This window comes from Diospyros lotus, chromosome 3 (assembly GCF_014633365.1).
Source record: "Diospyros lotus cultivar Yz01 chromosome 3, ASM1463336v1, whole genome shotgun sequence".
Classification (NCBI taxonomy): Eukaryota; Viridiplantae; Streptophyta; class Magnoliopsida; order Ericales; family Ebenaceae; genus Diospyros; species Diospyros lotus.
Genome location: NC_068340.1, coordinates 35,068,848 through 35,186,900, shown reverse-complemented (window position 1 = coordinate 35,186,900; position 118,053 = coordinate 35,068,848). Strand labels below are relative to the sequence as shown.

Genomic DNA, 118,053 nt, shown 5'->3' with positions numbered 1-118,053 from the left:
CTTGTTTCTACGCATCTGCGTCTGCGGTGTGGACTGGGAATAATATATTTCTTTTTTTTTTTTTTGTTTCTTAATTAGTTGGGAAGGAAGGGATAGAGATGACGATGACGATGGTGTTTGGGGGGGGGGGGGGGGGGGGGGGGGGGTGGCGGTGTCTCATCAGTCATCTCTATGGCAGTTGTACAGTTGGTTGGTAGGAAACTCAAGTCAAGTCATTGAAGTAAGTTGCAGTCATAAATGGTTGAAATTTTTTGTAATAAAGTTTGATTGAATATTATATATTAAATGTTAACTCTAACTAATAATATTAACAACTAAATAAATGGGTTTAAAACAAAATATTATATTCTCTGTGTTAAATAATATAATTTTTGTCCTACGCAAATAAAATGAAAGAGAGGACAGAGCCTGAAATGAACCCACAACTTAATCCCTTAAACTTTATCATTCATTTACAACAAATGAGGGGCAATAATGATGCTCTGTTACATTTTAATTAATTTCTTTTTGATTTTTTTTTTCCAAAGACAACGCACTTGATGGGTTTTATGGAATGGAGATTCTGTCATTTGGACGAGGGAATTTCGGGTGCCGCCATGGAAGAGGATAGGAGTGTGTAATCGGTTTTAACCGAATCAAATAGTCCAAAAAATGTGAACCGAACTGAACCGACCGACCAACCCCAACAAACCGATCTAACCGAACCCTAAACCATGCTAATCGAACCGAAATCGAAAACCGAACTGGAAACAAACTAAGAGACCGACTTTGCTGTTGCTGCCGGCCACCTAGCAGGCCGGCGATTCCGATGATCGGAACCGACCATCGGATTCCTCCAACCACGGTGACCCACATACCCAAAAACTAAAAGCATCTAATGGTTGAATTTTAGTAGATCTATGTTTCAAAATTTCAATGTAAAAGAGAAATAGAGTACAAACTTACCGAAAAAACCATCGTCGCAATCTTCATCTTCGTCTCCGGCCTTCGTCTTCTTCTTCGGCATCGACGACGAATGGTGGAGGGAGAGAGAACAGATGAAGAGATGAAGTCAAAAAGCCTTTGGCCAGTGCCTAATCCACGAAGCTTCGAAGATCCTTCATCTTCCCCTTCGCCTTCGCCTTCGTTTTCGTATTCGCCATCGCCAGATCTGTGAACTTGAAATCGAATCGAGATGAAATGCCGAGACGCTAGAGAGAGAGAAGAACGAAGAATAGAGAAATGAAATGTCGCGCCTGCATGCGTGACTCGTGAAGGGGGGAGTTCGGTTCGCGCGGGGGGGGGGTTGTGGCCGGTTCGGTTCAAGTGAGTGAGGCTATGTTTTACAAGTTCGGTTCGGTTCGGTTTTTTTGGTATTTTTATCAAAATAACCGAACCGAACCGAATAACCGATTTTTAAACAAAAATATAACCGAACCGAACCATTATTTTTGAAAAATCGAACCGAATCGATCGAACTTTTCGATTCGGTTCGGTTAGTTCGGTTTAACCGAACTTTTGCTTACCCCTAAAAGAGGAGAATAGGAAAAGGATTTTACGTGGTAGTGGCATATCCATCATTTTACCCTTTAATGCATTAGGTGAGGAGAAAGGGAGATTCTATATGCATCCACACTTTTTACTTTTCGTAAGTCAATTTTAATATTTTTAAAATATCTTGAGATGAAATTTTAAATTTGTCATTCATTTAAATCTTTGATACTCAATCACCCATCATTACTCCTCAAGCGCGTGCATCTACTTTCTCATCCACCATCACCAGAGCCACTTTACTCACTCACAACTAAACATCACACAACCACTATTATTCAACACCGAGTATTACACAACCACTATTATTCAACACTGAATATTACTCAACCCAATTCTCCTCACCATAGCCAATTACTAGTGCTGTCAGGCATGAAAGATTATTATACGCAAATATTTACGTCAAGAAGATAACAAGTATTCATGATCTGGCAAAAAACAACACAAATCAATTGAAGATGAAGTCTCTTAGGTATTTGAAAAAATTTTGTATCTCTAAATTTTTTTTTTTATCTAATCACACTAAATCAATCGGTAAGGCAAGTTGAGTGTCGGGACACTTTTGAGTCCCCTAACTGAAGATTCAGGGGAGTTGATGGCCCCGAACCAAAAGATTCGGGAGCTCAAGGATCCCTTGAATCTTCGGGTTCGGAGGAATCATCGTGTTCCGAACCCTTGAATTCGAGGAAGTCGATATGTTCCAAATCCAACGATTTGGGAACTCTTTGAGTCTCTGAATCGAAAGATTCAAGAATCTCCCGAAACCTTTTGTTCGGGGAACTCAAGTAGTCCCCGAATCCAAAGATTCGAGACTACTTTAAATTGTGCAATGCTTAAGCTACTTGTCCAAAGGTAGGAGTGTTGTCTCAAGTGGAGGTTCTCTCTAGTGGAGCCCTCCACTTGAGCCAGGCAATAATTGAGCCAACCCTGGATGAATTTGAGGAGGAGGAGCCTTAATAAGTTAAGTCAGACTTGTTACATTGATGTAACAGTTTATTGCCACATGCCAGGCATGGAGGTTTACCCGCAGTTATCATGGCAGGCTCTTTGTAGGATGGCAACATTTGAGATAGTTTCCTTCTCTCCTACTTGTGTATTCTTGTTATTGAGTTTGTATTAACCAGTCCTGTTGGCACTATTGGCATCAATTGTGATTGGGTTGGCCTTCATCTGGGAATCAGTACAAGTCGAAAGACTTGCTATGAATTATGTAGATTGCTTTTGCCCACCGTTGGCATTCTGAGAATAAGAATTCAACTTTGAAATAAATAATTATTTAGTTTGGTGATCAATTAGTCCCATATTCATTAGAATGACAAAAATGTGAATATGATGTTATTGATTTAAGTGAAGGATGACAAAAATGTGTGACAATGTTATTGATTTAAATAATTTATTTTTTTTTAACAAGTTTTGTTTTATAAAATTATAATTATATTAATTATAGCTGTTATTGTGTATAGAATATATGATATTTTTATAAAATGTGATGTTCTGTATAAAAGTATTCGAGGCTTGGGATACCCTTGAACCTCCTGAACCCTCGAGTTCGGGACTTCCCCAAATCCTCGAACCCCAGGATTCAAAGGATTGGGGATGCCCTGAACCCCGAGATTCGAGGACACCCAGAATCCCCCAAACCCTGAAGTTCAGGCTTCCCCAAATCCTCGAATCTCGAGGTTCGAGGATTCGGGGACCCCCGAATCTTGGGGTTCGGGGTATCCCAACTCTCTAACTCAGAGATTAAAGGATTTGAGAGAGTCCCGAACTCTGGGGTTTAGGGTAGGCGTCCAATATCTTTTTATTTTTTAAAAATAATAATGTAACGTGAGTTTTTTCTTTTAAGTTACATCAAAATTTATATTAAATTTATATTTCTCTAGTTTTAATTTTCTTTTTCATTTACTTTAATTTTAGTTTTTTTTAAGTTACATCAAAATTCATATTTCTTTAGTTTTATTTTTTTTTTCAATTGCTTTAATTTTAGTTTTTTAAAGTTTTTTTTTAAATTACATCAAAATTTATATTTCTTTTGTTTTAATTTTTCTTCAATTGCTTTAATTTTAGTTTTTTTTAGTTAAATGTAAATTGTACATAAATTATTAAAATTAAATTAAATTAAAACTAATAATAAAATATTATTACAAATAACTCAAGTAACTTAATCCACCTACTAATAAGAATAAGTAATTCATTCAATGCTCCTCGTGATTAAATTAGTCTTGCTCATCTTGAACTTGATTCGATGGTTGAGATGTACCAAATGTGGAGGCTCTGACAGTATCATATGATGGCAATGGATTGAAGCCTGTAAGAGAAGATGGAATAGCATTTACGGCGATACATGTCTCTCACCATGGGAGATACGGGCTGTGTACTTGACATGGTACAATCGAGAGTATATAATGCGAGTCAATTAAGTTGAAAAAACAATTATATCAATTTTTCTCAATTTAAATAAACTATATTCAATAATAACTTAAACGTAACTTGGTTCTATGATTTCAAGGGACTCTAACAAAGAGGGTGGGCGAGGCAAATGAAGAGAGCGACAGCAAGAGGTCGGTGGCTTGTGACGAGTGGTCTGAAAAAGAAAAAGAGAGTTTGATGCGTGTGAGGTGTCTTTTTTAAGGGATAGGTGTTTAGATGATATGTTTGGAATATAAATAGTTGCACAAAGTAATAAATGTGATTGCAAATAGTAAAATCTAATATTTTAGTTATAGTGGTTGCAAAGAGCAAAAAATATGGTTGTAGTCATATCTTTTACTCTTCACAATCACTTTATATAATTGTAATAATTATTTTTTAAAAATATCTTTTAGTGTACACAGCCATCCCACTTACTTTTTCCATACACCATCATTGCCCATCATTGTCGACGATTGCGAGGAACACAATCACCCATCACTATAAAGTTCCCATCGGTGATCGTAACAAATGTGGTTGCCTATTATTGCACCCGTCGATAGCCACATTCAGCAACAACAAATGTGGTTGTTTATCATCCCACCCGTCAGCAACTGTCTATTATTGCACCCGACCATCATCGACGGTGATGGAGAGAAACACGGTCGCTCATCACCAAGCTCCCACCAACAATCATATTTGTCATGGTCACCGATGAAAGCTTCTTGATGATGGGCAGTCGTCAGTGATAATGATCGAGTGCAATGATGGTGTGCATAAAGAGCAAGTGAGATGGTTGTGTATATTAAAAGATATTTTTAAAAAAATCATTGCTACAATTGTAGAAGATAGCTGTGAAAAGTAAAAAACGTGGATACAAATAGAATTTCTCTTAACTTAGCTCATAGCACCTTCATATCTGTTTTGAAAAGGAAAAGCTACCCATAATACCCTAAGGTTTAGGGTAATTACCAACTGTACCTGTGATATTTAAAAAATTATAAAAAATACTTTTTAGACTTAACCTGGTGTGAAAATTTCCTTTTTACTATTAGTTAATCACTATTATTATATCCTTTATCATTTTCTCCATTGGTATGTAGTAAATAAATAACAATAAATGGTGACTTCTTTGGTGTAAAAGGTAAAATTTTTCGGTCTCTTACACATTATCCTATGCACGTGGGAAAGGTTAATTACGGTATACGACAGCGCATCAGGTAAGAGGCACAGTACATGATGTCCACAAGGAGTCATTCCATAAAAGAATAAAATTTTTACACTGTGACTATCATGACTCAAACTTATATCATTGAATATAATCTGTTATCTGAGGACTAACTATATTATGCTCGTAACGGCGACTTTTTGATAAAAGGGAAATGACAACAACATGATAGAGATATCTATTCATAGCATCAAGTGTCCATTGTATCTCCTTGTCTCTTAACTTTCATTTGTTTCTTTTTTCTGGCTCTCAATTTGTAATGGTATAAATTGGTTACAATAGTAGCGCTGACGATGACAAAAGCGACATCTAGTCGCATAGTATCAAAAGCTATTCACAGTGATAATGACAAGAACAATAATAAGGCATTTGCTATTTCTCTTTGATTTCTTCTTTTCTTTTTCTTTCTTTTTCTCTCTTTAGATTCTTTGAAACCAAATAGAGGCTGAAATGGATAATTTCATTATGTCTCTCTAATTGTTTCTTCTTATTTTTCTCTACACAAATTATTTGGGTTTATCATTATTATTTTTCTCTCTTTCTCTTAATTTGGGAGGATCATAAATGAACCCAAACCTGTTTAGATTTATCGTGATAAACCTATATTTGGATTGGATTGATCATCTCTTTTGTTTGAATAGTCTCCAATAATAACCACTATTTTTTTACAAAAAAAAAAGAAATGAGTAAAAAAAAGAAAAATGAAAGAGAACAAAAGTAAAATAGTTATCTATGCCTTTTTAACATGTGTGATTATTTTCATTTCTCAAAGATCAAGAGTTTCTTGCAATTTTATCAAATCTCTCTCTTTTTTTTTTTTTTTTTTGCAATTTATACTTTTGAAAATTAAGAACATGTAATTTAAAAAATAAAATATCTTAAATGAAAATTCATGAAAATTGGTAGTTGCAATTTAATTATTACATTCTTATGAAAAAATTTAAATGAAAATTAGATTTAGTGTAGTACTTGAAGGTCGTGAGCTTCAATTTTATAAGTATATTTTATTTTTATTCTTCAAACAAAATAGGGTAAACAACAATAAATGTACTTTATTTTCAAATAAGGTACATTTATTATTTATTGTTTTCAACAACTGCAGGATTTTATTGGTTAATTAAATAGTTTAAACCAAGATACATTTATCATTAACTAATAAAATTATCTAATTAATGAAAATAAGATGCAATACATGTGCTTCCGTCTAAAAGCAAAATACATTTGTTGCTAAAATAATCAACAAAACATATAGAGGTAACTTGAAAATTCACTTAAAACAAGGTTGATAGCCATTGAAATTCACTCCAAAATAAAATAAGATATCATGGGCTAGCTAAATATCATGTGATGTGTGTGTAAATGTATGGCAGGGATTGAATGGGGTTATGACTCGTGATATTTGATTTGATTTAAGGTTTAAGATTTAATATTTTGGGTTTAGGACTTTAGTTTTTACAGATAGTATTTGCTTTTGAATCAAATATCATTTTTGGTCGAAAATAAGGTTGAATTTGTGTTGGATGAGGTTATTTGTGTCATTGATAGGAATTTGAAAGCTTAAATTCTAGAATTTTGTTTGCATAATTATATTGAAGGCATTTGGTCCAAGACCCTAAACTAAATACCTTAAACACTTGAATAAAATGCCAATTATTGAATAATCAAATAAAGAAAATCACTCATGTTAATGTGTTACCTGGAGCAAATTCATGTAGATTGAATCTTCTATTTAGACACTTCTTACATTTTATTTTTAATATTATCATTATAATTTTTATTTATTGAAGATGAGTACTGATATAGTGATAAAGTTGTTAACATATCCGAGAATGAAATAAGAAAAAAAAAAAAAAACTGCATAAATCGCCACATAAACTGATACAAAATATAATCCAAAAATATTGATACAAACTGCTACAGAATATGATGGGCTTAGCTCTCTGTGATAGGGGAAGTAGTACTCTTTATTATGGGCGGCTTATCATGAATATTGATGCTTGAGGCACGAAAAGAAATTGCAGGGGGCGGGTAGAGAACAGGGAATTAAAGCAATTACTTCTCCAACTTCCACCAACCCAGCTACGGCTCCCCTTCACCTCTAGTCTACTGTACTTTAATATAACATGCTGCTACTAAATTGCAATAAATTTGTTGTCAGCTTTTACTTCTTTGGTAGGTGTAAACCTCTTATTTTGAACTATAAATATCATTGTCAATAGTCGAGTTAATGAACCAATCCAACTCCCTGTTTGGAGCAGTGGGCCTGGCTTCTAATACAGAAGTACTGGAAATTGCAAAAGTTTCATACCCATAAGGATGTTGTTTTGTGGAAGATGGAAACATCTCTCAAGAGGATTATTCTCACTATATAATGTTGATATATATAATCAGATTCCTTATGAGCCAATATTTAAGGGTTCTCTTGAGAGGAAACTAGGTAATACTACCCTTGTCTACCTACAACATATTTTCAATAGGGTATTTATTCTACAGCTAGAAACCTGTAATGGCTTCACTTGTAAAAGGGAATGGGTAAGGTAAGCACACCAGCACTCCCAATAACAAAACTGCAACTCCGAGGGCGACATACTTGCTGTCGGGGTCGGTAATTTCTTCAGAAAGAGGGGCAATTGGCCCTCTCTGCAAGAAGAATATCAAAACTACCCAATAAAATGCGACATCATTAAACAAGGAGGACAGTCCAAGCAGCGCGATTGAGGCACCTGTCAAGCGAGATGAAACCTGCCAAAAATAAACCTGATCAAGTTAATGCTCTTTTGTCATTTGTTTCTTCATCTTGTTTTCATATATTCCTTTCCTCGCTTCCCTTCCCCTTCCCTTCTATTTTGGAAGGATGCCAAATGCCAAACAACATCAAATGTTCAAAGACTGACTGGCTCAAGTCATTCATAATGAGAATTCCCATGGTATACATGAGTTTTGACATCAAGAGTTCCAACTAATGTAAATGAAGCTTAAATGACATACCTTTCTTCCCCATATGGCAAAAGAGATTCTTCCCCCATCAAGCTCCCCTGCAGGGATGCTGTTAATTGCATTAATGAGAAGTCCTGCCCAGGCCCAGATTACAAGAGGGTTGACGGATATTGGAGTACCTTCTCTCAGAACATCACCAAGGAGAAACTTTGCTACAGATCAAAAAACAAAAGTCAGGTTCGTTCTCAGTTTTAACATATAATTAGAGCCTATGTTAAGTCACTAGTTGCTAAAAACCTTATGCAACAGAGGGCACATGCAAATTAGATCAGACCGGAACAGAAGATAATTCCATCAAGGTAAAATTACTCACTCAAAGAAAATATGATAAAAAAGAATGTCTCAGCATCAACAAGGCTTTAAAATCTCCCAAATTGCAAAATCATAAAAATGGCATGCTACAAATCTCTAGATACTGAACATGAATTTTCAATAAGCTTGATATATATTATTGGGCTCATTGTCTAATAGCTTAATCTTTTAGTGTTAAGTGGTAACATAAAAGCTCATGTGCAACCACGTGCTTGCATGTGAGGCCGAAATATTAGCAAAGCTTAATTTATATTGTTGCTCTATTTCCTAATAGCTTAAACTTTTAGCGCAAGTGGTAATTTATCATGCACAACCCGAATTGCTTACCTATACCACCAGCAAGAAGTGATTCGTGAAAGATGGATGCATCAACAACAACACCTAGACCATCCCCAGGTGGCAAGATGAACCCCAAAAGTAGAAGGATAAAACCAAAGGAGAAGCCAGCTAATGGTCCTGCTACTGCAACCTTCAGAAGATCCTGACGCCTGGGTACAATATTCAAAATCCTAGTAATAGCACCAAAAGAGCCTATCTGCCATCAAAATAGGTCTTTAGAGGATTGAGAAAAACTATAGACAATTAGACATGTCATTGGAAGGAAGAAGTGTTTCTTCAAGTCAACTAATAAACCAAATAAATAATAGAACTTGCAAAGGACGCATATAGGTATCTGCAACTAAGTATTTGAGTGACCTAGTAAACCAATTAGAAATCAAGACAGAAGAAATGCCAAAATAAGGCATTTATCCTTTGCATGCACTCTTAACCCAAGCAGAATTTTGTTATTTGAAAGAAATATATTTGCATAATAAGTTTTTCAAGGATTATAAAGAGAGTCAACTCAACTGAGATGATTGGAGATATGCACTGAATGGAGTTTTTATTTTTTTGCCAATTTCTGCAACTTCTTTGTTAACACTAACTTCACAGAAAGGAATTTACAAATGTCTAATAAGTTTTTCCAAGTATTTAACAATGGTTCCGCATGGCATTGATCCATCTGCAAAGATGTCATTAAGAACAGGTTTAGGAGTCACAAGATCCCATTCTTCAATATTTGTCTCATCATTGTATGCAAAATGGATCAATAATCCCATGAAATCTAAATCAAGCGAAAAGTGAAAGTCAAGGATACCTAGCAGCAATTCCTTCTCCCACAGGATCCCACTATCAATATACCACCCCCCCCCCCCCCCCTTCCTCTCTCTGTTTCCAAATAAATAAATAAAGAGAAGATTGGCAGTCATATATTTCACCTGCCAACTTGGTACAAAGTATGGCACCCCTAGCTTAACTCCGCTTTCTTTTGCAGCTAAAATGTGGCTGATCTCATGGATACCCAAAATAATTGCAGTTACAAGGGCTCCAGGCAAACCATCCTTCAATAAGTCAAGATTGTCAAAAGTTGACCTGCGATATGGCAGCATAAACATTGTCATTAAATATAACTATATAAGAATATCACTGTAAAACTGCATCAGAAACTCTTTTTCTTTTATTATGCAGAGAAACACTTTTCGAAATAATGAAAGATTGATGAGAGGTAATATTTTTTTTCCCTATGGAAAAGGGAGATGCTATATATGTATGGCTCTGTCATCAATGAATGACTAATAATGCCTATGAATGAACACAAATATAAGTAACATCTATCCATATATATATATATATATATGTTAAAATAACAAATATGCAACAAAATAGCATTACTGCTGAATCCTCACTCTATAAAACCAAGCTCGTACACACCAAAAAATGCATCAGATTCAGCTACAATACATAACATCTAGATGATATAACTCCCATGTTAAAGAACATTCTAGCTCTAAAGACTACAGAGGAGCCATATAGGAGAATATTGTTCATTTTTTATTTTTATAAAGCTGCTTGTAAATGTTGCTCACAGGAACGTCACAATATTTTCAGGTTTCTTTCTACCATTTTAGCCAGGTTTAGAGGAAAATAACAGTCATTATCTTCTCTTCATTTAAAGAGGGAAGACGGAAAGAGAGCAAAAAACGAATTTGAATTACATACAGTAAGTTTGACTGTAATGCAGGAACATTTCGCAAAAGTAAAGTGAAGACTGTAACCAATCCAAAAGCTCCTGCTGCAAACCATTCTGGGACAGCTGCAGAAGTAAAGCCAAATTTGTTAGAGTTCACTAGCATCTTCTGCTCATAATCTGAACAAGGAAAAGAGTAGTAGTAGTACAGTGATTCATAACTACCAGTAGTTTCTGGTTGTAGGGTCTTTCTTGGAACCACAACAGCTACAGGTTTATCATCCTCTGGGTTGATCAAAAGAAAAAGCTTATATTGGTCCCCAAACTTTTCCTGTGGAGAAGATGGCACCAATCTTAACTTAAGTCAGAAAAGATTAGTGATGGACCTTTTTAATATTGTAAGACAGGAAACACAACTTCACCTACTTCCATCCTCTCTGTTATCTTTTCATAACTTCTAGCTGCTTGACCTCGGAGGTTTCCCTTAAACAATACTCCACCCTACCAAAGCAAATCAAATAACCTTAGGAATAAGGTCACTAAATGGTAAATGATTAACTGAGAGAGAGAGAGAGAGAGAGAGAGAGAAATTAATGAAAATACCAATAGTGGTAAATTTTGGCTTTTCTTGTAATGGCCACATGAAATATAATAGAGAAAGATATCAATTTAATCAACTAACCTCATATGGCTCCTCATTTATCACAAAAAAGGTATCAAAGCCGAACACTTGGTTCCTAAGAATTTCAATTGTTTCCTTCGGTATCCTGGCTGATTCATCTAGTTGCTGTGGCTGTTCAACAGATTAGGAAAAAAATAAAAAATAGCAAAATCCGAAAATAATGATAAAAGAATTGGCAGTGTTATTAATACCAGAAAGAAAAGACTTTCAGTTTTCTATAGAAAAAAAAACAAAAACAAAAGAAAAAATGCAGCAGTGACCATAATCACCTTCACACCTGGAAGAGGTGATCCACTCGCAACTTCCATATCACCTCCATCCTGTTTCAACATGAGTAGAATGAAAAATAGAACTGTGCCCAAAAGAATGAAAGCAACGTTTTTTCAACAAAAAAGTACTGTTGACACCTTGAGTTGGCATTTGTCAACTTCTTTGGGTTTATTACCAACGTTCAATAAGAGGCTCAAAACTTGTGCAGCACTGAGATACCAAACTTCATTGGAATAGGCACTCTCAAATGAACTCATGTCCAACAAGAAGTTGTGAACCATTGATAGTTGGCGTATCTCTAGGACAAGTTCTATAAAAGAAACTTTACCTTTTAACTTATGCATGCCAATTTAACAAAGTACAACCCATTAGCGTGAGGAGTCAATATGACAAAGCAAATTATTTTCTTAAACATTAATTCTTCTTAAGCAAAACTTCTCTTTTTGACAAGTATTTTCTGCCAACGAAAGTTGGGGAACATATAACTATTCTTTTGAGCTATGCAAACCTTTCTAGAGAACTTACCATGAAAAAACAAAAATCCATCATCAATAATAATAGTAATTCAGCACCGGAAATGTGCGAAAGTACCTCATTACCATCTTGTGCCTTGGTGCCTGTGCCGTTGCCATTTATTTGACTGTTTGAATTGTGAATCTCTGTCACAGCTGACTGGTCCTTATTCGATGAAAGAAAAATGCCAATCAGAAATTCAATTAATAAAGACTTGGCAGTTTTAAGAAGCTAGATGGACAGACAAACATCTACTTGATCAGCTACTGGGGCATTTGATTCAGCAGAAGTTCTCATTTCCCCATCTTCATGTACTCTCTTTTCCTGTAAAATTTGACATGTAAACTAAACTTACAGGTAAAACTATATAAAGGTTCAGCAAGCATATATTATCCAACAGCAATGGCTCAAAACAAAGTATTGAACTAAATTCTGAGACTGACCACAGAACATTATCAAACACAGCTTAACTCACCTAATTAGCCAGAACACATCTAACTTGAGCTGCACATTATTTTTACACAAATTGACAACCTCACTTATCGAAGATTGTTATACCATTAAAATCAAAGTAGAACCAAGCAAACACCTTGTCGTCGTTACTTTCTGGCTCGGTCTCCGTCTCAGTCGCTCGGCAAACCACCCCCCGCTTTCCGCGACGAACTAGCCTACGATACACAAAATCGAGAAAAAAATAGAAAGAACGAACCGGTAAGCGCTTAGACTTCGATGCATACCGTGAAAAAGGAAACCAAACGAACAGCTCGTAGTCATGGAGTACCTGGACACGCGGCTCCGTCGCAAACTGCTGCATTTACGGCGACAATTAATTGCAGAAGAAATCGAGGGGAGGAAGCGGAGGTCACAGCAAGAAGTGCTGAAGTGCGAAGATAAGGGAATGAAGTTCGCCCGAAAAGTGGCGGCCGAGTTCATGGTTGGAGTCACAGGGACGAGCTTCGATTAATGTGAAGCGGTAGACATTGAGTGGAGGATTGAAGAGGAAGCTAGCGCTTTAGGGGAGGAAGGGATGGATTGACGATGAGGGTGAGTTGGTAATTTCGGAGAGGTTCTCGGGCTATCAGAGTCAGAGGCTTTAGAATCTTATCCTGGGAACAGGGAAGAGGGAGGGACGAAGACGATGAGACCAATTTCGTTAAGAAAATTCTATTCCCAGCCAGCTTTTTACTCTTTGTAGTTATAATTAAAATAAATTTAACAAATACTCTTCATACCTACTATTATTATTTGTTGCAGCCATCTATATTTCAAAATTACTCTCATTTATCTCATACATTGTGTCGTTCCCTTCTCTACAGTCACTTGCCGCCGTCCCCTTCTCTATAGTCGCGTCTCTCTGCTCTGCGCTTGCTAATAACACTGGTAATTTTTATATGTTTGAACTTGGAGGCTAGAAGGGGAGAGGTTCGATAGGCAAAGGTGGTGGCCGCCTGGGTTCCGAATTGGTCACTGCCATCAAACCGGAGGCAGCATGGCCTTCGAACTGGGTTTGGAGGCGACCTGCGCCTTCAAAACCTGGATTTCAGAGACTTGGGCCGCTTCCGAAACCTAGGTTTCGGAAACGGCCCATGCCTCCGAACTCCAGGTTTCGGAAGTGCTGGCTGCCTCCGAACCCTAGAGTTCAGAGGTAGCCTATGCCTCCAAACCCTAGAGTTCGGAGACGGCCTATGCCTCCGAAACCTGAATTTCGGAGGGTTGGGCCACTTCCGAAACCTGGGTTTCGAAAATGGCTCGTGCCTTCGAACTCTAGAGTTCGGAGGTAGCCCATGCCTCCGAACCCTGGAGTTCGGAGGCGTTGGCTACCTCCGAACTCTGGAATTCGAAGGCTCTCAATTTTTATTTTATATATTATATAATAAAATATATTACAGATTTCAATTTGCATGGACCCTCCACTATTTTAATTTGTAGTTAAGTTAATATAATGCTATAATATGTATATAATACATATTCATATATATTATGATAATAATAATACTAATAATATTATTATTATTAAAATTACTACCTCCGAACTCTAGAGTTCGGAGGCGTTGGGAGCCTCTGAATTCTAGAGTTCGAAGGCTCCTAAAATATATAATATATCATATTATATATAATATATTATATATTATATTATATATTTTTTTACACTTAATTTGTATTTAAGTATTGTAGTAGAATAATTTAATTTTTCTAATAACGGATTTTCCGAACTCCAGGGTTCGAAAAATCCGTAGTTCCCCGAACTCTAGGGTTCGGGGAACATATCTTTTATTTTTTTATATTTTATATTTTATATAATTGCATTAACATATTTTTTATATAACATATTTTATATTAATATTATATTAACATATTTTTTTATACTTAATTTTTTATTTAAGTATTGGATTTGAATAATTTATTTTTTTTTAAAAAACAAATATATAATTTTTTGCTTAATTTTTTTTTATCTAACTGGGATCAGGAAAATCCATAATTCCCTGAACTCATGGGTTCGGGGAACACATCTTTTATTTTTTTTTATATTTTATATTTTATGAAATTATATTAACATATTTTTTTAATATAATATATTTTATATTAACATATTTTTGTATACTTAATTTTTTTATATAAGTATTGGACTTGAATAATTTAATTTTTTTTAAAAATAAATACATATTTCTTTCTAAATTTTATTTAATATCATGTTGCCGAACTCTAAAGTTTGGGAAACACTATGTCTCCCGAACTCCAGGGTTCGGGAAATTTGGAATTCCCCGAACTCTGGAATCCCAACTTCCCCGAACTTCAGCATTCGGGGAAGGCTAGCATTCCCGAATGCTAGGTAGCCATTCACAAACATTCATTTCTTTAATATCTTCAAATCTCAACAATTTCGATTCACAAATACAAGCTTCACAATACACAAAAAATAGATGAAAATAAATAATCGCACACTATATATATATATATACAAAGACACACATACATATATATACGCACACACAGACACAGAAACATATATTTATATATACTTACACATACATATAGAGATATATATATATATAGGAAGGAAGCTCGACGACCATGGCTGCCGAGCTTCATCAATCACGCCCAGAATCCCGTATATATATATATATAAACACACACATACATATATATACACATACACACAAATATATATATATATACGCACACATACATATAGATATATAGAGAGAGAGAGAGGAAGGAAGCTCGACGGCTATGCCGCCGAGCTTCCCTGAACCCTGGAGTTTAGGGAGCTTCAGTTTGGGGAGCTTGAAGCTCCCTGAACTCCAGTTTTCGGGCGACTTTAAGTCCTCTGAACTCCAGCGTTCGGGGGAGTGATTGATGAAGCTCAGTGGCCATGGCCGTCGAGCTTCCTTCCTCTCTCTATATATATATATATATGTGTGTGTGTTTGTGTGCTTCCTTCTGTGTGCGTATATATATATATATGTTTGTTGTGTTAATGTATATATGTATATATATATGTGTGTGTATTTTTTGTTGTATTGATATTTTTTTTGTTGTATTATATACATTGGATATGATAGTTTTTTGTTATATTGTCTTCATTTTGGAAGAGATAGATGGCGGTTTTGAAAGGAATGGGTGGCGGGTAATTGATTGAGGAAAAAAGTGAATGTAAGGGTAAAAATGAGTTTTCAAAATAGGGTATTTTAGGTATATTAAAATATAGCTATAAAGAGTAAAACCGTCGCTGTGAATAGAATTTCCCTTTCGTTAACTGGTTCTAATTTCTAAATACAACAAAAAATCATAAATTATCCGTTTAAGAGATGCCAAATAACAACTAGATATGTCTGCGTGTGATCTTCAATTGCCAAATTGGGATTGGGCTCGGGCTCGGGCTTGGGCTTGGGCTTGACAAAATGTTAATTTTCATTTGATATATCGAATTGTGGGAAGCCCAACTCTATGAAAAATCAAAATGTCCTTTCATTAATTTTCATAGTCGCAAATGCAAGGACATGTTTGACTCTCAATGGGGGTGGGTTTTCAAATTTGACCTATCAAGTGGGTTTTTAAATCAATATTGATATGCTCAAGGTACCAAATAAATTGAATAAATTTTGGTGATAATAAAATTTAAATTGAATAGGGACAAAATTCTTAAACTTTAAAGTAGTATTTGTTGATCAAAATATAGACTGAAAAATATAAGATATGGAAAACATTCAATACTTTTGTCCTTTTCAATATATTTATTAAACTTATCTGGTGAGTTTTAAAAAAAAGTCCTGTAACTTTTTATTTGACTTTTTTCAAATATATTTATCTTTCATTTCCTCCCATATATTAGACCTTATAAATAAAAAAAAAATGATACATATATTCTCCAGTATATTCTAAAAATTTTAATAAATAATTTAATAAAATTTTTGAAATACTTCGCAATATTATCTTAATCATTTCATATTTTAGTGTAGAAAATATTTCAAAGTTATCTTTACTTATTTTAACAAACAATACCTAAGTAAAAGTACTAGAGGTTCAAACATCTAAGAAGCATCCTTGGATGGTTGAACAAAAGTAGAAACATCCTTATTCTTGCTCAAAGTTTAGATGTCATAAGCATATCCTTCAAACGATCAAATAAAGGTAGAATGGTAATCCTTTGTTACGATGGTGATTCAAACGTCTAAAGCATACTATATAAACATTCAAACAAAGATAAAAACTTTCAAGTTTTTCCTTAATTTTGACTATAAGTCCGAACCTAAGCAGTGCTTCATTTAAAAGCATGAATACTTATTTTCAAACATCTAAATAAGACAAAGTTTTTGTTGATTGCTCCTTTTTTTTTTTTTTTGGTTAACTATTACCAAATTTGAGATCAAACTCTCTAGATTATTGTCTTATTGTATAGCTCTATGACTACAAGTTTTTGAAAAATCATTAATGAAAAAGTGATGGTCATTGTTGAAGAACTCGCAAATGTCGTCTTCCTTCTCTCAATTCTCTATAACAATTAGTTTTTGAATTGAGAGTTATAAATGAAAAGATCTATAAAGTCATAAAATTATAAAAATGTAGAAACATTTACAAGAGAATTCAATTCTCTCAAGGCAAAAAAAGTATGGTGTTGGAGTTAGAGCATTAATTGAAAGAAATCTTCATTTACACTTTCTTTATTTCTCTTGTAATTAAATTTCTATCACTTGTAATGATTTTTTGTTGATGTATATATTTACTCATCTAAGTTAAGGAATTATGCAAGAGGTAAATCATGGAATTTGCTGGCCTTCAATTTCGATCTTAGAACAACACTCTAATTATGACAGAGCAGACTCCAAAAAGAGTCACGAGGACCACCAGGGTATGCCTCTGGAGATTATAAAAAAAATTTCTTGATTTAACAAAAGATTATATTGGTTCCTAATTCTATTAAAAGTTAAAAAAAATTATTTAATAGAATTTTTAAGATTTACCCTAAAGAAAAAATATAGACACAATAACAAAAAATTACACGTTTACGTGTTTTAGCCCAAAAAGTTATTTTAAACTTTGGGACTTATTTGATCTTTTAATGAATTTTTGCCTATAACACAATAAAAAATTAGATGGTGACTTGTGTGAACAAAAGTAAATTTTATTTAGTGAATTTTAAAATGATAATTTTGTTGAAATGTAATTTATTCAAAACTAAAAAAACAATATGGAGCCCAAATGATATTCTGTATAAATAAATGACCACAGTTGTCTATTGATTGATACATAAAAAAATAAAAGAGTATGCTTCATATATTATCTTTCAAGTTTGTTTAAATTGCACCAATCACACTTGTATTTTTTAAAACAGTACACACCATCTTTTTTGTTAACCTCCCATGAATATTGACTATTTTACCTTGTTTTAATCTTTTTTTTCTCCTCTTTCTTTATCTCCCTCGTCTCTGATCTCTATTCTCTCTCCATTACCCTTACATTGATTGATGTACGGCGACAAATGCCATGGTCGTTGCGATGCTCCGAAGGTCTCCCATTCCACTCTCATGCTGGTGGTTTGGTAGCAATTCCTATTGCAAATTTGTTGGAGGTAACCATAGCCACGAGGTTTCAAATCTAGGAAGTCATTGTAATGGGCTCCAACAATCAAGTTTACTATAAGGAGATTTAGAATTTGGCTGTATTAGCCCAAATCAAGTATGTCCCAATTTAAAGGGCTCGAGGACAACTCGTTCTTATGCCAATATGCAACAACCATCATTATTACTGTATGTTGGATATTCTTGCACTTGCTTCAAATTTCATTCTTATTAATAAGGATTTCATTCACATTTAATGAACGTCCTGTTAACATCATGCATGTAACATCTAGTATCGAGCAATAAGAAGGACCATAACAACTTATCCTGATGGATCTACGCGAACTTCCCAGGGGGTTACCCATCTTTGAGCTTCCCTAACTCAAACACGCTTAACTCGGAAGTTTTTTGCCTGCATTCAGTTCAAAAAGTATCTAACTGGTGTTGTTTCATTCCTTCCTTATCCTCGATATATACCACTATTCTCTAGACTCTCGGGGTATTACAATGCCACCGTCAAAGAGCTTTGTTGGCACCGAATATTCAGTCCTATCACCCTGCAACGCCCGATACAAACATGCATGCAAGAGAACATTTATTCCTTCTATATAAACCGGCTCTATTAAGAGTCAATATATGTTCTTTTCGAACTTACTGATATTCTATCACTTTAATCTCTTACTTACTTAAGTATCAGAGTGTTTGCAGGTGTGAACCACCCTTTGCCGTGCTTATCACCAGAGTCCATTCCCTATCTCTGTAATCTCACATTCAACCATCCTTTTGGGCCAAAAGGAACAAAAACCTTGTTGCAATGCTCGTTGAAAGCCAAGGGTGGCAATGAAGAATAACGAGAACGAGAATAAGTCTATCTCTGTCTACATGCATCTCTCTCTCTTTCTTGCGAAGGATTCCTTCGAAATACCATTTATTATAATACCAGTTGGCACATACTTTATTAGAATTAATTAAAGAGCATACATGCAATAAAGTTGGCACATTTTAATTAGCTCCATAACCCGTAAATATTTTAGAATAGTCTCTGTTACAAAGAAATTGAATGAAACTGAGAAGCAACAGTAAAGATTATATGTTACCAATTATTCGAAATTCAACTGCATGCACTCAACACTGTATCCACTGATATGCCTATTCGAAGCAATTAGATTGCGACCAGTGCAACGCTCAAATAAAAAAAAGAAAAAAAGAAAAGGGGGGGAATGATTTCACACTTCACTCAGATGCATAGTGTTAAAACAACTAAAGCAGAAATGCTCCTAATACTTGTATTCACTAGCTACATAATTCAATTGGACATCATCCTACAGATGATTTCACCTATTCGGTCCATCAAGCTGAAGATAAAAAAAGAGAGTTTTAACCGGCAAAGCTCTGCCATAGAAGAGATCAGAGGAGTGAAACCATTCTAAAATAACATTAGCCAGGCAGCTCCATAACAGTAACATAACCCCCACAAATGCTTGCTCTCTTTTTAGGTTCCTAAATGCAATATCTTTCGTAAACATTCTCACTGTAAAATCAGTCAAGGAAGACTTTAAATCTTGTGGTCCTTCATAAACAGGATAATTCACAATTACACAAGGAAGGCGCTATGCCGGAGATCCCTTCAAAATAATTCCAAATGAATGCTGTGGGCAGTGGCAGTACTTCCATGGTTCCATTTGTTTAAGTCTAAAATGCAATAGAGGATCACAATTTATATATTAATAATCCGCCGGCTTATGTATTCAGTAATAGAACAAATGTACTTTTAAGCAAATGTATGAACGTCTAACTTAATTTTAGAAGATCAACACTAGCGGAATGAAGATCTGGGACCACTGTAGCCAGGTCCTGAAAGTAGAGGATGCACATTCTAAATTCTAATATTCACTAACATGGTTCGAATAAATTGAGCAACAAACTAAAAAGCTCAACTTGGCTGCATTGTGGGTTTTGGCAGGTGATGAAAGCCACCCCAGCTAGTACAAGCTCTTGCACGGCCTCACCGTTCTACCAATACATTGCTTAGACTGGGTTCCAGTCCAATGGAGGCCAAAATATATCATCCACCCTCACAAGGGTTCGTTCTTTTCTTTGTCTGGACAGCCATTCATAATACCCATTCACACAGCTGACAAACAAACTTAGAACGGGAAGTGCTTTGTGCACAAGACCAATAGAGAATTGTTTTGCAAGTTTTGGATTTGCCGCCTTTTTTTTTTTTTTTTTATGTTAAGTGGCCCGTGTGACCTACTGTCTTAGATCTTTGGTAGCTGTCCAACTGGAAGTGAGAAGCACAGGTGTCGCATCACCATGCCCCTTTCTTCATATGCTTGCGACTGACTGCTCAGCCCTTCTTGTGAGATACAAGAGTATCCACCAGGACAGAAAGCAGACAACTTTGTGTTAGATTAGAAGGCCCAACTCATTAGCATTCTCATTAATCCTCTTTTCTTGATTGAGCCCTTTCCCATGCAGTTCTAGATGCCTTCTCCTTAAAGCTGTAGACTATGTTATACGAAAATATCTCATAAGACTTATTTTCCCGTTTTAGAAATTTTTCCAAAACGTTTCCTATTACCGTTTCGAACTCTATTTATGTCTATTTTTTTAGAAAAATATTTGTTTTCACGTAAATGTTTTTCATTTCCATTTCCGTGCAACATAGCCTATAGATATAATAAGCCTTTGGTTTCCTCTTTCTTCTTTTGATTTCTCATGCTAGGTTTGCCTACTTATGATGCTTGCTCCTAAATTATATTGCTTAATCACAAAAAATAAACGAACAAACAAAGGAAGTATCCTTATTAAGTTAATATAAGAAAGGATGATGAAGTTGGGAAACAGCGAAGAATATCAGAGCCAGGTTTCGATCCTGGGACCTGTGGGTTATGGGCCCACCACGCTTCCGCTGCGCCACTCTGATTTTGTTGATGTCTTAAGATGTAAGATAGAAGTTTATAAATGATGAAGAAGAGTGCTGGAGCGACACACGATTCGTTCCAGCCATTGAAAAAGTGGCTCCCGGTCCGGTCAAGTATAAAACCCGGGCGCCCGAACCGCCACCTTCACTGACTCGACGCGGGTTTTAGTTGAAAACGATTGAGTTATGAATTCTGATTGTCAGACAATATGGCATTACTAAACAAATTATTAACGACAATGCGTGGGTGTGTTGAGTTTTAATTTCATAATATGAGAAATTACCTTAAATCCCCTATAATTTGACTTATTTGGACATGTACCCCTTTAGTGTGTTTTTGTTCCGCAAGCACCTTGGAGCTTACCTTTCTTGCATGGCCAGTTTGACACTCGTCTGCCAATTTTTAACATATGACATTAATTAAAAACACATTAAGTTAAATTGTAATTAATAAAATTTTAAAAAATAAAAATTGCAACGAAAAGTAAATTCATTCTAATATTCAAAGAGTTGGCAATAAACTTTCTTTCATTGTTGACAATTACTATGAAAGAATGGGGGAAAAGTAAATTTTTAGAATCCTGTTATGATTCGGATTCTTATAAATAATTTTTATCTCCGTATTTCGTAATTTTTTTAGAATTAAATTTTTTTATGGATAACTATTTATTTTTTTCTTGAAATATTGAAAAAAAAATTAAATATCAAAATTATTTTGTTTTACACGTTACATGGGAACCCAAGAAATTTACACTTTTTAGTCAAAAAATTATTTTGGTCTTTTAGGATTTTTTAGTCTTTTAATAGACTTTTGCCTATGATATAACAACAAACTGGATGGTGACTCGTGTGAACAAAAGTATATTTTATTTAGTGAATTTTAAAATTATAGTTTTGTTGAAATGTAATTTATTCAAAACTACAAAAACAATATGGAGCCCAAATGATATTCTGTACAGATAAATGGCCACAATTGTCTATTGCTTGATACATAAAAAAATAAAAGAGTATGTTTCATATATTATCTTTAAGTTTGTCTAATGGTCTTTCTTGTTAGGCTTTCTCTAATAGCGCCATCTTCAGCTTGCCAAAGTCATTTTTTCATAAATTGAGTTTCAGCAGAGCTTCCTATTGCCATTTTTTCTCGCCAAATTTTTTACAACATTGAAATGCCTCATCAATGTTGCTATGCCGCGATTGAATTTTTCTCTCCATATCTCCCTCACCTTCAACTGCCATCAAGGCAGGAAGAAAGAACTAAACACGACATCTTTGTTTGGTTGAAAAAGACGAGTTGCAGACCACGACAGTGGCGACGGCAACAAGCAGCAGCAACGTCTTTTTCAACGAGTCTTCTCCCGCGTCTTCTTCAGTGGTTTGTGATTGATTTGACAAATATTTTTCTATAAGTGTGTATTTTTGTGTATATGTGTATTTGATTTGACAAAAATATTTTATATTTATTTTTATATTATATGATTGATATTATATATTTATGTATTTAATTATTGATTATGTATATGTATATATCTTTCATTATCTTGTGCTATAATAGGCCTTTAGTTTTCCATTTTTCTTTTGGTTTCTTATGCTAAGTTTGCTTACTTACGATGCTTTCTTCTAGATTATATTGCTTAATAATAAAAAAATAATTGCCCCCACGGACATAGTGCAGTAACAAAGTAAAAGAGGGTTTAACGTGAGGGTTAGGAGTTCAAATTTCACTTACGTTCTCAAAAGGCTGAGTATTACTGGGAGGGACAACGTGAAAAGGCTGAAACAGTTGATATTAAGGGAGTGCGAACATACTGAGAATCAGCTCTGAATGTGTATAGGCTATATCTGTATCTAAATTTATCTAAAAAGTGCATCAGGGGGAAAGTCACCAACCCTTGTAAATTAGTCAGGTGAAGTTCAGACACCCAAGATAATAAAGAAAAAACAAAGGAATTCACTACCAACAACATTAAATTTAAAGATTAGAATGTATCACCAATCAAGTTGAAGATCAGAATGGATGTTGAGAGGGATTGGGGTTTACATATCATTTCTCATGGCAGCTTCTCTATTGGCTTTGTCTCCTCTTTGTGTATCTAATCAATTCAACGCCACGGAATAATAAATTCAACAATCTAAATTCAGTAAATTTCAAAATTAAAAGATAAAGAATAGCAAAAATTAATAAGAAACAGTGAAGAATATCAGAGCCAGGTTTCGATCCTGGGACCTGTGGGTTATGGGCCCACCACGCTTCCGCTGCGCCACTCTGATTTTGTTGACATTTTGGATATAAGAAAGATATTTATCAATGATGAAGAACAGTGCTGGAGCGACAGATAATTCCAGCCATTGAAAAACTGGCCCCCGGTCAGGTCAAGTATAAAAACCGGGCGCCCGAACCGCCACCCGCACTGACTCGACGCAGGTTTTAGTTGAAAACGATTGAGTTGTGAATTCTGATTGTGAGACATTATGGCATTACTAAACAAATTATTAACGACAATGTGTGGGTGCGTTGAGTTTTAATTTCATAATATGAGAAATTACCTTAAATCCCCAATAATTTCAATTATTTGCACAAATAGCCCTTTAGTATGTTTTTGTTCCGCAAGCACCTTAGAGCTTACCTTTCTTGCATGGCCAGTTAGAGATGGCAATTGCAACCGAAATTGTGGGGAATCAAACTGAAATCGAATTGATCAACGCAGTTAAAAATTGTTTGACTGGGTAATGGTTTGATTTGGAAAAAAACCGAACATTGTTTCAATGGGTATGGTTTGGTTATAATTTTCACTAAAACCAAATCAAAACTCGAACCAAAGCCGAATCGTTATGTGGGTAACCAAACCAAACCAAATCGAACCAAATCGAATATATAAATATATATAATATATTATATATTAGAGGGGCGACTGTGAAACCCAGCCCCAAACCCACCCCAGCCCAGCCCACTTACAAACCCACCTCACCATAGCCCACTTGCAAACCCTTCTCTTTACCTTCCTCTCTCGACCTCGCTCTCGTTCTTTCTCACCCTCACTCTTTCTCACCCTCGCTGCATCTCGCTCTCTGCCCCATCTCTCTTGCTCGTTCGCTCGCCCTCACCCTCGCTTTCCGCCTCTCTCTTGCAGTCTTGCTATCACTTTCTCTCTCGCTAGGGCTCAGCCCCTCTTTCTCGCACTCGCCCTCATTCTCTGCCTCTATTGCTCTCGCTCGACCTCGTTCTTGACCCCTCTCGCTTGCACTTGCCCTTGCTCTCTGCCTCTCTCTTGGTCTCGCTCCGCCTCTCCTGCAAACAACAGCAAACCCTTTTCCCTTTTCCCTTTCCCCTTCTCTCTCGATTCATTCTGTTGCTCGCCCTCGGCCGCTTGCCCTCGCTATCTATCTCACCATCACTCACCCTCTTTGTAATACAAATACAGTTTTGAGAGCAATAATTGAAACACAAGAAGCGTCGACCAGACGAGTCGAGAGTCGTGGACCTTCACTTTCTGAGCATCACACTTAAACTGCCTTATGCAATTTATTTTTGTACACCGACAGCAAGGTCTCCCTCTCTCTCTCTCGGCAACTCAAAAATTAAGGTTTCTGAGTTGATTTATTATTTTGGTCTGATTGATGCTCAAATGCCTAAATCTAAATCTAACTTACATCTTATATTTTTATGTAAATCTGTAATGTTTAAGAATGTGTTTGTGTTTGTTATTTCTTTCTTTACTCATCTGTTTTGGTTCTTTTTTCCCTTACTGCAATGAATTGGAAGGTCGAACTTTTTGTTTCCTCCCTTCGCGCTTGCATCAATTTTTTTGATCAAATATTAATATATATTGTGGGTGTGTTTGTGTTTGTCACTTAAATGTATAAATAAATTAAATTATTGCAATTTAGGAGGTACTGTCAATTTGAAGCCAAAAGTATGGGGTTAATGTTAGGATTTTTATCTAATAGTTAGATATATGTTTGCATGATGTTATTGTTAGTTGCCACAACTGTGAAATGCATAATATAGTGCATGCAGATCAACAACCTTTTATGAATGCTATTTGCAAGAGTTTGTCTTTATTTGTTGATATGGATCAAACTAAAAAAATCATGATTAAAATCGAAACCAAACCGAAACCGAATGATTTGGTTATGATTTTTAATTTTTAAAATCAATGGGTTAATGGTTTGGTTTTGGTTTTAGTATTTTAAGTTTGATTTGATTATGATTTTAGCAAAAATTGAAATCAAACCGAACCATTGTCAACCCTATGGCCAGTTGGACACTCGTCTGCCAATTTTTAACATATGACATTAATTAAAAACACATTAAATTAAATTTTAATTAATAAAAATAAAAATTGCCACGAAAAGTAAATTTATTCTAATATTTGAAGAGTTGACAATAAACTTTCTTTTATTGTTGGCAATTTTTACGGAAGAATGGGAGAAAAGTAAATTGGTAGAGTTCTGTTATGATTTGGATTGTTATAAATGATTTTTATCTTCGTATTTTATAATTCTTTTAGAATTAAAATTCTTTATGGACAACTATTTATCTTTTTCTCGAAATATTTGAAGAGATTTCAGACGTCAAAGTTATCTTGTTTTACGCTTTGCATAGGACCCCACATAAAAGAAAATTTACACTTTTTAGCCCAAAAAATTATTTTGATCTTTTGGGATTTTTTAGTCTTTTTATAGACTTTTCCCTATAATACAACAACAAACTAGATGGTGACTCGTGTGAACAAAAGTATACTTTATTTAGTGAATTTTAAAATTATAGTTTTGTTGAAATGTAATTTATGCAAAACTACAAAAATAATATGGAGCCCAAATGATATTCTGTATAGATAAATGACCATAGTTGTCTATTGATTGATACATAACAAAGTAAAAGAGTATGTTTCATATATTATCTTTAAGTTGGTCTAATGGTACCTATCGTCTTTTTTGTTAAGCTATATCTAGCAGTGTTATTTTTCGCTTGCCAAAGCTATATGTGACTAGAATTTTTCAGAAATTGAGCTCCATTAGAGCTCTCTATTGCTATTTTTTTCTCACTAAATTTTTGACAATCTTGAAATACCTCATCAATGTTGGTGATTGAATTCTTCTTGTCATATCTCTTCCACCCCTCAACTGCCATCAAGGCAAGAAGAAAGAACCAGACACAATAGCTTTGTTTAGCTGGAGAAGATGAGTTGCAAACTACGACAGTGGTGACAGCAACGAGCAATAGCTGTAGATCCGGTGACAGCGACCGCGAGCAGCAGCAACAGCAGATTCAATGACAACGCCCACGAGCAACAACAGCGTTTTCTTCAACGAGTCTTTTTCTGTGTCTTCTTTAATGGTTTGTGATTGATTTTGTATATTTTGTATTGTATGATTGATATTATATATTTATGTATTTGATTATTAATTTTATATATATATTTAATTATTAATTATGTGTATATATTAAGACTTTAATTTTCTCATTCTCCTTTTAGTTTCTCATGCTAAGTTTGCCTACTGACAATGCTTTCTCCTGGATTACATTGCTTAAAGAACAAAAAAATAAACGAACAAAGGAATTCACTACCAACAGCATTAATTGGTGCATTAAATTTAAAAGATTGGAATGTATCCTTATCATCAATCAAATCGAAGATCAAAATGGATGACGAGCGGGTTGGGGTACAGCGACGAATATCAGAGCCAGGTTTCGATCCTGGGACCTGTGGGTTATGGGCCCACCACGCTTCCGCTGCGCCACTCTGATTTTGTTGATGTCTTAAGATGTAAGAAGAGTGCTGGAGCGACACACGATTCGTTCCAGCCATTGAAAAAGTGCTGACACACGATTCCATCTACCCATTGAAAACACTGGCCCCCGGTCCGGTCAAGTATAAAAACCGGGCGCCCGAACCGCCACCCGCACTGACTCGATGCAGGTTTTAGTTGAAAACAATTGAGTTGTGAATTCTGATTTTGAGACATGATGGCATTACCAACAACAATGTGTGGGCGTGTTGAGTTTTAATTTCATAATTTGAGAAATTACCTTAAATCCCCTATGACTTTGACTTATTTGCACAAAGACCCCATTAGTATGTATATTTTTGTTCCCCAAGCACCTTGGAGCTTACCTTTCTTGCATGGCCAGTTGGACACTAGTCTCTCAATTTTTTAACATATGACATTAATTAAAAACACATTAAGCTAAATTTTAATTAAAAAATAATAAAAATTACCACGAAAAGTAGATTTATTGTAATATTCTTGACAATTACTATGAAAGAAAGAGTGGGGAGATGACCAAGGCAAATGGCAAGAGTCTCACAGCCAACTTGACTAAGTCGTGGGTAAGAAATTAAGAAGATAGTCTCAATCCTTCATAGTTATTATTAACTGAATTTTTTTCTGAATAATTAAATAGATCAAAGTTTTTCATTTTTTTTTTATTAGTTAATTTTACTTAGTTTTTTTTTTTGTTTTTTTTTTGATAGGTAACTTAGTTATTTTTAATTTAACTCAATATATGTTGAAAATCCTGCGTCCATGAAAATAAGATAAATTACAAAAGGAGAAAAATAAAAGACAAGTGATGTATGTGAAACTGACCCAAATCATATGGGGTTTAGAGGCATTTAATCCAATTATAAAATTGAAACTAAAATCAAAGTTTGGTATGTTATTAAAATTTTGAAAGTTTGTCATAAAAATAAATGCAAACACAAAGTTTGATATGATGCTGAAAAAACTGAAATTTGGTTATAAAATTGAAATACAGTTAAAAGTTCAATAATTTGTTTGTAATTTACATTTTTTTTATATATAAAATCAAGTATTGCAATATTAATTTCATAATGCCATGAGATTAACCAATTTGGCTATTTACAATTCATTTTGTCTTGTGTAACAAGCAGATGGTGGGTTGATTTGAGTTAGTTGATAAAACATCACTAAATATTGGTCTTTTTTTTATAGTGTTTATTAATTAAGATATGAATTAAAAAAATGAAATATAAAAAATATTTTTGATAAAAGTATTTTTTATTATATTTGTTAAATTTATCTGAAAAGAAATGACGTGACTTCTTATTTTAGACTTTTCAGATAAATTTATATTTTTTTTCCATTCGGATAAGTTATCTTAGATCTTATAAATAAATTATCTTGATACAATTTTATCTTATTCATTTTAACAAACGTTATCTTAATGTATAAACTCATCTAAAAGTTGGATTTCTTAGAAAATATTTCACCTTTAATTCTTATCCTTATCATGATCTTAGGCCCCATTTGATAGACATTATTTTTCATTCAATTTTTCACTTGTGCAGTGTTTGGCAACCATTTTTTTCTAAACAACTCATTTTCTCATTTATGGTCACTTGATTGGATTTTCCTTCAAATCATAAAAATCAAATTCCTCGGGGGGAGAGCTAGAATTTTCTTGGGGGAAGGGAGCTGGAATTTTCTTGACAATTAAAACAGCCAACTTATCGAGCGAAAAAGCCAGAGAAGCAGCAAGTGAGAGATCAATGAGAGAGTCGACAGCCGGTGAAGGTGAGCAATGACTGAGGATGAGAGGGCCAAGAGGGTGATTGGTGAGAGCAAGGCCGAGGCCAAGTAGGCACCAACGAGTGATGGAGCCAGGCAAAGGCTAAAGCAATTGAGAGAGGTGAGTGAGTACTGATCGAGGAGAACGAGCGAGGACAATCCGAGTTGTTTGACAAAGGCAAGGAGAGCAGAAAATGGAGAAAGGTAGGGGGTGGGCGACGAATGACGACTAGGGAATAAGGGTAGGAAAAATGAGGGAGAGTTTACAAAATAATATATTTTTTATTTTTAATAATTGATAAATATAAATGTATAAAAATAAAAAATTATGTATAAATTAATAAGTTTGAAAAACAAAAAAATAATAATTTTGTAGTTTTATTTCTTTGGAGAAATGATTTAATTAACTTGAAATACGTTATTATTTTAACATTTCTGTACAATGTGCAATGTTTTTCAATACATTTTTATCATTAAATTTCATAAAAAATGTGTCATTTTTTATGAAAAATAATGCCTATCAAACGCGAAATACCAAAGAAATGACAAAATTCTATAGAAAATAAATATTACCAATCAAACACTAAAAAATAAAAAATAATATCATTTTTCAAGTAAAAAATTATACCAATCGAACAGTTTAAACTTTCAATTTTTAAAAATTTATTATTCCTACAATTCAATTCCCTGAAATTTATTTTCTTTCCACCTAAATTTATCATTGCAATAAAACGCACCGTTAGCATTACTTTTGTGCAAATATAAAACTCATTAACTCCATTGCAAAAGCCATTTTTTAAACTAAGTTCTTGAAAAATCAGGGACCTTTAGTATTACATCTAGCTTAAGACCTTTAGTATTAAAGTCTTAACTTTTATTGAATTATTTAGTACATTTGAGACTTTTCCATCATTACGAGCAATGATTCAATCCTATTATTTTCTCTTATTTTTGCTTCCATTTCTCACCTAATATAACAAGCATTTGTGAAGGTTGGGATAAGAGGGACATGCGGGTTTGATTAGGGAAGATAATATTTGTTAATTAAGATATAAAATAAAAAAAAAAGTAAAATTTAAAAATATTTTAAATTAAACTAGAGGTATTAGTCAGGATTAGTATAGTTATTACAAAATTGGCGTTGTAATATTAGCAAAGTAAATATTTTTATCAAGTAGGTGTCGTGCAGGAAATTATAAACATTAAGAGCATGTTTAGTTGTAAAAAAATAATTTTTATTTTTTAACTCTATTTTTGTATTAAACAATTAGGACTTCTTTACCTGTAAAACTAAAGTTTAAAAACTAAAAACTATATTTTAAAACTGAAGATTTTTATTCCCTTTCTGTAAATAAAAATCAGACTTTACTGTCAAAATTCCTTTGGATTTATTGCTATTCCCAATTTGAATCCTCCATCACATCAAACAAACAACATTTATACCTAACTTAACTTGTGATTTTAAGGTCCGAAACCTACTTTGACTGTTAATGTAAAACCAGCATACGGGAGATGTTTTGTTGGAGAAGCATTCAAAACGAAATGTTAAAAGAGGGTAGTGCGCTAAGCATGTACAACTCCGTATCATGAGCTTTATATTCGGATCTTTACACCTAAACTTTCAATTTTATATATAATCTACCAAAAATTAATTATTATACTTTAATTTTTCTAATTATATTCGCTAAACTTTACTTTTTATTAAAATTTATTTTTTAACAAAAATTATCATAATATATATTAATATAACCTCCAAAATCACTTAATTACGGAATTTAAATTAATTTTAAAATTTATATTAATATAAATGCGTCAATTTTTATTAATAAAATTTGACAAAAAAATCAATTTTAACAAAAATCAAAATTCAGTGTCTGTAATGATAAAAATTAAAATACAACGATTAATTTATTACAGATTGTTTAATTTACCCCTTCCACAATATTAACAAAGGGCAGTGACATTCAGTGTACTGAAAATCCTGGGCCCTGCCCTGCAGACACACAGGCTGAAAATCATTTTCCATTAACTAAACCAAATATGGCAAGCAACAAGCATATGTACAGGGGGTTGCATGCTCCCCGATTCCCACACTAAGCAACCTATATATGCTTCTTGACAAATAAGCAGCCAATGGGTACAATGAAAACACTACGGCAAGGTGCCTGACTATCAGATGCACCAATAGAATGGTAAAAAGCGTATCTCATTGGGTATGCATTGATATCAAGCCACAAAGAAAATGAATATGATCAAAAAGAATATCAAAATGGCAAAGATCTTAATCATGAGCCACCTGTTGGATGTTATTTGGTTTAAATGTCTCAACAGAGCATTGCGAGCACTTTCAACATTAGCCAACGATTCGTCCATGTTATCATCAATCCTGGTCAAGTAAACAGCCAGACTAAACACACGACATCTCGATTGCAAACAAAATGAAAAAGAATAACAGGGACATAGACAAAAAGACAAACCTAATTTACCAGAGTGTAAAGACTAACCAAAGATGGAGTGGTCTGAACTATGGAGTTACAAAAGAAAACCCCCCTCAGTCACATACGGGAAATACACTGATTACCATTACTTGTCACATATTTCAAGCTCCCATCAAATATAGGTTAAGAACAATCCTTTTTTTACGTTCCATTAAAAAAAAAAAAAAAAAATACCTAAAATGCCCTTTAATGTATTGGAAGGACCAAAAAACCCTCCACAGAACCATAAAATATATAGTACTTTGGTTACCTCTTCCTGTGAAAAATAACTCACAAAAAACTCAAATAACATGCGTGATTGAACCCACCATTAGAGTTAGGTTCTACATAGAAGAGCACAAAGTCTATTAAGTACAGACACGGACCCGGGACACAAGACACGGTTGAAATATGCTAATTAATAGAATACTTTTGTATATTTTTAAAGCATAATAAATTATCAAAACTACATTCCAAACTCACAAAAGTGCATTTCAAATTCATAAGACAAAATTCCAAATGAATAAATCTAATCTAATTAGCAATCAACTCAAACTACAGTCATCTGCATCCCTCATGGTCCAGTCAATGTTTAAAGAGATAGAGAATCGATGCATAAAGAATATGAAAATTAAATAGTCATGCAATCAAAACATGGGGGGGAAAAGCATGCAATTACCAAGTTGTAAAGCTAAAGAATAAAAAAGAAAACCCATACTTATTTTAGTCTTCGAAGTGTCCGCATAGGGCACACTTGTCTTTCAAGTGTCCTTTTAACAAATTTTAATAAAGTGTCATATGTGTCGGAGGCGTGTTAAGTGTCCAACACGTCAGTGACACTGATACAACAACCCCCTAGGAAGTGTACATGCTTTATAGCAAAGAGTTTACTGGGTGATTGATGATGGGTATTTAGGTTCGTGGGTGAATTTGGTTGTTGAAGGTAAGGGATCTTTGGATTTGGGAGATTGGTGGTTAGTGAAGTGGGTATGGGTTTGGATGACGGTGGATGGGTGATGATTTAACAATAGTGGTGGGTTCAGTGGATAGATGGTGGTATCAATTCCCTTGGTGGTACACAATGGTGGAAAGTTAGATAATTAGTGAAGGTGTTGAATTTGGGAGGCAGCTATTAGTATTGGTTAGTTTTGTGGTTATGGAGGGTTTGGGTGGTACTGGTACATGTTGGTAGTGTTAGTTTTGTGGTTAGTTTTATCCGGGGAGGCTTTGTATGGTTGGTGGTGAAAGGTTGGGTTGTTGGTGTCAGGTTTGGAATTTTGATGGCTGATTTTTGGGGATTGGTGGTGCGAGGTTAGTGAATTTGGGGAGGTTAGTTCAGGAAGAATGGCTAGCTGTAGTAGATTTGGGTGGTGATGGATGTGTCAATGGTGGCTTTGAGTGGTAATGTGTTTTAAGTGGTGGATTTTAGTAGTTGGTGAAGTTGGAGGTGGATTTTAGTAGTGTTGGAACTTTATTTTATCATTCCCTTTCTATGGGGTTGCATTAGGAAGCACATCCAGCATAAAATTTTTACCACATTGTTGTTTTGCAGATTTGTACTATCAATGCGACGTTTAGAAGTCAATAGACATTATGAATGCTATGTCACCAATCCTAACTTGGTTAAGATAAAGTGAAGTTATTGATGATGATGATATTAACAAATGAAAATGCAATAGTGGAATTGTATTTTTAAAAGATAAAGGTAACATAGCCATTCTGCCTTTCAATTACGTCCATTCCTTAACAAACACTGAAAAGGGGGGCCAGTGTAATTACTCATATATGGGGTATTTTCCTTAGTAATTCCTTACCTCAAGGCTGGTCAGTGTAATGTACTAAACAAAATATAACTTCAATCAAGAGTGTTGCATACATTTAATCTCTTGCATATAAATCCAAGTTACTTTTCTGTACTTCTGAGGTCATACAGCTAAAAATAAAAAAATGCTATATATAATTATCAGATATTCGTCCAAAAAGAGGAAAACCTGATAGCCAGTTCCCCTTGGTGTGCAACCATTGTCGCTAAATGTGTGAAAATCCCACTGAGTTCTGAAATTGTGGATTCAACATTTTGAAGAGCAACCGCACGGCTTTGCGAATAACTTTCCTGACGTGGGGCCACCTGCTGCAACATGGACATTTCCACATATTGAGATGGAGTGTTTTCTGCACCTAACCTTCGTCTGAATAAAAAAAAAGATAAATTGTTAGTAAGCATTGGAGAGCTAGCAAAGGATGTAACTAATCTCTTCTTAAGCAGTGTAGTCAAAGGCGAGAGAGGCGCTCGCTCGGGCAATGAAAGGCGCCTTGCATACTGCCAGGCCAGGCTCCTTTACTCAGGTGCCGCCTAGGCGAGCGCCTCTGATGAGACCCTCAGGCGCTTGTCTGGGCTGTAACACAGGAAAAAACAGAAAAAAAAATTGAAAATGAAAGATCGTCGTCCTTGACAGTCAGAGAAGGCATGCGAAATGTCCTGGAAAATCTTATAGGAAGAGGAAAAATGAGAAATCAAGCAGAGAAAAGCAAATCAACCTCGTTTATCAGTTACTATGGCAAACCAAAGCAAGGCACTGTACTTTCTTTCGATTTCTCCAATTGTTCTTACTTTTCAATGGCCGTAAGGGCCACCATCAAATAGATCTGAGAAGGCGAGGTTGAGAGCAGTCATTGGAGAAAGGGTCGGAGCGCCGCGAACCCTAAGCGCGTGGACGACCGTTCCGATGACTGCTCTTCACCGGCAGGCTCACCTGGCCTCCCCTCCTCTAATCTCCCCACAAAATCTGGTCTACTCTGGTAATTTCGGTCCTCGGACTGTTCGCTGCATTCTCCCCTCAGTTTTGTTGTGTTTTCAGTATAGATTCTGTGTTTGTTGCTGTGAGGGTTCAGAGATGTTAATATTGAGCATTATTTGATTGTCTTCCGTTAATGTTAATTATTGTTCAATAATTAAAGTGTAAGTAAATGTATTTTATTTTAAAATAATATAAATTTATTATATCTTATTTTTAGTTACAAAACACTCTTATTGATTCATAAAATATTACAAAACACAATATATTTATCATAAACCAATAAGAGTGTTTTGTAACTAAAAATAAGATGCAATAAATATATCATGCTTAAAAATAAAATACATTTATTGTACTTTAACCATTGCTAATGGTTAACATTACCTTAAATATATTATTATTATTATTTATTAATTTAGTTCCTCCCTTGGTGCCTAATGCCTCAAATGATATAAACATCATAGCGCCTTAAGAACTTAAAGACCCCCTTTTGCCCTTGACTACCTTGATCTTAAGACCATTTTATCACCATGATATGAATGAAATTCATCTCTCTCACACACACAAAAAACTAAAATACGAGGGGATAAGTTATCAAGGTACGCAGTTCAAGAGAAATACTAACACACGATATAGGGAGAGGGGGAGTAATAACATCCAAAGGATCCAGAAATGGTGAAGAACATAGACAAGAGATGTTTCTTGTTTACTGCCTATACAAGTCCTACCTCACCATACGAATTGACCCTTTACCCTGGACAGACATAGGAGCCAAAGTGAAGCATTTCTACAGTTCAACATAGTCTCAGTAAATCATATTTCCAGTGTTAGCCATGAATTTTCCTAAGACTCTGGTAGACTTTCAGATATTTACCCACAGCTAGTAATTCATGACTTCTCTCTACTGCCCTACTACTCCATTCTCAATCCTAAGACTGCCTCGAATCTCAAATCACAGCTCCTCGAACTGGAAGGCATCTTGTGTACTTTAGAGGTTTCAAGATACAGTTCTTGGTCAGTTGGCAAAAGCATAGACATGCAAATCATATATGGGAATTCAAGGAGATAAAGGAATGTCATAACAGGAAACAGAGAAACAAATAATTCTGCATACTAACATTTGAAAGGACCAATCACAGAGTTAAATGAGTTCCAGTAGAACTGTGGTCAAACTAGGAGAAAAATACAAAGTTCAAACTCAAGTTAACCACAGGTTAACGTAAAAACACACCTCAGTTGGCTGCCAGCTAGGGCTCCGTTTGATGATGATCTGGAAAAAAGGAAATAAGAAGAACAAGTTGAGCTTCTGAAGACAAACATATGCTGAACAGGAGCTAGGATACTAGCAACAGATGCATAGAAGGAAATATCCAAAAAGAAATTTGTAGACATTTTAACATCAGGATTATTGGTATTTTAGCTGTACTGCATACTAATACAATGCACAGAACTACACAAAAGAGTTGAATACTCCTGTATTGGACTACAAGCTTTCTCTCATTGACATAATGGAATAAATATACAATCACGTCTAATAGGGAAAAAAAAAATTTGAGAGAAGCAAATTGGATTAAGTTGCCTCCACTGCAGCACCATGTGAACTGGAATATATGCACATTTCTTCTTAAGTGATGCAAAACCCAAAAGAGAGAGCATGAGAATAATCTCAAAAATTCAAACCAACTCTCAAATTTATATCAATTCTCAAAGTTGACGTAATAATACATCTCAAAAAGATTTATATAGACTAGAGATCCTAGCTAATTAGAAAATATATCAAAGATCAAATCCTATCCTAATTAGCATCCTCAATCTTAGAAATATAATATTTCCAAAACTAGTTAGGAAAGCAATAAACAGAAATATTCTAAAACAAATAACAAAATATATTAATAATATCTTTTAAAATAGTCCTATCTTGTCCCCCATCATTAAGACTTGAAAGACTCATGGAACTACAATAAATAGATATGTGAAGAAAACTTAAGGTAGATGCTAAAGTGAGTTTATACTCCAACATGTTGGCCATTGATGTGTGATAAATAAGGAAGCTTTGTGCAGTGTCTTTATTCAAATATATCTGACTCTTCAAACAAGAAAAAATAATTTCTTTATTCAAATATATCAGATTCTCCAAACAAGAAAAATTAATTAAGATTAACACCAAGTAATCACAATACTTAATTTTCTAAATTAAGCTATTTAACTTATATACAATCAAATTGTCTTTTATGCTCCATTCAAACAAAGTACACTCAAGTGAGAAAAATAAAACATAGAAAAGCTTACGCTGATGGCTGCAAAGTCCCCGGAGGACCAAGCGAAGTTGACCAAGGAGGTGGTTCATTCACTGTATTTGTGGGATGCCTCAAGGGGTTCTCTCTTGCTACATTTGTGGAGAAGATCTGTTTCCTGTTCTCATGGGCCTTGATATTCTGTGCAAAGAAAGAAGGAAATTGATGAAAATGACATTGGTAACAAGAATACAAAATATGTAGAAATAGAATAGAAGGGAGCCTCATGCACTGGGGACACCCTTTCAAACAAAGGCATTACAGGCACTACGTTAGTATCTCTTGTAACCCCTAGGAGAAGGTACAAGGAAGTTCCCACTGGACAGAGGTGCATGCGCACATATGCACGTGCAAAAATCTTGTCTTCTTGTTTCAAATAAAAAAGAAAGATAAATTACACATGAAGTAAATTAATACTGTTAAGTGAGTTCTTTGTCCTTATGTTTTGGACGCAGATATATTCTTTTCTTTTTTTTTTCTCTTTTTGCTAAGTGGAAAAGTGTTTATATGACATCTTTTATTGTTGTAGTAGAAGTTAGACCTACATAACCTCTCTCTCTCTCTCTCTGCCTGTGTATGGGAGTGCATATAAATCCTTATCTGAGATTGTAAACTGGAGCTGAGATTTTAAGGAAAATGATCAAGATGTTTAATCAGCCAATTACGATAGGGATATGACAGGAAATTAAATGAAGGGATGGTGGTGAATTGGGATGCCAGAAATGGCAATAGTGGGTGGGGTGGGGCTGCCTTCACAGGAAAGGGTTGGGGGGGAGGGGGGGAGCAGCAGTGGCTCAACTTCAGTGTCTTCAGCACCAACCAGATTGAGTCCCTCTTCAGGAACTACCACTTCTCTTGCACATGCGAAACCACTGTTTCTCTATTTCTCTCTCTACTCTTCTCCATGGAACTCATTTTTAACTAAGTCGGAAACCCCACACCGCGCAAATTGGTTTCACTCTCTATTATTGTCACTGCTCTCTCTCCCTCCTTCCTCTTATCCAAGCATGTTTCCCTCTCTGTGTGCATGCACGCACACACGTGTTAAAATAAGGATGTGCAATGGCATAGTGGTGAAGTTATGATGCTGGGTCATATGTGGTTGTGTGCAATGGGGAGACAGTAAGCAGTGTATGGGGCAGTGATACGCAGGTGAGCAGTGGTGGGGCAGCAGGGAGTAGGGGAAGCTTGACTTTTTCTGCAGCACCCATCAAATCAAGGCCCTGTGTGTGTGTGTGTGTGTGTGTGTGTGTGTGTGTGAATGCACACACATGGTAAAAGAAGGATGTGCAATGGCATGGCAGTGAAGTTATGATGCTGGGTCATAGGTGGTGGTGTGCAATGGTGAGACAGTAAGCAGTGTACGGGGCAGTAGGTGAGCAGTGGTGGGGAAGTAGGGAGTAAGCACCCAACAAATCAAGCCCTCCCTCCCACTATCTGGTGGGTGAAGGTGGTGGCTTTTTAAATTGGGGTGGGGTGCTAAATGATGTGGATGAGGGTTTTGTTTAGAAAGAAGGGAATGGCAATTCAGTTACTTAGCAAAAACAGAAGCAGCAACTCAGTTTGGTGGCATTGAGGATAGAAATTGGGTACTTGACAATGATAAAAATTAATTATGAAATATAATTATACAACAATAACAACATACTAAATTTTTATTCCACTATATGGCGTCAACTACATGAATTCTAGGTTTCCATTCATTTTTATCCATGATAGTATCTTTCGTCCATATACTTAATATCAAACCTAAGTGTCTCCCACCAAGGTTTTTTTTTTTTTTTTTTTTTTTGGGGGGGGGGGGGGGGGGGGGGGAGGGTGTCCTCAACCTCTTTTGCTAACTACTTGTTCAGTCCCATCCACTATTGAGTATCTATTGGTCTTTTTCTCACATGACTAAACCATCTTAACTATGTCCTCCACATCTTATCTTTAGTAGGAGCTACTCCTTATTATAATAACCTCATTTCTAATTTAATCTTTTTTAGTATAGCCACATGTTCGTCTTAGCATCCTCATCTTGGTTATGCTCATATTTTGCATATGTTATTATTTTATTGCCCCACAACAAACCTAGTTTCACAGTTATCTTATGAAATTTTCTTTTTAACTTTAATAAAATATTACTATTACATAAAATGCTAGATGACCATTTCGATTTTAATCATCCTACCTTAATTCTATGGGTAACATCCTCTTTAATCACCCTATCTTTTTAGATGATTGATCCAATATATATCTATATTGATCTTTTCTTGGTATAACTTGATATTCCAATTTTACTATAACATCATTCACACTTATATTTTTACAAAACTTACATTCCTTACATTTGATTTTCACTCTATTTAATTTAAATCCCTTAGATTCTAAAGTGTTCCTCCATATCTCAAATTTAGTTTTCACACCTTTTTTCTCATCTACCAACACTATATTGTCTGCAAATAACATACACCATGGCACCTCTACCTGGACAAGTTTATTGAGTTAATCCATTACCAAGGTAAATAGGTAAGGGCATAATGCAAAACCTTGACGTAATCCCATTTTAATTGGAAAAGCCTTATTATCTCTTCCACATGTTTTGACACATCTCTACTTCATGATACATGTTTTTAGTAACTGTATATAAGCCATTTGAACTACTTTCTCTCAGTAAAAAAACAAACAAACAAAGAACAACTTTCTTTCTCTAAAACCCTCCATAAGACTCCTGTAGAAACTTTGTGATCATCTTTTTTTAGATTTATAAACACCATACCTTTTGTAAACCCTCCATAAGACTTTTGAAAATCCTTTTGTTTATCTCTATACCTTTCCATGTGGCGCCTCAACAAATATATAGTTTCCATGGTTCACCTACCAGGCACGAAACCAATTTGGTTTGGTTTTCAACCAGTTTATTGGCCAGTTCCTGGTTTTTTGGGGTGGACCCACCAATCCAGTCCAGTTTTCAAAACAATGCTTGTTAGAAAAAATTCTTAATACTAATTTAAAAATTGATAAAAAAAAAAAATCTACACAGACCATACATGTTTTTTTAGTATAAGGAGTCTTGGATTTGTGGAAATGAGTAGTTAATTTCAGAGAGGTAATATTGGCAAAAATTTAGGAGCACTTATATTGCATCAGTAACTCCATTCTAATAGATTCTCAATTAGATTTGGTTTCTTATTTGTCAACAGTGTACACATATGGATCTTCTTGTTATGTATAGTACTTTCCCTTTAAATTTGTGTAAAGTACACACTCATTATGCATATAATAAAACCACAGGGGTAAAAAAGAATCTTGACTGTGGAATCCACAATGCCACACATTACCCATATTTCCCTACTTTAAGCATACATGAATATATATCTATCATGTGAAAATATTGGGCATCATATGTTTACTACTTTAATGCAAATTTGAGTCAACAATAGGATGGGGGTTTGCTAAAATTTACTGGAGCCACAGTCTCCACCTCAGCTCATGGGTGTCTAGTATAATTGTTTGATAAATTAAATAATAAATTAGAATAAAGAAGGAAATAGGTAATGGCAATGATAAATCCAGTTAGAACCGACCTCTGTCCTGGTAGTTAACACATTCTGAAACTGTTTTGCAGCCCCCATAAGTTTGTTCTTCAAATCATCACAGACAGTTGTAGAATGAACAACTCTATCTTCTGAATAATCCCCATCAGCTATCTCCACGTTTTGCAGTGTTTGCAAATCCGAGACAGCTACATTAAGTGTTGTGATCTCATCCTTTATTAAGGAAGTTAATTCTTGAATTTCTTTAATTGGATCATCAAAAATTGATGACTTTTTGGCGACTGCATGTCAATCAAAAATGTAGATTCCAAAAGGTAAGGTTACCAGAACATTAAGCTAGAGCATTAATCAAGATGCTATGTGAAAGCAAGAAAGGCTTCACAATTTAGTCTAGTGAGATCTCTTTTTGAGATGCTCACACAATAAAAAGATGCAAAAAAAAAAAAAAAATCACCATATACCTTCAATTCAAGATTAACAAATAAGTTTGGAGTTCAATTTTTTCTTCATGTCAACTTTGAGAATACTAACAAAGGGTTCCTTGCACCATTAGATGAGAACCATACCTTCTATCCTTGTAAAGGGGATGAGATAAACTGTCAAATTTGAGTAGTTCTTTAACATGAAACACTCTATAGCTGACAATATGTGGTTGCTTTTATTACAAACTTACATCTAAGGGGAACCCTCAGAATTACTGATTACCTAAACCCAGTGTTTCAATCATTACCACTTGCTTCCTATTACACAATCTCATCTAAGGCTGAGTTAGACACAATAGATCCATCACAAAATGATTTGGTAGGAGGTCGACTACAATGGCATCATGGAGGCATCAGACCAGCAGACTAATTGGAGGACAGCTCTTGCAATGCAAATATACAATAAGAAGTTACAGTTAAAGAGTCGACAAAAAGGGCAAGCCCCTTAATTTTGTTTAATAACATATAACTTAATGAGAGTTATGTACAAAATCTAATACTTATTATCTTATCTCAGACATTGTGTGGTGTGTTAGGAATGACTTGACATGTGAAAGGACTTGCATGCTACTTACAATATTTGATGTATTAATGTAAGTATGGAAAACACGGACACTGTTAGATAAAAATTATAAAGGGAAGTTGAAATTTAGAACATCAAAGTCCAAAAATATGGATGAAAGAGGAGGAAGAATTCCTAAGTGCAGTCATGAAAGATCTATGTGGACTTTAACGGAGGTTGGAAAATGGGAGGTTAAGATTAAGACTTGCAGAATTCAGAAAAAAAACTAATTATAGCCTGCAAGCCTCTCCCACAAGTCCAAGCTTAAAAAACAAAAAAAAGGAAAAAAAAAAAAAAAAACAATGCAATGCAATAGCCTAGTTGGCATGTTGAGGATAAGTGATCATTGGGGAATGGCATTGAAAAGACATTGAGGTTGTCAATGATGATGTTTGGACGAATATTCTAGGGTATGTTTCACATGTAATGTGGCTATAATACTTAAATTCATATACATCCTCCTCTTACCTTGTTGGTTTGAGTGTGTAGAGGGATGTTGAAGCAAAGGATATGTGTCACAAAGCATTCACACACTACAAGGATTGGATTATATTTGGGAGGGACAGGGCAACAAGTGAAATGGCTGAGGAAGCAGCAGCTAATTTGTGGAAACCATTAATAGGGAAGAGATTATGAGACCCTTGCAAAAGCATACAGCATTGCTGACAAGGAATGTCAGCAACTACCAGCTCCTCCAATAAAGGAGCTTACACGAAGCTAGCAAGAAAAAGAGTAGTTAAGTGATGGAGCTTCTAGGGGATTGTCCAACATGGCTAAAGCATTTGGAGCTTTCTTTGACAAAACAACATTCAGTTGGTGCTAACCAATGCACATGACTTGACCAATGCAAGAGAGTTGGAGAACAGGGAACAACTTTAGCTGCCCTTAACATCAACCAAAGGCAAAGGATTGCATTATTTATGCATGATGCTCAGGGAGTGGGCATATTTCTTCAATCTACTAGAAAGGGATTGTTTGGAGTGGATATTCTTCTTGCTTGGAGCTTATATTTAAGAGCTCAATTAGTGTTTGTATTATGCTAAGTGCTGCTTGGTAGGAAGACACTACATCATGTAGGTAATATTTATCTGGGTTGGCCAGGGAATCATGCATGTTTATGCCAACAATACAAGACAACCAACTACAGAATTTGGTACAAGGTCATTCCTCCAGCACAAAATACCAGCCATATGACCGTGGTGCATGGAATTGTGTATAAAGGTTTCGTCTTCATGCTGTACTAGTGGCTATTTTGATATACTTTGTTTTGCTTTAACTTTGTATGGACTTGGGACCATGGACTGCAGTGCATGAAATGGTATATAACAGGTTTGTCTTGGTGCTAGAATTTGGCAATTTTGATTTGCTTCGTCTGTATGTTGCTTTAACTTGGTTTGGACTTGGATATTATGTAACTGTTACACCCATATATGTTACTTTCCTCGAGTTATATAGGCACCACCCAGTTGTGGTAAAATGGTATGCAATTGTGGTTTGTCTATTTAAGCCAGCAATAGAAGATGCTGTGCTATATTTCAAGTATAAATTAGGGTTCATAACATATCAATACAGCAGGTAATAAGCTTGTTTTGAGGGTGATAAGCTTGTTCTCTTTAGATCATATGCCATGAATGTGCCAATACTAATTCAGGGCCATAATGGGTACTAAGTCATGTATGCGGACAACTTTGTTATTTTAATATTTGATGTCCATTATCCATTGTGCACCAAACACCAGACTAACCTAAAGTGTTTCTTGTCCCTACACCAATCCCATTGAAGAAACTGTGGGCTAATTCTCAGATGGAGGGGAAATGAGGGAAATATAAGTCTCAAAGGATGCTATGGAAAGTGAGTGAATTGCTTAACCTAAAGCATCCCCACCCATCAACATATACAGCCTAAGCTTTAGTAATAATACAATGGAAAATAAATATAAGGCTTTAATTACATTATACAATGATTATCAAAGCACTGAAAATCCAAGATCATGCCCCAGCCCTTGTGTTAATATAGGTGCACAGAGAATGGAGAACAAGAAAGGCAATTCTTATCTAGGCATTGGTTTCACCTTTTACCAGAATTCCAGAGTTATTAAATTTAGGTCTCACAACCCATATTATGATTTTAAATTCATAAATTTAAATGGTATGAAATGAAATAAAAATTAATATCCACGACTATTTAAACAAGAGATCAGGTGAATTACCAATTTTCTGCTTATTGCTTCTCATATGGAGACATGGAAGACAAATTTAGGCCCAAGGTTAGAATCTATTCTTCTCAACCATGTCAAAGATAAGGAAAATTTATGTCATCTCAGTTAATAATAACAATAACAACAACAACGACAACAACAATAATAAGAAGTTCAATTTCAATTAATGCTACTGCTATTGAAGAGTAGCGGAACAAATTCAGTTTAAGGTACAATATTGTTATTTGCCTCACAAATTTTCAGCATCCTCACCCTTTACCGAGTTTCTTATCTTTTTTTTAGTAAGCCTGCTTTGGAGTTTCAAGCCTTTTCAGACCAGTCTCTTGAGTCTTTTGTTTGGATTTTTTTATTATATCTATTTATTATTTTTTATAAAGTCAGTTAGATTGCTGTTGATTGAACGTTGAATATTCAATTACCAGCATAGTTTATAAACAATAAAACGACCAAATGAAACACCGAGAGTATGGAACTACCAACCACCTATACCCTTCGATAATGCAAATTGTTCTGTCACATTGCCAAATGAAAATTCAATTAACGTATTGTCAATTTGTTGTGTGAAACGATAATTTATGCTCCAAGTGGAGTTTCTCACACAACCTTAGCAAGGAGAAAAAAGTACACATGCTATTCAATTATGAAAATTCTAGAAATCGTAAAGCTAGCCTTGTTGGAAGTACAGGGTGCAAATTTCGTGAATTGTTTGGGTACAGGTAGTATTGGTGTTATCATCTCATCCATTAGCTTTGTAATGCTGCGTAAGTAGCATGTACTAGGTGGTCCTCCATCACGAGCTAAAACATACTGCCTAAGCAAATCACCTCATCAAATTTCAGTTTGCATTTAATCAATGATTTTCCTTTTTCGATAGCAACAAATTAGTTTTAGGAAGACGAAACACAATGTGAACAACAAATTTGGATTCAAAAGGCGATCCAGAGCCTAAAAATCTTAACTCGTCAAATAAATCAAGAGAGAAATGAACGGAAAGAGAGGATTTACGTTTGGCAAGCCTGGCGATCTTCAGAGAGGTTTCGTGGATTCCCAACCCGATCCGCGAAGCCTTCGTGTTGAATTCAGATCGGTACGAGGTCACCGGCAGCCTCGAAGATGACGAAGCGTTTTGTGATGCGTTGTCGGAATCGGCGACTCCTCCGATCTTCTTCAATGTCTGGAACAGAGATCGGAACTCCGATGTCCGGTCTCGGTAGGTCGAAACTCCGGTGGACGCCATGGACAATGACGTCGGAACTGGTTTCTAGGATTGTCGACCTAGACATATATCTGAAAGAGAACAGGTGGCCGCTGGGAAGGCCAGATCTGTTATCATCTAACTTAAGGCTCTGTTTGGAACTTGCACGAACGCAGGAAAGGGCCAGGAATGTTGCGAAATGGAAAGAAAATGAGGGACGGCCCAGAGGGTAGGAACAAAAAAGAAGGAAAGAAAGAAAATGAAGGGGTGACTGAGAGATGCTTCAGATTTTGTGTTTCAAGTTTTTATTTTTTATTTATTTTTTTTTGCGTTTTTTTATTTTTGTGTAAAATAAAAGTTTAACATTTTATTTAATATCTTAAGTAACAAATGTAATAAGAAGGCTGATCTCTCAATTGAAAGATATTGACTATGAACATAAATTAAAAGCTAAATTATGTAAATTTTATGTCTTATGTGTTAAGTATTTGCTGTTAAGATATTATTTTTTTAATATATGCATATGACCTTGGAAATCTATTCAAATAATCGTTCTTGGATAGATTTTAATTTACTAATAAATCCACAACAATTCCTAATGAAACGTAACTATAATAATACATAAAATAAAGAATAAAAAAATAGACAATTTTTTTCGTTATTGAGAGCACTTCAACGTGATGCGTTGCAATAACAGTGATCGAATATTTCAAAGAGGGTGAAAATAAAAGACTATATAAAGACATATATAAATATTAACATTTAACTCTCAAGAGTAAACAGTTAATATATATATATATATAAATTATTCATATGTCTTGAGGTTGCAGAATAAAGATTAAAAATATATTTTATTTTTCAAGTAAAATGTATTTATTAAATTTTTAAACATAAATATTTTGTATTGACTGTGCTAAAATAAATGATTTATTATAATAAAATTAAATTCTAAAAGAATTTAACAATAAATACACATTATTTGAAAATAAAAAACTTAATGTATAAGTATAAGAACATGTGTACATACATATTAGTACAGGCCCAACAAAAAACACAATGTGATAGCTCATGCAATATATCAAAATTTGTTGAAGATCTTCATGTAACAAAACTTTTTATGTAACCAAATAAATTATATATTGTTATAAACTATACAATTTATTAGATAAATATCAAATTTATTATTAATTAATTATATTATGATTTGTTGAAATTATTATTTAAACGTCAATTTAATTATTTAAATATAAATCTATAAATGATATTAATTAATCTTTTTAGTAAAAACAGTTTTTTTATGAGTTGATTTATTTAAAATTAAAGTATATCCTTATTCGTCATTTTTATAAATTCTAACTGCTTTTAACTTTTTGTTTTATCAAATACATATGTTTTTAACTGTTAACTTAAAATACATTTTATCTAAATATTTTTATTAACTTAAAAATTTTAAGTTCGACATATTTTGAACTCTTTTAAAAAAACTTAGGCAAACCAAACCTGCTATAGTTTACTTAAAAAAAATAATAAACTGGTGGAATTAGAAGTTTATTGAAAACATGATTATTAGAAAAAATTATAGTTAAAATTAGACAAAAAATTGAATGTGTGTTTAAAATTTAAAAATCAAATCAAGAAATTTTAGAAATCAATATGAAAAGGATATAGATGCCACCTGCAACTAGTTTTTGAATGGCCAACACGATTTACTATTGATCAAAAATCAAATTAGCAAAGTTACTTTTAAAAAAAAAAAACAATACGTCTCTCTCTCTCTCAATTTACTATGGATCAAAAATCAAATTAGTAAAGTTATTTTTTTAAGAAAGCAATATGTCTCTCTCTCTCTCTCAAATTGGGCTAGACGTTGAGGCTCCAAGGGATCTCTTTTATGAGAAGAGTCGCACCAAAAATCAAGTGAGAGATTTGCCAAAAATCAAGTGTGAGGGGTTATTTTAGTCATTCACACTCCTCCCAAGATTCTGGACTTTGTCATCTACAGTACAGCCATTCGGGGCCTGCCTCTCTCTAAGTCGAAATTTGGTTTATTTTCTTTGTCAGCTAATTGGACCTAAAATCAGCCGGCCGACGTTCCACGTGGCACCGGCTTCTGTCGTTTCTCCATCTTAATCCATGAAATGTAGCCGAATGGAACGGGAAGTATATAGTCACAGAGGACTGAAGGAAACAATTAAGAAAAGAATACCAGGGTTAACGATGAATAGAGGCGTTGTTGGCAGGAAAATCTCTGCGGCGCCGGTTAATGGCCGGAGAAACAGAGATGAGGATCTTCTACTCTTCCGGGAGATGCATAGGCGGGAAAAGGACTCGGTCGTCAGCCTCCTCCAGCCTGTTTCCGAAGAGTTTGAAGCAAACGGTGAAAGCTTCACCCAATTACGGGATCGATTTTGCGGTTCTTATATTTTTTTTCGAAATTAAGCTGTTTCATTTCAACAACATGCAGGGACTTACCCGCTGCACAAGACGGGATCTGCGAAGAAAGGATGGGGATACGATCTTTTTGCGGAGAGCGGGAAAAATGATTACGACTGGTAATCTGGTGTTCGTGCGTGTTGTGCTCGTTAAACTCGCCAGTTTGATTGAGAAAACTTGATTGTTTTGTTCGGTTTGATTTGTGAAAGGTTGAAAACCCCACCGGCGACGCCTCTGTTCCCGTCGCTGGAGACGGAAGTAAATGCACCCGAACTCGCTGTTCAGAGAGAAATACCAATCATCCAGCCTCTTTCGCGTGTATGTTCTCGACTACTGTGTCGTTTTGATTTCAGAAGCCTTTGATTGATTCATACAATTTCAAGCAACTTGAACAGACTGTTTTGATCGACTCAATTTCCTTCCTAAAAGTTGATTGATAGCAAGCTTTATAATTCAGTTTTCAGGCAATTCGGCGACGAACAAAGCCAGTAGTGAGAGAGGCAAATATCCAAAACCAAAATCAAAAGCTCCTTTGAGATCTGTGACCCCCGGCGAGAGGCCAATCCTCTCGGCGCTCCATAACAAATCCACTGGAAGCAAATCGATCTCCAGCCAGCTAAAAATTACGAACCAATCAAGCACCGACCATTTCGGTAGAAGACCTAGCGTGGATTTGACAGCTGTAAAAGCCATGAATCAGCAGAAAGAAAGCACTCAGAATTTACTGATCACTTCAAATTCAAGCCTCTCGAAGAGCATTGGATCAATGGATTCAAAACCAAAACCGAAGAGCAGAGGAGTGTCTCCTCGGCCGGTCAGATCAACAGTTGCAGCTCAAATTCCAGGATTTCCCGACGAAACGCCTCCCAATCTACGGACTGATCGATCATCTTCTACCTCCCGGGGCCGATCTGGAAATCCGAATGTTCCGAGTGTTCAGCAAAAGACAGAACTGAATCCAAAAACGAGACGGCAATCATGCTCGCCGAGCGTGACCAGGGGTCGCAAGGTGGAACCGAAGCAAGAGGTCACAACCACTTCTGAGAGAGGCAAAATCCAAACGGGAAACGGAAAGCAAATTTTGGGCAGTCGCATGGTGGACAGGCTGATGAACGCAAGAAAGACGAGCGCTGAAGAAAGAGAGACGAAGACGAGGTTGCGTGGTTCTATCAACGAGAACCCTGGCTTTGGGAGGTTGGCGGCCAAGAGTTCAGTCAACATGGCCCTCAAGCACATTGGTAACTCCCACGCCCCTCTTCACGTTTTCTTTTCTTTTTTGTCTGGACAGGCGATCTTTTCGAGCAAGCATTACGTTATTCTATTAAGTATTTATAATAATTCATAAATTATGGATATAAGTAGATAGAAATTTATATATCAACTCACCTAAAAAACGTTTAAATCTCACTCGCAATTACTTCTATTGCACTTTTTATGCTCTTTTACAGTAACTATTATCTATTTAACATAAATTATTTTTTATCTAGGTTTGAAACCATCAACATTCAACACTAGTGTCAAAAGGAGATTACTTAATCCACACACAAGACTATTAGCCTTAAATTAGGAGACTATCCTTTTTAGGTACCCTTATTGTCTGGTTTCGGTTTTTGATTGGAACTTCAAACATAATATTGTGCTTCTAATATCAAAAGTTGTAAGAGAGTTTAGTGAATTTTTTAACTAATTTAAAATGCATATTTAATGTTTATAAATAATAAATATTTTTTTTATGAATTCAAAACTTTATTTCCTTAGTTCTTAACTCCATTTTCCTAACACTTACAAATTATGTTAACATTTTAGTTGTTAACTATTGTGTATATAATTTTTGTATGATATTATTTATAATCTATTTTTGTTTCGTGAAAGGCAGGACGATAGACACAGACACAACTAAGTTCGTTGTCACAATGCCAACAATACAAAGGGAAGAACTACAACTACCATAGTATGAGGGATTGCACAATAAAGGATTGGAAGATGATAGCAAATGGTGTTACTCTCTTAAATCGAATATGTGAATCTTTAATCAAAATCAATGATGTATCTGGGATTTTATGATCACCATGGTTTTTGAGAGTCAAAATATTTTATTTTCATTCTTGCTCTTATTTTTTAAATTTTAAAAATAAAAAATATATATAAAATTAAGGAACTTTATAAATAAAATTGGCATGATAAATTCATTAAAAATAGCATCTAAGGTTTTAAGAATTTGGACAAAAGAAAAGAGGTTATCTTGCTGTCACGTGATATTAATAACCTAGTATAAAATTTCTTTTATAGCTAAAAGGACGATTTTGTATATAGCAAAAAATGAAGTAACAAATTAACCCTAAGAGACCTGGTTTCATGGGTGAAACAGTGATTTGGGCAAAACTCTTGTAGCAATTCTGGCTTATTTCCTAAATTTCATTCTGGATAATGATTAATGCAAATAAAATGCGCTCCCTAGATAAGGATAAAATCACGAATTCTCCATCTTAAAATTTAGAGCATATTTTTTGGTGCATTTATCAATATTTTTCAGTTTTTATGAAAACCTTTCTCACACCGTCTCCTTTAATTAGGTAAATTATACTTTTAAGTATTTAAAATTTGTATTTTATAATAAATTAATCATTTGATTTTATTTTTTATCATTGTAATTACTAAATTTTTATTTTTGTTAAAAACGTAATCCCTTCTTATAAGCAAACGTTTCAATTTTTTATTTTTTAAAATGTTTTGATATGTTTTACTTGAAAAAATAATCAAATAAGTTAATTCTTAACTTTCAGACAATAACTTCCAAGTTACAATGAAATAAATTTTTTTTTTATCATTACATCAAAATCATGTTTATTTAAAATTTACATAGGAATTTGAATCAAAATGGATGAAAATTACTTTATATTTGTATTTATAAAATTTAAAACTCAAGATAATGTTTGACAACATTCTCTTATTTTTAATTATATATATATATATATATTCCCAACACTTTATTTATTTTTTTATTAACGTATCATCACGAACGCTCTCATTATTCGACCCAACAATTTCAGCAAAAAAAATAAATTAGGGATTTGAGGGTGTTGAGTATTTTTTATTTTTAAAAATTATCTTTTTATTTATTAAACTATTTTTTAAGTAGGAGTGAAACACGAAAATTGAGAACCAAAAGAGTGAGACCTAGCACATTCTTTCTTGATCTACCCTCTTGAGCAAAACACATTGTTACGTGACTAGAGCAGACAAGAAAGGAGTTGCTGACATCTTCTTTGACCTTTTGTCTGAGCAGCCGCCAGCCAACGACACCTAAGCTGATGTGGGAGCTTTGCTTACTTGCGGCAAGCCCTGTTATCGTTTGGCATGAGAAATAAGCTTCCAGATTAATCGAGTGCTTCGCCTTATATCACACGACAGATAAATTTTTATTATATTAAAATTTTTATTATATCTATTAATCCGTTTCATTATTTTTTTAATATTTATATTAAACGTATATTATTACTTACATAATTTGTTCTGATGGTTGAATTTGGATCAATTGGCCCAACATAGATGCTTCCTTGTCAAGCTTATGCAATAAATTATTTGATGTGTTTGTTAAAATGAATAAAATAAAAAAATATCAAAATAAGATTGTAATATTTTTTGGATCAATATATAAAATAATTAATATAAGATTGAGAAATATTTTAATATTTATATTAAACTGTTTGTTAAATTTTTTTAAATTTATTAATAATTATATATTTTTTTTATATGTTAAATGTATATGATAAGTATCGAGATATGAATTTTTTATCAAAATATTTTTATTACTAAAGTTATTCAAAATTATATGTTAATATCAATAACAAAATTAGGATTCAAATATTTTCTTAATTATTAATATGAATTGTCAACAAAAATAATATTTTATTTTATAAATCCATGTTCAAAAATATATTCTAAAAATATTTAGAAAGTATAAATAATTATTAATATAATTAAAAAATGTCAAAATATAAAATAATAATAAAAAAACATACAAAAAGATCAAAGAAAAATAAGAAATAATAAGAGGAAGAAGAAGATTGCAAGAAGATCTAGAAGATCGAAGAAAGGGGAATATTTTGATGATTAATGGTCATACTGTGAAGCTAAAGAGAAAGACCAATGTTGTTGGACAATGAAACGAATGGGAAAAATCAATGAATTAAGCGAATAAAACCAACAACGAAGCAAATGGAAAGATAAGTAAATAGGCAAATCAGACTATCGGTGAAGCAAATGGGGAAGATCAATGAGAATATGAGGAAGAATAAATGGGCGAGAAATGAGAAAAAAAAAATCAGTGAACAGATAAAAGTTAAGTGGCAAGGAAAATGACGAGCATGGGAAGAGAAATGGATGAGAATGAATATGAATATGTAAAAATAAATGGGTGGGGGTTCTATATATGACATATGGATAATTTGGTCTTATATATAAAATGTTAGATAAATTTATCTGAAGGAAGGTCAAATAAATATTACGATGAGTTTTTTGAATATGATCATATAAGTTTAACAAATATATTGAAAAGTATAAAAATTCACAAATTTTCATATTTCATATTTTCTATCTTATATAGTGGTTAACAAACACTACTCCTGCAAAAAAAGTTGAGAATTTTAAATTTAAATGTTTTCTATTTTATAAGTTTAGAAATATATATTTAATCCATTAAGATATGATTTTGAGGGTTAGTTTTTAATACAATTATTTACATTTACTGTTTTTCCTTTTATTTGTTTCCCCTGAAAACCCACTTCCCATAAACTTGATAATATGGCATCTTAATGTATTAAAGTCAATATAATGTCACATGCATTAAGTTTTCTCTCATCTTCTATCATTCATATACATAATAATATGCTTAATTAAGCCTTGTTAAATATGAAAAAAAAAATTAAATGCAGAATAATTCATAGCTTGAATATGTGAAAAATGTTGATGGAAGTGCTAAATTTAATTTTGCATTTTAGTATGGATTAAATTGATTCTTATACTTTCAAAAAGTTCAACTAAGGCCTTGTGTAAGATTGATATGAGATGAAATAAGTTTGATTACATACAAATATTTGGTAAAATTAGTTAAGTTAAATTAAATTTTAATTTTAATTATTTGGTAAAACTCTTGAAATTAACTGAATACACATCATAATGAATCAAAATACTTAAAGTTAATTTTGAGTTATTTAAATAAGAAAACAATATTTTAAAAAATAATATAGCGAATAAAAGTTTCGCAGTGACCCAAAATAAAAGGATGATCGCATTCACGCCGCTGTAACTTTATCTTTTATTTAACAAAAATGAAGTATAAAATATTAGAGATATATAATTTCACTAATTTATTGGCGTTAACCAGTGAATTAAATATATTTTTGTTCAAAGCAACGAAGTCTTCGTGCGCGGACAAGAGGAGCATCACCCTACGCTTTTCTTACCATCCAGCTTCCGTAGGATGGAACGGCAGTGACGTGGAGATGTCCGATTCGTTCTATCTCCCCCCGCAGGATGCGGGTTCTGTAAGATCTGGACCGTTGATCAAAACCAGCTCTTGGTCCCACGGTCCAAAACGCATTCTCTTCCAGGATGCAGCTACACCGCGGAGTTCCCAGAAATTCAAAATCCTAAAATCGTCGAAAAATCGAAAAGAGAGGGTGCCTCTCAAGTCAAAGCGCTCCGATTACGGACCTGCAAAATATAACGAGGATGGGTTCACCTGTTGTCGTCCTCTCTCTTCCTGGCTGTACGCTCATCACAGTGTATTTACAATCGTGCCGAACTTGAACTCCTCGTTCCGAGCCGGATCTGGCTGCGAGTTCTGTCACTGCAACTGAGATTCAAATCTTTCGCCGACACGACTTCCGAGAATTGTCTGGTTTCCGAGTTTAGTTCGTTGAATGAGAGCTAGGGTTTGTGAATTCCCCAAAAATGGTCGGATACTTCGTCACCTGGCGTGTCTCTTCTTTCAGGTGCTTCTGGTAAGGGGCATCGGCTTGTCCCGGTGAGTTGAGCCTCGGTTCCCGCGTGGATTTGGTCAGCTCGCTCGATAATTTGCTGTTGTAGTTCGTTGGGGTTTCTGAATTCTTTAGTCCTAGTGATTTCTGGCTGAAAGTGAAGAGGCTGAATTCGAGTTGTTCGATAATCTCGAGTAGTTGTTGTTACCGGAGAATTTTGGGGTGGGAGGGTTCCGATATGCTCAAATTTGATATCAATTTCCGGGTTAAGTTGTTAGGGTTACGGGTTTGAAATTTCAACTAGGTTTAGGTTTTAGTTGGTTTATATTAAGTGGACGTGTTGGGAATTTTTGTTAAATGAGTTGAAGAGGTTCAGTGCTGGGTAGAGAGCAACGATGTTTTATTCGCAATTTATATTGGCCAAGAAGGGGCCGCTTGGCACCATATGGATTGCAGCACATTTGGAGCGGAAGTTGCGCAAAAATCAGGTTGCCGACACTGATATTGGTGTCTCTGTTGGTAAGTGGTTCTTCCATTATTTCTGTCAAGCTGTTGAATCTGTTAGACCCTTTTGCAAAATCAGCTGTTTTTATTGAATGGATCACAACTCTTTGGTGTGATGAAGCAGCAACATCAAGAAGTTGCCACATAAAAATGTCTCGTTCCTTTGTTATTCTTTTTTTTTCCTCTTTTACTTTCCACTGCCTGGTGCTTCTTGAATGTTTTTTCCCCCCCCTTTTTATTGTATACTTGCCTTATCTTTTTCTACAGGGGTGTGTTCTTTGCAGTGAATGTCTTATATGCTCCGATCTTACTAGTTTTACCCACCTGGTTATTTATGCGCATTTCTTTATTGAATGATTCATGAAGTTATTTGTTCGCTAGAAAAGTCAGAGCTTAACTAATTTACTCATCTCACAATTTCTGTCTTCGTAGTGGTTTAACAATATTTTGTTTACTGAATTTTGGTAATCAGGATATGGCGGTTTAAGACATAATCAGTAGTAACAAACCATTTACAAAATCAAACTAGATTCAAGGTTTTCCAGAGTGTGTAACCAAAAAAAAAAAATAAAGAAAGAAAGAAAACAAATGCTTTGCTATCACAGTAGTAGGGGGTTGAAGACTAACCATATTTGAACTAAGTGCCTGTATGGCCTTCTTGTGAAATTTCTGCTGTCATGAGAATCATTTATGTGAAAAATGCTTATATATAAGGATCACTTTTAAGGTAAAATTAGTGTTTGATGAAATCATCTAGGAATGCTTTTAGCGTTGTTATAGGTGTTTGGCAAATGATTGAACAAAGCGATTCTAACAAAAAATTACCAAAAAAGTATTGACTATTTACAGAAATGCTTATTTAGTTAATGCTATTTGAATATAAAAAAGCCTTTTAACAATGTCTTAATTTTTATGATAAACTCATGGATAATTGGGCAAACCCATATTGAGAATTTTAAGGATACGTACATCTGAGAGTGTTAACAAAAAATCATCCGATGATCGGAGCCTCTCTTTCTTCTGCGAAGCAAATTTGAAATCTGCAAAAATTTGAAAAATTACTATTCATTGAGTGGAACACAATATGTGATTTTATATACAGTGGCTTGTGATGATATGGATTTTGTATTGGATGGTTTGTGCAAAGATGGAACTAGAATTAAACACGATTGATTAGTGTAATGTTTGTAATTTTAAATGTTAATTTGGGGTAATCTTGTCTAAAGCAATTCTATTTTTTGTTTCTGCTTTTGCTTCACAACAAAAGCTCTAAATTTTTGCTTTTGCTTGAACAACATGCCAAGCCTTTATCCCACTATATGGGGTTGGCTGCATGAATTCTAGCCTTCCATTCATTTCTATTTATGGCTTTATATTCTGTAAGTGCCATATAATTAATATTAAACTTACATTCTTGGGTTTGCTTTATAGCAGAAAAATAGATTTAGCTGTTAGTAAATGCTTTTTTTTTGGGGGGGGGGGTTAAATGTTGGCCAAACACCACAAAAACTTACAGAAGTGCTTTTATTTAAAAAAATCCACTTTTTTGGCTTCTTAGCGTACAACCAAACTGGCCATAAGCCTCTAAAGATTAGGGAATCCATTTATACGTTATAAGGTTGGAGTGGGTTCTATTGAGGATAAAATGTGTAAGACACGATTAAAATGGTTTGATCATATGAGAAGAAATTGATATATGCTTTTGTGAGTCGAGTGAGTGGATAGAAAAAGGTTTTTGGAAAAAGCGGTAGAGGAAAGTAAAAAAATGTTGGAAATTTCTAGGTATAATACACATTATGATGGTCCTGTAGAAGATATGATCACAGATAGGGATGATTGGAAAGATGAAGTCCATGCAGCGGACTTCAAATTGTGGGATTAAGACTTGGTAATTTTTTTCCTTGTTATTATTTATCAAAATAAGATGCAACAAATGCCCCGAGAAAAAAAAAAGAAGAAAAAGATACAGTTTTACAACTCACTAGTCTTGACCACTAATACGACTTTATAGAATTCACAATCTTGGCGGTTTTCCTGTCTTTTGTTCACAGACAGCAAAAAGAAGTCTTGTTTTTAGATAAAAACAGGAAATATGCTCGGCACATGCAGTGTGGAATTAAATTTTTTAAGAATAATATTTTCCTGAATGACATTGGGTCATGGGGAGCAGTAACTATGGTAGTTTTAACTTCTTGTTTGTTTTTTCCCAGATTATAAGTGCCATAATGTGTGGATAACTATGAGTAATTAACTTTTTATAGCATGATTATGCATGAAGGCTAAAAGTCAACTAGGCCTAAGAATAGTTGTCAGTCAATTGAGTGCGAACTGTGGAGGTCATGAAGGATTGCAGAAGATACATTTGATTCAGACTTGACTTTGATGTTTGATTTCCACAACCGTGAACAAAGGAGATTGATTGTTGAGGAAAGAGTCAACTTTACGTCAACTACTGTGGCTTGCTGTCGAATTTCGAGACTATCCTGAAGCTGAGGTTGGAGGCCCTTTTGATGGCCTAAATGGATAAGGTTATGAACCCAACTTTAGTATGTTGATCTGAATATTGTGGATAGTGGGCGGGGATGATTACTACCCATTTTGGAATCAAAGGTTGATTTGATTCGTGAGTAGAGACAGCTACTTGGAGGACTTAATTTGTGATTCAAATGTGCCCAAGTCAGGGAGAACTTAGTAGTCAAATTCCAAGGGTTTTTGGTCCTTTTGGAAGCCTTATTCTATGGGTAGGCTGTAGGCATGTGTATACTTATATGTGGGTGTTTGCTGAAATAGTTGGAAGGAGCATATGAGAAAAAATGAAGGAAAAAACAAAAAGCTGAAGAACAGATTTTTCAGCTTTTTGATGAAGCTGAGAAAGGAGATTGTAGGCCAAAACTGTATGCAGGACATCTTAGAGCCAGTTAAACCTGATGAAGGGACATTATGGGGGTATTAAGTTCCTTGATTTGATCTCAGTTGGGACCTAGTCATTTTGCAGCAGACTGAAACTCCATCCACCTAGACTGAAGGTTGTTGAGGGATAATAGTTGAGGATTCTACCTCACCATTGATTTACTTGAAATTTAATATTATTTATTGAGTTCGAGGAAAAAACAAAAAGGCTGAAGAACAGATTTTCCAGCTTTTTGATGAAGCTGAGACAGGAGATTGTAAGCAAAAGCTGTATGCAGGGACTTCTTAGAGCCAGTTAAACCTGATGAAGGGACATTATGGGGGTATTAAGTTCCCTGATTTGATCTCTGTTGGGACCTAATCATTTTGCAGCAGGCTGAAACTCCATCCACCTAGACTGAAGGTTGTTGAGGGATAACAGTTGAGGATTCTACCTCACCATAGATTTACTTGAAATTTAATATTTATTTATTGAGTTTGAGGAATGTAATACCACTGGACTTTGACATCTCTTGGCATATGTGCATCTGTTATTTGCTTTGATGATGTTGAATTAGTATCAAAGGGTCTTGTCTACTCTTTTGGGGCCTGTGCTATTAATTGAGCTGAAAATACATTGGAATCTAGGCCATATTTCTTCTTCTTGAGAGATGAAGTAAACTGTGCTGCCACTAGCTAGTAGCTAGTAATACTTTTAATACGTCAAGCATGGTATGTGGTTGGTCTTTTTATTCATTTTTTCAACATAATCTTACTGAAATATTATCACTCTTTCACATATTCTTTCCACATATTTTTTACGTTTCCTGTAGCTTTTAGTTTATTATCAAAATTTTGAGTATCTTTTTTTGTTTTATTCTAATAAATTGCATCAAGTTGTGTCCTTTTTATTTTGTTTTCTGTATCAAACCATAATTGATAAACCTTATTCCAATTTGAGTTCCGGCTTGCTTTATTCTATGCTTGCTAGATGCTCTAATAGATTCATCTAACTCTTTCATGCTCGTTTTTGACAGATTCAATTCTCTTCCCTGATGTACCAATTGCTCTTCGGTTATCTAGCCATCTATTGCTTGGTGTGGTGAGGATATATTCAAGAAAGGTAAACTACCTTTTTGATGATTGCAGTGAAGCTTTGCTCAAGATAAAGCAAGCTTTCCGCTCAACAGCTGTCGATTTACCACCTGAAGAATCGACTGCTCCATATCATTCCATAACCTTGCCAGAGACTTTTGATCTTGATGATTTTGAGCTGCCAGACAGTGACATATTTCACGGGTTAGTTCCAGGTTATGCTAATTATACCTTTAAGTATGGCTGGGGTGATAAGCAATCATTTGCATGTGCTGCATCCAAAATGATTATGATTGCTGAACAGGTCTTGGTTCAGTGGACTTCAATTTTTCTTGTTACAAGGTCCATTCTTTTTGGGATATTGATTACTGTTTTTGGTAATTGATACTGAACCTTGGATATATGTCTTATGTGGCTACTAGTTATAGAGAAGTCTTGGATGGTACTATCACTTCATCAGGTTGATATCATAAGTTGGAGAGTCTTTGGTGCCTCTAGTTAAATATGCTTTGTTTTTTTTTTTCCGCCTTTTCCTTTTCTTTTCATATGTGCATCCTTAGTGAATTTCTATCCTTTATAACTCTCTTGAAGAATAAATTATTGTATTGTTATGTGAATAAGAATTGAACAATAGTTCTCATTCTAATTTTTGTACACTGACTACTTATTTGCAGTAACTATGTTGATCATCACGTTAGTACAAGGGAGCAGATTACGCTCCAAGATTCGGTGGAGGGTGTGGTATACTCCACAACTCAGTTTGGACTGGATGGTCAGTATTCATTTTTCATGACATTGCATGGTTTTTACCAACTTTTTTTCTCAGATGCTTTTGGCTTTTTGGTTATTGTAGTCAAGGTTCTCAGCCTAACTTCTCTTTGATTTTCCTTGCTTTTCTTCTTCTTCTTCTTCTTCTTCTTCTCGTGGTTTCTTTTTAGAGCGATTTGGTGATGGTGATGCTTCTGGGTTAGACCTTGATGAGGTAATACACTGTAATCATACTTATTGTGCTGTGTAAATTTAGTTAATTTTGGGCCTGATGGTATAGTTAGATTAGATGGTCAAGGTTTTGCTTTTTGATGGTAGAGATGATTATATAGCTGTGAACAGCCAATTCCATGTAGAAATAAGTATATAATGCTCCAAAATCCATATAGAAGTGGGCACATGTTGTGCTAAATTCATGCAGGAACATGTATGTAGAAATAAGTATATCTTGTGCCAAATCCATATAGGAATAGGTATATACTGTACTAAACTATCTAGGAATCGGTATATATTGTGACAGATCCATATAGAAATAGGTATATATGTTGTGTGAGTATAGGGATAAGAATGTACTATGCCAAAACCTTGTAGGAATAGGCTTATATGAATGTGTATATGTATACACTGCAGAATATTAAAATCTGTATATATGTTTTTTTCTCCTTTTTTATAACAGTTGTTTTTTCCTTCTCTACTTTATTATTCGGTTAACGGAATTCTTTAATGTGATCCTTAAGTCAAAAAGATGACACATGAATGGCGGAAGAGCACTTTAGTGCCTATTGATAAGAATAACGAATATGTTCAAAGTAGTGGAAATTTTAGAAAGAAATTGTTATGACCTTGGGGGTTATCTTGTAATTTCTACCTCTTATAGACTGTTGGAGGAGTTAGGAGGTTAGAAGGCGGGAAAGACTGTTGTAACAGTAGGAGGAGACAGTTAGGAGGTTAGAGGAGTTGTTGTATGGCTAGAGGTCTTATTAATAAGAAGACCTACAATCCTTAGGAGTTCATGGATTGATTGAATGAATAAACTCCTCCCTCTCTCTCTCTCGTTCTACAATCGGAATTATCGAATTGCTAGCCCTAATTCAAGGGCTTGACAATTGTGGTATCAGATCCGGACGATTCAGTTGTGAGGTTCGGGGATTAGGGCGCAACGGTCGAGGGAACACGATTGAAGTAGTTGGAGATCAGGTTAGAATCGATGGAGTTTGGGGCAACCCATACCCAGGAAACCCTACGCCAAACGTGAGAAGAATTTGCCAAATGGAGAGAAACTATGCAAGCAGCCATGGAGAAGCAACAAGAAGCGACGAATCGATGCCAAGAATCAGTAGAATTCCAGGGACGAAGGATTGACAGCTTACTAAGCATGCTGCCTTCACTACCCCAATTTCGTTTATCGCTGGAATATCCCCCAAGACAGACCTCTAATCCGATCTTGCCACATCCGGGCAACCGTTCGGGCACACAAGGGATTCTTGATGAAGTAGATCAGGGTGCAGTGCGGGAAGTTACTAGAAGGAATCATCTACAATGGACTTAGAACCATGTTCCAATGCTAAGATTGGAGATTCCGATGTTCGATGGAAAGAAACCACGGTGGTGGGTAAGAAGGTATGAATGATTTTTTCAATTTTATCGAATCCCTAAAGAGCAAAAGATAAATCTGGCGGCATCTTATTTGAATGAAGAAGTGGATTCTTGGTATCAAGGATGAGTCCAAGATTGAAGGAATGCATGGAAGCTGGGCAGAATTTGCTGGAGGGTTATGTGAACATTTCGGGGAGAAAAACATGAATGATGTAGTTGAAGAATTCAGCAAGTTAAAACAAAGGGACTGTGGTCGAGTACCAAGCCCGATTTGAGGAGTTGAGATCTATGGTGAGTACAGTGCATCTAGGACTCACCGAACAATATCTAGTATCGGTCTTCATTAGCGGATTTAGGGAAGAATTGCGACCAATGGTGAAGAGGATGACTCCTACGTCTGTAAAACAAGCTGCAGAAAAAGCTAGACTTCAAGAATTGGCCTTAGAAGTCATCCTCAAGAAACACAAGGTTCCTTATAAACCCAATATTTTAGCATGATAGTACGGAGGGGGAAACGCAAGGCCATTGCTCACGTGGCATAATCATTAGGCTTCTAAGACACCAGCGAGTTATAATGGAAGTAAGGGAAATTTGATAGAGCAACGAAGCCAGTTGGGGCATGTGGCATAATCAACAAGCTTCTAAGACACCAGCGAGTAATAATGGAAGTAAGGGAAATTTGATAGAGCAGTGAAGGCAGTTGGGGCTGTGCTTCAAATGCAGAGAAAAATATGATCCGGGTCATCAGTGCAAAAGACAATTGATGAATATGGAGGGAGTTGACGGAGAAAAGACGGAAGAGGAAACAAAAGAAGAAGAAGTGGCCAGCGAAGAATGGCTGGAGCAAGAAGAAGAAGAAGACATGCAAAGAGAGGAAGGAAGGGAAAGGAAGCCCTATGGGACAGATTATAAAAGTGAAAGGATAGGTGGGAAAACAAAGATTAATGGTGCTTATCGACAGTGGAAGTACCCACAACTTCCTTAGTGAAGCCACAACTACAAGCCTCTAGTGTCCCATGACAACCACAACACCTTTGTCGGTAACTGTAGCCGATGGAAATAGAATGTACAACCATTATAAATGTCTAGGATTTACATGGATCATGCAAGGGCAGGAATTTGTGGCTGATCTACGAATTTTAGAATTGTGTGGATGTGATATAGTACTTGGCGTAGACTAGATGAGGACTGTGAGTCCTTTGACTTTTGATTTCAACAAGTTAGAAGTCATTGTGGTAATTGAAGGAAATAAATTGACCTTGCTGGGCAATTTAGAGCAGGGAGAGTGCAAGCTAATTGACGGGAAACAGCTGTAGAAGATGATGTTGAAGAAGGGAGGACATATAACCCAACTCGATTTTATACAAGCTATGGAGATGGAATGTGACAGTCAATCGAAGGAAGGACTTCAGCCTACCAATGCTAGCATTGATTTCCAACTCGCAAATAAGGTATGTTTTTCAGAGGACTTGCATTCACTTTTGGTAGAATTTAAGGATCTATTTTTGGAGCCCACTTCTTTACCACCCCAAAGACCCTTGGACCACTCAATTCACCTTAAACCTAACTCAGAACCTGTCAATGTTAGAGCCTATCGATACCCTCCTGCGCAGAAAATCGAGATTGAGAAGCAAGTTAAAACAATGCTAGACTCAACCATCATTTAACCCAGCCAAAGCTCCTATGCTTCCCCAGTCCTCCTTATATGGAACTTGGAGATTTTGCATAGATTACAGACAACTTAATTCCAACACTATAAAAAATAAGTTTCCCATACCCTTGATTGATGACCTATTGGATGAGTTATATGGCGCAAAAATCTTTTCTAAACTGGACCTTAGGTTTGGTTACCATCAAATTAGGATGGCACCAACTAACATTCATAAAACAACATTTAGAGCCCACCAAGGGCTATATGAATTCACTGTTATGTCCTTTGGTTTGACTAATGCCCCTTCCACCTTCCAAGTTTTGATGAATCAAATTTTCCTACCCTATTTGAGAAGTTCATCATTGTTTTCTTTGATGATATCCTTGTTTACAGCCCCACTCTTGAACACCACCTCACACATCTCCGTACTACATTTGAGATCCTTAAGTCTCACTAATTGTATGTTAAGCTCTCAAAATGTACCTTTGTTGCGAAGGAGGTGGAGTACTTGGGACATATTATTTGTGGAGAAGGGGTACGAATGGATCCAAAGAAAGTGGAAGCAATGTTGGAGTGGCCTAGACCTAAAGATGTGAAGGAGCTAAGGAGTTTCTTAGGATTGACCGGGTATTACTGGAAATTTGTGCAACACTATGGTATTATGAGCAAACCTCTCACTGAGTTGCTGAAGAAGGAAGGTTTCCAGTGGAATCCCAAGGCGGAAGCAACATTCTTAGCCCTTAAGAAATTCATGTCTACGACCCCAGTATTAGCTCTTCCAGATTTTTCTAAGCCATTTACAGTTAATATGGATGCGTGTGACACTGGTGTGGGAGCTGTGTTGGGACAAGAAAGGCGACCATTGGCCTTTATAAGGCAAGCTTTGTCTCAAAGACACTTGGGTTTAAGTGTGTATGACAAGGAACTGTTGGCAGTTGTCGGGGCAATTGACAAGTGGCGCCATTATTTGGAGAGCTAGCCATTTGTGATCTGCATAGACCATGAGAGCGGCCAACAAAGGCTGCATACCCAACTCCAGAGGAAAGGGGTTTCGAAGCTCATGGGGCTGGATTATACTATTTAGTACCGATGAGGTAAAGAAAACATAGTAACTGATGCATTGTCCCGACGAAACGAAAATGCATCATGCCAAGCTATTACATCTGTAGTACCTGAGTTTGACAAAGTTAGAAGCTAGCTATGGCCAGTCGGAGTGGCTTCAGGTTATCATAACACAATTGGCAATGCAACCTACTGCAATGGCAGATTATACATTGCCCAATGGGCTGGTTAGGTACAAGGGCAGATTGGTAGTAGAAGATGACAGTGCTCTAAAAGATAAAATATTGCGGGCCCTTCATTATTCGCCTTTGGGTGGTCACTCAGGGATATGAGCTACTTACCAAAAGGTCAAGCAATTATTCTTTTCGCCTAATCAAAAGGCAAATGTAGTGAAATTTGTGATGTCCTGTGTAGTGTGCCAACAATGTAAGCATGAACATGTGGCTTACTCGGGATTGTTCCAGCCTTTGGCAGTACCCCAACAAGCATGGGAGGGGCTTTCTATGGACTTTGTGGAGGGTTTGCCCCGGTCGGAAGGCAAGGATGTTATTATGGTGGTGGTAGACCGTTTGACAAAATTTGGCCATTTCATTAGTCTCTCTCATCCATTCACTGCCCGGGAGGTGGCAAGGACATTCTTGAATAGGGTGGCTAGCATACATGGGGTTCTTAAAACTATTGTCTCGGATAGAGACAAGGTATTCACAAGTTCGTTTTGGCAGGAATTGTTCAGGAAGTTGGGAGTAGGCCTAAGTCTGTCCACTGCATCACCCTCAAATGGATGGCTAAACAAAAATGGTCAATTAGTGTTTAGAGGCATACTTGAGGTGTATGTGCTTCACTAACCCTAAAAGCAGGAATCGGTGGCTACCACTAGCATAGTGGTGGTACAATACTAGCTACCATAGTGTTATTTGGAGGAGTCCTTTCGAAGCCATGTTTGGGTTTAAAACCCACTTTGCTGCCTGCCATTTCAGAGTCTTCCTCTATTATGGTGTAAGTGGAGCATTATTTCCAACAGAGGCAACAATTGTTAATAGTATTAGAGAGAGAATTGGCCAATGCCCGTAATCAGATGAAGCAAACGAGGAGGAGTGATAGGACCTTTAAGATAGGTGACATGGTCTATCTCAAGGTTAGGAGGTTCTTGCAACAACCCTATACTTCATTACCCCTTTCTAAGTTGAGTCCCAAATATTTTGAACCTTATCCTATTGTGGCCAAGGTAGGTCCAGTAGCATATAGATTGTAGTTACTGGAAGGAGTGACAAGCCATCCCGTGTTCCATGTTTCGCTATTGAAGAAAGCTACAACACCAATTGATCCTACTCGAACAAACGTACCACCAAATGCGGAAGAGGCAAGAGAGGTAATTAAACCCCATGCTATTTTGCAGAAAAGAGTGCCGTACGAAGGGAAATTACCTATAACTCAAGTATTGGTCTAGTGGTCTCATCTTCATCCGAACCACACCACTTGGGAATACCTTCCAAATCTTTTGAAGTAGTTTCCGCAGGCTATGGGACTTCTCTAAATTCTTGAGGATAAGAATTCTTTCAAGGGGTGGGGATTGTTATGACCCTGGGGGTTATCTTGTACCTTCTACCTCTTATAGATTGTTGGAGGAGTCAGGAGGTTAGAAGGCAGGAAAAACCGTTGTAACAGCAGGAGGAGACAGTTAGGAGGTTAAGGAACTGTTGTATGGCTAGAGGTCTTATCAATAAGGAGACCTACGGCCCTTAGGAGTTCACGGATTGATTGAATGAATAAACTCCTTCCTCTTGATCTTTCTGTTCTCTCTATTCTCTTTCTCATTCTCTCTCTCGTTCTACAATCGGAATTACCGAATTGCCAACCCTAACTCAAGGGCTTGATAGAAATCAAGCTAATGAGCCACATTGTGGAACTTTGGAAGAGTGATCGAGTAAGGATTAAGAAGAATAGCCAAGGTTTCTGAAAATGTATTTGGTTTCATGTTTGGTAGGTCAACAATGGCATTTGTATATTTGTTGAGGCAACTAATGGAAATATATAGAGAAAAACAAAAGGATTTACGTATGGTATTTATAGATTTAGAAAAAAAAGCTTACGACAAAGTTCCTAGAGAAGTCTTATGGAGGGTTTAGAGATGAAATCAGTCTAAATTGCTTATGTATGAGTTATCAAAGACATGTATCATGGACAAGAAACATGTGTTAGAAAATGTGGAGGAGATATTAAGACTTTTCCAATTACAATGGGTTTAAGTTCATTGTCCTAATAATGGATGGACTAGCTAAACATAATTAAACAGATGTGCCTTGATGAATACTATTTGCAGATGATCTTGACTTGGTGAATGAGACAAAAGGAGGTGTGAATGCTGAGCTCGTGATATGGGGAAATTCTTTAGAATCTTCAAGTCTGAAGTTCAGAATGTTAGGGGTGTGCATGGTTTGGCTTTTGAAAAAAACCCCAAACCAAACTGAACCAAATTGAACCGCTCAGTTTTTTTTTATAATATTTGAACCAAAAGTGAATTGATCAAACTGCCTATAAAATGTGCCCCTCCATATTCTAGACTTTTGGCTTTCCGTATCCCTTGACTTTCCATTTCACATGCCATTTTGTATTACAAGAGTATTCTAGTACATCCTAGGGAATTCTAGAGAAGTAAGAACTTGGATGCCATGTAGCACGCCCAATTGTAGCCTCATTGTGCTTGTGTGGCATTTAGCCTCTGTAATTCGGTTTGTGACATGATCATGCATCAAAATATTATTATGTACAATTTACATCATTGCAACTATGATCTAATGTTCTGCCTTCTCGTGAGAGAGAACTCTGTTTTCCCTCTTTGGCCTCTTCTTGCATTGTATGAGATGTTATTTCACATATTTTGCACAACTTGAGTTGTCTTGTTAGGATAACCTTATTGGAAATTTGTTAAACAGGACTTATTTTTGAGCAAGGTTACTGCTAGTGGGCCTGCTGGAGATATGATGATGGCTTCAGAGTATGCTCTTTCCATTCATGAGACTACAATCTGCTTGCTGTGTGTTACGCTTTTTGTATTAAAAATGTGGTCTTTTTGAACTGCTGGATTCCCCCTATGCTCTTTCCATTCCTGAGACTACAATCTGCTTGCTGTGTGTTACGCTTTTTGTATTAAAAATGTCTGTCTTTTTGAACTGCTGGATTCCCCCCTCCCCAACCCACCCATCCACACACACACACACACACACCGTTTTTTTGGATGTTAAATGGATTTTTCTTTAGCTCTTTCCACTTCAGTTTAAGGTCAGTTGGCAATCCTCCATAGAATTTTAAGTTTAGGGAGACCAAGGATCGAACTGTATTTTGATGGCCTGTTCAGGTTAGCCTGAAAATGAAAATGCTTCTGAACCATTTCATAAGTTTAACATAAATAAAAAAAATTTGTAGCGCATGAAAAATGCTTGAAAACAAATGGCTAACACCTATGTAATGCTTATAGAAATGACTAAATAATTAAATTTGCTTGATCTCTGGAATTCTTTTTGCACAAGGATATAAATAACTAATTTGAAAGTAAATTAAATGCCTGCAGAACATGAATAATTGATTTGATACGAAACAAATGAATCTTGTGCGGTACAAAAGTCCTCCATGGGTATGTGCATAAGCTTCCAACAGGATCATATAGATCTTAGTATTGCAATACATGAACAATGGTCAAGTTGTTCATTGCATATAAGACTAAGACTAAGCATTATTAGAGTTCAATAAACATTAGATACTCAAACGTACTTTGTTGGGGAAAGAGTTCGTAAAAAATGCTAGGTTCAAGAATAACAGAAAAGGAATTTATTGTACTTGTTGAAACAAGGGTCAAGGTATCTAGAATACGAAAGCCACATGACAAGTGACTTTAAACATTATCTTTTTCTGCTTTATCTTGACTCAGATAAATTTATTGAATTTTTCTAGTATAAAAAAGTAAATAGAAATATTTTTCTTTTGATGTTCTACTTAAGGATTGAAACAACTTATTATTTTTGAAAATAAGTGGTAGCGTTTTGCTTGGTTTTCATTTAGCATTTCATATGAGGGCTGACCTTGGTAGCAATGATAAGGTTGCTCTTCTATGATTGGAAGGTATTAGGTTTGAGTTGTGGAAACAACTTCTTTGCAAAGGGTAAGGATGCGAATAAAAAATGACCCTGTTTGACCCTTGCAAAGTGGGATGCCTCATGCATTGAGGATGCCCTTTATTTATCATTTCATATGAGGCTTCTGGGAGACAAAAATATTTAGGTAGGAAAGAAACATAAACTTAGATCCTTGAGGTAGAGAATTATGGGATTCAAACTTTGAACTGCTTTTAGTTGATTGATCGCGGCTTCTTTGTCCTAAATTGTTTTGGTGATGGAATGCATTTGGTGCTTGCCTGGGGTGGGGGTTGTATTCTCTGCAATTTTTTGGTGCATCTGATGCATGAGGTTTATTTTTAATTTTCTTTGGATGTATTTTGTTTGAATGTTGTTATGCTTTATTCATAAATACAAATATGAAAGGAAGACAACATTGTGAACTTTGTTGTACTGAATTTAGAACATTCATTTGGAAAACCATTGTCAATTTTAAGAAGTGAATTTAGAAAATAATGTAGCCAATAATGGATTTGGTTATAAAATAGTTCTATGCTTATGCCTAAAGGGTTAGCAAGAACAGGTAAAGATGACTTGGAAATCTAAATTCATTTTCCTCAGAATTAAGTAAGAATTCAAGACAATGAAAATCAGTATAATGAAGTTTAAATTTTGGAAGTCATGTAGAGCCTGTGCTGATGCATGCATGCACAAAAGGATAAGAAAGAACTTTTTGATGAATTACTTGCGAATGGCTATATTCTTATTGTGCTTCCTTTAATGTGTTCACTTCAATCAATTCAAAATTGTGTATGTATCTACATAGAGATAGAAATAGGATCTTATTGCTTGTTTAAAAGTCATTGAAACTTGAGATTGTTGATGACTAACATTGGAATCTTTTGATGGATGCTGGCTGATTTTATCCTCCTCCCACTTTGGGTGCCAAGAGTTAATGGATTTGAACCAACTTCATTAATCCCTTAAAATTCATCTGGCATGACTTGCATTTTAAGATTTGTTCTTGGAGTAAGTTGCTAGTTGATGTTACTCCTACACTAAATGGTCGATCGATTTGAAATGATTTTTCTGTTATGCATATAACATATATCTTAACTTTTTTCACTACATCTTTTCTGGTTATCCAAATAAATTTATAGAATACTTGAAGTATGATTATTTGATGCCCATTAATTTCATTATAGATGGCTTATTAAAGAGTTGTTTATAGAAAGCAATGGTGGTCAATGCTATCTTTATCTACTTAAGATGCAAAGACCAATGAATTTGAAATTATTATTATTATTATTTTGCTTAATATGTTTAGCATATAGCTTTGAATTTCTTTTATATCCTTCTAGATGAACATTGGATATTAATTGAACACTTGAACTTACCTCGGGATTTTAGTTTTTATTTAGATAATGATGGCTCACATTTGTGATTATTTATGGACCAATAGTTCTATATTCCATCTTTTCGGGCATCAATGAGTCAATGGATTTGCATTTAAAAACTTTTCATGGCTATATATAACGCTAATCATATGTTTGATTGCTTAAATCTTACCACAAAATTTTAATCTGGGTCCGTCATCTAGCCAAATATATCGTACCAATGAATCTAGACTCATATATTTAGCCCTGTGTCAAACCAATTTGAAATACATCATTAAAGAGAAGGAGAAAGAAAATGCCTTATATATATACGCCAGATCTCAAGTCACAACCTCTACTTACTTGTTTGGTATGATATATTACATACAGTTGCCTCCTACTCATGTGTTTAGCAATACATCCCAAATTGAAATATACTATTCAAGAGAAGAAAGAAGAAAACTCTATATGTGTGGCAGATCTCCATTCACAACCATAGTTCTGAAAGGCGCGAGGCGCAAAAGGTCCTGGAGCCTGAGGCGTGAGGCGCATGAGGCGAGGCGCACCTTTTAGAAAAAAAACTCAAAATCTTGTAAAATCATAAAAAACTATCAAATTATCAATAATAAGTCATGCATATCATTAATGTTTCATTATCTTCAAATTCTAAACTAACAACATCAAAGTTGATGCATTCATCATGCAATTTGCTCATCCCTGTTATTTTTCTTCTTTTGCATGTATTCTCCAATCTCTTGTTTTATTGATGGAGGACATTTTGGAATAGCTTTAGTATTCTCCACAATCAATAAACACTACAAGTCCACAATCAAGAAAATGTTTTCATTTTGAAAAATGCTATTTTTCTAGGTCTGGAAGATTAGCGCATTTTTTCTAAGTCTGGAAGATTAGTGCATTATAAGGAGACATATAAGAAAATGTTTTCATTTTGAAAAATTATCTCCCGGTATTTTGATAGCTAATATTTATTGTTGTTAAAATGATTTTTAATGAATTTTTCAAGAAATAGTAGGTATGTATTTTGGGGGTGGTAAAATCGTTAAATCCTGAGTTTGTACTAAAACCAAAATTCTATTTTTCTATTATTATGGATTTTGATTTTTTAGATATTTTTATTGAATCCAAATGGGGGGTACTTTCTTATTTACATTTATGTATTAAAGTAAATGGAAGGTAAAATATAAATAAAAGAAAATGTGGATAAGTTGTGATGTATGCATGCTGGAACTGAGAAGAGGGGAGGCTGGAGAGGAAAGGAAGAGAGGATGCAGGCCACGGGTTTCATGAGGCGGGCCTAGGCGCCTCAGCGCCTCACCTTGCAAGGCGAGTGCCTTGCTGAAACCGCCTCGCCTCAGCCCAGGCGAGGCGCCAAACTGGCGCCTTGCGCCTAGGCACGCCTTTAATAACTATGTTCACAACCACTACATAGTTGCGTTGCCTTCTAGAATATATTACATATTGATGTTACAGACATTGAAATGTGACAAGAGTACTCATTTTCTTTATATTTTTCATTTATTTTCTTGGGTAATATATAGGCTTTACCAAGGGTGCATCATTCAACTCCAATAGGCTATGTGAATTAATGTACTGAAACAGGGAAGCTTATGATAAATTACATTGTAGAGATGATAATTGGACATTCTCGTTGATGCTTCTCCATATATTCCTCGTAAAGTCTTGTTAATTAATTTGAGATAGAATGGGAAGTTTTTGTAAGGAATTGTACTTTGATTTTTTGGTTGGTCAAACCCTACGACTGATATATTGGATTTTGCCCTCTTTGGGTTGTTGCTTTGATTTGAACACCATTTAGCACTAAAATCGACAAAGATATTATGCGAGGGTGGAATACATTTTTTTTTAAAACATTGTTGGGAGGTGCTAAGGAATGATATTATCGGGTGGGGTTTAATTCCTTTTTGGAGATGAAAAGTTTCAGAAGAATTCTGAATGCCTGGTTTGTGGTTTGCTCTCCAAGAACAGGGGAGCTAGGAAGTATGAGCACTTCATTTCCTGCTGTAGCAATGCCTACATGTGTTTTTGGTTAGGACATATACTTTTATGACAAGTTGAGATTAGTGTCTTACAGGCCAAACATTGTGTCCAGATTTTTTATTGTTACTTTTACTTTTGGGCACTTATAATTCATGTGGTGGATGCATGTGTCCACGGGTTGAGCCTGTGAAGGACATACCTTGGGTCGTTTTTAATATGGTCGTCAAAACTTTTCTCTTTTTAAAATCTACAAATAGAATAAAATTTTGAGTAAAGAATAATAAAACACAAGATTAGGTCTAATTGTAACTCTGGCAAAAGTAGTTAATTTTTCTTTTTTATGTTAAATGATGTTTATATTTTCATTATTATGTATTTAATGGTATCTTTAAATTGGATTAGTGTTATTTTTATTTTTTTAATATATTACTATAAATGGCATCTCCATTTAGGTTAGTGGTACATTTTTGATATTTTTACAATATTTAGTTTTTATACTCATGACAATTATTATATGTTTCCTTAACCTTATTTTTTCTTTGCAAATTGTCTTAGCCTCTATCCATGTCATATCTGCATCATGCTTCTTAAGGAGCAGAAGACATTCACAACTTTGGACAACTTGGCATTTCAGAAAGTGTCTATTAGACTTTCTTAAGCTGTTGGCTTGACACTTCTCTGAAAGTTTTCCTAACAGTGGTATCTGAGCCATAAATTGCTTTTGTGAGGTGTGGGGTAGGCAGATTGTGAATAATTTGCTTGTTTCTAGTTTTTCTAACAAGATTTTAGAGTTATAGTAATGCAGAACTCAAACCAAAAGAAATAAGCGTAATCTCATGTCATGATCCACGTAGCAAGGAGGGGGAGATATAGCAATTAAATGTAATAGGAAGGGAGGAATAGCAATTAGCAGAATAGGCAGTAGAATATGCTATAAGGGGGGTACAAAGTTTGTTGCTGCTTAGGCAGGTTGTACATTCCCCTGTAAGCGGTTACCGCTCAAGGACAAGGAATCTAGCTATATAAACAGCTGATCCTTGCCACGGATGGATATGAAATTATTCTAACAGAATTCTGAACATTCTCTCTCTCTCCCTTTCTATTCTCTCTTTCTCCCTCTATCTTCCTTCCTCTCCCCTTTGAACAATTCACTGGTCGAATGAATTATTGGTCAGATCCTTGGGAGCTGACATCCCAATTACTCAAAACTAATATCAATATTCAATATTATTAATCAAAATCTGTCCTGAAATACTTCATTAAAGGATTATGTATAAACAATTAATAGATATAAACCTATTCTAACAATAATTCCTTTCTAATTAGGATTCCTTGTTTTTAAGCTAATAAAGGTAATCCTAATCTAATTAGGATTCTAGGATTCTATGCCTAAAATATTGTTTCCCGAAATATTTGTCTATATGATCTTCATCATATAGATTCCAAAATTTGGAGTTGGCAAGATGGTTTGATTTGTTAGTTGAATGTTGGAAAAGCCTATGATAATATAATTGGATTTATCAGGTAGAGGATAGGTTTTAGGCACAAATGGAGGACTTGTATGCCAAGCCTGTTTGGTATTGTTGTGCTTTTAAAGCACAACAGCTTTTTAACAAGCCTGTTTGGTTCCTTTCGTGACATTTCCCCCCTCACCAATTTATTGTCCTCAAGAAATGCTAAAGAGGTTGACAGTCCTTGGAAATTGCTTGAGAAGATCAGGAAGATACTTACAAGTACTGCTATCAGCTGAGCTGCCCTGACATTTGACCAAGAGCTAAACAAGAGGAGCCCCATGCTTGTACACCACCCTTCTCTCCAATATAGCCTCTGGTTCCACCATTTTGTTAACCTCTTTAGGAAGAATGGGCAATGCAGAACTCACTGGTTGTGTGCCTACTGACCTCTTTAGGAGGAATACATAAAACACAAGGTGAATTTGCGACCTTGCTGGTAGCTGCAAACGGTATGCTACCTTCCCTACCTTAGCCTCTATGGGAAGTGGTCCATAGTACTTGGGATTGAGCTTGGTCACCCTCCCTTGAGTGATGGACCTTAGATGAGGATACCTCAGCCTGAAATACACCTCCTCCCCTACTGCAAACTCTCTCTCACTCATTCTCCGGTTGACAAACTATTTCATTTGATTTTGGGTTGAAGCCAACTCCTGCCTTAGTTGTTGTGTCACCCTCCTCCTTTGCTATAGATAATCTTCCACTGTTGCCACATTAGATCCTCCCCCCACTGCAGGTAAGACAGGTGGCTTGTACCCAAATAAGGTTTCAAATGCGGACATTTTGAGTGAGGAATGGTGGTTAGTGTTATACCACCATTGGGCCAAAGACAACCACCTGTGCCACTCCTTCGTTTGTAAGAGGCAAGTGCACCTTAAGTAAGTTTCTAGGCTTTGGTTCACCTCTTCGGTCTGCCCTTCAAATTGGGGGTGATAAGTTGTAGACATACTCAATTTTGTTCCCAAGGCCCTCATAAGCTCTTGCCACATCAAACTGGTAAAGATCCTATCTCGGTTTGAAATGATGGACTTAGGAGTCCCATGTAGTTTTACCACTCGATCCAAGAAAGCCCTAACCACCTCCTGAGCTGTGTAGGGATGAGTCAACCTTATGAAATGGGCAAACTTGGTTAGCCAGTCTACCGCCACCAATATACTATCTTACCTTCTGACTTGGGCAACCCCTCCACAAAATACATAGATACACTTGACCATGATTGGTTTGGAATAGGCAGGGGCTGCAGTAGCCTCGGATAAGCTACTGTTTCTGACTTACACCTCTTGTATGTGTCACAAGCCAGCACAAACCCCTTAACTTCTGTCTTCATCCTCAGTCAATAAAATAGCTACCTAACCCGCAGATAAGTGTTCTGGACTGTTGAATCCCCCCCCCGGGGGGAGATTTGTGTAGAGCTTGCATTATCTTCTTCTTTTGTTTTGCATTATTCCCAATCACCATTTTAGCCTGGTACCTCAACATACCATCCACCAAAGTATATCCATTAGCCTCATTGGTTCCCACAGCCAGTCTTTCCAATAATTCCTTTACCTTCTCATCCCCCTCATAGATGTCTCTACCACATCTCGGTACCACTCAGGAACCACCAAGGACATAGTTGTTGAACTCCCTTCTTCATGGCGCCTATAAAGGGCATCAACTACTATATTTTCCTTCCCTTTTCTGTACTGTATCATATAATCCAAACCCATCAGTTTGACCATTCCCTTCCTTTGCAGCTGTATTTGTAGTTTTTGTTGCAACAAAAACTTCAAACTTTCTTGGTCTGTTTTAATTATAAATTTGCCGCCTTCCAAGTAATGCCTCCACTTGTCAACAATAATCAATACAACTATGAATTCCTTCTCATATATGCTGAGCCCCAAATGTTTAGGCCTCAAGACTTGGCTTAGGAATGCCAGGTGTCTTCCTTCCTGCACCAATATTGCCCCAACTCTTATCCCACATGCGTCTGTCTCTAGAACAGGGGGCTTATTAAAATTAGGCACCCTATTACTAGTACCCTATTCATAGCCCCCTTCAACTTCTCAAAGGCCTCTTTTGCTTCTCGTCCCCAATTGAAACCCCTTTTCTTCAACAAATTAGTCAAGGGTTTGCTAATGACCCCATAGTCCCTTACAAATTGGTGGTAGTACCCAGTTAGTCCTAAAAATCCTCTTAGGGCTGCCCTCACTGAAGTAGGCCTTGGCCAAGACACCATGGCCTTTACTTTTCTTGGACATGTACTAACCCCATTCTTTTATATGATGTGCCCCAAATATTCCACCTGCCCTTTACCAAATGCACACTTAAATTTCTTAATAAAAACCTGGTTAGATCTGGTTATATTTCTTAATAAAAAGCTGGTTAGATTTGACCAAATGCACACTTGTGATTCTGAGGTGAGTTAGGTGTTGGTCAAAAGTAGGTCTGTAGATGAGGATGTCATTAAAGAATACAAGTATAAATTTTTGAAGATGGGGTTCAAAAATTTTGTTCATGAGGGATTGAAAAGTGGAAGGGGCATTGGTTAGCCGAAATGACATCACCAAGAATTCAAAGTGCCATTGGTGAGTCCTAAAAGTGGTTTTGTATATATTCTTGGGTTTCATCCTAATTTGGTGGTAACCCGAGTGTATGTCAAGCTTAGAAAAGAATTAGGCATGGTGAAGCTCATCCAAAAGATCTTCCACCAAGGGTATAGGAAATTTATCCTTGATGCTCTGGGCATTAAGATGGTGATAATCCACACAAAATCGCTATAATCCATCTTTTTTCTTGGACTAATAGGATTGGAGAAGCGAAAGGGCTTTGGCTAGGTCTAATGATGGATTGTTGGAGCATGTCTCTGACCATTTTCTCAATCTCATTCTTTTGAATTGGAGGATAATGATAAGATCTAATATTAACAGGCTCTGCATTTGGTTTTAGGTTAATAGAGTGGTTAAACATTCTAGTAGGGGGAAGGGATTTGGGTTCACTGAAAATGTCCTCATACTCTTCCAACAATTTATTAATGAGATCTAAATGGTGTATCTGATTCGACATTCCCTGGGGTGTGGTGATTGTTAGGTAGATCTCCCCTTGCACTCTCTAATCGGCATGTCCCTCCTCCACGGCCACAATTGAGAAGAGGTGTGCCCACTTATTCCACTTCCCCTTGATTATCCTCTATACCCTTTTCCTAGAAATCATCTTGCAGGTTCCAGCTTCTTTTCCCCCTGATAAAGTCATCTTCCTCCTTTCTTTCTCAAAGGACACCTCCATTCGGTTAAAATCAAAGCTATTGAGGTTTACCCCCTTCATCCAATCAACTCCAGGAACCACATCACAACCCCTCAACTACAATAGTCTCAAATCTGCTTCAAATCTATCTTTCCCCCTGCATTTCCCAACAAAAGCCATCGCAGGCTGATTTGCTCAACAATCGATTGCCATTGGCTACTATCACACTCAAGGGTGGTGTCCCTATGAGTTGACACTTCAGCCTTTTGGTTGTGCTTTCATCAAGAAAGCTGTGGGTACTCCCACTATCGATTAGGATCATTAGGTTGCAGCCTTTAACTTGTCCTTTCACCTTAATGATTTTATTGTTGGCTACTCCCTTCGAAGCATGAATTGATATCTCACCATTGTCCTCCGCCCCAACTTCCTCATAGTCCTCTTCCTCTGCCTCCTCTTGTTCATCCTCATTATCTCCTTCCAGCAATTGAATTTGCCTCTTGCATTGATGTCCGGGATGGTATTTATCCCCACATCAAAAGCAGAGGCTAGCTAGTCTCCTTTGCTCCCTTAATTGCTCTCCATATGGGACTGAACCCGACCACATTTTTCACCCCATTACTCCCCTTCACCATATCTCAGTTATAGCCTTTTCCTCCTACGTTGGATGTCCCTGTAACCACCCCCTTTGGGTGCTGCCTTTGCTTTTTCATTAGGGCCTCCTCTAGCATCTCTTGCAATTGGGCACTCTTAGATGCCTGTTCTATCGTCGGGAGCCTCATCATCTTAACCATTGGCCTAAGGTACTCTCTAAGGCCACTCATGAAGCTTGATGCGAAATAAACTTTCGAGAGTTGAGGGTTGTGGTTGATCATATGGGACCTCAACTCTTAAAACCTTCATAGGTAGGTGCTCCCTCACTTCCGGTTTGTTGAATTCCTCAATAATATCTACCATACTTTTCTCCTCAAAACTCTCACAAAGTTTTTCAGAGAATTGTTCCCAAGTATACTCCCCTCTCACCCTCAAACACCCTTGAAACCAGGCATCCACTACTTCATTGAAGTATGCAGTCGCTAAGCTCACCCTTTGCGTCCTTGGTACATTGTACCAATTGAATAACCTTTCACACTTCCTCAACAACCATCGGGTCTCCTTCAAAGACTGGGATCTCCATCCAGGGGATGGGAAACCCCGAATGATGGAGATTAGGTTGGTCATCCCTGTCCCTACTCATCATTCTTTCTAACTCCTCCTCCGAGTCTACCTCAATCTCAGAGGTCCCATTTCCCTAGTTCTTCCTATTCCCTTGTAAAATTGGTTCAGTCATTTCCCTAGGAGGGAAGTCAAGAGATACTCTTATCGAGTCCTGGCGAGTGAACATCACCATGAATTAATGCATTTGAGCTCCCAGTTCCTCTTGCACCCTCGTGGTTAAGCCTTCCAACCTCCGTTCCAATCCCTCCATGGAACTCTCCAACTTGCGATCCATTGCTACAATCGCCTCGTGATTTTGGGTAGCCTCGAACTCTAGCTGGTCTACTCGGTTTTGGAAATCCGTCATAGTCAAGTTGATTTGTTGCAGCTTCGACTCGAGGTTCTTCATGTGAATTTCTTCTGCCATCTCGCCTATCCAACAGAGCACTGGCCGAGAATCGTTGCTCTGATACCAGATTTGTCTGACAATTCTCCTCTTTCTAATTCGATGAGAATTAGAGAGGTTCTCACAAGAACAGAGAGCAGAAAACAGAGAGAGATAAGAGAGAGAGAGGGGGATAATCAGAATTCTGTAATATTCTCGATAAGAAATTCATCCACGAGGATTTGGAGAATTTATACAAGGCGTTTGGAGGAGAGGATTCTCCTGCCAGGGTGGGCCCCACACCCTTCATGGTTATAACAAACCTGCCTACACCCTTAACCCCTTTCGCATGACTGAAACTAACTTCTATGTCAGTAATTACAGCAGTAAAAGTAAAGTAAAAAATGAAAAATGGCTGTTGTGTCTGGTTCCTTTCGTGACAACTTATTACTTGCTTTTAATATTAATAAGCACAACACCATACTCTGTTACATTGCTTTCACAGCCTGGAAAAATAAAGCACAGCACAACAGCCGCAACACAACCATACCAAACAGCCTTTTACTACTGTTTTTTTTTTTTTTTTTACTTCAGGCTTCTAGACTTGTTGACTGGAGTTCCTACTGGTTTTTTGTGACGTATAAAGAGTTTTGTAATGAGTGGATTCTTTCTCGCCCTTCTTTCATCTTGGGGATGGAGACTCAAATTTGGAGATGGATGGCATTATTTGGGGAGCTTTTTGTTAGGATTTGGGGTTCAGATGATGGATGGTATTCTTTGTTCCTGATCTACTGTATGCTGATTTGATGAGTATAATTTTTTCTGGATCTTATGCCCTAGAGCTTGGTTATTTTAGGTGTATTTTTTTTTTGTGATTTCTGATTCTTCCTGAACTTTTGTATTGGATGAGGATTCTTCCTGAACTTAAAATCGACTTTAGATGTCTTTGTCAATGCATATTTGTGATGTGCCCAATATTTTTATTGGGAGGATAGCTTCCTTTTTTGAGTTGTCAAATGGAATCTGCCCACTGTTAATTTCTTTAAGATCTTACCCTCAAAGTTTTACATGCTTGGGGATTGGGATTCTGTTATAGATCAATTTTAGATGGAGGTTGACTGGATGGAAGAGGCTGTATTTGTCAAAGGGGTAGGACTCTAATAAGAGTAAGTTACTGAGTCTTACTATATTTTTCGTGCCTGTTTTTGTTATTCCTGCTTTTGTGATTAAGAGGCTTGAGAACCTTAAAAGTTTTCCTTGGAAGGGCTCTAGAAATGACTTCATGCTTTAGTGAATTGAGCTTCAGTTTACATACCTGCTAACACAAGGTCATTTTGGAAAGCTTGAGTTTTTCTGCTCATGCTCCTTTGGAAGTGTCTCTAGCGGGACTCTTGTTAAAATGGTTGGAGGCTTGATTGCACGTGCCAGTATGGGAGTTAATGATATGATTGGACGATACAATTTATTTCTGTTTCATATATTGTAGAGTTATGGAAAGGCATTCATGCAGGGGATATCATCATTTTGAGGTGATTATTGGAGTTTTTATTTGTATCTAGGGTTAGGGTCATCATTGTTGTGGATGTAAGGGGCGCATTGTTGGGCTATTGCTAGGATGGCAAGGGATAGGAGGGCTTCAGTTTGTCATTTCATTACAATTGGTTGGTTCACAAGGTCTTCAGAACATTTGATTTTAGATGACAATTTGAGTGATCGAGAGGTGGATGACTTTCTCACTTGTTTAATTTTGCCTTTTCCTATTGTTCATATTTGTCATGGGATGGTGCTATGGCTGGTCTAGGAAGAGTGGAGGTGCGTTGATTAGTTTGATCGATCAAACAAATTTATATTTGCCTTGGAAAGCAGTGTACTTATCTCCTTTGGCGTATGGCTTTGGATGAGATAGTATGCAATATTAGGTTCTACATGACTAGTTGGAGTTAGAGCTTAATAAAAAAGGTAAAATATTTTTTTTTTCCTATACATAAAAAAGTTGTATGTCTGTCTATAGATACTGTTTTACAGTACATAAGTACCAAATTTATTTAAGAATAAGATTTTAGCCATATTTTTTGTTTTAGTGGCAGTACATGGAAAGGTTCTCAGCTCTGATAATTTGATTAGCTAAACCTAAATTCACATCACTGGTGTAGCTTATTCAAACTTGATGACGACTCTATTAATGATTTCCTGATAGACTGCCTGATAGAGAAATTTTTATGTTGGTGCTTGATGATTCTTTAATTATTGGATGCTTTCCTGCTCATGATCTAATCATTGTTTGGTGGGCCCTAAAATTGGTACATGGAAAAGTTTGTTTTTCTGCATGTAACATGTAATTTTGTGGGAATGCAATAGTGGGGTATTTGATGGAGTTGAAAATACTAACTTGAAGCTTAAGAGCCATATAATTACTTTTTTATATAGTTGGTTCTTGCGTGGGCTGACCATTCTTTTCTGAAGTTCAGTTTTCATTCAGTTTATCATGTAATTATTCTGTTGGGTTCATGGGTACTCTGTTATTTTTATTTATGCAAACTAGTAGTATTTCCTATGTAGTTACTAATAGATATCTTACTAATTAGAAAATGCAATAACAATGATATATCAAGTCTTAATCCCACTATATGGTGTCAGCTACATTAATTCTTGGTCACTAATCATTTCTCACTTATCAAAAAATATTATAGCATTTTTTATCGCTTCTTTTCATTTGTTTACTTTTGGATTTACATATTTATTTTCTTTAAGCATACCAACTCCTCATGATCGGAGTTTACCCTGTTGTATGACATATGTAACATCCCAAAACGTGGGAAATCTTACTTCATTGGTCTTTTCTGATTCCAGTGTTGATCCTCATGCATCAGTTCAATCAATGATTCCACTTGAGCAGGATGAAAATCATGAAGGAATTAGCAGAAACTCAGAGATGATGGTGCCTACTTGTGGAGAAAATCAGGTTAAGTTTCAATCCTAAATAATGGGACGTCCAGATTTACTTATTCAATTTTGATATCTTTCAGTTGGTCTGTTTCTATATGATACTCAGTTTACTCTATCCTCTTTTAGATGGAGATGACTGATGGTATGGTTATGGTGTTGTAAGTTACTAACACAATTTGTTCTTTTTCTTTATGAGCAGCTTGAAGGTCATACTGAGAAGATTGATGCCGTAGAGTATGCTCAGGCCCCATGCACCCCAGGATTGTTGGAAGAGCCAAACTTGTCCAAAACTCAAGAGGCTTCAGTGTGTGACGATCAACTGGAATTAGGAGAAGAGCCAAATTTGTCCAGTATTCAGGAGGACTTGTCATGTGATGATCATGAGGAATCACAAAATCTTAATATTACCAAATTTGCAGCTAAAGAGAACTTGGAAAATATTACTAGCAGCTCAGATCATAATTGTGGGAACAAATCTTTGCCTAATGATGTAAATCATGCAACTATTTTGGGTGACCAGATGATTAACCAACTAAAGTCACCAGGAGACTCTCCGTCTACTGCAGGAAATCCTGTTTCAGCTAAACCAGATAATGACAGTTCTCCAGCTCAATTTTCTGATAGGAATTTAACTTCGTTTGATGCTGCAAACAGCTCTGAGAAGTTGGAGAATGGGCTTGTCTGCAGTGATGACCATGGTATTCACTGTTTGGATGGGGCCCATGCAGGCAGTATAGAATCTGAAGGAGCGAGGTTGGTTGAAACTTCATCACATCCTGGTTTTTCTAGGGAAGCATGCAGTTTGGAGGATGCTTTTGGTAATTCCTTTGCTTGTACTGACACTATGCATGAGAAGTCTGGCCTATCCAGCACTTGCCAAACTGTATCAGGCAGTTTTGCAGATAATGGGGAGAATGCAGAGAACACATTGAACACGTATCCGCTTTGCAATTCAGTGGTATCGAATAGACAGGACCTTGAGAACCCTGAAACTCAGGCTGATCAGGATCAAAAGGATTCTGAAGGGAATCCCATTTTCCATGAGAAACTGGAAGCTGAGAACATGCATGTCCTTCAGCCCTGCAATCATCTAAATCAATCAAGTATGTCTAATCTTGGACATGAAGAGTCAGTTGCTGCTCACTTGCCATCTGGAGTTAACGGGTTGTGCTCTGTGGAGTCGTCTGAAAAGGAGGCAACTCTTGCTCCTGGAGCTCCCACTGATGTTCAAGGTATGCTTTACAAGCTCATGAAATAATTATTGAACATGATGTAATTATACTTTAATTGGAGATTTAAGGTGTTGTCGTTTTCATGGCACAGGGTGTCTTGCAACTGATTCTGTGAAACCTGTGTTGGAGGAAAACCCCACAGCAGAAACTGCTTTACCAGAGCTTATTCAGGAAGACTTCAGCAAATCAAATGATCCAGTGGAAAATGTGACTTTGCAAGATCCTGAATTGGAAAAGGTTGATGGCTCTGCGAATGTTGATTTTCCTGCACCAGAAAAGTTGCTATCTGCACCAGAAAGACTTAATTATCTACGAGATAATGTGCTGGTGGAGTCCACTCCAGAAAAATCACACCTAATGACTCGTGATGTAGGTGATGCAGGGTTGAATCACATATCTGGAAAGAAGCGTAGTTACACGGAGAGTACTCTGACTGTGCAGAGTCTATATTCCCTTGAATCTATGGATGTGGTCTCTTCTAAAAGAAGCAAGGAATCTGTACCTGATGATGATGATTTGTTGTCTTCAATTTTAGGTATCTAACCTTTTTCATGGATTCATGCATTTCAAATTGTCTTCAAGAATAACTGGAGAAGTGAACTATGTTGCTTCACATCAAGGAGTGAAGATAATTTCTTCTTGATAGAAGCAGTTAGAAATGTCTCCGAGGAGAATTGAAATGATTTTGTTTTGTTGGAGACTAGTAAAATAAAGCAATGGAATACTAAAATTCCATTGTTTCTATCTGAACATGATAAACCTTATCAAGACATCCAAAACCATTAATTTTTTCAAAACTTTTTAGGAATTTCTAGGAAAATTATTTGTATTTTTTTCTTTTTATTGACTTACTAAAAGAAAAATGTTAGGAACAAATGAATCGTAAATTTATTTTAGAGTGAAAAACAACCAAATAGGATGGACCTATGTCACAAAAACATGCTAATACCTTAGCAAATTATAAATTGGCGCTTCTGTTTAGATTTGATGTATATTTGTGTGCCAAAATAGTGAATTTAACTATCTTAGGATCTTTATTTTTATTTTTTTCATGTTTATTCTTCTTAATGTTTTCTGAAGAAGGGAAATACATTGACAGTCATGTTTCTGGAAATGTATTGTAGGATTAATCTGAAGAAACAATAGACTCGATTATTATTTGACTGGATGTCTAATAGCTGAAAAGAAAGTAGCTCATTATAATAGTTTATGTGCAAGTCTACCCTTAATGTACCATGTTTTCTGCCTCCATTCCTGATGATACCAGAATGGTCTACATACCAGGCAATGCAGGAGTAGACATATTTGAAGTCACTTATTAAAGTATCGGCTTTTTTAGTTGTTAATAACTGTTACATTTTGTGCCTTCATTCCTGCTATTACTTGAATCTAGTCACTTGTTAATATCTCATTTGAGTGTCTTAACACTTATTAAACTTTGTAAACCTTGTTCTTGTTATAAATATATACTCTCTTAACATATTTGCAAAGAGAATCCAAACACCTAGGAATAACTTCACCTTTTGTTACTATCAATATCATAAGCATTATCACCTCCAATGGTTTACAAAATTTTATTTTGTTAGAACATACCCATTTAGACTCATATACACTTGTCTTTGATAAGATTGATTTTTTTGATATCAATTTGTGGTATGAATTGAATTTGCTTTTGGATAGGTAAATTATGCTTTTATGTAAAAGGATGTATATTTGTTAAACATACACAATTATTTAATCATTGAGATTTCTTTAACATTTTTTATGGGTTGATTTTTGTTTGGAAACATTTCCCATATAGTTCCAGGTTTGTTGTTGTTGTTGTTTCTCTTATGTTTCTTTAACATTTTTATCATTACTGTCCTTAGGCTATGAGAGAAATTAAAATGAAATTTGGTTCCATGTTTTGTATATAGATTATATATGTTCTTTAACCTTTTCAAAGACGGATTGGCATGGATGCTGGACATGGAATGAAATGACTCAAGTACATGCTTCTGTGGCGAATTTTGAAACCATTAGGAAGCTGATATGGTGGGGACATGGTGACAAATAAATAATTCATTTTTGACAAGAAATTCAAGTGGAAATAAATGTCTTATTCTTGTACAGAAGCCTTTAGGAGTATGTACAAAAACTGGGTGGGAACCTCTTAGACATGATATGTATTATAATGGCCTTATTGAAGATACGGCTGTCGGCTACAGTTAGAGATGACTGGGTAGGTAGAATCTATGGTGCTGAGTCCACCTAGTGGGTTTAAGTATTGATATGTTGTTCGCCTAACTGATTCCCGCAAGCTTGTCCCAATACCCATGAGCTCTTGAAGTTGGATGTGTTGGATGAGTTTTGGAGTCAGTGTGTCAATATCTGCAACATGCTTGGAGACACATTTGTGTTTCCTAGAAGTTTAATTTGTAGAATTTACTTGGTATGTCTGTTGCACTTTTATCATTATTTACTTCCCTTGAAGCTAAATCTGTTATTGCCACAGTTGGAAGATCTTCAGTTTTGAAAATGAAGCCCACACCTCAACCTCCATCACAGATAATGCAAGTGAGACGCCCTCGGTCTACAACCCGGACTTCTGCTTCTAAAAGGAAGGTTCTTATGGACGATACCATGGTGTTGCATGGCGAGTATGTTATTTTGTCTTTCTTTAATCTTAGCCCTCCATTTTTATGTTTGCTTGAATACAAGTTAGTGGTTTCTTTTTCTAGTCAAGGGGGAATAGGGGGACTTTTTACATGCTTTGCAAAATGGCCTTACTTGCCGCCTGTTTGTTACCTGGAGAAACTCATTAATGCTTGGCTGTCATATTCATCCTTACTCTCAAAATGGATTATGGTTCTGATTAAGCTCATTGGTTAATGGTCCTGATGTAAGCATATTTCAATAAGTTACTTATCCATGTTTTTGCTATATATTATGCAAATTATATATGGAGTAGGCCAAGGAGCATGAACGATGTTTCTTTAGTCTGTCTATTACTGTTTATCATGCTTGAGTGTTTACGCTGTCATTCTCTGTTTATCACATGGTAGCTAAATGATGTATTATACTTACAATGTTGCTTCTTCTCTTCCAAGTGTAATACGCCAACAGCTGACTAATACTGAGGACATAAGGCGTGTACGAAAGAAAGCTCCCTGCACTCGCACTGAAATTTGGATGATGCGGAAAGAGTTTTTGGAAGATGAAATTTTCAGTGAACCCATATTTACAGGTCAGCTCATGGTGCAGAAGATTCTCCTTTTCTGTGGGACGGACTTAATGATTTTTCTTCCTCTTTAATGAAGTATTTCTATTTTAATGATATTACTCCTTGATCCCTGCACGGGGATCTATTTTGAAGCTTTATTTTGGGAAATCTGGCTATATGGCCAGCGTATTTCTTGCCTGTAGAAGATCCTAACCGAAGCTGATTTCTTCTACTAGGATCTCTTCTCTTTGCATATTATACGTGTTTTCTCTGAATGTGTGGCCATATCAGACTTCAACTGTAGTTCCTCGTTAGTATTTCACAACTTCTTCATTCTGATGCACAGGGATACTATATTTTCATTGTGATTCCTGGTTATTATATCACCTTTTTTAGTCCTCCATCTTACTCATGTCCCACATTAAGCTAGCACCATTACAAAGGTGGCTGATCTTAGCCCATTTTCATTGCTGTCTTTCTCACTTTTAGGCATTTAGTCTTAGGGACTTCATTCTTTTACCCTCTGGATTGTTTATTCTGTCTTATATTGTTATTTGCTACTGATTAAATATGTGCAACTGCTTCTGGAAATGTTTTATGCACCCTCTTGGATGTTTATGAGTTGAGTTTACTATACTTCTCCAGGTTTTTCGACAGGATTGGCTTTGTTGCACAGTGAAACACATGATCTGAGTGAAATCAAGGTATCACAGCATGACACACACAATACTTTTCAGGAAGATGCAGCAGACCTGAACCTGGTTTCACAGAAGGATAAATTTGATCTTTTGGGAGCATCAAATAATATGGTGTTGTCCATGGAGCCAAATGTCCATAAAGGAACTGGAATGGAAGACATCAGTGATTCTGTTGTAGTCAGAAGTGATTTGGTAGTGGATACCGCCGAGAATGCGCATAGTACAGGCCATGACTTGCAGTCCAGGGGTAACGAGTCTGAAGTACAGATTGATTCCGTTAGTGATGCACTGGAACCTCAGGTTTCACGGCATGAACATTCTGGGGAGATAGATGAATCTGAAATAGATGGTGCAAGTGGTTCAGGTGTTGATACAGTATGTCCTGCCATTAGTGTTGTGGTAGAACCAGCCATCTCCACTGAACCTGTTTTAGTTGATAACAATAACATGCAATCTAGCTCCACAGTCCTGTCAGTTGTTTTGGATGAAAAGAGTGGTGGTGATGCTTCTGGGGAAATAGGTGCACCATATGCATCACCTGATAAGAGATTAACCCTTCAGCCTGTGGAGTTGGAGATTTCTGATCCTAACAAAGCAGGAGAAAATGATGGCTGTACTACTACTGTAGGAGGAGTGGAATTGAATTCTAAGGATGAGTCTTTGTTGCAACAAACTGAAGGTGCATTTTCAGTTGAAACTGAAGTGGTTGTTCAGGCTAGTTGCTATGCTCATTCTGAGGATACAAATCATTCCATTCCAATTTCTTCTGAGATAGATGGATCCAACAACCAGGTTCTTATAACTCCTGACCAAGCCATGGAGGAAATCAGGGAAAATGAAGGAGGGGCTGGTATGGTGGATGAGGTTCTTGCTGCAGAATTGGGCTACACTGGGAAAGACACAACCTTGTATGTTTCTATTGAAGAACCTAAACTAGGTTCTTCATACCCTCTGGAACTCGATGTAGATGTCAGAAATGCATCCTTAGATGATGGCAGCTATGCTGGCTGTCTGGAAGATGATCCACAGTTCATGACAACAGAAGAAATTGCTACTTTTGACCAAGCTGCCATTGAAGATCATGGCGTAAGTTGTACACTTGATATTTCAGCTATTCAGCTTTTCTGGTGTAGTTCTCAGTTTGGCCTTGTAATATGCACCTTTTATCCTTTCTATCTTGGTTTCTAACGTCTGACTTTATAAGCAATTTTCTTTCTTTTTTTTTTCCCTGGTTCAAGTTAGTTGTAGGCCATGTCACGTTTACTTCAGTATATTTATGTTGGGTGCTGTTCTTTTACGGGTTGAATATATGATATCTGGTTAGTAAACTAAATTTCTCTACAAATTTGTTTATTAGATGTGGTACCTAAGCTTATCTTGACATGACCCGCACAGGCCCTGTGGAAAGAGGATATCTTGAACATTGATCAAGTAATTAATATTATTCAAAAGGTCGTGAATATGGGAACAAAATGCACACACTGGATACCAAAACTGGATATGGTGATCAAACAAAAAATGAGGACATCAACACCGAAATTAATGTATAATAATTATTTTTAGTAGTTACATTTAACAAAATAGAATCCAGAAATTGTTACAAGTATTGAAATATAATTATTCGTTGTGGAATATATCATTCAATAAATAACATAAATGTCATTCACCATGCAAAAATAATATTATTTTATAATCATATGCCCATTAAACTGCTTTTTTTTCATTTCTTTAATTTTCTAGGCCATTTGTGTCCTGACCTAGTGGGGTTAAGGCTTGTGATTATTGTTGTTCTTGTTCAGTTCATTTATGTATAACTTATTCATTAAAAATACACAAATTCACAATTCAAAGAAATCATCATTCAGTACAACTTTAAAAGACATAAATGAAAGAAATTAAATAACAACCAAAGTCAAAAGATAGTTAAAGAAAAAGAAACAAACATTGCAAATAAAAAAAGGGAAAAATTTGTAACATCAACATTCAAGTAGATTCTTCATTAACAAGTTATAACCATTAGACATACTATATGTTCCTTGCATGTATTTTGACTTGGTTAACTACCATACATATTGGACACTGCTGATATGTTGCCCATTTTGGTATGATTTTTAAGAGCTTTCAGCAGATTAAGTACTATAACCTTAGGTATGTAAGCTTTTGCACTTCCTGGGATTGACTTTGGAAAATATGTATGTTCACTTCGGCTTTCTGAGAAGGTGAGCATTGGCGCAACTGTAAGGTTGCTCCATTGTGATATGGAGGTCACAAGTTCAATTAGGAAATAGTCTCTTTGTGCGTGCTTACCAACAAACTGCATGCTTTTAGTGCTTTAAGCTGCACTTTCTCATTTGTGCTTGGATTTGACGAGAAAAAGCACTAGAACTGCATTTTGCACTTAAGCTCACTTAAGTGCACTTTTAAAGACTCCGAATATACCCAAAGCCTCCCTAGTAGGATTGGGTTATGACAAACTCTCCTCCTTTAATACTTGGGTGTCCTTACTGGGCCAAAAATCTCATATCTCAATTGAAGTCAGTGTCAGAATGCTTTCTTGATCTGCACCCATGTAGTAGTGGTCTTGGGTTGACTCTTGTATCATTTGTAACACTGCGGGTTCTCACCCAAAAGTGTTAGCTGGAGGTGACTTATGCGTTCGTGAGACCAAGAAATATACCCTAAACCTTCCCATTAGACCATTGATGTGGGATTGCGTCATGATACTTAGTATTGCTTGACCACATTAATTGGTATTACCAGGTTCTTTTGGCCAGATTGAAGCAAGGTTATGACGCACCATTTGTGTTTTATGGTTTAAGATGGCTTGCCTCCATGGATTCTTTTTTTTTTGGAAGAAATTTGAAATGATTCTCTCTCATTGTGAGGCTTGTCTGAATAAACTCTTTTTTGGGGTCCCATGCAGGAATTTGATTACAGAATGGATGGGCATGACACAGGTTTGTTTGTCTCTTTTTCTTCTAAGGAAAATGATACTTACATGAAAACACTGATATGCCTAAATAGTTCCATCATGTCTTTTTATATCTATGTTTTAAAGTTTAGATTATTCGGAGGACCTTTAGACCTTTTTAATATTGCCTTTCTCATTTTTCTGGTGTGTATTCAAAATTAGTCTGTAATTGGTTATACCCATGAATATCTTATGGGTCAAACCTTTTATGTTTGGAATGTGGAACATATACTTCTGTACCTTTGTTGGAGAGGACTGGTGATAGCTTTTTAGATTCAGAACATTTATGTGAATATGTTACTTGAGGGTTCTGCTTGATTCATCTTCCTTCTTTGCCCTACACCCACGAATGGTTTTCAGGGTTCCTGAATGCAGACGACGACGATGCTGCTGAAGAAGCAGAAGATTATTTGGCAAGTGCCGATAAAACTAGTTTCTTAGAGAACAGTGGATGGTCTTCCCGTACCAGGTGTGTCTCTTATGGTTCTCTATTATGTTGGGGCAGAGGGCACTGCAATTTTGTTTTTCTTGGGATTCTTTTGGGGCCATGTCTGGTCTCTTATCTTCTGGCCTTGCATTAACAAATCATTATAAGTGACCTGCTCAAATAAATAATGTTGGCCAGCTTAACAATCAGTGGAAACGTTTTGAGATTGCAGATATTGGGGGTTTCACATCTGACACATTGTGTGTAGATATTTGGTAGGCACACCTATGTGTTAGATACACCGCCTTGGTCTATTAATATTACTACTACTACTACCCCAATTCCATTGTTGGACGTGTCCAAGATGTGTTGTGTGCAAGCATTCATGGGTTGGACACATGCCATCAATTGTTGACACCTAGGACAGGTCTTTGGTAGAGTTTTTAGAATATCGTTTTTGTTAATTTTTTAAGTAATAAAATACAAACTCAGCACCTAACTGCAACTCCAACATAAAATTGTTACTTATTAATTTTTTTGTATGTTGCATGCTGTTTATATACCATTTTTATAGATTTAATAAATCTTTAGTTGGGTTAGTCACCTCTTTTTAATTTTTTTTATATATTCTTATAAATATGGATTGAGTGGGAACTTCATATTGGCTTAAAGGTTGTCCTCAGTGCTTGAGGCTGCCTTATTTTGGTACATGCTTCCCCTGGCTTTTTTGTGTTTGCAAAGAAGCTGTTATTTCCACAACCAACTTATTAAGAAAAAGGAGAAAGAAAGAAAGGAAATTGAAAGATGTTTATCTACATATTGGATGGATAAATGGCGATCTTTTTTGTGTTTTTTTTTTTGTCATTACATATGTAAAAATTGGTATTAAAAATGTTTTAATTTTTTTTTCTGTATTCCTACCATATCTTTATCCCTTTTTCTTTTTGAATCGTCATATTTCATGTCAGTATCCACTACCATTTATGTACATATTAATGCTTCGTGGACTTTACTTATTGGTTTAGTGAAATAGGAATATCTTTTCATCCCTTTCATTTATTTTGTTTTTCTTATTCTCCATTTTTTTTTTTTTTGGGGGGGGGGGGGGGGTATGAGGGGTGGAATTGCATTTCCCGTTTTCCCAAATTTTGGCTGCATAAGCATCATGACCATGGAAAGGAGAAAGGATTCTTCACGTCATCCTGTTGTGAGCATTTATATAGCCAACTTTTTAAGTTTTGAACATGATTGGCTTGACATTACTAACCAAAAAAAAAAAGGCAAAATGATTGGCTTGGGTTTTGTTTCTTTTTTGTTGTTGTTGTCAATGTTGGGTTTTGTAACTTAATTCCTTTTTGCTCTGTTTTAAGCGTGGCCTATTCTTTTAAAAGTCATAATTTATGTCCATAACTTTTTGGCTGCAATGTTGTTTCACTTTTCATCTTGTAGAGCGGTTGCCAAGTACCTCCAAGTCTTGTTTGACAATGAAGCACAACAATCAAGGAAGGTTATTCCCATGGACAACCTGTTACTTGGTAAAACTCGGAAGGAGGCATCGAGGATGTTTTTTGAAGCATTGGTATGCTTATTTCCTTCTGTTAGCTTTGAAACATTTATTAGTAATGGTTTGTCTTTGGTCTTGTGCACCCTGTTAAGCCTGACAAATTAATGCTGTGCTTAAAAGTGTCCTGGTTGTTTGATGGGTCTTGTTTTCCTTCCTGAGGATGCTTTATAGCTCTACTTGTGTGTTCTTTTTTTCTTTTGTTCCCTTGATTTTTTTCCTTTCCCAGAAACCTTCATTCTAGAATGACTTGCTCCACCTGTTTTTGTTTTCCATGTGTTGGAAATTTTTATTCTAGCATGACTTGGTCCACCTGCTTTTGATTTCCAACTGAAATCTTTATCTATAAGTAGTTTAGGTTTTGGATATGCCCTACTGTCTCCAGTCTGGAATTACAGATTAACTAGTCAAGGTGACAGTATTAGTTGGACCACTGATTGTGTCTTTGTGAGAATCATCGTGGTTCGGATAATAGATGAATTGCTTTTCTAAAGGGAGAATGGCTTTGAACTGGGCCAACAAGACTCTTGCTAATTTTCTTGTGATGTAAGTTGCTTCCCATATCTCTCAAAATGGTTAAAAAGAGGTTTCTAGTAACACTTCTTCTGGACATAATGAACCTTAATGCTAGTGGTGGCTGACTATAGAGGCATGGCAGTATGCATGGGACCGCAGCTGATGGTCCAATACAAAACATTATATGGGGCATTTTGAAATTTTATAGCCATATTATTATCTTTAAAGGTAAAGTTGACATCATTTCACTTTGAAAAATGGGGAGGTGATTTAGGGGGAAAAAAAACAATTTCAAGATTGAATAGTAAAATGCTATTTGCTACATTATTTCTTTTATTGTTGTACACCTCTATAATATTATCAGGGCTGATCGTTTGTCCAAGCATTTATGTTACTGATAGAGCGACTGGAACATTTGTTGCTGTGCTTTGGACTTAATGAGGAAAAGGGTGAAGGGTATAGAAAATCTGATATAGGCTTGCCACACCATACGACAAATTCTCTGCTTGAGTGTAAGTGTAATTTACCCTTTTACCCTAAACCCAACACCCAAGCTTAGGAATCACACCCAAATACGCATTTTGGGAACTCCAAAACTAGTTTTGCTGGTATAACTGGCACACCTTAACCCAGTCACACTTTGATAAGTTGAAAATTTTTTGCCCGATGGATTGGCAGGTAGGATTTGGTTTCACTTGCAGAATGAGGAGTTAGTCTGTCACTAAGTGGGACTTCTGTCACAAGAAAAAAAAGCAATCTCTCTTTTTGGTTTTTTTTTACATGTGATTCATTCTGATATTCTGTCACAACAAATTGAAGCTTCTTCCACCAGCTAATAGCGAGGAGAAGAGCATATTGTGTGGTAGTATCATGCTTTTGTTGCTATTCCCTAGAAGTTGTTTTTTATATTGAATTGGATGACATATGGAAGTTGTTTTAGTTAGAAGAGAATATTTGGTGTGTAATATCGCTTAAGAATCACTCACAACCTTCTTGATTATATATATTTACAAGAACCTCAATCAACTCCTTTAATTTTAGGGATTGATTGATCTAAATACAGCAAGTAGTATAATCTAAATATGGCAAGTAATAAGCTAATTACAAAGAATATTTACAGGAAATATTAACCCATATCAACACTCCCCCTCAAGCTGGTGCATATATGTTATATGCATCTAGCTTGTTATATATATATGACACTCTCAATCCCCTAAGAGATTTAGTATAAATATCCGCCAATTGATCACTAGAGTTCACAAAGGAAGTAATGACTTCTCCATATAAAATTTTCTCATGAATGAAGTGACAATCAATCTTTATATGTTTGGTCCGCTCATGAAATACTAGATTGGAAACAATGTGTAGGGCTGTTTGATTATCATAGATGAGCTTCATAGGACCTATTTTGCCGAACTTTAATTCTTGGAGCAGTTATTTCAACCAAATTGGCTCACATATGGCAAGGGCCATGGCTTGATATTCTGCTTCTGCACTAGACCTGGCGACCACACTCTGGTTTTTGCTTTTCCAAGATATGAGATTCCCCCCAATGAGAACACGGTACCCAGAAGTTGATCTCCTATCATTCAGTGAGCCTGCCAAATCTGCATCTGTATATGCCATAATATCAGTATGGCCCCTATCTTCATAAACTAAGCCTTTGCCAGGGGAGCCCTTAATATACCTCAGGATTCGAATTACTGCATCCCAATGACTGTTACGGGGAGAATTGAGAAACTGACTTATAGTGCTAACAACAACAGATATATCTGGCCTGGTCATGGTGAAGTAATTTAGCTTTTCCACCAGCCTCCGATATTTGCCTGGGTCTGAATAAGGCTCCCCCAAGTTTGACATTTGGATCCATGGGAGTATGGACTGGTTTGCAATCTAGCATCCCAGTTTCTTCTAAGATATCAAGAACATACTTCCTCTGAGTGATGGCAATGCCTGTTTTTGATTGGGCTACTTCATTCCAAGAAAATAACGCAGTAGTCCCAAGTCTTTAGTTTGAAAATGTTGAAATAAGTGTTGTTTAAGACCTTTGATGCCTTCATGATCATCTCCTATAATAACAATATCGTCCACGTAGACCACAAGATAGATACATTGATTTGAAGACAAGTGTTTGTAAAACATAGAGTGATCTGCCTCACTACGAATCATGCCAAACTGTTGTATAACTTTACTCAACCTGCCAAACCATGCCCAGGGGGACTGTTTAAGACCATAGAGAGACTTATGTAATCAACAAACAAGACCTGACTCCCCTTGAGCAACAAACCCAGGTGGTTGCTCTATGTAGACTTCTTCTTCCAAGTGACTATGCAAGAAGGCATTTTTAATATCCAATTGATGAAGGGGCCAATGATGCATGGCAGCCATAGAGAGGAAAAGACGAACAAACGCTATCTTGGCAACCGGGGAGAAGGTATCACCATAATTAAGGCCAAAGATTTGTGTATAGCCTTTAGCCACAAGGCGTGCTTTCAGGCGATGGATCTGGCCATCAGGGACCACTTTGACTGTAAATACCCAACGATAACCAACTGTAGACTTGCCAGGAGGGGATTGAAGAAGAGTCCATGTGTGATTGGAATCCAAGGCTACCATCTCATCGATCATAGCCTGTCGCTAACCTGAATGAGAAAGTGCTTCCTGAACAGTTTTAGGAATAGAAATGGATGACAAGGCAAACACAAAGGCATAATGGGATGATGATAAACGATGATAGCTAAGGAAATTATAGATGGGATGGGGATTACAAGTAGAGCGTGTACTTTTACGAAGAGCAATGGGCAGGTCAGTGGAAGGCTCAAGCAAGTCCAGAGCAGGTGGAGACGTTGGAGTAGAAGATGAATCAGGTGGATCTGGAGAAAGAACGTCCTCAGGACGTGGATGTTGTGACCGACGTAGATAGGTGATAATTGGGCAGGGTGAGGATTGTCTTGGTGGAGTCGAGGATTCAAGTAAAGGGGGACGTGAAGGAGTAGAGATAGGTAGACTAAGGCAAGGAACTGGTAAGAGTTGAGAGACGGAGTTAGGTTCCACTGGTGAGGTGAAATAGGGAGTGCTCTCAAAGAAAGTGACATATGCGGACATGTAAAATCGATGTGTGGAAGGAGAATAACACAGATACCCTTTCTGCACCCGAGAATATCGAAGAAAGACGCACTTGATAGCACGAGCTGACAATTTATCATGACCTGGAGAGAGATCATATACAAAACACGTAGAACCAAAAATACGAGGGAAACAGTGTATAAAGGGGTTCCTGAGGAAACAAAAGAGAATAAGGTACTTTGTTATTTAGCACAGATGATGGCATGCGATTTATTAAGTAGCCAGCAGTGAGGACAACATCAGTTCAAAACTTTAAAGGAGCATTAGCATGTAATAAAAGAGTACGAGTGGTTTCAATAATATGACGATGCTTCCTCTCTGCTGTGCCATTTTATTGTGGAGTATGTGGACAAGTGGATTGATGAACCATGTCGTGAGATGCCATAAAAGAATTGAAAGAAGTAGAAAAATATTCTTTTGCATTGTCACTCCTTAAAATGCGAATAGGATGTCCAAACTGAGTTATAATTTCATTGCAAAAGTTCTGAAATATAGTAAAAAAAATTGAATGTTCTTTCATTAAAAATATCCAAGTGTTGCTGGAAAAGTCATCTATGAAAGTAATGAAGTACCGATAACCTAAGACTGAACTGACACGACTAGGACCCCAAACATCAGTATGAACAATGTCAAATGGTGCTTTACTAGATTGACCTTTGCTTGGAAACAACGCCCGGATATGTTTTCCAAGATGACACGACTCATACTCTTAAGGACTGTAAATGAGAGAAATGAGGGACCATCTTCTTTAGCATATCTAGACTCGGATGACCTAGACAATAGTGGAGCAGACTAGGAGACTTCGTGACAGTGCATATGGTAGAGGATGGAGGCTGTAGGTAATAAAGTCCACGTGATTCAGATCTTGTGTCAATCGTCTGTCCCGTACTCTAGTCCTATATAAGAAAGGAATCAGCAGTAAAGGTGATGGAGCAGTTAAGAGTGCGAGTAAGTTGACTAACATAAATTAAATTAAAAGGACAACCAGGTATAAAAGGAATAGAATTTAAGGATAGAGATGAGATAGGTTTGGCTTGACCAACGCTAGTGGCCTTAGCTTTAGAGCCATCAGCAAGGGTGATGTAATGTGATGTCTTGGGAAAAAATAAATTTGAGAAAAGGGAAGGATTATCGGCTATATGATCGGAAGCACCAGAGTTCAAAATCCAAGAACCAACAAACGAAGAATGAGAGAGACAAACCATAGAATTACCAGTATGAGCTACAGTGGCCGAGGAGGAAGCTTGATGTGCTGCTGCTGCCTTAAGTTGAAGGTATTCCTTAAATTCAGTGTCTGATAAAACATTCTGACCATCATTCCCAATCTCAGTCTTCTTCTCATTACCCAACGCCTGAGATTGGATCACATTGGCTGATTTTTCTGGGAAGCCATGCAAAGAATAACACCGGTCTTGAGTGTGGCCCAACTGTTTACGACCACCTCTACCATTACTGCGACCACGACCTTGACCTCCACATTTAGCCAAATTAGAGACAAAAGGCTGAGGATTTTGAAATTGTTTGAGAACCAAATCTTGATGTTGCCTCTGGAGAAGGAAACTCGAAATAACCGATCAATGAGGTCCTCCACCATAGGGATATTAGGATTAGTCATAACTTGGTTTCGAACAGATTCAAAATCTTTGTGAAGACCATGGAGAACAAAGACCATATACATTTTGTCAAGCTTGTTTAGCACCTTTTCAAGGGTATCTTTTGTCAATCTGAATTTGATCTCTTCAATAGTAGATTGTGCTTTGTTCACATATGAAGGTAAGTCATGGTCTGTCATATGAAGCATTGTGAGATTATGAACTAAGTCATACAGACATTGTATGTCATTAGAGTAGACGCTCCGAGCTTTCTTCCATATATCATAGCAGGTTTTTATAAGACTAGAAGTGAACCAACAGTTTGGGATCAATGGATTGCCATAATAAAGAGACTAACTGATAATCAGCTCGCTTCCATTGTTCTCTCTCATTATCAGGAATGTCTTTTGCCTGCTTAGTAAGGTGTTTAGAGAGTCCTTGGCCCAAAAACCAAATATCAATAGCAGCATGCCAATCCAATAAATTCTTTTTATCGAGTTTTTCTAATGTTATAGTGGGATTACCAGAGAAGGCAAAGGATATGAGTCCCTTCTTTGGTGTTTCAGAAGTGACTAACGAAGTTTTTGATGTGGAAGACATGGGAGGAGATGATGGAGATCTGACCCACGAAGATAGAGACCTGCGATTGGAGATCTGACCCTTGGGAAGAGGACCACGAGGTGCCGACGAGTCAAACGGGAAGGCGGCGTGTGGCTCTCACGAGCCGACAAGAGAGGAGGTGCGTGGAGGGCTTTCTGGCGACAGGACTTCTGTGGGTCGGTCGAAATCACTAGGGCAGGCGACCAAGACCTTCACTTGGACAGTTGAAGGTGTCTAGGTAGTAGATTTAGCCTTGGGCAGAGGCTAGTCGTGCATGAGAGATGAGGGAGACTGGCTGCTGGGAATTTTGCAGCCCCAGGACAAACCAGCTGTGATGCCAAGTTAGAAGAGAATATTTGGTGTGTAATATGGCTTAAGAATCACTCACAGCCTTCTTGATTATATATATTTATAAGAACCTTAATCAACTCTCTTAATTTTAATGATTGACTGATCTAAATACAGTCCTCCTTGATTATATATATTTATAAGAACCTCAATCAACTCCCTTAATTTTAATGATTGACTGATCTAAATACAGTAAGTAGTATCATCTAAATATGGCAAGTAATCAGCTAATTACAAGGAATATTTACAGGAAATATTAACACATATCAACAGTTTTCAAGTATATACATGTATTTTCAGTAAGGGGAAGTTATTCTCACTTAGGGCTTCTGTCACAACAAAAAAGTAAGCTATATCTTAATGGAATTACTACTTTTGATCCACTCTGATATTTTGCCATATAACAAATTGAAGCCTTTTCTGATCAGCTATATCAAGGGGAAAAACTCATTTTGTGATAGTATTATGGTTTTGCTGCTATTTTCCAGAAAATTTGGTTTTTTTTTGGGTACATTGAATTGGAAGATACATGGAGATGTTATTCTGTGTGTATAAGCATTTTCAAGGTTGTGACATGGGAAGGTCTGCTTTGGATCGTTGGTTGACAATTTATAATTGGGTGATTACAAAGGAAAATACATTGAAATTTTCTTGATTTTTTGAGGTTCTCTCTAAGTGCGTGTGAATGTGCTTATAGATATGCATATATTATTTAGTATTTTAAAGTATGATTGATACTTATGAAGTTGTTAATGTGCTTCACATTCTTCCTTGCTAGTCCATGTGCAAATTAGTTTCTAATCATCTAAATGTCAAAATTTTCTTCACATTCTTCTCTGAGTTTTCCTCTTTTTATTTATTTATTTATTTATTTTTTATGGTTAGGCAAAGGGCATTTCTCTGAGTTTTCTTTTAAATAGTGCATATGTAGTGTTATTTCTGATTTTTGTTAAGCCTTTTTCATGTTCTTGTCTCACCTTAAGCACCAGCAGTAAATCTAGACTGTGAAATTTGTTCTGATAAGAGAGTCTAGGCTATTGATTTTTCATCCAAACCAGAGGTCCAGATCTTAACGTTCATATTCTGGTCCGTACAACTTATCTGTAGGTAGCTCTTTCTCTATGATAGTATTGCTAAACGTCAATACAACCACCAGGATGTTCCTGATGGTTGTATTGACGTTTAGCAGTACTATTATGGACATTATGCTAGAGTTAGTCATGAAACATCTAAAGCTGGCAGCACATTATCTAATTTCACTTATGCTAAAACATAGATCCTGGAGGCCTTTGGACCTGTTATGTTAACTTCTGTCTGTTAACAGGTAACAGGTTCATGCGTAAGATACCTTTTTGGTTATAGGATTATATTCTATGCTAGGTAAAATTACAGTGGCAGCCTAACAGTTTTCAGTGTCACAAAATTTATAGATAATAATTTCCAATACTTAGGCTTTTGATTTCTTAACATTCAAAGTTACTGTGAGTTAGACATTGATATCTTAACACTAATATTGTCTGAAACTACCTGAGATTGCTTGTCCATTTTTTGGACTTGATATGCTTAATCTTGCTTTCTATATTTCCGTGCTACATCTTCTAGAAGATTATGTCTTGATTATATGTTCTAGTTGTATCCTAGATTGTATTTATCTCCAAATCTAGATTTAGAAGCTGCCTATTGTGGTAGAACATCTTTTGTGTGTGTGTATATATATATATATTCATCCAAACCCTACAAGGGTAATAAGATCGAATATTTTTTTTAGCCACTTTTGACAAATATATTATTAACTACTCACTGAATACCATCCCTGAACAAACAAATAATCAAATGCTACTTATAAAACTTAGAAATGCAGAATGAAAGCCCCCAAAATTAATTATCACTGCTGTCCATAACAACAACAACAACATATCCAGCCTTTAGCTATAATTTAAAATCAATAATTGCTTCCCCATTAGCTATAAAATTGAATGCTCATATTGCTTAATATCAATTTAGCAATTCGGAATTCTGAACATCAAAATAATAACTATTGCTGAAATCTGTTCTATAATCTATTCCCAATAATAACTCTTATGTCTGCAATAATTTGAATGCTTTTATTGTTTGATGGAATGATTTGATAGCTTCAGTTCAAAATTCCGTTCTTTTAGACTCAATAGAACAGTTCTGTTTATCTGACAAAAAAAAAATACAACAGTTCTACTTTAATCTATTATTCTGGTAAGTTTTGACTTTTAGATATCCATATTGTGAGAATCTGACCTTTCGCAGGACTTCTATTTTATCAAATCCTATACTTAAAGCATGTTAACAATTGCAATGTAAAGGAAGATTTTGTTTATGTAGCACATGATATTTTTGTTGATGCCATTTGACCATGTTATTCTGTGTCTCCACAGATCCAATTTGTTATCCGAGTTGTTTTTTATTTTGTTCTTGTATTATTTTGTAAATTTTTATAGATAATAGATAAACTCGTATGAGGGTGAGCTTTGGTAACAGTGGTAAGGTTGTTCTTTTGTGACTGTAAGGTCATGGATTTGAGTTGTTGAAAAAGCCTCTTTGCAAACAAGTAAAGGGAAGGCTGCATACCAGTACCCCCCAACACACACACAGCCATTGCAAAGCAGGGAGTCTATTGTGTTGGGGCTTCCCGTTTTAATGGGTAAACTTATCTCTGTTAGTGCCACATGCAGGGCAAAGTGGTCTAGCTATTTCATTGAGTAATAGTTTAATCTCATGTAAGATCTAGTCATCTGCTATTACTGTTGCTCGTTAATTGTTAGTGATCCATTAACCCAATTGTCTACAAGAAGAGCACCCAAAGCTCTTTCTACGTTTATTATTAACTTTTGTTGGGCCAACTGTCTTTTCGGATACTTGGGTAGTGTTATCAGGGGGTTTGAGGGAAGGGAGAATTCTAAATTAATGTGAGGTGGAAATGTAGAGAGAGGATCTGAAGGGAGGTTATTCATCAGGGAGTTGCAGAGGCGTCAAAGGAATTCTATGAATGGCCTCACTCAGTACCTCTCTTCATTTCTTTGTATTGACAAATTAAATATGACTTGAGTTCTAGACATGACTTTTTCTTTGCATGTGTATGTTTATTCATATAGCTGACACCATCTAGTGGGATTGAAGCCTTGTAATTCTTTGTTTTTGTGCTTGTTTATTCACATTCTTGTTTTATATCCCATGACAAACTTATCTCCCAAACATAGTCCTCCTTTTTTGAGGAAAAGTTGTTCAACTTCTATAGCTTTTTTAAAGAAGTAATTCCTTGAATTATTGTTAGAAAGATGATGTTTTTTTATTGCTTTCAATCTTAAAACTTGTGGTCTCATCGATTTTGTTACCGGTTTTTATGTGTTTGTTTTCAGTTGTTTCCTATTTTTTGTGTTCTTTTTTTGTTTTCTTTTAAAAGAAGTAGAAATTAAACCTTTCGTTTAAAGATGATGTCATATTAGAAGAATAGAAAACAATGTTTGAAAAAGAATTTTGTCTATTTCATCAGTTGATTAAATATATGTAAAAAAACACCCTACCAATAGAAATAATCTTTCTGTAGTGTTGAAGGTGTAATGCCTTGTTTAAAAATATTTTGGGTTGAGTAATTCCTCAACACTTAAAACTTGTCAGATTAAAATATCGTGAAGTGAAGTGTACCCAATATTTTTTGCAATTGGTCAAATGCCTAAAGATAAGAGGATTGATTTATCAGTCTTGTTGGAACATTTTCAAAATTAAAAAATTACTTTCCATAAAGTCATATCTATCAATGAAAAGGTATGGATAATTATTCATTAACTTCTTCTAACTACCAAAGTGACTATTCAAATAGTCACAACTTTTCATAAGGGGTAGTTAACTTGATTGTATAACCAATTACTACACCTTGGTGGTTATTCTTAAAAGTTACAACTCTTTATCCGAGAGTAGTTACTTGGTGACCATATGTTCAATAGTCACAATTCTTCAAGAAGGAATACAACTCTTTAAAGAAGGGTTAGTTATATTGGTGACCATTCTAATAGTCACAACCTTTCATGAACAAATCTATAAATTGAGTTTTCATTTGGTTCAAGAGACTGAATTTTTTTCCCATACTTCCAAATGATTCTCAAAGTTTATTTACTGCAGAAACATTCTTTAAGACTTTGATAGTCTTCTTGTTGGTGGTTACTTTGTGGTTTGAGTATATTTTTTGCCAAACACATTCAAACATGGGGTTCTTTGTATTCTAAAGGCTATTTCGAGATACCATAGGGCGAACCAACTCAATTTATGGCGGGGCAAATTAAGTCTTCAGGAAAGTGATTGCACATGCCTAGAAGCCATAATTTTTAACATTGCCAACAGGTTTTCTGTTGTGGCAGATTGTAGAGCATAGTTTTGATTTCTACACCAATACAACTGCATGATTGTCCTTGTTGGACGGCTTAGAATGTTGGGCAATAAAGTGCCAACATGCCCAAAATATGAGAATAGCTAATATGATAATGTTTGGATATGGGGCCACCATAGAAAACAAAAAATAAGGAACAAGATCATATGTAATAAGGTTAAGAGTGGCACCTATTAAGGATAAGAGAAAGGAGTCACAATTATGATTGGGTGGACGTGATGGAATAGAGGAAATTTATAGCGAATGACTAACGAAAACTTGGTGGGAAATAAGTCACTTGACATAAGATATAATGGCCTTATATTCTGGGAGGACCTAGAGAGACTCATACAAATGATACCAAGAGGAGAGAAAGTGATTATAGGAGGTGACTTAAATGGGCACGTGGGTAGAGACGGAAACGGATATAGAGAGGTGCACGGAGGGTATGGATTCGGGGAAATTAATAATGAGGGTAAATCTATCCTAGATTTTGCTATGGCATATGGGCTCATTATAACCAATACTAGGTTCAAAAAACGGGACGAACACTTAATCATATATAAAAATATCACCTCAAGCACCCAAATAGATTACTTCCTCATGAGACAAGAGGATCGGTTATGTTGTAGGAATTGTAAGGTGATACCGGGAGAGTGTTTGACTACTCAACATAGACTTCTAGTACTTGACGTCCAAGTAAGAAATTGGAAGAGAAAAAATCACATAAAACAAAATCCAAGAATCAGGTGGTGAAATTTAAAAGGGGAGAAACAACTAATCTTCAAAGAAAAATTAAGGGGTAGAAGGGAATGGAATGGAGAAAGACAGACAAACCAAATGTGGAAAGAAATGGCTAATGCTCTGAGAAGCACGGCAAAGGTAGTCCTTGGAGAGACAAATGGTAGAGTCCCTAACCTTAAGGAGTCTTGGTGGTGGAATGAAGAGGTACAATTGAAAATTAAAAATAAGAAAACTTGCTATAAGGCGGTATATCAATGCAACAATGAAGAAAATCAAAAAAATTATAAAGAAGCAAAAAAGTCAGCAAAAAGAGCTGTTAGTGAAGCAAGGTCAAAAGCATATGAGAATCTATATAAACGACTTGATACAAAAGATGGAGAAAGGGATATATATAAATTAGCTAAAGCAAGAGAAAGAAAAACACGGGATTTAAATCAAGTGAAATGCATAAAAGATGACAATCAAAATGTTTTAGTAAATGAGGGAGCGATTAAGGAGAGATGGAAGGAGTCTTTCACAAAATTATTCAATGATGGTGGTGACACAAGAGTTAGGTGGGACATCTTAGTAACTCCGAAGGGAATGTGAGCTACACATTCTATCGACGCATAAGTTCAAACGAAATAAGGCAAGCTTTAAAAAAGATGAAAAATCATAAGGCAGTGGGACCAGATAATATACCAATAGAAACATAGAAATGCATGGGAGAAGAGGGCATCTCCTGGCTAACGCAACTATTTAACGCCATCCTTAAATCAAAAAAGATGCCAGATGAGTGGAGGAAGAGTACTTTGGTTCCTATATACAAGAACAAATGAGATGTTCAAAACTGTGAAAATTATAGAGGAATTAAATTAATGAGTCATACCATGAAACTCTGGGAGAGAGTAATAGAGCAGAGGCTCAGAAAGGAAACAAAGGTGTCAGAAAATCAGTTTGGTTTCATGTCTGGTAGGTCAACAATGGAAGCTATATATTTACTGAGGCGTCTAATGGAAAGGACCTACATATGGTGTTTATAGATCTAGAAAAGGCCTATGATAGGGTCCCTAGAGAAGTATTATGGAGGGTTTTAGAGAAGAAATGAGTCAAAATAGCCTATATACAAGCCCTTAAGGACATGTATCATGGTGTAGAGACAAGGGTCAGAACATGCGGAGGGGATACTAAACCATTTACAACTACAATAGGACTGCATCAAGGTTCTGCACTAAGTCCATACTTATTTGCCTTAGTAATGGATGAACTCACTAAAGATATTCAGACAGATGTGCCATGGTGTATGCTATTTGCAGATGACATAGTGTTGGTGGATGAAACAAAAGAAGGAGTGAACACTAAGCTTGAGTTGTGGAGAAACAATTTAGAATTTAAGGGATTTAAATTAAGTAGAAAGAAAACAGAATATATGGAATGCAAATTTAATAAAAATGCAAGAGTGGATGATGTTATAATAAAATTAGAAGACCAAATCTTACAAAGAAAAGACCATTTTCGATATTTGGGATCAGCGATTCAAAAAGATGGAGAAATCCACGAGGATGTCGCACATAGAATTAAGGCAGGTTGGCTAAAATGGAGAAATGCATCGGGGGTGTTATGTGATGGTAAAATCCGATTAAAATTGAAAGGAAAATTTTATAGGACAGCTATAAGACCAGTCTTGCTATATGGCTCAGAATGTTGGGCAGTCAAATACCAGCATGAGCAAAAGACGAGTGTAGCGGAGATGAGGATGTTAAGATGGATGTGCGGACATACAAGAAAGGATAAAATTAGAAATGAAGTTATTCGTAATAAGGTAGGAGTAGTGCCAATCGAGGAAAAGATGAGAGAGACTAGACTAAGATGGTTTGGTCATGTGAGAAGGAGACTAAGAGACGCTCCTGTGAGGAGAGTTGATGAAATGGAATAATTAGTCACAAAAAGAGGTAGAGGTAGACCCAAGAAGACTTTGGGAGAGACATTAAAATTTAATATGAAATATATGAATCTAAATGAGGATATGACAAAAGATAGAAATACATGGAAGTCTAGAATTCATGTAGTCGACCCCACATAGTGGGATAAAGGCTGGATATGTTGTTGTTGTTGTTGTTATAAATGACACGGCCATGGACGGAGAAGAAGATCAAGGATTCATGTGGCTGAGTTCACCTAGTGGAATTAAGGCTTGTGATTGTTGTTCTCCTATTTGTCTTATTCTTCTGCTTCCTTTTTACTTCCTATTTTACTCTTTGCCACTTTCATTGAGGGTTTAATGAACTGTCGTCGGTCATGGGATGTGACCAAACTTGGATCTAAGCCAAATTGAAATTAGCAGTTTGTCGAATCTATATCTAGTTTTGGCCAAAAGGCTAACCCTTGTTTTTGAGGGTTTGACAAACCCTCCTTGGTAGTGAAGAAGAAAGTTAACAAAGAAAGGAACAACAAAGAGGGCGATTGGATAAAGAAAATAAAAGAATATGAAGAATGGCCAGTGACATAGTGGCTTTACCAGAAAAAGAAGAAGAAGAAGAAGAAGAAGATTTTGACAATGGGTGACCAAAAAGAAGATTTTCATGGCTCACAACAAAGTAGCAGCAGTAGCAAATTTGGAAAAATGAAAATGAACAGAAGGCCTGTCCATTTTTTCCGAAATTGAAGACAGCTAAATGATGCTTTATTTATTTATTTTTTATTTTTGAAAATTGAAGAGAGTAACAAAATCAAACAACTTCTTTGGGCCGCTTGGTTAGGTTCTGTTTGTAGTTTTTATTTTATAAATAATGAAGGTTATTACCCTTATGGTGTTTTAATAGTTTCTGTTTTGTTTTCATTTATTTTGCCGTCACCTCACCCCATTAGGCTGGAGACTGCCCTTTATGTTAATTGAATTCACCGAGACACATTTTGAACAAGCTCTCCAGGCAAATTCTTCTCTTCTTCCCTCTTTGTTCCTCACCTCTTTTCTTTGTTTGGCTGCTTTTTCCCTCCACAGCTCCCAGATCTTGTGACTTCTATCAACAGTAGGGAGAAGAGCAGAAAAGTTGGAAGCAATATTGGAATAAAAGAAGTTGTTAAATAATATTTTACGTTTTCATTTTCTTTTTTAACTGAAAATGAAAATACCAAAATAAGGTAGCCAAAATTGAAAACAGAAAACTAAAAGCTTTTATCAAACGACCTTGGCAATCCTTTTCATTAAATGAAAGGAGGAAATTAGAAGACCATAATGTATGAATTTTGGGTGGGGAGAAGGGTGCTTTGAAGCTTATTTGTGAGATTGCTCCTATTCAAATCTGTCGTGTAGACAATTTGCAGAAATACCTGCAGTTCTTCACCTAGAATAAATTTGACATATTGTAAATGGATTACCTTACATGGCATATAGTGAAATAAACAGCTGATATCCTTTGTTCTAACTTTTCAACATGGTTACTTGACTGGAATAAGAGGTGTTTCCAGATTGTTGCTTCATGTAGCTCGCTCATGTTTCGGATGAATTGGTTTCATTCTTACCGTTCCTACTTTTCTAGATGACTAATCCTATTTTATCATTGAATATATGTTGTTGATATTAATATGACGACTGTGCAGGTTCTTAAAACAAAAGATTACATCCACGTGGAGCAGGAGTCTCCCTTCAATAACATCACCATAAAGCCTCGAGTAAAGCTGATGAAATCGGACCTCTGATCCCAAAGACAGTAGAAAGCAAAATATAAAGTTGCAAAGAAATGTGTTGTACTTTTGGTAGCAGAAGAGTTGGCTTTGGGGCTTGGGGGATTATTCTTGCTTGTATCCATTCTTTTCCTAACTTATGGGTCTTTGTGTAATTGGTAGTTTCTGTAGCATACTGGTGGAGCCAAGGGGCTGTTGTCGTGTCATGCAGTAGTCATGGAACCCCACTCTATGTAGCGATTGTAGAAAGTGCTCTCTAGCATGGAGGATTTCATTGCATGTATATAACCTGCCAGTTGCAGTTGCTGCTAGTTTATATTAATTAGCTCCTCTATTTTAAATAAGTTAAATACTTTTGTTGTATTTATTATTAGTTCCTCTCTTTCTGTTGTAATTATATATATGCTACAGGAAAAGGATGTTTCCCCAAGAGAAAATATTCAGTCCCAGCCCGTCCTCCTTTTGACGTGCCATGTATACATCATACATTTGTCTTCATTTTTATTTTTAAATTCATCAACAATTACCTTAGGGTCATGTAATGATTGGCCTCACGTGGTATGACGGTGCGATTGAATATTTTGTCCCAAAGTCGAGTACGACTTGTTGAACACATTTCTAGGTTTGGAGTTGAAATTGCAACATATGAAAATTTTGTCCCAAAGTATGGTATGAGTTGTTGAACACATTTCTAGGTTTGGAGTTGAATTTGCAACGTACTATATATATATATAACTATTATGGTTTGCAATCATCCAACCAACATCCAATGACCAATGTTTTCGCTAGTATATCATGGAACTAGATTTGGTTTCTCTAATATAGTAAATAAAATTAATTCATGAATTAATTATTTATTTTGTAGGTCTTTTTGGTAACAACCAACATCATTTTTACATTGTAATGAATAATATTTAGACTGGTAATTAATTAATCGGTATAATTTTTATTTTATTTTTTTTTCTCAAACCTTGAATGGTAATCAGTGCTAAATCCTTTGTTAAGGTGAAATGAAACACATTCACTCACGCACAAATTAAGAGAAGTTACAATATAAAATTTAACTTGATTTGGTTTTGATACTTACATCCGCAATATATCAAAAAGGTATAATCAATTAAATGTAATTTGGTAAAATATATATTTTAATTCGTATAGTTGTATGTATTTTTTATTTATTTAGACACTCAATTTTTTGTTATTTCAAAAACATCCTAAACTTATAATTTTGAATTAATTGTATTTTTAAATTTTTTATTATTATTTCAATTACACCATTGAATTATACAATTTTGAGTCAATTGTACACTCGATAAATTTGTTGAGAACAATGAATTTAGGGGCATAATTGAAATAACAAAAGGTTTAAGGGTACAATTGACTTAAAATTATACAATTTAATAATGTTTTTGAAATAATAAAAAAATTGAATGTTTAAGTGAAAAAAATATATAAATATAAAAGTTAAAATATATATTTGACCAATGTAATTTTGTACGACAATTCTATGTCATCTAGCTGGGAGCACGAACTTGAGGTAGACAATCATAATAATCTAATCTAATTGCATCATTTTTCGAATTATTAGTGTGACCTATCTACATTCAAGTAAGGGTGCCCACAATACCTTTCTTTCCGCTAAGAGAAAACATTGAGGCTATACAGGGGAAGAGACCTTGGGATACCAACCCAAGGGCTCACAGGCAAAATAGAAGCAACAAAGCGAAAGGCAAAACGAAAAACATCAAAACAGAGGGTCTAAAACAAGATTCCATCCGACCCAACATATCCACTGAAGCACTACCACATGGCTTAAGAAATTCATGAAGATCCAATATAAAACAACTAAAGGAATAGGAGTAGTTGCCAAAGCCATGGCATTCACAGAGAGCAAGATGAACCTAGAGGCATAGCAAGGGCTAGAGATGGCTTAGAAAGATTTGACCATCTTTTCTAACCGACATGCCCAATGGGAAAAACAGCAATTATCCAAGAAGAGGGGTTATCTAAAATAGCTTGAGGTTCCCAGAAATGGGAAGGGAAGGACCGTTTAAGGTTGGTACACTCTCTATCAGAGGCAATGACTACTGAAGTAGCTAATGGATCTAGAGCTCCTTGAACCACCAATATGAATCCAAGATGAATAGATGGAGAATACTTATTGAATCATCAAGCCCATGAAATGCCTCAATCTCCACCTCGAAATCTGCTAAGCCTAAAGAAACTTTCTTGAAGATATGGAGTGCCAAATTAGGGAATACTAAACTAGGCGTGGATGATGACATATCCCTAGGTCCCATGGACGACTAACCAAGGTGATGTCCAAGAGCCACAGGACAAGTGTTTGAAGCCTTTGCATCACCATCTTGAAGTTGAACCCCCTAGTCCATGGATTTGGTGTTGTTTTGTATGTATCCTTGGCAATGTAGAGAGGTTTTACTTGATTGCTCAAATTGGAGGTTGGAACATGACGAATGATGGTGCTGAGATATTTGGGTTGATACTGAGAGGGTAAGGGTAGTGGATTACCATTAGGGTTGTGAATAGGAGAAAGATTAATGAGTTTTGGGGGAGGGTTTACAAATTGGTTACGGCTGGGTTAACATTGATATTGGGGGTTTACCAGCGGGGCAATTGGGCATGAATAAGGGTTGTGGGTGTTGGTGTTAGAAAATTTGTAATATTTGTATATTCATATGTCCAAATTGATAAATAGGTGAATAAAAAATTGTTTTGAGATGTGTAATATAATATATAATTTATATTATTATAAAAGTAAAAGAAAAAAAAAATACAAGAGATATACTTATGCGTTGAATTATGAGAGTACACTTTACGAGACGGTTGATTAAAATTAATAATACAGAATACTATGTAACTATTATTTTAATTACTAATATATATGAAGGGGCATACTTCATTATATATTCAAAAAATATTATATATATATATATATATATAATTGAGGGGGATAGTAAAGCCTCTCCCGTCTTCTTCCTCTTCTCTCATTCTTCTTCATCATCTATAAATAGGGGCCTTATTCTGTTGGAAAAAAAAAAAGAGAGAATTCACATCTAAATTATTTTTTAAAAATTTTTGTACTCTTCTAGTTTAATAGTATTTAACTAGTGTTCCAGTTTGTTGTTAGGCTCTAAAGTTTGTATTAATTTTTCAGTCTATAAACTGTTGTACCATGAAAAACAGATGCCAATTAACTTCTATCATTTTCAGTGATGCAACGAATCTGTTTTAAGAGAACTGTACATTACACAAATCTCGATTTTACTATCTCTTTATGTATTGATGTGCTTTATTTTTTCTTATGCAATATTGTATTATTTTAATATTTTTGTACTGCTAGTTTAAATATAATATTATAAATATAATTATTATTTAACTAATAATATAATTATTTATTGTGATTGGTTAACAATCTTAAAAAGGACAGAGAGTAAGAGCACCTCGGGAAAAAAAAAATCTTACTATATTTTTTTAACAGTTGGAAGGAAGGGGATTTTGGTTGATGGGTAATGGCCATTTGAGGATTAGGTTGTGGTACGAGGAGTACTGGGGCCATTGATGGAGTGAGTCATTTGATGCAATGTTTCCTATTTGGACCAACAGAGATGTTGGAGGGTGAAGGATTGCCAACTGCGCGCTTGGAAGACTTGCCATTATTAGAGCACAGCAACGTTTAGAAATTGGTCGTTAACGATGAGGGGTGGCCATGGCGGCGATATATAGTAGTTGAATATATAGGGGTGGCAAAGGGTTGCCCCTTCACACAAGGGAGGTATGAACAGATCATGGAGGCTGTATGGGACGACAATCATCTCGGAAGTGATGGCATCGACAAGGTCGATGGCGACAATGAAGGAGCAACAAGTCTAGAGATGTTCTCATTCAAGCTGTGTTCCCAGTGCATTTCCTTAAGACTCTAATACTTATCTCTATCGTTTATATTTATTTTTATTTTTTATTTTTACTAAATAGAAGTGGAGTACAGTCACTACATAAGAGTAAGCTGGACTTATAAGAGGCAAATGCATTGAGACAAACTCAGGCCCAGAGCTTGAAAAGCCTACCGTCGACGGCTAAACCATAGGCCTAACTCTACAATCCAACCCAACAAACAAGGGAAAAGACGTCACAATACAATGAAAAACAACGAAGGCAAAAAAACATAAGTATACATAACAAAGAAAGCTAAATCTCTAATCCTGAGGCTCACGCAATGATATTGCAACAAGAAGTATGTAGCAAACCAAGAAGAGCTAGCACAAGAGCAGCCAATGGGAACAGATCTCATTTCCATGCACAACCCCAATTGATAGAAAATAAACATCCATGAACTTGTGATTCAAAAATAGGGCTGCGACAAGGATCCAAGGATGCATCTTCACATGAAGCCCCATGAAGATAGCAAAATCGTGCAGACCTTGCGCTTGTTGAGAAAGTGTAAAAAACCTCAACAAGACAAGGACAAAAGAAAGGGTAGAAAACAAGAAATGGGCATAGGCGGGGGTTGAGGGAATGATTAGAGGAGGAAACTAAAGAGGATGGTCGAAGGGGGTAGATCACAGAAAGAGAAGAGCAGGTCAAATGTGGGAAAGTGTACTCAGTAATCACCGGCAACGAAGCCAATTGGGGTCATGGCCCTATGATACTACTCAATTCACTCTTGAGGTAAAAAACCCTATATAGAGTGGTGCTCCCTATTTTATATCTCTTGCGATATTCCCAATGGTTTTATACTAGGGACTCTAATAAATAGTTAGCCGAATAGACAAATATATCCTGAATTTTAGGTCAATTTTTAATTTTATCCTGATTTAACATTTGCTTCAATTTAGTTATTGAATTTTCAATTTTATTTCAATTTTATCTTTGATTGAGCAAGCGTGTGTCCCAACTTACTTAGCGACGGATGTGTCCAATAACGGACACATAAGCAAAAACGACATCGTTTTGCGCTCTTGTCACGATGCACAAGGCAAAACGACTTCGTTTTGCTAAAATTAATAATCAAATACATAAATCAAATCATCAATAATCAAATACATAAAATTAATAATTAAATATATAAATTAATAATTAAATACACAAAATAATCAAATATACACATACACATAATCCATAATCAAATATACAAATCAATAACCAAAATCATAAACCCAAAATTAATAACCAAATACACAAACCCAAAACCATAGGTTGGGTCAACCCAAATTTCAGCTTTTCGTTAACAACATCGATCCTCAAGTCGACAATGGATGTTCGATCAGAGCAAGTCAACGATGGGTGTTCAATCGGAGCAAGTCAAAGTTAAGGCAGATTGAGGAAGCCCACTCGATCAACAGCGATGGAGCGATTATAGTCAGTGGATGTGGGTCAGCGACGAACAAGAAGAAGAAGAAAATGCAAATGACGGAAGAAAATGGCATGGGGTTGGCCAACGATGACTTGGGTCCATGATGGCAGTGGTGCCCACCGTTGACTTGCTCCGATCGTCTTCTTCAATCGACACTATTATAGCGGTCACCTTCGTCGATGACCATTATCTTCATCCGCCTTGCCGTCAATCTGTCTTTGTTGGGCTGCCTTGCCATTCGTCGTTATTACTGTCAGCGAGCGTCCCAGCCTCCATCAACAGTCAGCCATTGAAGTAACCAAGTTTCTTAGTTTTAGCTCACCCAGATCTAGTTTAACTCATTGGCCCACTCTAAGCCCACTTTAGATTTGTCAACCTAGTTTCAGATCTATTCATTGTCACCCATTACACAAAAACGATGTTGTTTTTGCTGAGATATTTGTTATTGGACACATTAGTCGCCATATTAGCCGCTAGGTAAGTTGGGGCACACCTTTGCTTAATCAAGGATAAAATTGAAACAAAATTGAATGTTTGATGATTAAATTAAATCAAATGTCAAATCAGGATAAAATTAAAAATTAACCTAAAATTCATGATATATTTATCTTTTATGCCTATATAGTTTGATACAATAATGTTGCTATCTTGCAATTATTTTCCCTAGTTTTACAGTTCCCATTGTAACTTTCTTGAATCAAAGTAGCTCAAGGAAGCTGTAGTAGTTGAAGAAAATTAATGAAAATTTGGGAAACATCCTAAATGGATATAGTAAACTTAAAAAAGATATATATGACTATAAATGGAGATAATTTAAAGAGAATTCTTTTTTTGCTGAGATAAATAGATAGAGATAATTAAAAGGCATTTTGATTAGGGATTGGAGTGATAATGTCAACGAAGTAAAGAAAAAGAAAAATCTAAAAGAATCTGGTGATTGATTTCATAAGTAGCAGAAGATTGACAAGCCATACCCTAGCCGATTTAGGATGCGGGCCAGGAGTATAGCTGAAAGTCTAAAGAAATAGAACCCCAGAGAAATCAAACAAAGGAGAAATATCCTCTCTCTCTCTCTCTCTCTCTCAACCATAGGAGAAAGAAATAGGAATCGTCATCCCTACCACTCTCCACTGAAACATCTCAAATCACATACTTCAACGATCTCCTTCTACAACACACCTTGAAGAAGAAGAAGAAACAACGTACAGAGAGAGAGAGAGTCTCCCTGAATTGGGTTTTAAATGGTGTAAAGGAAAAGGGAAATTCTCGCCCGCCTCTCTCTCTCTCTCTCTTCATCTGAGAAGTCTTCTGTTCACCATCTTTAGATGGTTGCTTATTTGGCGGCGAATCAGAAAGCATTAGCCGAAAGAGAGGAAGTAAAAAGATTATGGTTGAGAGAAGAGATGGAATATGCATGAATATTTAGACACTACTCCCAGAGAGAGTTGACGATCACACTTTGCCGGTAATTTACTAATATAAAATAATTTCAGAAACGATCAATATTATTCCTCTAAGTTTGAGCAGCTTTGCGAGATCCCAGCTCCCACCCACCCATGTTTCAACCTACAAGAAAAAGTCTTGAAAAGCCAAAATGATAGTTGGGCCGATTTGGAAGATCTAAGGGTATTTTTGTCATAAAAAATTGTCAGTATTTAAATGAGTTTTCAACCTTTTTGTGGCTGCCCTACAGTGATGAAAAAATGTGAGAGAAAAGTGCAGAATTTCGATTAAGATGTGCAGTGGAGGTTTGATCAAGAGGCTGTTTGGAGGTTGGTTTGTGATTTAATTTGGTTGAAATTTGATTCGTTTGTTCAGATACATAGATTTACAATTTGAACGGTGGAGATTGATTCAGTTTTTAGGAATAGTTTCTTAGTGTTTACTTATGAGATCTCTTTTATTATAGTTGTTTAGATTACAAGAATGATTATTCTTGAAGATATAATTATTAAATATTGATATGTGTCTCTTGTAGTCGATAGACTGTTGTGCTTTAGTCCATATATATAAATACTATTCCATATTTTTGCTTGCTTTGATTTTCTACTAATTAAGTTCACACAAGAAAAAGGAAGTTCACAATTCTGAACTATCTTTGTGTTTACGATATTCTCTCCTAATATTACCAACTTCTTTTTGGGTAATCCTGCTTTCCTTTCATTTATTAATTAATATATACATACAAGTTCTATTCTTAATTTGATTTTATTATATATATATATGTGTGTGTATATGCGCATTCGTATTGGGTATAAGGGCGTGTGTATATATATATGCCTGGGTATAGAGTGCATCCCAAGAAGAAGAAAGAAGAAGACCTACCACTACTACTACTACTACTACTACTACTACTAAACTAAGCATCTCAAAAGTCTCGCCTTTTTATAGGTAAATGAAGCAATCACTCTCCCTCCCAGTGCGTCTATATATGAAATTTAAGCAAGATCTGCTGCAAATACAAAGGCCCTTTCGTCGGAAACAGTGTCTGAATTTTACAAAGAAGATCAACAAACTCACTCTTTCTCTCTCTCTACTTGCCCAGATCCACTACTGATCTATAAACCACCGGAAATTCAACCCTAGCTTAGCTAGCGACATTCATCCTTCAAACCCCCCTAACAAAAGTCTTATCTTATATTATATTATAATTATATGTGTTCAAACACCTCTTATGATCTTATCTCTCTTGTTCTGTGATTATATATGTGATGAATTTGGGTAGATTGTGATATATGTTATTAAAATCTGGAGCTTTTAGTATCGTTCTGCTACAGGCTGATCAAGAGCCATAATTTCATCTTGTATGTGTTCCTAATTCAAAAAAGTAAAAATCTTGGGGTTGCCTTTTTCGATTTTCGGGATAATATCATGAACAGATCCTGTGGGGGTTTTGGGTGAGAATTTCGTTTCCAAATTTAGAACAAAATTGCTTTATTTATTGGCTGGAATTTAGTCTAATTGGCATATTAAAATAGGCAAGTCTAAGACCCACTTCGCGTTGGGATTATATTTTGTCCTTCACATTCAATTCCCGGCCCACCCTTTCTCTCTCTCTCTCTCTCTCTATATCTCTCTCTCTCCCTCCATTATTCCTCGCTTTCAGATCTCTTCCTCCCCCCCCCCCCCCCCCCCCCACAAAACCCTCCTCCCTCCCTCCACGCACAGATCTGCAACTTTGCCATTTCTTCCGTGCTCCTCCGTATGCCTCTCGCCCCACTCTCTTCGGTAAGTAAAATTTTACTATTCGAGACTTAATATATAAAAGAATATATAATTGAGATTCAAACTCGAGAGATCTCGTATTCATCAATATTGCCACCTAGTCTTCTATCTCGTTTTGTTTACGAAGCAAACCTGTAATCTCATTTCTTTTTTGTGTTCTTGAAATGGCAGCGCTGGTAGCAACAAAGAAACAGTAGTACTGGTGAAATTGCGCAGACAAATTGGATGGCGTCATCGTCCAACTCGCCGTGTGCAGCTTGCAAGTTCCTTCGCCGGAAATGCCAGCCCGAGTGCGTCTTCGCCCCGTACTTCCCGCCTGACCAGCCGCAGAAGTTCTCCAACGTCCACAAAGTGTTCGGCGCCAGCAACGTCACCAAGCTGCTCAACGAACTGCACCCCCACCAGCGAGAGGACGCCGTCAACTCGCTCGCCTACGAAGCCGACATGCGGCTTCGCGACCCCGTGTACGGCTGTGTCGGTGTCATCTCCCTCCTCCAGCACCAGCTCCGGCAGCTCCAGATGGACCTCAGTTGCGCCAAGTCCGAGCTCTCCAAATACCAGAGCCTCGGCATCGCCGGCCACGGCCTCATCGCCGCGGCTGCGGCCGCTGCGGCTACCACCCACCACCACCAGCAGAACCTGGGGATCAATCTGATTGGCGGCGGCGGCGGCGGCCGCGACCACCACTACCACCACCAGCTCTTTCCGACGAACCAGCAACAGGCGATAAGGGCCATGGATTCTGGAACCAACTTCGATGCGAGCAGTTTGCTTGCAATGAACGTTTCGGCGAGCATAGGGCAGCTGAGTTCTCCGTTCTATCAGCCGAGGGCTGCCGGCGGCGAAGACCGGCGAGCGCCAGTTGACCCTTAGCGGATTGGATTTCCCGAGGTCCCATCTTTATTCATAGGTAACCCACCATTACCATTTTCATTTTCATCTTCATTTTCTTGTTTAGCTCAACAAAATTGCTAAACTTTGCTGTGCTGAACTTTTGTCGATCATTGGATTGATCACGATCCCATTTTAGATAAATACGATGTCATAACTAATTAATGACCCAATCGTGGATCCATAAATTTGGTTCATTCTACTGCGCCGAAATATGAAAGCCGCAAAATAGTTTTGGATGTTGTCATGGCCATGAACTAGCTAGGGTTTTGAAAACGAGAAGCATCAACATGAAAATGTCTTTCTTGATGGGAAAAATGAGGCTGCCAACTGGAAAATTCTGTCTTTTTCCATTACACCTTTTGCTTGAGACATTGATTTGTGATTGTGGACTGGAAAGGAATGGAAAAGACATCTGAAACACTAGCTTGAATCCAGAATTTTCTTTTCGAAGATAAATAAATTGATATAATTAATTTTGTCCGGCCATTATTTATATAATTTTTAATTCATTCTTTGGACTAGCCCCAGTTCCAAACACTAAATAAATAAAATTATGCAAGTATTAGTTTTTTTTTTTTAAATTAAAGAGTTATATTTTTGGTCTATATATATATGTGTGTGTGTTATATTATATCTGTATTTGGTTATGAAGTGCCTAAAGATTAGACAAGTCTAAATTTGATATAGAATTTGTAAGTAAAAGATTATGTGACTCATTTATAAATATACACATAATAAAAAACATTTACTGAACTGATTCATATGAAATTATAAAAAAATATATCATTACCATGTCTATACCAATATATAATTTGTTTTAAAAAGATAAGAAAATTGAATTTCCAAAAATGTGTAGCACGAAACATTGTAGATGTAGTTCCCTAAGGGTGGAGGGGTAACTTGTATGGATGGGCATTAACCTTTGCGAGTGTCACTGTGATGAACCCATTGGGGTAGAGAACTGTTTGTAAAACATACTCAAATTACCCATCACCAGTTGCTATTGTCTGTCGAATGATCGAAAGGTTGTTCATGCAACTCATGAATTTAGAAAGTCTTTGTGGATTTGAGATGACATATATATGTATGTATTTGCTCTCTTTCGTTTTGTTTGATGCATTTCCTTTGACTACATCTTTCACTCTGGTTCAGGTTTTGAAGGATTCAGTGCTCAGGAGGAGAGAGAGAGAGAGAGAGAGAGAGAGAGAGAGAGAGCTTCTCATCTCATCGTGCTTCCATTAATTCTAGTCTACAGTTGATTTTTTGTTGGCTAGCTAGTGGATTGGCCTGTATACTTATTATTCATATATATATATATTATACACACACATATATATCCTTTTCAATCGTGTGTTGCATCTTCTTATTGTTCACTATTCAGTCGCTCTTCCAATTGTTTGGTGCATGAAAATTCTAGTATATACTAATTAACGTACTTTTCAAGCAAAGAGATAGAAATAATGAAGAAGTAATACTGATCATGCTCTTCGAGGCTATTCGTTGGCTGTGGATCCCTCCTCGCTTGGAGTTGTCTTACTTCACCTATTAATGTTTGTTAAAATCAGTAAAATAAAATTATATCAAAATAAGATTAGAATGTTTTTTTGATTAAAATATAAAATGATTAAGTTAAGACTAGAAAGTATTTTAAGATTTTTATTAGACTATTTATTAAATTTTTTGAAATACATTGAGGGATATATGAGTTATTTTTTCTCATTTGTAAGGTCTAAGATAAATTTATCTGGAGTTTATTTGGAGTGAGAGGGGAGATAAATTTATCTAAAGAATCCCAAATAAGAAGTCACGTGATTTTTTTTTAATGGGTTATTAGATAAATTTAACAAATATAATAAAAAACACTTACATCAATCTAAAATAATTTTTATATCTTATTTTTTTTCAGATCATATCTTAATTAACAAATACTATCTAGAGAAAATAATGATTTTATAGCGTCGATAGTAATTTTGCAAGTACGTATTCTTAATATTTGTCAAGTGAACTGAAATATTATTAACAAATTCAACATGATATGTATTGACATATGTTCTCTTTGCAAGCATTTAATTAATTAAATCCTTATATATAAATATATATATATATAAGAAAGGTTTAGAGGCACCATAAATTCAAAATTAGAGACTTCAAAGTGAAATCTTCATAATAGCTTATCCTAATTTAAGTTGGAAGCATAGGCTTGGATTTTTTTTTTCCCTTTCGAGAGTGAATTGAAAGAAGATTCAAAAATAAGTAGGTCCCCTTTAAAGGCAAGCACTGAGATAATAGCTCAATCGACTATTTCAATAACTAAATAAACACATAACCACAAAATAAAGACACAAACGATCGAAAAATACAGCAAATGAATATCAATATATAGACACAAACACCTAACGACCAAATGATGCTTTTACTAATCAAGATATCAGAATTGCAATTTAGGCATCATCTTATTAATCCCATTCATGAAACAAAAATACCCTAAAAGAAGCTTAGGTCACAACTTTAATTAATTTGAGGAGCCAAGGCTTGAACAAGCACAAAACCATGATCGATCAATAACACTCAACCCCTTCTTGAAGACTACCTAAACCAATCCAAAGACATAGAACAACTACTATCAAATTAATGACAAATAAACAGGCCATACTAAAGGCAATAGTAATAAATTAAAAAATACATAAATAAAAAACTAAACCATGCATCTTGCAACCTTGAATCAACTTCATCAACAAAGAATATCTATCCAATTAAAAGCTCTTTCTAAAGCCATTCGGTTATTCCAACAAAAGATTTTGGGCTTCTTCATTGTTAATTATGTCTCTATGTTTTTTAGGGTTTAAAGAAAGTACGTAAAATGATATTCAACAACCTTTCTTATTTGTCACTGTTGTGGCACAATGGATGGAGACTCATCGTTGCTTTACGATGGAAAATCCTCTCTCTCGTCGCCGATTAGGACTTCTCTTCTATATATAGCCTCTATCAATCCATATCCAACATCTCCTATCCCCAATTATAATTTTTTTTACTTGTTTCATCTTATATGGGGTTAGTTGAAAAGCTTATGTCCCTAGGAAGTATCCATATATTATGTTAAAAATGGTTTAAATAAAATTTTAAAATGTTGAAATGATTTAAATAAGTTTTTAAAATAGCTTAAAGTGGTGATTAAGCAGATGCATGTGAACAAATTATAGGTTGGATATCTACAATTAATTAATTAATTAATTAATCTATTCTTCTAAATAATCATTAGTAGATGATCAACGATGGCAATCTGGAGATCAATTAAAGAGGGTCAAGTATCCGATGAAGAAAGGGAAGGGTGTTTTTCCTTTCTTCTTGACTTGTAGTTTTGGCATAGAATGCCTCATAGAAGATAATACATAGGTAACGAGAAAAATCTAAATTATTTTTTATTATTTTTTGTTGGATGAACTATACAATCACTTGTCACGCACTCTACTTGAAAGTTGATATAAAATCACAATTAATAGGGATTAGTTAGCAAAAAATAAAATAAAATCCAATTACATATTAAAGTAGGTAAATGCAGAATAATTGTGAATTACATATATATATGAAATTCAGTTGAAGTTTTAAATCTAAAAAATTTCAATCTTAAGGAATTAATTTTATTATTTTAACATCTACTAATTAATATTAATAAAAATATGATCAAACAAGTTACATAATTATTCTTCGACTCCTAATTTGGATTATTTATATATATGAATTTTTTTATGATCTAAAAACAATTTTAGAAGTCCTTGTTACTTATTTTTTTTCCTCAGAGTATCCTTCGATTATAAATGATATTATTAATTAAATTTCAATTAAGTTAATTTAGACTCAAATTAGATACATTTTAACTAAATGTAAAAAATAAAAAGACCTCAATAAATGTTAGTGTAACATCATTTATTTACATAATTATCTTCTTTTTGTTTTTGTTGAATGATATTATAAATATAAATTTACATATCACTATTGAGGTTTGGCAAAAAGGCCTGACCACTTTTTTGTTTGAAAAGTAACTCACTTTAGTTACCATTAACATGTGACTGAAATTGACCATTTTATCGTTATTTTTAAGCAAATACCCCTCAATCTCTCTCTAATTAATTTCCCTTTCTTTCTCCTCTCCATATCATCATGGCTCTCACTTTGGCTGGCTGTTTGCAGCGACCAAAGATCTAGCCTTGGCCTCCGCCCGCAAATCTTGTCATTGCTCCTCGTCATTCTTAATTATCATCTCTCTATCTCTCTTTTCTCCTTCTTCCTCTCTTTTATCTCATTTGGGACTACTCTCTGGTGCGGGTTACTTATACGATGTTTTCTCTAACAACAAAAGTCACTATCTTTTTCTCTCTCTCACTCTCTTTGTCTCCTATTGTGACTAAAATTTGCTATTGGCCAACTAGCTAGGTAGTAGAGTTGATGGGATTGCAAGCCCCTTTGATTTGAGATAGGGGTTCTAATAGCGATGACAACAATTCATGACGAATCGTTCAACAATTGATGAAATTTGCTAATTAATATTGTTGAACTAGACAAGGGGTCAATGGGAAACCCTTTTGCACTAGAGTTTTCAGTGTTTGCGATCATGACCATAGTTGTAATTCTCTCTATTTCTCTTATTTTGGTAGTAGGCTCTAGGTTTCTTTATGGAGGATAAAGGAACCCAACGACTAGAACCCAGATTTGTTTT

General features: G+C 35.8%; 5 protein-coding genes and 3 non-coding genes across 15 annotated transcripts; 3 read left to right on the top strand and 5 right to left on the bottom strand.

The window, feature by feature from the left end:
• Positions 1-7,395: 7,395 nt before the first annotated feature.
• Positions 7,396-13,113, bottom strand: LOC127798486 (probable zinc metalloprotease EGY2, chloroplastic). Of its 6 annotated transcripts, none has more exons than XM_052332078.1 (13): positions 12,731-13,113; positions 12,539-12,617; positions 12,199-12,273; positions 12,028-12,114; positions 11,436-11,486; positions 11,167-11,277; positions 10,911-10,985; positions 10,710-10,815; positions 10,517-10,610; positions 9,736-9,889; positions 8,804-9,011; positions 8,156-8,316; positions 7,396-7,909 (listed from the first exon to the last, which is right to left on the bottom strand). In XM_052332078.1, exons 1-13 carry the CDS (start codon positions 12,880-12,882, stop codon positions 7,661-7,663), a joined length of 1,602 nt encoding a protein of 533 aa, XP_052188038.1. In that variant the 5' UTR covers positions 12,883-13,113; the 3' UTR covers positions 7,396-7,660. The 6 variants fall into 6 exon arrangements, with proteins under 6 accessions (XP_052188038.1, XP_052188040.1, XP_052188039.1 ...); XM_052332080.1 differs by having other exon boundaries at positions 12,028-12,108; XM_052332079.1 differs by having other exon boundaries at positions 12,205-12,273.
• A 7,752-nt stretch (positions 13,114-20,865) lies between these two features.
• Positions 20,866-20,937, bottom strand: TRNAM-CAU (transfer RNA methionine (anticodon CAU)). The gene has a single exon. It is a non-coding gene; the product is annotated as a tRNA-Met (tRNA).
• Positions 20,938-23,133: 2,196 nt separating this feature from the next.
• TRNAM-CAU (transfer RNA methionine (anticodon CAU)) lies at positions 23,134-23,205 on the bottom strand. The gene has a single exon. It is a non-coding gene; the product is annotated as a tRNA-Met (tRNA).
• A 3,409-nt stretch (positions 23,206-26,614) lies between these two features.
• On the bottom strand, positions 26,615-26,686 carry TRNAM-CAU (transfer RNA methionine (anticodon CAU)). The gene has a single exon. It is a non-coding gene; the product is annotated as a tRNA-Met (tRNA).
• A 3,673-nt stretch (positions 26,687-30,359) lies between these two features.
• Positions 30,360-44,282, bottom strand: LOC127797784 (syntaxin-31). The gene is made up of 6 exons (XM_052330925.1): positions 43,843-44,282; positions 39,606-39,856; positions 36,032-36,177; positions 34,974-35,012; positions 32,939-33,136; positions 30,360-30,856 (listed from the first exon to the last, which is right to left on the bottom strand). Exons 1-6 carry the CDS (start codon positions 44,072-44,074, stop codon positions 30,697-30,699), a joined length of 1,026 nt encoding a protein of 341 aa, XP_052186885.1. The 5' UTR covers positions 44,075-44,282; the 3' UTR covers positions 30,360-30,696.
• Positions 44,283-46,065: 1,783 nt separating this feature from the next.
• LOC127797922 (uncharacterized) lies at positions 46,066-48,538 on the top strand. 2 transcript variants are annotated; one of them, XM_052331121.1, is made up of 5 exons: positions 46,066-46,409; positions 46,497-46,584; positions 46,675-46,783; positions 46,923-47,703; positions 48,338-48,538. In XM_052331121.1, exons 1-5 carry the CDS (start codon positions 46,166-46,168, stop codon positions 48,415-48,417), a joined length of 1,302 nt encoding a protein of 433 aa, XP_052187081.1. In that variant the 5' UTR covers positions 46,066-46,165; the 3' UTR covers positions 48,418-48,538. The 2 variants fall into 2 exon arrangements, with proteins under 2 accessions (XP_052187081.1, XP_052187082.1); XM_052331122.1 differs by having other exon boundaries at positions 48,342-48,473.
• A 3,597-nt stretch (positions 48,539-52,135) lies between these two features.
• On the top strand, positions 52,136-104,196 carry LOC127798519 (sister chromatid cohesion 1 protein 4). Of its 2 annotated transcripts, none has more exons than XM_052332137.1 (15): positions 52,136-52,965; positions 56,877-57,138; positions 57,609-57,706; positions 57,873-57,916; positions 64,945-65,006; positions 78,678-78,789; positions 78,973-80,005; positions 80,097-80,540; positions 82,500-82,644; positions 83,095-83,231; positions 83,865-84,991; positions 86,829-86,862; positions 87,237-87,345; positions 88,753-88,882; positions 103,763-104,196. In XM_052332137.1, exons 1-15 carry the CDS (start codon positions 52,842-52,844, stop codon positions 103,859-103,861), a joined length of 3,960 nt encoding a protein of 1,319 aa, XP_052188097.1. In that variant the 5' UTR covers positions 52,136-52,841; the 3' UTR covers positions 103,862-104,196. The 2 variants fall into 2 exon arrangements, with proteins under 2 accessions (XP_052188097.1, XP_052188096.1); XM_052332136.1 differs by having other exon boundaries at positions 52,137-52,965; positions 83,853-84,991.
• An 8,144-nt stretch (positions 104,197-112,340) lies between these two features.
• On the top strand, positions 112,341-114,672 carry LOC127797750 (protein ASYMMETRIC LEAVES 2). The gene is made up of 3 exons (XM_052330888.1): positions 112,341-112,445; positions 112,614-113,352; positions 114,489-114,672. Exon 2 carries the CDS (start codon positions 112,668-112,670, stop codon positions 113,313-113,315), a length of 648 nt encoding a protein of 215 aa, XP_052186848.1. The 5' UTR covers positions 112,341-112,445; positions 112,614-112,667; the 3' UTR covers positions 113,316-113,352; positions 114,489-114,672.
• Positions 114,673-118,053: the final 3,381 nt, after the last annotated feature.

Coding starts and splice junctions, on each gene's coding strand:
- LOC127798486 (XM_052332078.1), bottom strand. CDS start 12,882: ATGAACTCGGCCGCCACTTTTCGGGCGAACTTCATTCCCTTATCTTCG. Junction 12,274..12,538: donor CAGAAAGTAACGACGACAAG/GTGTTTGCTTGG, acceptor CAAATTTTACAG/GAAAAGAGAGTACATGAAGA. Junction 11,487..12,027: donor AGGCACAAGATGGTAATGAG/GTACTTTCGCAC, acceptor ATGTTGAAACAG/GATGGAGGTGATATGGAAGT.
- LOC127797784 (XM_052330925.1), bottom strand. CDS start 44,074: ATGGCGTCCACCGGAGTTTCGACCTACCGAGACCGGACATCGGAGTTC. Junction 36,178..39,605: donor TGTTAACTACCAGGACAGAG/GTCGGTTCTAAC, acceptor TTCTTTGCACAG/AATATCAAGGCCCATGAGAA. Junction 35,013..36,031: donor GGGACTTTGCAGCCATCAGC/GTAAGCTTTTCT, acceptor CCTTTTTTCCAG/ATCATCATCAAACGGAGCCC.
- LOC127797922 (XM_052331121.1), top strand. CDS start 46,166: ATGAAATGTAGCCGAATGGAACGGGAAGTATATAGTCACAGAGGACTG. Junction 46,410..46,496: donor CGAAGAGTTTGAAGCAAACG/GTGAAAGCTTCA, acceptor AACAACATGCAG/GGACTTACCCGCTGCACAAG. Junction 47,704..48,337: donor CATGGCCCTCAAGCACATTG/GTAACTCCCACG, acceptor GTTTCGTGAAAG/GCAGGACGATAGACACAGAC.
- LOC127798519 (XM_052332136.1), top strand. CDS start 52,842: ATGTTTTATTCGCAATTTATATTGGCCAAGAAGGGGCCGCTTGGCACC. Junction 83,232..83,852: donor CAGTGAACCCATATTTACAG/GTCAGCTCATGG, acceptor ATACTTCTCCAG/GTTTTTCGACAGGATTGGCT. Junction 88,883..103,762: donor GGATGTTTTTTGAAGCATTG/GTATGCTTATTT, acceptor ACGACTGTGCAG/GTTCTTAAAACAAAAGATTA.
- LOC127797750 (XM_052330888.1), top strand. CDS start 112,668: ATGGCGTCATCGTCCAACTCGCCGTGTGCAGCTTGCAAGTTCCTTCGC.